The sequence below is a fragment of the Pipistrellus kuhlii genome, unplaced genomic scaffold, assembly GCF_014108245.1.
Source record: "Pipistrellus kuhlii isolate mPipKuh1 unplaced genomic scaffold, mPipKuh1.p scaffold_m20_p_12, whole genome shotgun sequence".
Taxonomy (NCBI): domain Eukaryota; kingdom Metazoa; phylum Chordata; class Mammalia; order Chiroptera; family Vespertilionidae; genus Pipistrellus; species Pipistrellus kuhlii.
The window spans coordinates 28,848,447-28,992,625 of record NW_023425427.1 but is presented as its reverse complement, the minus strand read 5'-3'; the positions used below and the strand labels follow the sequence as shown (position 1 = coordinate 28,992,625).

General features: G+C 38.9%; 2 protein-coding genes and 1 pseudogene across 4 annotated transcripts; 2 read left to right on the top strand and 1 right to left on the bottom strand.

Annotated features, from left to right (window-relative positions):
* Positions 1-25,716: 25,716 nt before the first annotated feature.
* On the bottom strand, positions 25,717-64,072 carry ABHD17B (abhydrolase domain containing 17B, depalmitoylase). Of its 2 annotated transcripts, none has more exons than XM_036433805.2 (4): positions 63,489-64,057; positions 32,877-33,346; positions 29,207-29,386; positions 25,717-26,530 (listed from the first exon to the last, which is right to left on the bottom strand). In XM_036433805.2, the coding sequence occupies exons 2-4, from the start codon at positions 33,341-33,343 to the stop codon at positions 26,311-26,313; spliced, it is 867 nt and encodes a 288-aa protein (XP_036289698.1). In that variant the 5' UTR covers positions 33,344-33,346; positions 63,489-64,057; the 3' UTR covers positions 25,717-26,310. The 2 variants fall into 2 exon arrangements, with proteins under 2 accessions (XP_036289698.1, XP_036289699.1); XM_036433806.2 differs by lacking the exon at positions 25,717-26,530 and adding an exon at positions 27,162-27,258 and having other exon boundaries at positions 63,489-64,072.
* Positions 35,897-36,689, top strand: LOC118716716 (annotated as a pseudogene).
* Positions 64,073-64,372: 300 nt separating the features above from the next.
* CUNH9orf85 (chromosome unknown C9orf85 homolog) lies at positions 64,373-115,609 on the top strand. 2 transcript variants are annotated; one of them, XM_036433808.2, is made up of 4 exons: positions 64,405-64,717; positions 96,337-96,443; positions 114,785-114,898; positions 115,426-115,609. In XM_036433808.2, exons 1-4 carry the CDS (start codon positions 64,616-64,618, stop codon positions 115,577-115,579), a joined length of 477 nt encoding a protein of 158 aa, XP_036289701.1. In that variant the 5' UTR covers positions 64,405-64,615; the 3' UTR covers positions 115,580-115,609. The 2 variants fall into 2 exon arrangements, with proteins under 2 accessions (XP_045436076.1, XP_036289701.1); XM_045580120.1 differs by lacking the exons at positions 114,785-114,898; positions 115,426-115,609 and adding an exon at positions 106,757-106,877 and having other exon boundaries at positions 64,373-64,717.
* The last annotated feature ends 28,570 nt before the right edge of the window (positions 115,610-144,179 follow it).

Here is a 144,179-nt window from a genome sequence, read left to right as displayed (position 1 = left end):
CTGCGGGAAACTTTACTTCTGTGGAATTATACCCCTGAGTTTCCAAAGTTTAGTTTCCCTAGTCCCACCAAAGAAGTCCCATTTGGCCTTTAGCAGGGCTAAAATCAGAGCCAGTGTTCAGAATTTCCATTCCATATTTGCACACGCCAGTCCAGAGTCAGGCTCTCTTAGCTTGTGTTCCCAGCTTCAGTCCTTTTGTCCATTGCATGTGGGGTCTGTGTGGCTGTGGGCCACGTGGGCCAATGCAGGGAAGTAGGACTAAGAGAGCCCCACAAGCCAAGAGGAACCAAGAGTCATAAGAGAGAGAGTTACCTTGTTTAGGAGGTTATGGGGCCCCAAATTGTTGTGCGCTTGCAGTGGCCACGCCCTCTCTGGTGTGGCTGACAGACAGGTACCTTCCCTGTGTCACCCTCCATGTCACTGGGCACGCCTCTGGATCCCCTTTGTTGGATCCCTTCTCCCAGGGTTCTATGGGGAATTGGTTGGCAGATCCCTGGGGAGTGCAAAGTCTCAGCTTCCTGGTGAAGCTGCCCAAATGACATGCCTTCCCTTTGCTCTTTCCTATCCTATCTAATAGAGTAATATGCAAATTGACTGTCACTCCAACACACAGATGGCCAGCAGGGGAGGGCAGTTGGGGAGGGACTAGGCCTGCAAGAGAGGATGGTTGGGGAGGACCTAGGCCTGCAGGGGAGGGCAGTTGGCAGGAGACCAGGCCTGCAGGGGAGGGCAGTTAGGGACAAACATGCTGGCAGGGGAGCAGTTAGGCATCAATCAGGTTGGCAGGGGAGTGGTTAGGGAGTAGTCAGGCTGGCAGGCAGAAGTGGCTAGGGGCAATCAGGAAGGCAGGCAGGTGAGCAGTTGGGAGCCAGCAGTCATACTGGGATCAGGCCTAAATGGGCAGTCAGATATCTCTCAAGAGTTCCCAGATTGGAGATGGTGCAGGCTGGGCTGAGGGACACACACCACTGTGCATAAATTTCATGCACTGTGCCTCTAGTTATTAATAACTACTTAATTACAATGATGTCAATATCATATCAACATAGTTTTAGCTCACAGAAAAGAAAATTAAACCCAAAATATCAAAGAGTAAGAGGTGCTTCTAACCAGAAATTCACTTCAAGTTATATAAAGTAAAATTAAGTGCAGAAACAGGAAGTCAATTTTATTTTTATGCTAATATTCAAAATGGGTTTATTTCACTGAGCTGGAAATCAGCATCTCCTAGGCGCCCCCTTTTGGCGCAGTTCATTGATCCCCAAATTTATCGGATGGACACATTTCACCTGGAGAACTTTCCCAGGCTGCGTCTGCAAACCATTCAAACAGGAGAGGAGGAGGTTTTTAAAAAAGCTCTCCCAAATGATCCCGATGACAGCCATTGTAAATACCAGCAACGTGTTCTTCCTGGTTGTTGTTCACCTGAAATGACTTCCAAGACCAAATTTGTAGAACCAGGAGGAAATTTAAAGACGATTTTGTCCCGTTGTTTATTAAAAAACAAAGACCATGAAAAGGCCCAAACCAAAGATGTGAGACAGCTTGCTCGAGGCCACAGCGAGTGTTAAGTGGCAAAACCCAGAGCAGAACCCAACGTCTCCCAGCTCTGAATTCGGCGTAATTAAATGGAATAATTCTGTCTAATCCAATCCATCTCCACAGGTTTATCCCTCAACTCACAGAGTCCTACAGGGTCCCTAAGCTCCATGTCGCTTCTAAGGAGAGCACAGCCAGAGTTACCAACAGATACTTTTAGCAGAGAGAGAGAAACTCTCCTTTTTAACATTTGACACATCTTAAAGATCTGTTTCATAAAAGCCCCAGGCATTAAGCAGGATGAAGTAGTCCCCACAGAACAAGCCGCTTGAACGGGCAGGCTCTGCGCGTCACCAGCGTTTGTCTCTGTCTGATACTAAGTAGGGACCCTCCCCACAAATTCCGCCTGTTAATCCACATTAACGTTTTTCTTCTTTGGGCCTTAAAATGTGAAGGTGAAGTTGAAAAATGCAGCTTCCCGGGAAGGCGAACAAGAAAACCCACCTTCCAGTCTGCCCCTAAGGAAGGACGAGCTAGTTAATCTGCAGAGGCATAGCCCTGAATGAGGAAGGGAATTTGGGGGAAGAGTGAGTGTGAGGGGGTGCTGACAAAGTTTGTTTGACTCATCAAACTTTGATTCTGTTCATCCCCAACATAATGCCATTTCTGGGTCTGTTGGCTCTGCTCTCTCTCAGGGCCCACAGCCACTCCGAAAGGTTCTGGGCTTATCTAAAACCTGGCTTTTTTCGAAAGCCAGACTCGCAGCCTGGACATCCCCTGGGAGCTAAAATGCAGAACCTTAGGTCACACCCAAACCTCCTGAAGCAGAACTGACATTTTAACTAGAACCCCAAGTGACTCATGTGCACATTAAGGTGTGAGAACTATTGCTCTAAAAAATAAATTGCACCAAAGCTGGATTGGGAGCCCAGGAGAGGAGGAGGGGTGTGGGGGAGGGAGGAGGTGCGGGGGGACAGGGGGTGGGTAGTGGAGTGGAGTGGAGAAAAGGCAGAACTGAGCAGAGTCAGCAGAGGCAGCTGTTCTCATATACTACTAACCAGCGTCTTTCTCACACACGGCTGTTTTCCTCTATTGAGCATTGTCAGCAAAAAAATAAAATAATAACAATAAAATAAATGGGGGAGACAAAAAAGAAAAAGAAAAAAAGGTTGCAGAATCTTGTGGCTGTGAGAGAAACAAAAGGTTACTGAGGCCAGCTCAGACTTTTTTCCACTGCATTGCAAGCTAGGGTTTTATGGAAAGTTTCCATGGTTACAAGAAGCTTAATTATGTTTTGCTAACATTGTTGAATATATAAATGTTTTAAGCTTGAGGACTAACGCAGAGCTCAGTTTCTTTCTCTCGCCTTTACATTGCATTCTTTAACTTCCCCTGTGGTTGGGGCACTTGTTTCCAAATGCGACCAAAGAGAACTATCTCAAGCATTGTCCTTCGAAGCAGAAAACATAAGCTGCCAACAGCCTTGTCTGTAATGAAATATGTGGGCTGCTGCAAATGACTGGGTTTTCTTTATCACCATATCAGTAACATGAAGACACTACTCCCAAGACCAGTAAAGAAGCAAAAGCATGGCCAGTCTCTGGAAGCAGCGCTGCTGATTACCTAGTGGATCCAAACAGAAGTGTGGGAGCCACCCTAGACCTTTCTCACCACCATTTCCTTCCAGGCTTACCTCAGAACCTCCCCTTTCTTTTATCCTCGCTGCCACAATTCTGGACCAAACCGCTTGAACCAGTGACCCTGGCTCTCCTACCCTTTGGATCATCACATACCCTGAAACTAGAGGGCGTTCTGTTTAAAGGCACATTTTGAGCCCTGGCTCAGTTGATTGAGCCTTATCCCAGGTCGCAGGTTCAGTTCCTGGTTTATGGGCTCAATCCCAAATTTGGGGGAGGGAAGGGGCAGCATTCCCGAGGCAGCTGATTGATGTTTCTCTCTCTTTTAAACCATAAAAACATTTATTTTAAAAAAGGCACAATTTCAATCACAAAATTCCCCTACCTAGAACTCTTCAACTACTTTCAAGGGCCATTAGGAGAAAGTTTCAAATACTCACAGGACTCATTCTGCCTTCAGGTCTGGCCCTTGCCACCTTCTCTCTGACCTCTTTGAGGCAGGCTAGTAAGAAGCTGGGGAAATTCCTTGGCAAGTGGCACAGGGAAACTGAGACAGAGAACTGAACAAACTGGCCGAGCAATTTACAGCCAGAGACAGAAGGTCACCTCCCTAGAGATGACATCTAGGAGGCCTCCGTTGTGGCCAGGACTGCTGCATTGATTCATGAATCCTGCCCTGGCCCTGACCCATCAGGGGAGACCATGACCCTGAAAGGACCCTGCGGGGAAGCTGATGACTATTCTACTGAGACCCTCCCCTGAGACCTCCTCTGAGATTTCCACCCTTAAAAGGGCCCTGAGCTCTCCCCACCCTGGAAGCACACCCTCCCTTTCCCCCTCATCTTCCCTCTTTCTTGTCTTTCCCTGCAGGCATCCTAAACTCTAAGGGACCCCATGTGGCTTGCAAACCTGCAGCAATGGCAGCAGCAGTCCATTCAGGCAAACCCCTTGCGTCTGTCCCCAAGGCTCCCCTTTCCTCTGACGTTTTAAGGAGCCAAAGCAGCCAGCCTAGGCTCCTTTCCCCAGCCCTTCCTCATTTCATTGTCCCCAGCTTTCATAAACATCCTCAAAAATGCACCTGGATGCCGAAAGTGGTAGAGTGTTGGTCTGTGGACTGAAAGGTCCCAGGTTCTTTTTTGGTCAAGGGCATGCACATCAGTTGCGGGCACATCCCCGGTGGGGGATGTCCAAGAGGCAGCTGATAGATGATTCTCTCTCACCGATGTTACTAACTCTCTACCCCTCTCTCTTCCTCTCTGTAAAAAAACAATAAAATATATTTTTTTAAAAATGCACCTAGACTCCTGTTGCAAAATTTTTCTTGCAAAAAGTCAAGAACCAACATTACCTGCCTCTGAGACCCCTCAGGGCCAGGTCCCCTTTCTGGTAACGTTGCCTCTCTGCCTGGGGTGGGGAGCAGGGGCAGGCTAGAAGGGGTCCATGGGGGAAAATGGGGGACATATGTAACACTTTCAACAATAAAGATTTTTTTGAACCTTTGAAAAGATTTTTAAAAAATAAATTTAAAAAATACAATAAAACTCAGTACTTATAGGACATCATCAGGAAACATCTGTCTCCCACTGTCCCTTTAACCTTTCATGTGTCTGTCTCTGCTCTCATCCTTGGGTGAAAATGCCAACAGTTTTAATAACTTTTTGGTTGCCTGTCTGGCAATTGAAAATATTATGGTCGCTTTCAGTGCCCAGTACATTATCAGTTCAAATTTCCAAAACATCTAGTCTCATACCACACCACACTTGATTTAAAATTAAATGCCCCTCCGCCTGCTAGAGCTCAATGTGTGCGGGACACTTACGGAGGAAGGGGATGGGACGTGGTCCCGTCTTTCATTTTCTACCTCGCAGAAGCAATGCAAACCGGGCCGAACTCTTTAGAAAGCGATTTACATTCCTTTATCAAGGGGAACACATGCATCCCCTACCACTCAGCACCTCACTTCTAGGCAGCATTTACCTCAAGAAGTGCACAGCCAGAATGGTCAATGGAGGACGATACGCTCTTACAGTGGGATCCTGTATAGCAGTGAGAATGAATGAACCCTAGCTCTCTGCAATGAAATGGACAAATCTCACAATCTAAGCAAGTTGAATTATAGAATACATATAAAGCTTGAAAACAAAATTAATAATATATTTTCCTTTGTATATTACATATACAAAGATGTAATAAAACCATAAAGAAAAGGAAGGATAATCAAAACTCAGGTTAATGGTTATTTGATATATGTGTTTTTATTGATTTGAGGGGGGGGAGAGGAGAGAGAAAGAGAAACAGCGATGTGCTGCCTCCTAAATGTTCCATACTAGGGATTGAGCCTGCAACCTGGGCTTGTACTTTGACTGGGAATTAAAAGAGGGACTTTTGGTTCATGGGTTGAAGCTCAACCACTGAGCTGCACTGGCCATGCTTAGTGGTTACTTCTGGGTCAAAGATACAGTGAAGGACCTGCATGGTGTGGCTCAGTTGATTGGGCATTGTCTTATGAACCAAAAGGTTGCAAGTTCAATTCCTGGTCAGGGCACATGCCCAGATTGTGAGATGAATTCCTAGTAAGGACTGGGCTGAATCCCCAGTAGGGGACAGTCTTCATCCCCAGTAAGAACATGCAGGAGGAAACCATTATTTTTCACTCTCTTTCTCTCCCTTTCTCTCTCTCTCTCAAATCAATAAAAACTTTTTTTTTTTTAAAGAAAAAGAGAGATACAATGAAGAAACAATACACATAGCTAGGTGATAAGCATATGTGTTTATTATATTCTTTAAATTTATCTAAATTCTGTCTCTATCTATCTATCTATCTATCTATCTATCTATCTATCTATAAAAGCCTAAATGACCAGATAACTGGATGACCTGACAACCTGTTGATAGCTATGACATGCACTAACCACTAGGGGGCAGATGCTCAATGCAGGAGCTGTCCCCTGGTGGTCAGTGCACTTCCACAGCAGGAATGCTGCTCTGCTGACAGATGAGCACCAGGTGCAGGGCTCATGGCTGGCAGCTGCAAGCCTCTCCTGTGAACACTCCCCCTGTGCACCCCAGCAGTGGCAGAGGCAGGCACAGCGGGGTTGGGATGAACAGGATCGAGGTGCATAGCAAGCTAGAGCCAGACAAGCTGGCGGGTAAAGCCAGGCTGTGGCAGTGGCAGGGAGGACCATTGATCCCTGCAGGCCAGGCCAAGGGACTCCACCGGTGCACAAATCCATGCATCGGGCCTCTAGTATAGATATAAATGACATATCTATCAATGATTTTATACGTACAAAATATTGGATAAAACAAACAAAAAGTACAAGGTACTTATTTCTCCCTTTATTTGCCATAACCAGTTGTCTTTATTATTTCAAGGTAGATCCTAGATTTCTTGAACATCAACCTGTTTCAAGGCCACAGTCTCAGCTCAATTCCGAGGAGCCATTTTTCCTACAAACTAAATCTGGCATCAGACAGCATGGAAAACAGAAGAATGAGAAGTATGTTCTTATTCTGGCCCCGCCATTTATCAACTGTATAATTTTTGGAATCTCAGCCTCCGTTTTCTTGCCTGCAAAATGGGACTGACCACTCACTCATCTGATTAAATGAGACAAAGATGCCCCAAGTACTAGGTGCCGAGTAAGTGTTCAGTTCCTTTCCCAGCATCAAAGAAATAGGTAAAGAGTGTGTGTGTTCAAAATGGTGTATGACTATCATTGCTGTGTACAAGCTAAGTTTAAGCCTGGGCATTACTGGAGTTAATTCATTATTTCACGCAACAGCCTTGTATTCAATGGTTGCTGTGCACCAGCCATTCTGATGATGGATCCGCAGTTTCAACATTCACAGTGAAAAATGGCATCCTTTCTAACCTCAGGGGTCGACCTAATGAAGAGATTTCTAACCCAAGCCGTGCATAACATAAGGATGGAGTTAAAGAGACTTGGGCTGTGGGCAAGTAGAATGTTTAATAAGTAATGAAAATATGACCCTTGGCGCCAGTGTGGTACTTAAGGCCATTCATACTCCCTGCCACCGGCTGAGTCACTGTGAAGCCGGGGAAACATGAGTTCCTGAAGCCACCTGAAAGGCTGGTTATGTCATCTCTGGTTGAAATGGATCCCGAAATGTATGTCATCTCCTGGGGGGTGGGGAGAGGTTTTAACTCCTGGAAGTGAGCTCTTATTTTGTTCCAGCTTGCAAAAACACACACACACACACACACACACACACACACACACAAAAAAAAACCTATTAGACTGCATTCCCAGAAACTGTCTCCTGAATGACTTAAAGCAGGGATGAGGAAACAGAATGCATATTTTTTAATTGATTCTGTCTTTCTCAGAGCAGAGCTTCAAGTAGCCTAATAAATTTTTAAGTTCCCAAAGAGCTAGTTGCATTCAGAGTGACTCCAGAAGACACGTTCTCATTTGGGGTGTCTCTGCCATCGCTGCCATAAATCATCACAAACAACACTGCTGCCCGGGGCTAACGGGGGCCTGAGGAAAGGCTGTCCTCCCCGTCCTTGTCCGCCTCCTCCTTCTTCCCTTTCCTGGGTATCAGTTCTCAAAATTGGGGATATGAATCTGACCTCTCCTTCTATTAATAATTCAGATGTCAGGTCAGAGAAGGCCCACAGGATTTCAGAGCCGGAAGCTGGAGCTCAGAGCTCCTGCATCCATTACCAAGGTCATGATCGCAGTGCGGGGCTTCTCAGACTGCATTGTGTGATGGAGTCACCGGGAGGGCTTGCTGCATGACAGGTTGCAGGCCCCTATGCTCCGCGTGTCCGATTCAGGATGTATGGGATGTGGCCTGAGGATACAAATCTCTGGCAAGTTGTTAGGTGTTACTGATGCTTCTGGCCCAGGGACCACAGTATGAAAAGCCCTGTCTTATTTGTACCCTGTTTCCCCGAAAATAAGACAGTGTCTTATATTAATTTTTTCTCCCAAAGTTGCACTAGGTCTTATTTTCAGGGGATGTCTTATCTTTCCATGCACTAGGTCTTATTTTCGGAGGATGTCTTATTTTCAAGGAAACACAGGTAGTTCATTGAAGGACAAGGTAGAAAGATCCAACCTCAAGCAGTCCAAGGTGACTCTTCACAGGACACAGGTTTATGCTAAAGTTACGGAAGCCACCGAGACTGGTTTGGCTCAATGGATAGAGTGTCGGCTTGGGGGCTGAAGGGTTCCGGGTTCGATTCTGGTCAAGAGCATGTACCTTGGTTGCGGGCATATCCCCAGTAGAGGGTGTGCAAGAGGCAGCTGATCGATGACTCTCTCTCATCGATGTTTCTAACTCTCTATCTCTCTCCCTTCCTCTCTGTACAAAATCAATAAAAAAAATATATATTAAAAAATAATAATAAAGTTACAGAAGCCACAGCTTCCTCCTGAAAGGGGAGAGTGCTTTGGAGGTAGAGCTAAACTTGTGAGCTTTGAAGTCAGACAGTTGAGCTTTGTGACGTTGAACAGTTCCTTAGCTTATTTGAATCCCAGCATCTTCATCTGTAAGCTAGGAATCATTAGTTCTAACGATTTGAGGCTTCCGAAGAGAAGTTCAAGAACTGACAAGGTTTGAGGACTGTGAGCCATTAATAAGCATCTAGGTTAGCTTCTTCACTTTTTAGATACGGAAACACACACGCGCGCAGGGAAAGAGTCTTATCTGAGATCACACAGCACGTGGCGGAAAGAGGAACGGAATCCTGGCCTCTCAATGCGCTTTGTTTTGTTTAAAGCCTTCACATTGGATGAATACTTCCAAACCACACACTTTAAAAACACTTTTATAGCGGAAGACCATTCAAATGGCCAGATGTGGGACTCAGGACAAGCACTTTAGTGAAACCATATTCGCCAAGTTCTGTGATTTAATCTACTTTTTAAAAATACTGTTTTTTTGTACAACGTCCCACATTCCACTTATGCAGTGGAACTCAAAATATGGGAAGGTAATAAAGAGTTTCGTCTGCTCACCCTTAACTATTAAAAGAAAAGCATATAGCAAGTGTCCCACATTGATTTTTATTTTTCCTTACCGGGGATTTTCAAAAGGAGATTTCTTTGTGGTCTAATCGTGTTTTGCAAAAAAGGGTTGTGACTATTTATAGATTTATTGTCTTTGCTGTTAAAAATGAGTACATTTGGAAAAGGAGAGTTTAGTAACTAGGAAGTCAGTTTCCAAATAAAGGAGGTAAAGATTTTAAGTGCATTAAGAAAAGTATAGTAAGCGTTTAAAAGAAAAAAAAATGCAACTAAAAGGGCATTACTCACTCAAGCCGTGCTTGTTGACCAGTGTGCTGGAATTAGCTAAACACTCATCCTCCAGGACACATTCCTGGGTGCAGTGGTGCTGAGATTTGCTGAACTGAATCAATGGCATTAGCGAAGCCAGTGCTTTGGCCCTGTGACCAGCTCATCATCATTTTCACTTTTTAAAAAAATATATATATTTTATTGATTTTTTACAGAGAGGAAGGAAGAGGGATAGAGAGCTAGGAATATCGATGAGAAACATCGACCAGCTGCCTTCTGCACATCCCCCACTGGGGACGTGCCGGCAACCATTGTACATGCCCTTGACCAGAATAGAACCTAGGACCTTTCAGTCTGCAGACCGATACTCTACCACTGAGCCAAACCGGTTTTGGCATCATTTTCCTTTTAAAAATATTATTATTTTCCAAAACATTAGTTAACATTTTAATGAAGCCAAGAATAATGGGTCAGTGTTGTGAATTAAGAAGCCCTCATAGGCCCTAGCCGATTTGGCTCAGTGGAGAATCGACCTGTGGACAGAAGGGTGCTGGGTTTGATTTCAGTCAAGGGCACTTGCTTGAGTTGCAAGCTCGGTCCCCAAAAGGGGCATGTAGGAGGCAACCGATCAATGATTCTCTCTCATCATTGATGTTTCTAACTCTTTCTCCCTCTCCCTTTCTCCCTAAAATCAATAAAAAAAATTTTTTAAAAAGAAACCGGCATTGAATGGCCAACTTGTGTGGCTTAGTGGTTGGTTGAGTGTTGACCCATGAAATAAGAGGTCATTGATTCGATTCCCAGTTGGGACACATTCCTATTGGGGGATATAGGGAACAGCTGATCAATGTTCTTCTCTCATCAATGTTTCTGTCTCTCTATCCCTCTCCCTCTCTCTTAATAATAATAATAATAATAATAAAATATATAAAAAGTAAAAAACAAACAAACAAAAAAACAACCAGCATAGGTTTTGGTTCTCCCTGTTATTTGTTTTGATGATCATCACTTTGTTTATAGTAAGACTAAGGCCAATGGTATATTTTATAACATTTACTTGATCCAATGAATTTATTTATTTTTTAAATGTGTGTGTGCAGTACCTAATTATTTTTTAAAATAAATATATTTTATTGATTTTTTTACAGAGAGGAAGGGAGAGAGATAGAGAGCTAGAAACATCAATGAGAGAGATACATCGATCAGCTGCCTCCTACACACTCCCCACTGGGGATGTGCTTGCAACCAAGGTACATGCCCTTGACCAGAATTGAACCTGGGACCCTTGAGATTGCAGGCTGACACTCTATCCATTGAGCCAAACTGGTTTCAGCCTAATCATTTTTTTTTAATTTGTTGATTGACTTGAGAGAGAGAGAGAGAGAGAGAGATCTGCTGCTCCACCCACTCATACACTCATTGGCTGATTCCTGTACGTGCCACTGCTGGAAATCAAACCTGAAACCTTGGCTTATGGGGATCATACTCTAACCAACTGTGCTACCCATCCAGGGCTGATCCATACAAGTTAAGACTCTTATTCTGAGAAGAGATATATTCACTAAGGGTGCACTATCTGGTTAAGCAGACAAGTATTAGTCCTCTTCTCCCAACTCTTTAGTTACCTGTTTCAACTTCAGGACCCAGATTTAATCAGCGAAGCAGCCATTCCAAGACAGCAGGAATTTTCTACGGCCACGGACGGGCATCCTGGTGTCACAGATAGATCTGTGGGGGAGAGAAGAGGGCTTTGTTCACAGCCGAGGGACAGGAAACCTATCTTATCTGCTCACCTGATAATACCCTGCACTAATGGAAAGGTGCAGTCCCAGGGAGATAATGAAAAATCCCCATAAAAAGCCAGTTTGAGACCCCAGCCAAAATGTGCCACGTGCCCTACCTTCGATGATTGGGAGCTCATGGTAATAGGCCTGGGTCTCTGAAAAGAAATTATTTTGAAGTGATGACATAAATTATGTATGAGTATCAATTGAGTATTCAAGCATAATGGGTTTATGGAATATACAAGAGGACATTTCTTTTGAGAGGCTGCAATACTGCCATTGTTGGGTTCCGAGCCCAGCTGATTGCTCACAGGAAGCCTTTGTGCCAATGTGAGAGAGGCACTCCCTCCGGGCGATGCGGCCCTGTGGGGACATGGCTTGGCGAGCAGAGCCTGGCCTGCCGCTTAGCTCCCTTCTGCCCCATTAGCGGGGCGCCTTTGTGTAACGCACACATGGCACCTCCTAAAGTGGCGGCCGCAGTTGCTATTGGAGATGTGTGCCAGCAGAAAGGGTTTCAAGGCCCGGTGTGCCTGGCTTGGTTGTTAATGCGAAAGTATGAACTGTTACACAAACATGACCTTTCCTTCTCTGACCTCAACTCAGAGGTTATCCTTAGAAAATAGTGAGTTAAGCTCTAACAGGCCCTGAAAGCAGATGGAGCCTGTGTGATAGAGAACAGAGGTCTTATCTGGCAGGTATGTTTCCTGAAGAAGCTAAGCTTGCCAAAGCAGAAGCAAATAGCCCAACACCTGGGACATTTGGATTTCTAGCACCAGAGCTGTCTTTTTTTCTTTTTTTTCTTTTTTTTTTTCTTTTTTTTTTTTTATAATATGTTTTATTGGTTTTTCACATAGAGGAAGGGAGAGGGATAGAGAGCCAGAAACAACCAATGTACATGCCCTTGACCAGAATTGAACCTGGGACCCTTCAGTCCGCAGACCGAAGCTCTATCCACTGAGCCAAACCGGTTTCGGCTGAGGTTGGAACTCTTTTTCCCACCTGGCAGTAATGAGAGCACCCCATCCTTTGTCCCAGGTCAGTGACGACCTTATTGGGAGCCAGCACTTCAGCCCCCTCTAGGTGGTAAAGAGGCACCCCTCCCAGCCCAGGGGGGATAGGAGGGGGCTGAGGGGGAGGCTGGGACTTTTACCACCTTCCAGCAGTAACTATGCTTTCCAGCCCCAACAGTCAGCAGAGGCCTAGAGTGGGGAGCCCTAACTCTCACCCCCACCCAGCAAGGACGAGATGTTCTTCTGCTTCCCAGGGCTCAATGGAGGCACAGAGGGGATTCTGGGTTCCACATGTGACAGTAATATAACCAGACATCACGATCCTTCCTGCCCGGTTTGGTGCTAAAAGAAGTTTAAATGTGATCCAGAATCACGTAACAGAATGGCAGAAATGTCCAAGATGCAACTGAAAATCATGATGATTTTCAGTTGCATCTTGGACATTTCTGCCATTGGAATGGTGAAACCTCAACTTAAATGAGAAGGGACGATGAATAGATACTAATACCAAGATTATGTAGATGCTGGAATTCTCTACCAAGGATTTTAAAGCAGCCATCATAAAAACCAAAATGCTTCAGCAAGGAATTCCAACCATACTTAAAACAAATAAAAAAATTAAAAACGTCATCAAAGAAATAGAAAATATAAAGAATCAAATAAGAATTTTAGAACTTAAAAATGCAATAAATAAGAAAACAAAAACAAAAACACAGAACTGGATTAATAGAATGGAGAGATCAGAGGAATGGATCAATGAACCTGAAGAGAGAACAACAGAAATGACCCAATCTGAACAACAGAAAGAAAACAGAATGGAAAAAAAGAAAAAAAAATGAATAGAGCCTTAGGGACCTGTGGGACTATAACAAAAGATAACATATTTGTGTCTTCAGAGTCCCAGAGGACAGGAGAAAGTGCAGGGGTGAAAAAGTATTCAAAGAAATAAATTTGGCCAAAAAAAGAGACAAACTTACAGACTTAAGGAATTTGGCAATTCCCCAAAAGGAGAATCTAGTGCCAAGCCTTGTCTTTGGAAGGAGCCCTAAAACAGAAGTCAACTACACAGTTAGGAGGGTCACAATAGGAAGAAAAAAAGAGAAAGAGGAAGAGAAAGAGAGAGGGAGGAAAGGAAGAGAGGGAGGGAAGAAGGGAGGGAGGAAAGGGCATGCTTGGCCACTGTGGCTCAGTTGGTTGAGCACCATCCAGCGCACCAGGTCTCTGGTTTGAATCCAGATCAGGGCACATGCCAGGGTCATGGACTTGATCCCCAGTAGGAAGCATGCAGAAGACAGTTGATCCACATGTCTCTCTCATTTATATTTTTCTCTCTCCCTCCCTGTCTCTAAAATCAAACATACAAAAAACTTAAAATTAAAAAAACAGAAAGGTTGTGAACATTATAGCAATACTGTCATAGCATTAGGCACAGTACATCTTTATAATAATAAAATGGGCAAATTAGACCATTAGACTGAACGTCCTTCCGGGCAGCATTCCAGATGTCCTTCTGGACGAAGCTGGGGCCCCAGTGAAGCCACCCAGGTCCCAGGTGTCTGGCAGCAGCAGCCGAAGGGAAGCAGCCTGGGTCCTGGGTGTCAGAGGGAAGCCAGTGCTGGCAGCCAGAGGAAGGAAGACCTACTCTTGCATGAATTTTTGTGCATCAGGCCTCTAGTTAAAAATAAAAACTTGAGGATCAAGTGGCTTAGTTTAGAGAAGAGTGCATCTGCTAAGCAAACATACAGTAATGCAATTCGTTCAACTGGTGAACCACTGCAGCGGTTTGGGAATATTTGAGGCAAGACTGGTTTTCATAAGCCACTAGTAGGACTCTGTTTACAACTTTCATATTTATTTATTTCCTATCTTCTTAAGTCAGACTGAGAGTAAAATCAGGATGTGAGCATTTAAAAAGTAAGTTGTTATTTATTCAATGTATTGTTTAAATTTGACATTCGAGTGAAAATACCATTCAGAATGGTGTGGGTTTTGCTTGCTTGATTTTAACTAAACACAATAGCCACATATATTATTCATTCCATCTGGAAGTAAGCCCATTCTCTTTGCCAGCTTCTATAATCAAATGACCCATAAGATCCCTCTGATAAGTTGTTTGAATATTTATTTTTCAATGAATATTACAGAATATAGCTAATATTCTCATGCAAATGACCTGAAAAGTGCATGTGTGTGTGTGTGTGCGTGTGTATATATATTACCTTAATATGCAAATAGAACAAACAGCAGAACAACCAGTTGCTAGGCAAGGCACCAGTCACTATCATCTGGTGAGCCTCCAGTGGTTATTGAAAATTCTTTGCTCCCATGCATCGTGGTCCTGCCTGGCCCTCAAAACTGCTGACGGAACCAGCCCCACTTGCACCCACTGCTGGCACCAGCTCCAATAGCTTCACACTGTCAGTAGGTGCGAGTGGGGCTGGCGCTGCCAGCACGTGGGAGTGGGAACAGCTGGGCAGGGGCAGAAGGATGGTCTGAGACCCGGCCCTGTGCCCACATCAGCCTTGTGGCCCACAATTCCTTTCAAGGTACAAAAATTCGTGCACTGGGCCCCTCGTTGGTTAATAAAAGTCTTTATTCAAACATTATTTCCTTTAGTCCTTACAGCAAGCCAACAGGAAGAACAAAGAGATTCAGAAGATTAAGGTTGGTGCTGGATCCCTCCCTTACTAGTGACTAGTGACGCAAATGACACGAATCTGATATCCTTTCCACTAGCCACTTCAATAAGAGGCCCAAAGCCTGACTCTCTCATCTCTTGGGGAGTTCAGAGAGATTGTGTTCATCCACCCATAGTTCCACGAGCCTTGTGAGGATTAGAGGGCAACTAATGTTATATTGAATATTTACTATATGCCACGTATGTCCATTCTGTGGATTGCTAGAGCCAGCCTGTGCCAGCTCTTATGGGCTTGTGAGAAGCAACTGTTAAATTTTCAGGAATTTTGCCAGCCATTTTTTAAATTGTTGGGAGCTTGAAATTGACAGCAGGAGAAATAGGTATACCATGGAAATAATCAAATGCTACAAACCATGGCTCTTCTATCAGCTCCAAGAGCTGATTGTTTACCACTTACTAGCCCATCACTGCAATCACTTTTTCCCCCATTATGTTATGTTATCCTCCAAACAACTCTGTAAGGTATTCGTTAGAAGGTGAAGCTTAAAGATAGAAAACAGACTCGTTGCATAAGGAACATGTCCAGATTTTCCCAGAGCACAGAAACAAAAGACCAATTCTGTAACTCTGTGTTCTTTCTACTGATATTGCTACACCTTTGAGCCAGGAAATGTAAACAGACTTGGTGTCTTAACACTGACTGACTGTAACCTTGGATTAATAATAATTTGCCACTGTGAATCACCATTTTTTCACCTGTAAAATTGGGAGCTCTGAATGGCTTAATATCCAAGGTCGCTTTTGGGTATAACTGTCTCTGTTGTTCATTAATTTTACCTCTATCCTACTATGGCAGAAATGCTAATAACAAGCCCCTACTAAATGGCTGTTAGAACAATGGATTTGTACTACTATGGGCTTAAAAAATTATGTTTTTAGGAATATACTCTGAGATGCTGCTTTGGGGTAGAAAGCGAGATCCTGAGACCTGAGGAATTTGTGGACATGATTCAAGAATAAAAGAGAGGACTTGTATACATGCATATAAGTACAACCAATGGACATAAAACTCTGGGGAGGGAGGGCCTGTATGGGAGGGGGTGGACAATGATATATGTACAAAGATAATAATTTAATTAAAAAATAAAAAAATAAAAAAGAACATGATAACAATAATGAAAAAAAAAAGAATAAAAGAGTGCTGTATGCCTGAGACTAATTACAAGATAGTATTGAATGCAAACTGTCATTGAAAAGTAAAATAAAAATTAAAAGAATAAAGGAGAGGCAGGCTGAACAACATGAAATGGCTAAAAGAATTCTTACAGACATAGGGGTTTCTAAGAGTTAAAATTACAAATCCCGCCGTAGCCGATGTGTCTCAGTGGATAGAGCATCAGCCTGCGGACTGATGGGTCCCAGATTCTACTCTGGTCAAGGGCACATGCTGGGCTTTCAGGCTCCATCCCCAGTAGGGAGCATGCAGTAGGAAGCTGATCAATGATTCACTCTCATCATTGATATCTCTACTTCTCTTTCCTGCTCCCTTCCTCTCTCTGAAATCAATAAAAAGATATCCTTAAAAAAATTACAAATCCCCTCTGGCTTTCCAAACCTTCAGTAAAATCTGACATTTGTAAACACCTCACGGGAGTGTGTGTGTGTGTGTGTGTGTGTGTGTGTGTGGTATGTGTGCTGGATAAAGAGGAAATGTAAATCAGGGGAGAAAAGGCAAGTTCTATTTTGAGTCAATAAGATACAAAATAGGAACTTAGTACATGGAAAAGAAAGGAAATCCTTAGTTAATTCTGTAGAAATAGAGTTCAGGCCCAGGATTGTCACTAGAGAACCTGATCTAGGAATTCACAGAAACCTTGGGGAGAGTATTGGAAACTCCACAGGTTTACAAGGGGAGCCTTGGATCAGTCTTATCAAGCTCTGCTGGGGTCCGTAAAGATTGACAGCACCTGCGAGGCCTTCCTGCTTATAGCCACTGCCAACCCACAAGCAGTGTATGGAGATGTGAGATGGTGGTAAGAATAGAGAAGAGAAACCAGAAATTTTTTTAAAATATATATTTTATTGATTTTTTACAGAGAGAAAGGGAGAGAGCGAGCTAGAAACATTGATGAGAAAGAAACATCGACCAGCTGCGTCTTGCACACCCCCTACTGGGGATGTGCTCGCAACCAATGTACATGCCCTTAACCGGAATCGAACCTGGGACCCTTCAGTCTGCAGACCGACGCTCTACCACTGAGCCAAACCGGTTTCGGCAGAAACCAGAAGATTTATTTCTTGCCAAGATTTCTCTACCTCACTGGGCCCTCTGTCTAGTGTAATTTTGTTAATTTCTCTTTTCTCTTTCTGTATGCCTTTTCTACAGCATATCATGGTTTCTATGGTCTATTTCATAGAAACTCCTCTTCGGCCTGGGAAGAAATTGTATAATCTCTAAAGTTCTATTCACTTTTTTTTTTTTCTGGCAAATTCTTTGTTTTCAATCTAATTGACATATTAGCTCTGCTCCTATAACCAATCAGCTGCCTCAGACATAGAGTACTATCTTTCTTCACTGACTACAATTGCAACCAGTGTCTTGAAGCTTTTCTCCATTAATAATTACAACAATCATTTCTGTATGCCTTTTCTTCCTATAGAGCTACTTATCTTATCTATCTATCTATCTATCTATCTATCTATCTATCTATCTATCTCACGTGGATTATATTAGACTAGAGGCCCAGTGCACAAAATTCCTGCACTGGTGGTGGTGCTGGGGGGAATCCCTCAGCCCAGCCTACGCCCTCTCGCAGAGAGGCTTCTGTTACTGTTGCTGTGCTTGCCAGCTGTGAGCCCAGCATCTGGCTGAGTGGCACTCCCCATTAGGAAGCACACTGACCACCCAGGGGAAGCTCCTACATTGAGTGTCTGGCCCTTGGTGGTCAGTGCGCATCATAGCGACCAATGATTCTGGCTGTTCCACTGTAATGGCCACTTAGGCTTTTATTACATACACTAGGGGCCCAGTGCACCTTGAAAGGGACTGTGAGCCATGAGGCTGCGGTGGGCACAGGGGTGGGTCTTGGCCCATCCTTCATGCCCCTGCCGGGACCCTCCCACCAAAGCCCCCAGACCCCTGTCTACAGACAACCCCACTCCTGCTGCCACCAATCCCACATGATGATGGCGCTGGCCCTACTCGCACCTGCTGACAGTGCAGAGTGATTGGGGCAGGGGCGATCAGTGGGTGCGAGGGCAGCTGCTGCTCCAATTGCCTCTCATGAGCAGGGGGAGTTGGAGAAGTCCTGAGGTGCTATCAGGGCTGGCAATAGGCACCAGCAGTGGGTGTGAACGGGGCGGCATTGGCAGCAGGTGCAAGTTCTGGGCAGGACTGCAGCTCATGGGAGCAAAGAATTTTTAGTAACCATTAGAGACAGCAATCCAATGACAGCAATTGGCACCCTGCCCTCGTCAGGCATCCCTGCTCACCTGCTCCACCACCTTTCCATGGCCAATGCCTGTGCACACCCCATGGTGGTCAGTGCACATCATAGTGACCAGTTGACCAGCCGTTTGGTCTATTTGCATATTAGGGTTTTATATATGTAGATTTTTTTTTAGAAGACCCAGTAAAGTAGGCTGAACAGGTGTCATGCTGCAACCACTTATAAATGAGGACACTGAGGTTTAGACAGGACTGCATAAAGTCACACAGCTAGTAAGACAATTGTTTGTTTTTTAGAATTTTAAGAATTGTGCCTGTGTGTACTCAAGTAGCAATAGTGAGGGAATATAAGTAAGGCAACAACAGCATCTTATTGGAATCATGAATAGGATATTTTATACAAAGTTATCATGCTCATTTTTTTGTATAATAATAACAATCATTAGAATTGAATATAGCATTGCAATTTTAAGTGCTCTTTCACATATACCATCTCATAGGATTATCATATATCCTTTGATGTCAGCAGCATTGTGCAGATGGAAAAGCCAACTATAACAAGTAACTTGGTCAATTATATTGAGGCCAGGTGCAAAAATTTGTGCATGGGGATGTGTCTCCCAGCCCAGCATGCACCCTCTCCAATCTGAAATCCCTCTCACAATCCAGGACTGCTGGCTCCCAACTGCTTGCCTTTCTGATTGCCCCTAACCGCTTCTGCCTGCCAGCCTGATCACCCCCTAACCACTTCCCTGACAGCCTGATTGATGCCTAACAACCTGGTCACCCCTAACTGCCCTCCCCTGCAGGCCTGATCACCCACATCTTGTGGCAGCCGTTTTGTGTGTTGGAGTGATGGTTAATTTGCATATTACTCTTTTATTAGATAGGATCAAACACTTAAGGATGAATAAATTTTATCTCCTCTATGAAGGTTTCTCATACATTTAAATATACTTTTTTCCTTATATTGAGTTTATTATTCCAACTTCCAGTTTTTATTTTGGGAATTAGCAGAGCTTTTATGATGGGGCAGGCATGGAAGTAGGAAAGTGTGGGTGATGGAGAACATTTAGTCAGTCTGGAGTAGATGGAACCCAAACTCTGGAAATACCCAAATGCTTGAGTTTAGGATTGATTGAAAGAAACTATGGGAGGGGATGTAATTAGCTGGATTGTTCAACCTATTGATATAAACGTCTTTCTCAGAACTATAACAAACTAAGACAAAATTTTAGAACCTCATTAAACACAAACAGGTAAACCACTTGATGGGATTGAGAAATACAAACCATGTACAGATGAAGTTAAAATCAAATTAAATTTGTTAACTTATGCATTTTGTCACATTAGGGAGAAGAAATATTTTCTTCATGGAGTAGTTTCAATCAAAGTGTGCCTCCTTCCCCTTTCTCCAAGTTCTGGCAAAATGAGTTTGTTTAATTATTTATTTTTATTGATTTCAGAGAGAGGGAAGAGAGAGAAAAACACATCATTGTTTCACTTATTACTGTATTCATTGGTTCATTCTTGTCTGTTCCCTGACAGGGGATAGAAGTGACCACTGAGTACTGTGAGAACTCCAGGACAGTTGGAAGAAGATTGTGTATTTATTAGCTTGTGTTTCAGGGTAGCTCAATGAATGGTAACTCAACCTGGACAATCTTTTTAATGGGATTGTCCCTCTGGGTTGAACTGCTGATTTAAAAAAATTCCTCCATCTTAATCCTTTGGTTCTTGGATAAAGCAAAGTAGTGACCCTGTGATCAACACATTATAATAAAAGACAGATTATAAGAATTTGGTCAAGGTATAATTTCTTATAGGTTGTATTTCTAAAATATGAAGAAAATAAAGTAAAATACATTATAATAAAAACTTGATCAAAATAGTTTATTGTGGATCATTTTTGTATATTTCTTATAAAGGAAAATACATTAAGAAATAAAAGGGTTTACATTTTAAAGTCCTCCATAAGAGATGAAATCTTGTTAATATTTGCTGGTAATTTATTAATATTTAAAAGTTAAACATAAAACCTCTAACAAATTAAATTTGAATAATTAATTCTTATAATAGTGGTGAACTGTAATTGAAAAAAATGTATTCAGAATTCCCCCTCTCCTCCCTGACCCCACCCCGGGAAATATGCGCACTCAGCACTCAGTATTTGCGAGTACCGATGAAATCTTTTCTGAAGCCATGGGAATTTCATGTCAGCTGTCCCCTCATCATTTGTCTTTCCTCCAGCATTTCTAGTTTCACTCTCAAAACTGAGAACACAAAGGCAGTATGCATGGGGAATATAGTACATATTTGGAGCCAAACTGTCAGAACAGGATTGGACGGAACAAAAGGCACATTTGCTGTGGCGCTTTCAGCTGTTGCCACTTACCCCGGAAGGACCATCATGTTTAAGGCTTAGATTCTACCAGTCACACAAATATGGCTAAAGTAAGAAATGGGCCAGCTTTCATCATAGACTTAAGAATGTTCTCTGCACATTTGTTAGTAAATTGGCACATTATCAAAAATAAAAAACTCCCTCCAAATTATATTCAATTCATGACCTGATCCTCTTAATTTCTAAACATAAGTCAATCTTTAGAACATAAACAACCCCTTATATTTTTATATTTTTTGAAAGCACTGAGAGAACTCCCATTTAGGATTATAATTTAATTTTCATAGTATACGTCCGAGGTCGACAAAATGGATATTATCAGTATCCTCTTTAATTGGTAATAATACTGTGGCTCCAAGAGATCAGTTAGTATGGCTAAACTTCCAAACACGACCTACCTTTCACCCCGCATTGTACTGTAAATTTTGCTCTGTTCTTCTCTAACGTAATTTAAAAATACAAAAGGAAAATATAAAGTCACAGCTTCAAATTACAAAGCTATCCTATTGACTTAAAACTTTGAAATAACAAGAATGAAGTCTTACCTCTCTCGAACATTTTCTTCTCACACCGTGCGAATTCAGTTGCCAGGAAGCTTTCAGTTGTTAAGGGAAAGGTACACACACAATCGACCCTTGAACAACAGAGATTTGAATTGCCTGGGTCCTCTTAAATCCGGTTGTGTTTTTAAAATAAATACAGCCAGCCCTCCCTATCCCGGATTTCCCACCTGCAGATTCAACCAATTGTGGATAGAAAACAGTATCTTCACATTCCCAACTGTAGATTCCAAACCCTGTTGTTTCTGTCTGTGGATTGTATAGTTGTTCTGGGGAGTTAAATATAGTTGGCAAAGGGCCAACCATAGTTAAATTTTGGGGAGTTAAGTTGGGTATGGCATTGGCCCATACATGGAAGGGTCTTGGGTTTAATCCCCAGTCAAGGGCAACTGCTTGGGTTGCAGGTTTGATGGCCCTGATTGGGGTGTGTGAGGTAGGAAACTAATTGATGTATCTCACATCCATGTTTCACTCTCTCTCTCCCCTTCTTCCCTCCCTCCCTCTTTTCTACTCAGGGGGAAAAAAAAGTGGGAATTTTTGACTGAGCAGGGGGTCAGATTCAAAAAAGCATTTTTATAAAAGAACTAGAGGCCCGATGCACAAAATTCGTGCAAGGGTCTCTGCCTTCATAGCCCCATGGCCCTGCCCCGTTTATTCTGGAAGGTTGTTCCGATGTCTGGTCTAATTAGCATATTAGCTCTTTATTATTCGGATATGTATGTACCTTATTGTTGGGCCTATACATATAGAAATGTAATATATGCGTAATATAATTGCCAATAACAGCACAAATGAGGTGAATGTGAGCAAAATTATATTAGCCTGAAGCAATTACTGCAGATGGTAAACAGTTGCAACAATGCATTGTTGGATTTGTAACATGAATAGTTGTAATATGTAGGCACTGCCTAAAAAATACTTTCATTACTTGTAGTACTATATGAGAGTAAGTTTAGATATTATATGGTATAATTCTTTCTATTCCTTGCTAAAACAAAAAACACTAAAAACAATCCTCAAAACTACCCAAATATAAGGAATTACGGTATTTCTTTTGGCTACTTTTATTTGCTGCTCTGATAGCCAGGATAAAAATATGTCTGCAAGCTACTTCTCCTTGGTTTATACTGGGGTCCTGATTTCAGAGGCCTGAAATTTTAGTTTTCCCCCCTTCTTTTAAAATCATAAAAAAAATAACATAGCAACTTAAAAGGTAATTTATGAAACTGGATCCTCCCTCCCCGCCAGTTGGCCTATTATATACACATGAGGGAGAAGATAGCTATGTGCATCTGTGAGCTGCAAGTGTAACATGGAAAAGGGAGGGCAGGGTCTGCAGTCTGGCCTTCAGAGCTCAAAGTCTGATAACAAGATGGCGAATCTATAATGTTACAAACGATTCAGCTGTTCCTGGGACCGGAGAATGGTCAGTGTTCCCGAGGCAAACTCCTGGAGGGTCCGGGCACAGCAACCAAATCAAAGCGTGTCCTGTCCTTGGTCTGTTCTCAATATATATACTTTTTTTCTGAGCAATGAACGAATCGAGGCATCTTATCTTTTAAAACTGTTTCATCCTTGTTTTCCAGGGTAAGAATAATTATCTATAGTTAGTAAGGTGAATAATTATTAAACTGTGGCTCCATTCTTATTACATGCCCTTCCCCTCTCACTTTGACAAAAAACTTGATTGTATTTATTCCCTTCTGGTTTTATACCATAGGCATTCACATTTTTTTTATGGAGATATAACCACTTACCTATATTTTTGTATTTGGTATTACATTGGATATTAGCAAACTTCATCATCATTCTTGATAGCATTATATATATATTAAGGGATTTATAGTATTTTCTATTTCCATCCCACCTGCACATTCTTTTTGTAGTGGTGGAAGTAGACTTGGAGCCTAGACTTCCAGTCTCAAAGACAAACTGGAATATACCAGAAAAAAACACCATACACCAAAACCTTGAACTTTGGTGAATATAAATGGTCTGACTTGACCAAAGTTTTAAACTTGTATTTACATAATTTGAAATTAAGTATTTAAATACAAACATTTATAAGCATCACCTGAAAAGGTTTATAATGTAAAAGTCTAATTAGAAGTTTTGATTTAAAGTCTATAAATCCACGTTGTCAGGTACATTTAAAATTTTTCAACTACCAGCTATCCTTACCTTTTTAATTAGCTGCCTTACACAGTAATTTTAGAAATAATAACTCTAGATTCATTTAGTACAATAGCTGAAATTTACATTTTATCACTAGATACAAAATATCAGATTTAAAACTGCATTTCTTCCACTTTTCTAATGTACATGGCCTACAGGAGGAAATAGATGGTATAAAATAATTTTAAGTCTTACCTGGCTCTAATGAAAAAAAACCCCACAAAAAACAGTTCAGTAGCTTTTAGCTCATTGACATTCAAAAACGATGCTTTACTTCCTTTTTTCAAATAGGATTGCTTTTCTTTTTTAATATATTTTATTGATTTTGTTCAGAGAGGAAGGGAGAGAGATAGTAGAGAGTTGCAAACATCGATGAGAGAGTCATCGATCAGCTGCCTCTTGCACACCCCCTACTGGGGATGTGCCCGCAACCAAGGTACATGCCCTTGACCGGAATCGAACCCGGATCCCTTCAGTCCCCAAGCCGACGCTCTATCCATTGAGCAAAACCGCTTTTGGCTCTTTTCTTTTTTTTTTTTTTTAAATATATTTTATTTCAGAGAGGAAGAGGGAGAAAGAGAAACATCAATGATGAGAATCATTAATTGGCTATCTCCTCATGTCCCACACTGGGAATGTGCTCTGACCTGGAATTGAACCATGATCTCTTAATTCACAGGTCGACTCTCAACCACTGAGCTATACTGGCCAAGCCCATAATTATTTTTTTATACTTAGCTCTAATATGCCATTTTCACTTTGTTCTACTCTGTCAAAAAGAATAAATCAGTTTCTGAAGTTGGCTTCCATATTATTTCTAATTAAGCTATAATCTCTAGGTTCTGTCTACAAACTTTTGACAAAGGTAGTTCATATTTCTATCAATGGCTATTGTTTCAAGGACAGTAATCAGGGTCCATGATACTATGTATGATGGTGCCCCTAACTAGCTTGCCAGCCTCAGCCATCCTTTCCATTTCACCTCTGGCCAATCTTAATTTCAAATTCATCATTCTTCTTCCAGGCTTCCACATACTATTTCCTTCAGCCAGTAATGTTTCACCTGGGCCACATAGGTTTAGTCATTTTTTAAAGCTCAGTTGAAAAACTACTTCATGGGACTCTCCCTTGTCCTCTATACCCTCCCCTTCCAAGAGTACCTTTTACCTATTATAATACCCTACTAGTCATCTTTAGCCTTTATCCAAATAGTAGTACTTGTGTAATGAGGTATGTCGCCTCAGCTATACTGTGAAGTCTATGAGGACATGACCAATGTCTATCTTTAGCAGGCAAAAAGTTTTGCAAGCTTTAAACAGGCAATAAATATTCACTGCATGAATATGGAATTAATCAAAGAAAACACTCAGCTAAACTTGGGTGTATGTTGTACAAAGAAGGAATTGTATAAGCTCCAAGACAATCTTGAGAAAGAAAAGCCTCTCCCAAGGAAAGAATAAAATTTAGAAAACTATAGAACTATTAAGATGAACAGTAACTTTTCTTTGCCCTTTATAGGAGGTAGAGAACATGGAAAAGGAAAACAAGCACAGCTGAGTGGTATATTTGTTGTTTTACTGTTAATTTGACACATCTGATCCAAAGCATTCACAATACTTGATATACTTTGAAAGAATCATATACTATAGCCTTAGACATAACCATAGAACAAGCAGAACAATTAGAACTACATAAGGCCTTAAAAATATCCACAGTGTGTATTGTTTCAATATCATTCATTTACAAGTAGACTACATACCATTAATTTATTTTTTATTTTTCTTTCATTTTTTAAATTCAGGAATGATTCATTCAAGGAAAGGCAACTTAGTTTTTGTTTGTGAGTTTTATTTTTTACTACATTGGTTAATATAAAAGTTATGAATTAAATGTCTTCTGATCTCCTACATCAGAAGTGAATCCATGAAATTCTTAGATAATAATCCAAACCAATAAATCCTATTGTTAAAAATAGCCAAAGTGAAAAGGGACCAAAGCCAGCCTGTGGTCTTGAAGAACATCCAATAGACTTTCAGGTTTTCTTATAATGAAGAATCTGCAAAATTTAAAACAACATTGCATACAAAAGTCATTCTTGAAGCTCTAAATGCCTTTTAAATAACTAAAATAAAATTTTAAGTAGTTGCCTCACAGTACCAAACCTATAAATCAAAAACTAGTTAAAATTCAGTGCTATCATGATTTCTCATTTACAAGGTAACTAGTTGGTAAATTAACAGATGGCATAAAAATTAAGACTTAAATCATTATTTTTTTTTTATTTTTTAGAGGAGAAAATGTATAATAACCAGGGAATACAGAAAATCCAATGTACTTTACAATAGCATAACTGTTTACACCTCTATTCCGGTACAACAGGGTTTAGGTAATCTCTAGTGAATTTGTGTGTTTTTTAGTACTTGAATTGTTTCAGATACACAGCTTTTCATTGAAAGAATATTACATTTGTATACCAGGATACGATTTGGTACATTGAGATGTTTTAAAAATATTTATAAATTTGTTTCTCATATGCAAAAGCATTTGGCAATACTTTTACAGCATTTGATTTCATAGAATTAAAATTTCATACAGTACTTATATCTCGATGTTAAAAAAAATTCACAGAAAAAAATATAAATTACACAGCCTGACTGCATGATACTGTTATTTCCAGTTATAGTTCTGGTAATTAAAACCTTCATTAAGTCTGTTAACAAATCATTACCTGTACATTTATGAAGGCAACTGACATGATTTGCAAACAAAACCTTCAGGTTTTATGTTCTTTACCAAAGAGTGCAGTTCAGCAAAAGAAAACCCGGTATGCAAATTTACAGAATATTTTACAAATTTACCAATTCCTGTGACACAAACTGTTTCAACCTTTCAAGGTACTGTCCATAAAGTTCCACATCATTGTGACCTGCCCCTTCAACCCACAGAGGCTCCACAGGTCTTTGGCAACGCTCAAACAATGCGAGGCCATGTGAAAAGTCAATGACTTCATCTTCAGTCCCATGAATTATTAATACTGGAGAGGTTATTTTAGAGATTTTGTCAATACTGTAGAGAAAAAGGAGGGAGGGAAGTCAATGAATTAATAATGAAAAGGAATGTAAAACAAACTTTCTTGTGCTATATCAGAGAGATAATTCAAAAACTAGAATCTATCCAGAAGAAATTTAAAATCTGATTCAAACCCTACAGCAGCTTTACATACAATGTTAATGTCTTGCACAGAAAACCTAAGACTGCAAGGAAACTAAGGACCATTTCATTAAGTGCTAATTTCATACCTTTCTGCACTCATATATGGCAGGATTTTTGTTTTACGTTATTAACTCACAAAAATAGAGCAACTATAATTAAACAAAAATTTTTGGAGTTGAATAGTAGATAGGAGAAAACAATTTTTAAGAGGATAGAAGGTAAAGTTAAGAACCAACCCACTTTATACCATGGAATACAGGAGAAGACAAGGAAATGACAGGGGGATGAAGGTGGGTAATTGAAATATTTACATTTGTTCAAAGAAATAATTTAGGTCCTTCTTTGTCAGCATCTTTCCCCTACTTTTTGCAGCAGGGTAACTGCACTCCACCCAAAACTGTGGGGTTTATAGACTAAGGGATTGCCAGACACAGTTTAGGGCAGAGGTATCAGAGGCCAAGCAAGCATATACATACTGACTGCTGTGAACCCTTTCTCCCTACTGGGCTTCCAGAACTGGCATCCAGGACTTCATCCACCAAGGGGGAGATTTAGAAAATCTTCTTTGGAGACTATACCCACTTTAAAAGGAAAAATATATAAATATTGGTATGGGGGTTCAGGTGGGGATCCCCGATTAATTGGCTTGACCAGATCACTCTACAGTGAAACTCACAGTCAATAAGTCTTAATCACCCGATTCAGATCAGCACTTTAGTTCCTCTGCCTTACTATGAGCAGACAACCAAGAATTACCAAACATCAGAGGATTATACTAACATAAGACAGAGATCAAAATAATCAGAATTTAAAGGCAATGCAAAGGAGACATAAATTACAGAGATTACACATTAAAAAAAAAAACACACACAAAAAAAAACCTTAAAAAATCCAGAGAGAGAGAGGGAGAGGGAAGGAGACATGGGGGAACTGTAATCATAAAATGAGGATAGAATCATAAAAAGTAAAAACATTATCAATGAAATTATTCAAGGCAGCATTTGGTTAAGGAAAGAATGTTTGGGTATATTATTTGCTGTCAGATATTTAATATTAAAGGTCTTTTTCTAACAGTTAACTATTAGTGCTGTCCTCTCTGTTGATGCAATAATGAAAGAGGGAGGTAGACAAGAGATATACGTTTTATGGCAACAGCATTACCTCAAATACCTTCCTATCATCACTATGATTCAGCTAAACAGAAGCAATGCAATGCACATACCTTCCAACCTACCAATATCTAAAACAAAAACAAACGGAAAATAAAAATCAAATTTCCCTCCAATAGTTTGTTCTGGTGATAAGATCACATGTACCATAAGCATCCCTTCAAAAGTGACTCCTGACTTGCTAATGATGAAAAAAAAATTTTTTTTTTTAAAAACCGTTGATGTTCTTATAAAGAATCAAGTGATGCCCTAGCCCAGTGGTCGGCAAACTAAGGCTCGTGAGCCACATGCGGCTCTTTGGCCCTTTGAGTTTTCTAATGCCACTTCAAAATAGACTCACTCAGGCTGAAAACCGACTTCTGTGCATGGGCCACAAAGTTCCAATTGCACTGTACGTGCGTGCCCGCATGTGGTATTTTGTGGAAGAGCCACACTCAAGGGGCCAAAGAGCTGCATGTGGCTCGCGAGTTGTGGTTTGTCGACCACTGCCCTAGCCAGTTTGGCTCAGTGGATAGAGTGTCGGCTTGCAGACTGAAGGGTCCCAGTTTCGATTCCGGTCAAGGGCAACATGCCCAGGTTGCAGGCTTGATCCCCAGTAGGGGCCATGAAGGAGAGGCAGCCTATCAATCTATCAATGATTCTTATCACTGTGTGTGTGTGTGTGTGTGTGTGTGTGTGTGTGTGTGTTTCCCTCTCTCTCTCCCTTCCTCTCTGAAATCAATAAAATAAATAAATAAATAAATAAAAGAACTAATTTGCCAGCTTTTTACTTCTTGAGTTGGTGGGAACTACCATCTTGTCTCAAGAAGCAGAAGTAACCCTTTCAGGTTTGTCAAAAACCTTATGTTTGTAGACTTTGTGGAGGCAATACTTACCCTAATTCATTTAAGAGTCAACTTTTTTTGCAATTCACTACTTTTGTGAATCATGTCATTTTTATGACGTGTCTCATTTTCCCTCTACTTCTTCCTTTCCTCCAATATTGTGTCTCAATGAATGGTACCACCACCCAGAGAATTATGTTCAAGTTCTTTACTTAGTTAGTGCTGTCCTCTCCTATATCCTGCCTGACATTTAGTTCTATCAGTTTTGTTCTCAAAATCATTTTGTCTCTAATATTAATGCCATTGTCTTGTTAAAAGACCCTCAGTACTTTACGCCTGGATCACTACTGCTCAAACATTTCAGTTTCCTGACTGGTGTCTATTACTACCTGCTTAAATTAATTTTTCACAATTTCTGTAAGATATGAAAAATAGCTTATGGATGAGTGATTTGTATCATGAATATCTTAAGTGATAGATTAAAATTCCCCTTAAAAGTTTCTTTGAATTCAAGTATTTTGAATATTGATACTTACTTTGGGAATGCATCGAAACAGTAGGTTTTCTTGGTATCAGGAAAAGCAACTCGCATTCCTGAGGTCAAAGGAGAATGAAGAATAACAGCAGCACTCTCGTACCGAGCAGCAAGATCCACAGATGGTACTGTCCCTATACTTTGGCCATATATAATCACATTTTCAGGGCGAATGCCATATCTACAAAGTTCAGAAATTGGGAGGGAAAAAAAAGTTGGACTGGTATGGAAATGTTCAATCATCCCTAACAACTTAACTTTGTAACCAAATGATTTAGACAATGCCAACAAATACATAGCTAAACTTTAAGTTTCTTAGTCATCACTATTATATTTAATGCTATAGTAAAATCTATTGTCTTAGCTTATTTTATTTTTCAATTTCATCTTTTGGAAAAATTGCTGAGGTCTTTTTAAATTTTAATCTTAAAATTTTATTTATTAAACCATTTATATAATTCAACATATTATTGACTAAATATGAAACATATTATTACTAATATTTTAATGATTGATATTTAATAGATAGTATTTATTTTCCATTAAATGTAAGAAACATTATTTCTCTAGACATCAAAAGTAGATCGTTTCCTTTTCTGAAGTTGATCATATTGGTGAAAATGTGACATATAGTTGAATGTACACATTATTTTAGCCAAGAGCAAATTACTATATTTGTTGAAATATGCCATTACTTATCATAGAAATGGATTAGTGATTGAAAAGATAAGACAAATGAAAATTCCAATGACATACAATTCAGTTAATTAAGAATAAACTTCATGCTAAAACCTTTAGATTATTGCTTTACTCCCTTTAAAAAGGGGTTGGATTTAAATACGTAAATTCACTGAACTCAGTAATATTGGGCACACACTATGTTCCAGGCACTATTATATGTCTTCAGTATAACTGTCCCAACTATAAACTAATGCAACTGCAAGTGAGATGCTACAGGAGCTAATGAATGTGGGAGTAAGGGTTAAGTGACATCAAATATGCCTTTCCCCTTCAGTAATCACTTCTGCTGCTAAGGGCCATTTGATCAACAGCTTCTAATCTTTTGAAAAGATACTAGAGCTTTCCAGATTGTCTGAGCATTCACCAGGAAAGAACAAGACAAGCCCTGTATGCTCCCTATGGCCCTTCCCAGGAGCACACACCTATTTGAACTATCTGGCTAATGACATTCCCTTCCATAGTTTCTTCCAATCAGTCCTACACTCAAGCATTTGGATATTTCCAGGGTTTGGGTTCCATCCACTCCAGATTGATTCTAAATGTTAAGTAAACTCAGAAAAGTTTTCTTTACAATAGACCTGGCTGTGAATACTTTATAGGAATGAAAATTGGGAAAATGAACATTTTCAGCATCACCATAACTCCTAAGGCTGCACAGCTGCTGTTAGCTGAGTAGCAGCATTGTTGGTGGCAACTATGGATTTTAGGTTAAAGTTAGTGATGGGCAGGGTTCCAGAGCAGCAGAGGCAGCTACCAATGTCACATCAGGACTCCAAGCAATAACAGAATTTCAGAATAAAAGTTAGAAAAGACTTTAGAGACTATCTACTCTGGTTCAGCTGTTTACTGAGCAGATGGTCAAAGTCAGAGTAAGTTAGTGACAGACCTATAATTTGAACACAGGAATCCTGACTCCCAGTCCAGTTTTTTTTCTATTACAAAACAAAGATAATGATTTCAAAATTTGTAGGTGAAGGACCCATAGTGAATATTAGTCCCTTATTTTCTCTTGATAGATCAGAAGTTCGGAAACTTATTATCAATTATCTTAAAAAGAAGACCAGACCATTCAAGTAATAACCACTTAAGTTCATTATTTACTTTTCCCTTTCTGATTATGTAAGAAGCACTAACAATAAAGGCTGTTTGGTCTAACTTAGCATCTTTAAGAAACATACTAATCCACTGGAGTTACCCTTTAAAATAGTGAATTATGGTATACAAATTATATCTCAATAAATCTGTTATTAAAGAATACATATTACTGCTCTGGCCAGTGTGGTTCAATTGGTTGGGCTTCATCCTGTGCAGTAGAGGTTATTTGTTCAATTAGGGCACTCAATCCCTAGTGGGGGACATACAGAGGCAGCTGATCGATGTTGCCCTCTCACATTAATGTTTCTCTCTTCTCCCTTACATTCTCTCTAAAAACCAATTTTGTCATTAAAGGTGGTTTTTAACATTCTATTCTAACCAACCCTGAACTCCTTTCTTGCTACTTATATTCCTTACCATCTATTTTTTTCTTATTCATCAAATATGTTTTCATATCATTTCAACTGATTTAAGAATCCCCTTTATATAGAACTTTGCTATGAGAGTTGAGTTTTATTACATATCTTGAAGGGGTAAATGGTTCTAAAAACATTTTCCAAAAAAGGCTATGCCTACTAACAAAATTGAAGTGGTTCTTAACTAACGGAAATCATTCATATTTAAACATTAAGTTAGAAACATTAAGTTTTCTTTTTCTTTATATTCTTTCATATCTCTCTAGTTCTTTCTTTAAAATTTAATTTTGATTGTCAATACTATTACAGATGTCCCCATTAACCTCCTCCTCCCTACTGCCTTTGCCTACTTCTACCCAGTACCCACCAGCTCCTTCTCTCTGGCCATCATCACACTGTTGATCTGTGTTCATGGGTTATGATATATGATCTTTTTCTTTTCTTTATGTCCGTAGCTTCTAACTGAAATACTGTGGAAGTCAGGCAGCTTATCAATGTCTAATAGGAAGAATAACTTATACTAAGATATCTACTTACTGTATGCTAAATGATGAGATAATACACCGATATTTTAAAAATTGTGTTATTTTGCTAGCACCGGTTTGGCTCAGTGGATAGAGCGTCGGCCTGAGGACTGAAAGGTCCCAGGTTCGATTCCGGTCAAGGGCATTTCCTTGGTTGCGGGCACATCCCCAGTAAGGGGTGTGCAAGAGGCAGCTGGTCGATGATTCTCATCGACGTTTCTAACTCTCTATCCCTCTCTCTTCCTTTCTGTGAAAAATCAATAAAATATATTTAAAAAATAAAATAAAATAAAAATTGTGTTATTTTTTTTAAAAGATTTGTAAGTATCCTGGTGACTAGATAAGACTAACACAATTTCTAGTTTCCAAAAAAATGTAGTTATAAACAAAAAATAACTGACAGAGTAACAGAAATTATGTAAATGACTTATCATAGCATTAACTTTTCTTCACTTGAGAGCCTCTCCAAATTTTGTGTCCAGAATGAAAGTAAAATCCATTTTATAAAATGAAAACTTTAAAAATAGTTCCATTAAGAGATTTTTAAGCCACATCTTCTAGGAAATAATTATATAAAATAATGCAAACCATGGCTAAGGATTTTGACAAAAAACAATGCATCCTCTTATACTTGTTAATGACAGATCAAGTCAATGAGTAATTAGCTAAATCACATTTTCTCTCAATCTCGTGAAATGCTGCAATTTTGAAAATACGTTTTTTATATTACACTTTAATAAGTTAAACTACAATCTAATTTTAACTCTTCATAGGTATATAATGGTAAATATAGTTTCTATTTAGCACTTTAAAATGTGTTATAAAAAGTCTTTATTCTATTCTAATACAAGACAATTTTCCAAAGTATGGAAAATAATTCCCATTCACCATTTACCTTGTCCTAAGAGCAAGCCAAGCAGCTTCTATGTCTGCATAGAGGTTCTTCTCCGATGGTTTCCCAGAACTTGCACCATATCCAGAATAATCATATGAGAATATATTACAGTTAATCCGTGATCCCAATCCTATGTAAAAGCTGCTCATCTGACCAAGATCAACAGCATTTCCATGTGAGAAGAGTAAGGTGTATTTGGCAGTGGGTGAGCAACGCACAAACATGCAGGCAATTCTGTTGCCTTTACTGGTTCTAGTCATGAAACACTCCATAGCATCTTTTTCTCTAGAAGAGTACTGCCAGTCAGCTCGTTCTGATAGGTGTAAGGTCCAGTGGCTTCCACTTTCATCACACATTAGTGTGTAAGTTGGATCAGGTGGCAAAAATGCTAATTTTGAAGCAATTTTCCCTGGACAAGGTGGACAGCAGAAGAGGCAACATAGCTCACTAAATGAAAGATTATTCATCTTCTGAAAAAGAAAAGAAGATAGCAAATGTTTTAATCGCTGAACTGTGCATTCTGCATTCTCATACAATAGAAGGTTAAAACAAAGACACCAGTAGTCAGAGTCTACTACTATTATTTCAAGTATCTTCAACCAAAACAGATTTTGGGGATCTTTCTAGAAATACTGTAATTCCTGGATGAGGCAAATGTTCCTTATCAGGAGAGAGACTATACGTTTCAAATAGTAATGATTATATTTTAAAGTATTTACCCAAAATATAAAAAATACAAGAGTAAAAGTAATGTTTATTTCCTTACAAATATCAACTCAGTAAGTATAAAATCAATATCTTTAGTATAGTTTGTAAGTTCTGTGAAAATTCTCAGAACCTCATGGAGAAGCTAGAGATTTAACATAATATAATAAGTACATAATAGAGTTATGAAACATTTACTATTTGTTAGTATTGTGATAGGTGTTCTATGCATATTTCCATGTTGAATTCTCAAAACAACCTTGTATGTTGGTCTCTCACAACGTGAGGCAGTGGTGGAGTCAGGATTTGACACCTGGTTCAATCACTGTTTATCACTGGGCTACACTGTCAAGGGCTCTTGACACTATTACACCAGAATCTTATCATTTTAGCCACAGTGCCAGAGGCCCAAATACTTATAAAACTTTAAATGTATGCATGCATGTAATCACTGCCCATATTAAAAAGGCTGTGATATAAAGTCTATCGATATATGGAAAAAAGTAAAATCCTGTCAGAGTAAAATTTCTTAAATGGTTAGGTGGGAAAGAACAAAAATATTTGTACCCAGAGATGGGGGTAGAATCCCAACTCTATCACTCACTAGCTGTGTGTCTTTGGGCAAATTATTTACCTTTTTTACTCTCCTTGTTTTTATAAGTGAGGCCAACACTATACTGAACAGAGTGGTGTGAAGAACAAGTACAACAATATAGTTTAGGCACACAATAGAATAATAGCCAGATAGTTAGCTCACTTAGGAATGCCCCACTTTCTTCTGTCTTTTTTATTAATATTTTTAAAATATCCACCTCATATTAATTCAGGAACAAAAATAAATGCTTGTTTGCCCCACCAGCATTTCCTTCTCTATGTTGTCTTTTCTCAAATTCCTATGTTATTTTTATCAATAAAAGACCTTTGCTTAGTTCCTGGTACCTAATTTTCACCAAAAAAATCTAAATACAAGGATAGGAAAAAATGTACATTATATGAAAAATGAGAAATTACCTCAGAAGTGACTAAAGAGGTGAAAATATTTGGAAAGAAAAGAATGCCCTTTTCAAAACTGAGTTAAAATCTAGTTTGTATTGCTCAATACAAGTGTGTTTATTTCCTACTTTGAGCTAATTCGGTAGAAAGAAGCAGAAACAACACAGATAGAAACAAGAGTTGGAGAGACATAAATGGCTTTAAAAGAAAGTGTCTCTTGGAGATTGGGAAACAATTTTACTTGTTATTTTTCCTTTATTCCTCTTCAGCCTTCAAAGTGAATATAGCCTGAATATGTTAATGTCTTAGTCTGATTGGAACAAGAGATAGAACAAAAATGACAACTGGGTATTGTCTCTAGTGGCAAACTCCCTGAAGTATTACGTGCTAAAAAGGATTCTGAGGGCATATCCAGGGTTTGGCAGGCAAAGAATGTGTGATAAATTAGTCATGTTTATGACAGACTCTGGTCAGGAAGATAAAAGACCTGGTGAAGAAAATGGAAGTAAAGGGAGGGAGTTCAAAGGATCAGTTCCAGAGAAAGGGGTGACCTGGAAAAAAGTTGAGGTGGAAGGTACAATATATTATAGCAATGCTGTGTTATTTCTTGCCCCCACTGTCTTACTAATATATGCCATCAACTGCTGACCCACAATAGCTTATTAAAAGCTTGATTAATAAGTAAAATGTACATAGCTCGACTATGGTCCTATAATTTACCTCTTGAACATAAATACTTTTATATGAATTAAACATGGCTGGCTGAACATATACAATGCTTCAGAGATGCCTCTGGGGATGACCACCACATAGGAAAGCTGTGGAGCTCGGGCCTGGTTTAATGGAAAGCCAAACTGACCTTCTTCAGGGTGGTAGAAGGAAGGATTCCCATCACCACTGTCTCAAATCCAGATAATTGATGTGCACTTAGTAACAAAAACTTGCAAATTAGCAGCTTCCTAATAATAATAAGCCTGGTATAGAGTAGCAACATGGATTTGCTTAAAAGTTATTTTCTCCTCTTCTGTGTGAAAAATTTCACAATAGAATTATAAATAAATCAAATAATCAGAGTTGAGTAGTTTCTGAGGAAAAACATTTTATTCTTAATAAAAAATTTTAAGAATCATTAAAATATCTTGTTAAATTTAGATGATTTTAAGTCTTGTTTGTTTAATATAAAACACATTTGAATAAAAATGCCACTTACTAGTCATTTCATGGCAACAAAAACTTGAAGAGATGTGGCAGTGAATAATCATAGGGGGAAAGTATTAGACAACTCAAGAGTACACAAAAGTTATAAAGGGGGACAACTTCTCATGGTGGCAGCTGCTGGTGGGGTGTAGTGGGGCGGTGACTGGTGCCTGGCCTCCGCGCACCCCCCGGCTCTGTACGCCTGATGCTGCTCGGGTGCTGACCCTACCCGGCCACAGCCTGTTCGGAGTTCCCAGGACCAAGTGTTCGCTGCCTTCTGGCAGCAGTACCCGAATCGCTATAGCACACGCTATGACAAGCGACATAGTGCATCAGGAGGTGACCCCTAACCAAGACCAACAGGATGCCCCCTGGGCCGAGTGACTCTTTCCTGCCAATGTTGCTCACTCGGTGTAAATCCTGGAGATTTCTATTGTGGACCCACAGAACCAGACCATGACCATCTTCACTGGAACATCAACCATGTCTGGTTGATGGTGGTGGAGAAACGATGTGTTTACTGTTAACAGCGCTGGACCAAAATCCACCAGGAAGCTCGGGTCTCCTCCAGCTTATTTGGGATCTCCAGAGCTGTCCAGGAATTTGGTCGGTTCAAAAGCAATGTGACCAAGTCAGTGAAGGGTTTTGAATACACCTTGGCCAAGCTGCAAGGTGAGGCCTCTTCAAAAAAAAAAAAAGAACACAAAACCCTTGTTGAGACAGCCAAGGAAGCAAAGGAGATGGCACTGGCAGCTACAGAGAAGCCAAGGACCTTGTCAGCCAGGCAGCCACCAAGAAGCAGCAGCAGTAGTTTGTGTAGCCAGCGCAGACCCTGGTGCAGCAGCACACCACCCCACCTGCTGCACTCCCTCTGCCCTCCACCTATATTTTATTATTAAAAGTCAACTTCCAGCCTGAGCTACTACCTGGGTAGTGGGTTGGAGGTGATATCTGTTTGGTATCTATAGTACATCAGACATGTTATCCATGTCCGGGCCAGGCCTGCTTCTTCCTGCATTGGATAGCTGAGGAGAGATTTGCCCAGGGTCAGGGCCAGCATTCAGCAAAGTGTCATAAACACTAGACTGTAAGCTCCATAAGGGCAGGGACCTTCGTTTTGTTCTCTGCTGTGTCTCAAGTATCTGGAATAATACCTAGTTCATAATAAATATTGGTTGAATTAAAAAAAAAAAGCCATAAAGAACAGAGAACAAATTGAATGACTTATAGAATTTGGGAGCCAGACAAACAAGGATTTAAAATAAGGTATAATAAAGTTGTGTGTGTGTGTGTGTGTGTGTGAGAGAGAGAGAGAGAGAGAGAGAGAGAGAGAGAGAACACTACTTAAGGATGAAGTAAAAAGTGTGCCAGAAAAATCCATCCAGCTGGAATTCCTGATATAGCAAAACAAAAAAAAAATCAGTATCTGAAATTTAACAGATTGGTTGGGTATGAGAATTGATAATACTAGAACATATTAGTAGGTTGAAACTACTAGAATTCCTCAGATTGAGGAATTCCCAAATATGCTATTTTTCAGGGGAAGAGAGATGAAAACATAGAAAATATAAAAGAAAATTTAAGGAGGATAGAAATAGAAATAGCATTATTAATACTATAGAAGTTCTAGGAAAATAGGTGAAAATAGAGATAAGCTAAATTATTAGAATTAAAGTAAATTCAGATTGAAATAACTCAGTGCCAAACAGGTAGGAACAGATGACCTACAAAGGAATAAGAATCAGATGAACATCTGACTTTTCAATAGTAACATTAGAAACCAGAAGACAGTGGAGGGATAGTATTAAAGAAAGAAAAAAAAAAAAGTCAAACTTAGAATTTGACCATTTTAAATGAGGATAAAATAAAAATATCTGCAGGCATGTAGAAGCTTAGAAGGTTTACCAAACCAAGATACTCTTTAAAAACTCCAGCAAGGAGGAAAATAAATCTAAGAGACTTTATTTATTGTATATAAATGCTAACATATATAAATACTCACAGCACTATAATTCATAATAGCCAAAATAACCATAAAATGTCCATCAACCAATGAATATACAATGAAGTATTATTCAGCCATAAAAAGAACAAGTATTGATGCATGCTCCAAATTGGATGAATCTTGAAAAATTATGCTAAGTTAAAGAAGCTAGTCACAAAAGATTGTTTATTATATTATTTTATTTGTATGCAAATCTATACAGAAAGAAATAGATTGGTGGCTCTATGGCTGTGAGCTAGAAGAGTTGGGGGAATAATGGCCAAAGGGTATGAGGTTTCTTATGGAGAAAAGAAAAATGTTCTAAAATTAATTTGGGTAGTGGTTGCACAACTCTATTAATAGTATATTAAAAACCAACCAACTAAGTATTTTAAATGAACAGATTGTAGAATATATGAATTATATCTTAATACAGCTGTTAGGAAAAAAAAAAAGAAAAAGTGTTTGGAAAGCTAAGTTAACTTGCAAAGAAAGAGCAAAACTACCCATGCATTTGTTGGGTGGCTGAGAATTTTTCTTTTATGAATTAAGACAGACTACACAAAAATAAAGTAATAAAGATAAATTGGTGCTGGCACAGAAACAAATAGACTTAATGACAGCATTGTAATTAACTAGTTATTATTGGAAAGGAGCAAAGGGAAGGCCAGATATTGAAGGCATGTCATTTGGGCAGCTTCACCTGGAGGCTACAACTTTACACTCCCAGGGGCCCAGAGCAAAGAGAAGATGGATACATTTCCAGTAAAGTTGGGGGGAGGAGGGGAGGGATGAGCGCGCACACACACCTGGGGACAGGGACAGTTGGTGCAGAATGGGTGAGGCCGTTGCATGGTCATGAAGAAGATTTGGGATACAAAACAAAGTTCACTTTCTTGACAGATCTCTTGGGACCTGAATGACTCTGGGCATGTGGGGCTCTTTTGCTCCAGCTTCCCTGCATTTGCCCACATGGCACATGACCATGTGAAACCCATACACAATGGACTAATGGGCTGTTACTGACCCCGTTCCAACATGGAAAGGAAACTCTGGAGCTGGCTTTGCTTTTAGCTTTACTGAAACCCCAGTTATACTTCTTTCATCACTGGACTAAGGGAAATGGGACTTACAAACCCAGGGATGTAACTCCATGGAAATAAAGCTTTCTACCGATATCTCATCCTCCTGTGGGATTCTCCAGAAATGCTTCTTCCAGCGGCACCCCAAGAACCCCACTCCCATTAGCAAGGGGGAAGACTAGGCATGGTTTTCTCTAATAACACCAGTAACAGAAGACATTGCCTATAAACAGAGCTGTGTATAAATGAGAATCTTTTACGACAGTGCTTCCCAAACTTTTGACATATGTATACCCCTTCTATAATTTTCGTAACGCTGAGTACCCCTCGTGCTCATGAGAACATAGAATTAGGCGCAGCCAAGCACGGTGCAGTGCATATCCCCACCAAACTCCAGTGCAACATGTACCCCCACCAAACTCTTCCCGTACCCCTGGGGGTACACGTACCACACTTTGGGAAACACTGTTCTATGACACAGCTGGTTTCTCAAAGCTGAAAGAAAAGATGGATCCTTGAGAAGTTGGTTCTGGAAAAATTTACCAGATAGGCAAAAGTAGTTGGATCCCTACCTCTCAATTATGTAGAACATAAACCAAAGAGAGATTACAGGCCTAAAAGGAAAAACTAATATAACTTAAAAAAAACCTATAAACAATAAAACATTGGTTGATTCAGATCCATTTAAATAAAGGATTTTCATGCAGTGAAAAATGCTTTGGAAAAGATGATTTCTTCATCCCAAACTCTCAGAGGGTTAATATTAAAATATAAGGAATTTCTGCAAAAACTAGGGGAAAAAACCACAAGTAACTCAAGAGAACAAATGGACAAAATATATGAATGGCAAATTTACAGAGCGATAAACAAGGCTAACAAGTGTATGAAGAAAGGTCACTCTCACCCAACTGTCAAAGATATGTAAGAAATTTTGACACTATAAGAAAGATAAAAATTGCCGAAACCAGTTTGGCTCAGTGGATAGTGCGTCAGCCTGTGGACTGAAAGATCCCAGGTTCGATTCCAGTCAAGGGCAGGTACCTTGGTTGCAGACACATCCCCAGTAGGGGGCGTGCAGGAGACAGCTGATTGATGTTTCTCACTCTCTATCTCTTTCCCTTCCTCTCTGAAAAAAAAAAAAATAAATAAATATATATATATATATATATATATATATATATATCAATGAAATGTTGTGTTTGTTTTTTTTTTAAAGAAATCTCTGTTTAAAAAAAAAAGAAAAAAAGAAAAAAAAGAAAAGAAAAGAAAGATGAAATTTAAAAAACTAAGTAATATCAAGTACTGGTGAGAATGGGAAAAAAGAGGAACCTTTGTGAACTTCTTGGTAAGCCATTTTATCTGCCTATGACCCAGAAACCCAAAGAATTACTCCAAAGAAATACTTGCACAGGCCTTAACTATGGTAACATGTACAAAGGCGCTCACTGCAGCATTACTTGTATTAGGTGTAGGAAGCAACACAGATTCCATTATGGGGCAAATGAATATAAAAATGTTGGATACAGACTATGGGATATTTTGCAGAATAAGAAATATAGTACTTTGTTTTGATGGGTAAAAAATAAAAATATAGTAGTACTAGGTGAAAAAAAGGAATGAACAGATCTATGCGATCATTAATGTAAATTAAAAATACTTAAATGTTATATATCTTCAAGGACAAATTATCTAAAGACATGCATACTTGAGTAAATATTTATGGAGGAAGAAAGAGATTGAAGGGGAAAAAATAAAAATTAAGTAAAACAAGAGCAGGACCCATGTTCATTGATGATGAAAATGTGCCACACAGGGGACAAAATCATATCTGCTTGTGTACCACTGTACACCTAGTGCCAAACAGAGTACTGACAAATAATAGGGTTCCTAAAATTTTTTGAGCTTAGAGTTAGTAAATGAGTAAGATTAATTTAACACTCTGCATGTAAGAAGCCCCCACAAAAGGAAAAAGTTACCAAATGACACTAACAAAGAAAGCAAATATGTTTTGTGATAACTACTTATGTTCCTTGTACAGGGATAAAATAGAAGCAGTCAAATAAAAACTATGAACATAAATCTGGAGGGTGGATGTCTGTGGTGAAAAACTGGTAGGCACTAAAATCATTAAGTGGGTTATGAAGCTCAGAATAGGAGTCTTCCCCCAGAGGAGGAAATGTTGCCTCTCTCAAAATCAATTCACAAAACGAAAGGTCAACTCAATGTTAAACAGATGGCCCATTGTGAAAATTAGTTTTTCTTTTGGCAGGAGACTCAGAGTTACTTCATTTACAGCAGGAAGAATTTCCTAAAATTGTGAATTAATTTAACTCCTGTTAATTTTTTCAGCTCAATGACACACAAACACACACACACAGACAAACATCTGAATTCTTTCTCAGCAAAACAAGAAGACTAGCACTAAAAAAAAGTCCCCAAATAGAATGACTATTATATCTCCTTCCTCTCTTCTGATAGAAAAAATTACTGAAATGACTTCTATCAATTCCTAAAGAAAGAACAATTTACTGAAAAAAAGAGAAAAAAAATCTCCCATCAATATCCTTTTTAACAGTTTCTTGGTAATGTAGGTAGACTCAAATTACTACATCTACAAAGGACAAGTGATTCTTTTAAGGTTCAGGATGTTGTAATGACCTAGTACAGAAGAGGTTTCAGAGAAAACATTTTAAAATGCTTATATCTTTTCTTCAGTTTGGTGATATTTTGACAACTAATGCTCTATCCAATCTGAGGTGTAGATAGTATGTGATAAGCCATTTAAATTGTGATATATACTAAATTTCATGTTAAGAACGACATTCTAAAGTCCCATAGGATTATTCTGAATTTGACTTCATTCATGAATAAATCTGGAAAAAAATAATTTTAAATATTCTATTCTGTAGAATATCAGATTTTATCATGTCACCTAGAGAATCTGCACCTACTTCCAGTTAGTTATAGGCCCATTTATTTAGAAATCAGACTTCTATAGGTCCCAAATGATTCAACAACATTTCCCGCACATTATCTTCTAAAGTTATAAAAAAATAAGTCTCAGCATTTATACACAAAAAATAATTGAAAATGGAAAAGTTGAATAAAAATGTAAAGACTGGTGCATTTGCTACCATGTTTCTCTCTCACATCGATCTTTCCTCTCCTTCCTATTTCTCTAGAAGCAATGAAAATATGTCCTCGGGTGAGGATTAAAAATAAATAAATAAATAAATAGATAGATAGATAGATAGTTACATAGACAGACAGATAGATAGGTAGATAGATAGATAGCTAGATAGATAGATATAAATTTATAAAAGAGCCTCACACCAGAAATAGGAAAATGAGGTGGATGCTTGAATATTAACAGCAAGAGATAGCAAAGATCATAATGGACTAAAGTCAGAAGTGACAGTAAAGATACATATTCAATTTGAAAAAGAAACAGATTTTAGGTGAGTTCTGCACAAGGGGGCCAGGAGCCCAACACATCCAATAGACTGACCCAAAGAAATCACCATAATATATTTTATAAAGGTAGTCAATTATGTAACAGCCCAGTAGCTTAAAGTACCAAAATTAATAAAAATTAAACTAACTTCAGTATTTTTTGAGAGTTCCAAGCCAAGTTAGACACTGCCGCCCTAAGATTCTCTATATAATCTGTAGCAATATTTACCAAAATACAGTGATTAAGTAGAAATGATAAATGTTATAATCTTTAGAGATCCTTATACATCAGAGCTTAATGTATACAGAGAAATTGAATATTCACCTCATAATAAGTTTAATAATATGCTTTTTAAGTCAAGATGGAGCATCCAAAAGATTTAAAATGATCAACTGTAATTTAGAAACTAGGTGTTTTTGTGTGTGTGTGTGTGTGTGTTTTTTTTTTTGTTTGTTTGTTTTTTTTTAACACATTTTCTATCTTATTTGTGTATGCATTATATAGAAATACTAGAGGCCTAATGCATGAAATCCAGCTTTGTCCGGAAGGTCATCCAGAAGGTCTTTCGGCTATTAGGTATAATTAGCACATTATACTTTTATTATTATAGATAGCTTATAAAACACTTAGGTCTCTTTGAGGTAGGTTGTATTTCTTTCCTTTTCTAGAACATTATAGGAATCAGCAGCAGAGGCACTCTGCTGTCTGAGAGATCACAGGACATAACTGAGTGACTACTAGAATTAAAATTCTAATGACACAGACCACATTATCTGTGCTACATGGGAATACCAACTTAAAAACTTAAGTTTTACATAAGTCAATGTAGCCATTTTTACACTCCTGTTTTCCCTCAGTTTCTTTTTTAAAAATATGCTCTTATTGAGTTTTTAGAAATAGAAAAAGTGAGAGGGAGAGAAACATTGATCAGCTGCCTCCTGCATGCCCCCTACTGGTGATAGCCCAAAACCTGGGCATGTGCTCTGACTGGGAATCGAATTGGCAACCCTCTTGGTGCATGGGATTACACTCAACCAGCTGAACCACACTAGCTGGGCACCCTCAGTTTCTTTCTTTTTTTATTTTATTAATCCTCACCAGAGGATATTTGTTCCATTGATTTTTTTTTAGAGTGGATGGGAGTGGGAGAGACAGAGAGAGAAACATTGATGTGAGAGACACATCATTCTGCAGGAGCCCCAACCTGACCTGGGGATGGAGTCTACAACTGAGGTATGTGCCCTTGATGTGAACTGAACCCGTGCCCTTTCAGTCCATGGCCGATAGTCTAACCAGAGCCAAACTAGCTAGGGCCTACCTCAGTTTCTTTATTTTCACTGCACTGTCCAATACAGGAGCCACTAACTACACACTGACATTTAAATTTAATGAATATTACATATTTAGTTCCTCAGTCACCTAGCCATGTGGGTATGTCTAGTGGATACTAAATTGCAAAGTGCAGAACAAACATGCCATCATTGCAGAAAGTCCTATTAGGCAGTATTGAACTAGACCATTAAAACAGAGGCAACCCAGGACCAGAGCTTACATGTTTCAAATCCATACTACCTTGAAATGTTGGAGCCTTACTGATCTTCCCATCAAAATTCATGTACGCAATTTTTATAGATCCTATTGAACACTGTAAATCACATAAAATGAGATACCCATACTATACTGTTTTAGAAAAATGTTACCTTGACAATATTACAACAGTTAACCCAATTCTAACGTAAAAGCCATTTTTTTTAAAATGAGCAATTCAAATTAATTAGGCTATCTATACATTTTAATGCATAGTCAGAGGATTCACATTCTTGAATGGTCCTCTGTAAGCTAGAGTTGTAAGTAAACCATAGAAAATATAACATTTGAGACTATTAGGCAACTAATTTCTGAACATAGCCCATATATTATTCTAAACACTTAACAATCCTGATTATCCACTTAACCAATGCTCTAAAAAGTGAATCAAGAATTCTATATTAAGCAAGACAAGTCGTCAACTTTTGCATATGCTAATACCACAGATTCCTGTCAAGTTTTTGGTGCCTGGAAAGTGCAATTAGCTCATCATTCAAAGTCACACCTCTACATATGCCAAGCATAGCTAAACCATGGACTCATATCTCACCCTGTTTCATTAGTTTTTGGCACCTCTATGGAAAGGCTTTCCTACACATGCTTATCCTCAAAGTTCACAGAAGAGCTATCACAGTACATTGGTAAAGACATTCCACAAATACACATTATTCTCTCCTCATCTACACTATATATATAAAAGGTTAAGTGACTGTCCAACCATCAGGGAGGTATGATGCGCACTGACCAGCAGGGGGCAGACGCTCAACGCAGAAGTTGCAGAGCTGGCACGCTTTGGCAGTGGCAGTTCTTGGGTGATGCACCCCAGAACCAGAGAGGAGGGAGCTCTCACACTCTGGGATCCCTCAGGGGATGTTGGAAAGCTGGTTTCAGCTTGATCCCGGCAAACCAGGCCGAGGGCCCCAATCTGTCAGAGAGACCCCACACACTCTGCAGACACTCTTTGAGCCACAGTGCCACCCCAGGTGTGGCTGGCCAGGGAGGGATCACAGGAGGTTGGCTCCAGGGTGTGACCAGCCTGTCTCACCCAGTCCTGCTCCTCTGTCCACCTTTTAATTAATTTCCTTTCAATGTGCATGAATCCATGTACTTGGTCACTAGTTTATAAGTAAATCTGTTTCTGGGAAGCTTTTCAGGTGAATACTTATTCAATATATTCCACAACACATATAGTAACTCTTCATACCTGAGGGGGGATTGGTTCCAGGACCCCCAAGGAGACCAAAATCTGCCCACACTCAAGTCTCTTATATAAAACTAGAGGCCCAGAGCACAAAATTTGTGCACTAGGGGAAGGAGGGGCTGTTATTCAGCCCAGCCTACATTCTCTCCAATCTGGAACATCTCTCTCACAATCTGGGATTACTGGCTCCCAACCACTCACCCGCATGCCTGCCTGATTGCCCCTAACCACCTCTGCCTGCCAGCCTGATCACCCCTTCCTTAACCACTCCCCTGTCACCCTGATTGATACCTAACTGCTCCCTGCTGGCCTGATTGCCCACAACTGCCCTCCCCTGCTGACCTGATCGCCCACAACTGCTCTCCCCTGCCGGCTATCTTGTGACCACATGGGGGCAGCCATCTTGTGTGAGGGTGTGATGGTCAATTTGCATATTACGTCTTTATTATATAGGATAGCACCATATTTGCATATAACATGCATATCCTTTTGTATATTTTAAGTTATCTCTATTTACTATATAGTACCTAATACAATATGAATGCTATCTAAATAATTATTATATTGTATTGTTAAGGAAATAATGACAGGGAAAACAAACTCTGTTCATGTTCAGTGCAGATGCAACTATTGTAGGCATAACCATATAGTGTACCTCAACAACAATGTAACATTTCTGTGAATATTTTCAATTCCTGGTTGGTTGACTCCATGGATGCAGAACCAGTCTCTAGCACAATATAGTTCAGTGATTTTAACTGATGTGCAGTGGCAATAGTGTGCCACAGGAATTTTAAAAACATGCAATACCTGACTATTAGAGGGGCACTGACCTCTTTCCCCTTAGACTGTCAAATAAAAATATATCAGTAGCCAACACAACAATAGTCTGGAGTGAATGAATCAAAATGATACCTTTTTTCCCCTATATTGGCAAAAAAATTTTTTTTGGTGTGCTGCAAAACTTTATTTTATTTTATTTTTCAAAAATATTTTATTGATTTTTTACAGACAGGAAGGGAGAGAGATAGAGAGCTAGAAATGTCGATGAGAGAGAAATATTGACCAGCTGCCTCTTGCACACCCCCTACCGGAGATGTGCCCACAACCAATGTACATGCCCTTGACCGGAATCGAACCTGGGACCTTTCAGTCCGCAGATCGACGCTCTACCACTGAGCCAAATCGGCTTCGGCTGCAAAATTTTAGTAATTATTTTATGTGTTCCATGAAATGAAAAAAGCTGGGGGGGAAATCACTGATATAATCTAATCAAAGTAGCCATCACTTTTTAAAGATTTAAGGATTCTTATAAGCTAGAGGCCCCACAAATTTCGTGCACAGGTATGGTCCCAAGGCATAGGCTGTGTTCAGGGCCATCTTCCCCAGCTGCCCACAGCTGGCCCCACTCCCCGTCACCACCAACCCCCAGTTCCCCATTTGCCATCGGGTGATCCGTGCCTGATGGACAAGGGCAGGGACGGAGAGGTTGGCTGTTCTATCCACTCACTGGTCCCACCCCTGCTGTGGGTGACCACCAGGCTATCGGAGCCTGCCAGCTGGGGAAAAGGACCAAAAGGTGGTCAGTGCACGTCATAGTGACTGGTCCAGCGGTCATTCTGGTCATTCTGCTATTAGGGTCAATTTGCATATACCCTTTTATTATATAGGATGATGATTTTTAAAAATAGGGCTCATATTTCTGGTATCCTGGTTTGACTTTCTGAGTTATAAACAAGATTATAAAACCATGTACAGTCAACACTGCATATGAACAATTTTCCAATCAGCCATTCTTTAACAAGTAGTAAATAAAATAATCTGTTCCAATAAAAATAAAAACTATCAAACAAAAGCTGCTTTTTTTCAGGCAATAAAAATTGCTGTAAGATAAACTGGAGCCAGTCAAAAGACAAATGTAAATGGTGATAACACTACTACATTCAAATAATTATTAAACAAGCTGCATTTTTAAGATTTTATATATATTAACTAGTGGCCCGATTCATGCACATTGAAAGGCAATTAATTAGAAGAAATATTTTAATATCGCTATTCGCCCTTTCTCTATATAGAAGTGTCAGAGATGAAAGAAAATTATTAAAATGTATATGAAAATAATATATAAATTGAATAATAAACAATAACATGATACAACAACAAAGACATGATATAAAACAAAAAATATTATATAAAAACAGCATTGATAAAAACAATGACTGATAAATTTCAGAGTGCTTCACTAATTTATTTTGTGATGCAGTATTTACAACTTTAATGTCACATGCTCTTCAAACTCGAGAGAAAGCAACATATAACTGACCATGTACGTAAATTGGTTCAGGTAGGAATATTCCTACTCTGTCTAGAGTCTGTCCTTGTGATTTATTAATAGTCATTGCAAATACTAGCATCACGGAAAACTGTCTTTGAATTAATTTAAGTGGAAGCTTTAACTTTTGATACTGAAGGATCTATATTTGCAAGTTCAAAATTTTCCTTGGTTATAAAAACCAGGATAATGTTTATTTATCAAAATATACTTTTTATATAGCTAGGTATTATTGTAAAAACTCCATAAATATTAACCTTTTAAAATCCTAATTACAACCCTATTATATACCATACCTCATCCCCCCCACTTACAGGTAAGAAAACAGAACTTAAATTCCCTAAGAATACAATGAAGCCAGGCTTCAGAGCCCATGCTTTGCTAGTTTGAACAATAGAAAATGTAATGAGTCCAATGGAAAAAGAAAAATGAAGATAAGAGAACTTCCCATTCCACACTAAAACAAATGCAACCAATATATATATATATATATATATATATATATATAAAACAGAAAGGTGAGGTAGTTGTTCAGAATGTGAAAATATCTATCTGGGGAAAGAGGAAGGAAATGGTCTTGGCCACCAGATGGCAAAAGAAAAAAAAAAAAAAGTAAACCTGGACTGGTATCTATACTAATAAATTCACAACTTTGTTGTTTTCTTCTGAGATTCTGAAGTTACTTTAAAAAAAGGCAAATTTTACTAGTTAAATATTAGAAAGTGATATATTTCAGTGGTCTTTCAATATTGTAAAAATTCTATTTCATAAAATGTACCTTTGAGAGCAGGCAGCATCAGTTTGCAGTAACACCTACAAAACCACCCCAGGTGGATTTGTCATTTGAATTAACTGACATCTTAATACTTTTAAGTGACACTCTGTTAGGATGCTAATGAGTGGCAATGAATCTAGAAATCAATTTGGGAAGAACTAAAGTCTTTTGAGTGTTAGTAATATTCCTGACATTGTATCTCTATTTTTTACATCTTTTAAAATATCCCATTTTCTTTGTTTGCTGATGTATAGAAATGCAATACATTTTTGTGTGCTGATTTAATATACAACAAGTTTACAAACTGTTATTCTCTCATTACTGCTTTTTGTTTTACTGCACTGGCTGGGATTCCAGTACACTATCGAGTAAATGCCTGGTCTTCAATGGTGACAATGATGGTAGAATAACGTTTCCTATAGAATTTTTATAGCTATCCTTCAGGGAATAGTAAAGTTTCCTTGGCTTGGCAGATGTGGCTTAGTGTCGACTTATGAACCATAAGGTCATGGTCTGATTCTCATGTGCGTGTTGCAGGCTTGATCCCTAGTAGGGGGCATGCAGGAGGCAGCCAGCCAATCAATGATTCTTTCTCATCATTGATGTTTCTCTCTCTCTTTTCTTTTCCCTTCCTCTCTGAAATTAATTTTTAAAAATTTCTTTTTAAGTTTCCTTTTTTAATAAATTTTAATGGGATAAATTCCACAAAAAACACTTGACATTCTTGGAATAATCCTAGTTTGATGGTAATGTATACTTTATATACATTGGTAGATTCACTTTGCTAATATTTTGCACAGAATATTTTATGTTCACCAGTGAGAATGGTCTTTAATTGTCCCCTTTCATATGTCTCAGTTCGGAACCTGGGCATGTACCCTTCACTGGAATTGAACCTGGGATCCCTCAGTCCACAGGTAGATGCTCTATCCATTGAGCCAAACCAGCAAGGGCAATATAATGAATATTAACTGAACAATGCCTGATATTAAGTGACTTTTAGAGTTTATAGATTTAACATTCAGTGTCAACTACTGGAAGACAAATGAAGAGGCCTGTCCTTGCAAAAAAGTATAAATGGACTACTACCCTTCTCTCAGAGCAGCTTTGAAAAATTAGTGAAATAAGAAGACCTAACACAAATCTAAAATTCAAACTGAGTTTGTTTGTTGCAATAATGAGTAAGAGGTGCTATTATTAGTAACAGATTCTACCTTCAAGCTTTAAATCTGGCTTTGAATTAGTTTCTGTGAAAACTTGGCAGGCTCCCTGTTAGCATGAACAAGGGGATAGCAGTGGTGCTGGTGGTACAGAAACCACTTGGAATATGAGCAGCTTAGAGCCCTTGAACAGCCCCTTCCCTACCTGGGGGCATAAAGGAACTTACAGCCAATGTGGCTGCATCTCAGGAATTTAAATTTCACCCTTCTTTTTGAAGGCTCTTATTGAAGCCTGATTTTTCTGTGTCTTGCTCTATTACCTTCTATCTGAATTTTTTAGTTTCTGTCTATCTACCTGATATATAGGTTCTCTCTTCAATCTTGAGGGCTTTGGTTAAGTTTTATTTCACTTTCAAATCACCCTCAGCCCAGTGCTTAGAAGTACATAAATCAGCCACCTGATCTCCTATACTAAAACTTCTACTTGGATAGAGAAAAAAGAGTGATACAATGAGGGCACTGAATAGAGCTAGGCAAACTGGTTACTGTGTACTTTGTTAGAGGGGAGATTAGTTACTAGTCTGAGAGTCCCTGGGTCCACTGGGGACCCTACGTGGCCTATAATTGAAAAATAAAAATAACTGAAATCAAATAAATATATGCTTATTGGGCTTACTGAAGTAAGAAAAATCATAATTCTGCTTCAAGGAGACAGGCAATTTAAACAAGGACAGGCCATCTAAAAAACCTCTATTCTGTAAGAAACATGCCTCTGATCTTCATAGAAAAGAAACAGCATGTGGCCAGACAGTTGCTGAATTTCCCCAGAGAAACAGGATGTGGGGAGAAGGTTATGAGAGCTGTGCAAGTGGCTGACACAGCATATTTTCCAGAAAGATTCCCCAACAAAGGGGAGGTGGAGATAGCTCGGAAGGTCTCAGCCCAATATCTTAAACTAGATATTGTGTGTCCCTCAGCCCAGTCTGCACCCTCTCCAATCTGGACATCCCTCTTACAATCCAGGACTGCTGGCTCCCAACTGCTCACTGGCCTGTCTGCCTGATTGCTCCTAACAGCTTCTTCCCGCCAGCCTGATCACTCCCTAACCACACGCCTGCCAGCCTGATCGATGCCTAACTGCTCCCCTGCCAGCCCAATTGCCACTAACTGCCCTCCCCTGCAGGCCTAGTTTTTCCCAACTGCCCTCCCCTGATGGCCATCTTGTGTCCACATGGGGTCAGCCATCTTGTGTGTTGGAGTGATGGTCAATTTGCATATTACTCTTTTATTATATAGGATGGCCCAATGGGAGATAGCAAGACCTAGGCAATGTATTAGAAAACAGGTGGCCAAATAGTACTTAGCCCATGGAGAACTGGAGGAGGGACTTAATAAATAGGCTATGTTCCCTGCCCCAGGTGTGTGCTGTACAATGGACACCAGCTCTAGAGAATGTTATTAAAAGTCTCATTTTTGCCATGTTCCTGTTTCCTAGTCCATTATTTGATATTTGGACAGGTGAGCCATTTCTCACAATTCTAACCAGGAAATAAGCCAGGATGGCTGGCTCCAAGTCCATCCCTCTTTTTCTGTTTCATTCTAGGCTTTTCACATTCCTAAGAAGTTTCCCTCTGAATTGTCAGGAGGCATGGACAAAATAAATTCCTGAGCTCTGGGAAGCTCTGTATAGCTTATAATGCAGTGGTTCTCAACCTTTCTAATGCCGAGATGCTTTAATACAGTTCCTCATGTTGTGGTGACCCCCCCCCAACTATAAAATTATTTTTTGTCACAACCCACAGGTTGAGAACTGCTAGCAGGTTGTAATGGAAACTAAACCTTACCGCTATCCAAAAAGCTACTATTACGGATGGGTAGTCAGAAGATAAGTGCATAAGGTTGTTACAAAGACTATCTGCCCTAGAGGTCTGAGAGGTACTTTGAGCAGCATCATATATTTATGCTACTTCTTTACTATCTTTCAGTGCTGGGGCTCAGTAGAAATAATCAATCCCATTGATTGGAATTTCTATCCTCCATCTCCCCACCATGTCAACAGTATATTCTTATTTATGAGTTTTAGGGGTTTCCATCAATGAGATGTTCTTAGATCTGGAAGCCAAGAAGTACTAACCCCACAAGAATTGACTAGACCAAATACTTACTGTCTAAGGCCTATATCCTGGCCAAATGGGTATATATAATATACTCATCTCTCAGAATCAAATGACCCTATATAATAAAAGGATAATATGCAAATTGACCCTAATGGCAGAATGACTGGGAATGACTGGTTGCTATGATGCACACTGACCATCAGGGGCCAGACGCTCAATGCAGGAGCTGACCCTTAGTGGTCAGTGTGCTTCCAAAGGGGAAGCACTGTTGACAGGAGCTTCTCCCGCCTCCGCAGCAGCGTTAAGGATGTCGACTAATGGCTTAGGCCTGCTCCCCACAGAGCTCCTGGGCTGCCAGAGGGATGTCTGACTGCCATCTTAGGCCCGATTCTCTGGGGAGCAGGCCTAAGCCAGCAGGTGGACATCCCCAAGGGCTCCTAGACTGCAAGAGGGTACAGACCAGGCTGAGGGACCCCCTGATACACAAATTTTTGTGCACCGAGTCTCTAGTGTTTTTATATCATTCTCTCAAGATTCTTCTTACTTTTGTAGCATACAAGTGTGGAGAATCTGAGCTCTGCCAACCATAATCAGTGATAAATTAGGAATTATGCTTGCTGCTGCTCCTTCTGCCCTCTTATATTAAATTTGACTAAACCTAGGGAACGGTGAAGGTCATAAAGCAATAAAGATCTGTGAGGTAGAGAGGCCTAAGCAATTTGAAGAATGTATCCCGCCCTTTTCAGCCTTATGAGTTGTTTCTTACTAACATCCTTAATGCTTAATGAGTTGTTTCTTACTAATATCCTTTACCACCAAAAATAATGTATCAGAGTAACAATGCAGTAGTATTGCTCTCAGACTTGACAGAATGGTTCTGAGATAGAAACTATTTAATAAATTCCATGTAAAATCAGTTAATGTGATACCAGCTTAGGGTCAAACCTGGAAATTACCTTATTTAGATAGCAACAGCACTACTAAGGGAATATGTGGTTCTAAACCAAATGCAAAGGACCTAAAACAGCCAATATTAATGACCTGAAAACTCTTTTATTCATATATATATATGGTTATGATTTAAGATTTATTACATATTCATTTTATGTTTCTCAAATGTTACTACATACACAATCTAGAATAGCAGCAGTATCTTAATTTCTTCAGAGGTATTTGGAAAGATAAAAGAATGCTTCCATTTTGCATTTCATTTGTGGTTAAGATGAATGTCTCCAATGTTGCACTGAAGCATTTCTATCACAAAAGGAATGAATCTGAATCTTAAACTAACTATACCTGATTCTCTAATTCTTGTTCTGTTCCTAACTTATATATAATTAATATTCTAGACTCTAGACAGAAATTTCCACTTTGTTCTCCAAATTTCAATTTATTTTTTTTCCTTTGGGCACAATCCAGATTACAATTCTGGTAGCAGACTTATTACTGGCCTGAGGATATGCCTGAACTGCACATTAAGGATTATTCCTAGCTTTGTTACCTACCCAGTGGAGGTTTCAGAGAACTCAGTCAAGACACATCATAAATTTTAAAAAGCACCTTAAATCTTTATTGAAGAAAGACTTACAGATACTGGGGAATTTTCATCTGTGAATATAATGAGATACTGGATTTTTGGTAAGTCTGTCAGCTTTTCCTAGATGACCTATAAAAAAGGTACTTATCTAGCTATCCTAATATATAAAAACCCAGGGTCCAGAACAGGCGTCTTCAAACTACGGCCTGCGGGCCACATGCGGCCCGCAGAGGAGTCTGATCCGGCCCGCCAGGTTTTTTGGGCAGTGAGCGCAGCCGAGGTGTTACAGTAGGAATTAGTAGTTCATATAGTCTGGCCCTCCAGCTCTCTGAGAGACCGTGATCTGGCCCCCACTTTAAAAAGTTTGAGGACCCTTGGTCCAGAACAACTGACTGAAGGTTTAACTGAACACTGGAAGTCAGTCCTGCAGTCAGTGCTGGGTTGCCATACTGACTGCTGCCAGTGCGAAATAAAGAGACCCAGCACTGTGGGTCAGGCCTGGAGAGAGGGGCAGGGTCTGATCCACAGCCTCCTTGGTAGCTGTTGATTAGCTGTTCTCTCTCTTTTTCTCCGTGCATTGCCAGCTGCCATACCTCTGTTTCTCTCCAGGCCTCCTTAGGACTACTGATCAGCCCTGCCTCTGTGATCAGGCCTGGAGATGCTGACTGGCATAGAAACTGACCAATCAGAACCAAAGCTGGGTGAACTGTGAGGAGCCAATGGATGCCTAGGAGATGGAGCTTTTGATGCTGACTGGCATAGAAATCGACCAATCAGAACCAAATTGGCTGGCAGGGGAGGGCAGTTGGGGGCCAAGATCAGGCCAGCAGGCAGGTGAGCGGTTAGGAGCCAGCGGTCCCAGATTGCAAGATGGATGTCTGACTGCTGTTTTAGGCCCAATCCTACTGGCAGTCAGACATCCCCCAAGGAGTCCCTGATTGGAGAGGGTGCAGGCTGGGCTGAGGGAACGCCCCCTACGTGCACAAATTTTGTGCACCAGGCCACTAATATATATATATAAAAGCTTAAGGAACTGAAGAACTGGAATGACCAGAAAAACTAGGCAACTGGCCGATAGTTATGATGTGCACTGACCCAGACCATGCTGCCGGGGCCCTGACAGCCCCAAATCTGATTCAAACAGGAGGGAGGTGAGAGGTTGATTCCTTGAGGAATCAGCCATTGGTGAGCTTGCAGCTGGGCCAACCTCCTGTGGTCCCTCTCCCCAGCCGGCCAGGCCCCCGATTGGCCCCAATTGCTGGTCAGGCTGAGGGACACCACCTGTGCATGAATTAGTGCACCAGGCCTCTAGTCCTATATAATAAAAGCCTTATATGCAAATTATCTCATTGGGTAGTTGTTTGACCAGGAGTTTGACAGCTCACTATGACACATGTTGACTGCAGGGGCAAGTTAGGCTCCCTGTGGGTCTGTGCAGGAGCCAGTCTGCAAGGTCAGAGGGGAGCAAGCGCGCTGCCTGCCCAGCTTCTGTGCAGTGCTGCTGGGAGGCCCAGAGGCCCACGCTGAGCCCTGGCCTGTGGTAGCCGACGCTCCCTACATCTCAGTATGAGGACTCAAGTGCCATGACTTAGGCGGAGGGGGGTGTGGGATGCGGGGTCCTGGGGGCCTAGGTGCTGCCCAGGGCCTAGAGGTCAGCTCGGACCTGTCCTTCCATGCTAGATGTTTGCACTTTGATCACTGGCCAGGACTACAGACCACACCTGTGAATGAATTTCATGCACTGGGCCTCTAGTAAATTAATAATAGTTTGTTTAGAGGGGCTTCAACCACTCTATTTTATATCTTCTTGCAACCCTGTTATACATGAGATATGAAGTCACCTAGCAAGGAATAAATTATTTCCTAAGCTATAAAACGAAGGCTGTAACAATATCAAGGGCTAGAGAAAACCAGGTGCCCCTTGTCACGAGTGAGGAAGAAATGTCAACTATCATTTATTTTAAAAATCAGAACTGCCGAAACCAGTTTGGCTCAGTAGATAGAACGTCGGCCTGTGGACTGAAGGGTCCCAGGTTTGATTCTGGTCAAGGGCATGTACCTTGGTTGCGGGCACATCCCCAGTGGGGGGTGTGCAAGAGGCAGCTGATCGATGATTCTCTCTCATCGATGTTTCTAACTCTCTATCCCCCTCTCTTCCTCTATGTAAAAAATCAATAAAATATATTATTTTTAAAAAATCAGAAGTACTGTCTAAATTTAACAATGTATAAGATTTGTTCCTCCCTACAACCCCCCCCCCCATTTTTAATAATTACCCTGTGGTATAGTATGAAGAACCCCAGTCCATGAATTAGGAAGGCTGGATTTTAGTCCACAGTCTAACACTAACTAGCTCTGAGGCATTAGGGAAATTACTTTCCTTCCTTCAACTTGTTTCTTTATTTCTTATATAACATAACAAGGATCATTACCTTTCTTTACATAGATTGTACTATGACTAGTTTATCTATCAACAGTGTAACTATCTACAGAAACTGCCACCCCTACCACTTCCTTTTCCTCTGCTTGCCAGTTGCCTCCCTTTAGTTATTTATACTCATCTGCAAGTCAAGGTTTGAAGAAATACCAGTATGCACTCTTAAAAAAAATGTGTAACAAACACTAGTTACTCTAAGTTGTGCTTAATTCCTTTTCTGGACTCAACAAACCAATATTTGCCAAGGTTTTTTAGAATACTGAAATTTTACCTTTTGCATGGTTCATAACAAGAATAGAGTAATTATTTCAAAGAAAGTCTAAATAACTAAGAAAATAAAAACAACATATTTAACAGAGTTGAGTCAGTTTTAATTCTTTAAGACTTGGAATAAATCACTTAACTGCTGAGTCTCTGTTTCTTTAATTAAAAAACATAAGGTAACTGACCTAATGTTTGTTAAAGTTTTTTTTTTTAATTCTAAATTCATGAGCTTTTTGTAAATTGGTACTCAATATTTTAAATGTATTATAGTGAATGAATATATAATTTATTATTAATAAGTTAATGCTCTAAAAGGGTTTTTTTCAACTTATAAAAAATTGTTATGTAATGTGGAGTAAATTTTAAGCTGCAGATTATCCGACAAAAGTAGGTATCAATAATTAGGAAAGACTTTGGAAAGAATTTAGAATTTTAGAGTTAAATATGATTTTAAGAATCCTCACCCCTATTAACTTTACTGCCCTAAATCTTTATTAATAAAAGGGACACTGAGGTCTGTTAAAATAAAAAAGAAGAAAATGTAATCTGTTGTGTTTTAGATATAACTTGCCAAATCAAGTTACTGATCAGCATTCTTTTCCTGCTGATAATTGATGTGCAGAGAAGAATTTTTATATTTGGGGGTAGGAATGGTCAAGCTAGGGAGTAAAAAATTATCAGTACACTAAGCAGGATACTAATCAGAAACAAAATATCTAGGTCACAGGTCTATGGATGGCATTTCTGGGAAAAGTATTATAGGAATTATTTCAACTGATTTTAATTTTTAAAATGCATTTCAAAATCAATCTTCTAAATTCAGAAATCAAACAAGTTTATTGAATTTTATAAAATATATTTTTATTGATTTCAGAGAAGGGAGAGGGAGGAAGGGATAGAAACATCAATGATGAAAGAGAAACATTGATCAGCTGCCCCCTGACGCCCCCCACTTGAATCGAGCTTGAAACCCTGGCAGGTGACTGGAATTGAACCTGTGACCCCTCAGTCCTTAGGCAGATGCTCTATCCACTAAGCCAAACCTGCTAGGGCAAGTTTATTGAAATTGATAAACTGGTGATGTCTTCTACTTTTATTCTTGGAGACAATGGGACTGGAACGGAGAATTGCCTACACCAAGCTAATGAGGTTATTTCAACCCCTTTCTTATTCATCCTAACCTATATTAAGCATATATTTATTTTCTTAACCCTGTGTGACTACATCCTAAAAATAACTCTTAAATACTCCAAGATAGCCATAGTGAAAAGAATTTCTTTAGCACTACGTATTTTCAAGGGTAAAGACCTCTAACTATTGCCAATCCTAAAGTCACCTCCTGAGACAATGTGAGAAACTTAATGAGGGAAAACTAAAAAGAAAAGTCATAACTTAAACATTGTTTTCTGTCTAAATGATTTTCCAAAGGCCATGATCTAACAATATAACATAAGCCACATAGTTTCGCTTTTATAATTTAGTCAAATTTAGCAATAGTGCAGAAAGAAAAAAAGGGGAACAACATGAAAATATAGCCAAATGTAATCAGATTTGATCCAAATTCTACTTGACTTTCTGTATCACCTTTATGTTATTTTTTTAGCTTCAATTTCTTCAAGTGCAAGATGATACATATACACTGTCTCCATCACAAAAATGATGTGTGGTGATTAATGAGTTAATGCCTATAATAATATAATGTGGAGTTCTAGCATAAAGACTATAAATTAAAAACCTTTTCTCAACACATCTGCATGAGATGATTCTCAAATAAAAACAGATGTGAAGGTAGTTTATAAATTACTGTGTTAATGAAACATTACCACACTGACTGGCTCTTCTCATTAATATTTGTAAATGGGTGGGATAAAATTTACAACTAGACACAGATTATTATACAGGACGATAAATGCTATGAAAATATAGAGTGCTACATGAGAACTAGGTGGGGGTGGGAGGTAGATGCTTTCACTTATCATCTACTTTATCTTAATAATACTTTCCTGAGCTTATCATCCTTTTACACATGAGGAAATCAAGGCTTCAGGTTGTTAAGTCAATTAATTTGTCTAAGTTCACACAACTTAAGTGGGAGAGCCAGGAACACAGGTTTAACTTAAAGAACATTCTCTCCACTCTTTCAAGATTTTGCGGTCTTCTTCAAGTATAGCTAATGCCCTCAATGCACATCTCAGTTAATTCTCCCTTTCTCAATGAGACCTACCCTAATCATCCTATATAATAATTCCCTGTACCATTCTCTCTTTTTTCTTTATAAGTGTTTATAACTTTCTAATAAAAAATATTTTAATTTAATATTATTTATTTTTAAATATATTTTATTGATTTTTTACAGAGAGGAAGGGAGAGGGATAGAGTTAGAAACATCGATGAGAGAAACATCGATCAGCTGCTCCTATACACCCCCTACTGGGGACGTGCCCGCAACCAAGGTACATGCCCTTGACCAGAGCCGAACCCGGGACCTTTCAGTCTGTAGGCTGATGCTCTATCCACTGAGCCAAACTGGTTTTGGCTATATTATTTTATTTATTGTGCATATTCCCTGTGGCCCTCTGCTAGGTAATAAGTTCTAGGAAGTTAGGAACTTTTGCTTCTTTTGTTTATATATATATATTTTCGCAAACCTAGAATAGTGATCAATTCACACTAGTCTGGCCCATTATTTCCTTTCCACTTTTCATCTTTACCTGTATGCAAGAACTTGTTAGCCATCCTTGCTTTTAATTCTTGGGGGGGGGGTGGGGGGGTGGGGGGGTGAGAATCAGGGCCTATGTCTGAGCCAAATTAACATTAAAATATTATTTACATTTACTCTGAAATTATGTTTTAAAAGTTGGGTGATAAGAATCATTTAAAAAAATTCTAGCCGGAATTAAAAAGTTATGGAAATACATGTAAAATAAACTGTGGAATGTTGAGGATATAAATGATAGATCAGTACTTAAGAGTGCCTGCTCACTTTCTATGATGTTTTAGAGACTGAATGTGAGTCACAGATGAAACACAGGAATCAGAGTATTTTGAAGCAATGGTTCTCAAACCTTACAGATTTCAAATACCAGTTAAATTAAAAAGAAAAGTTGGAATGACAAAGATAGAGACATCGGTGAGAAAGAAACATTATTAATTGGCTGCTTCCTGCACATCCCTTACCAGGAACCAAGCCCTAAACCAGGAATCTAATTATGACCTCCTGGTTCATAGGTCAATGCTCAACCACTGTATCACACCTGCTGGGCTAAAGGTTAGTCATTTTTATTAAGCAAATTTAGATTCATAAATACATCGTTACATAAAAATAGTTCTATGTAAATTTAAGATCTAAATGTGAAAAAGTAAAACTTTTAAAACAAGTTATAAGAGAACCTATAACCACAGGATATAGAAAACCTTTAAAGAGAAAAAGCACAATCATAAAAGAATAAACTTGACATTAACATTAACAAAATATTTAAAGTGAAAAGGCATGCTAAAAACTAGACAGATATTTGTAAAGCCTATCAAGTATTTTTACCAGAGTATATAAAAAGCATTTACAAATCATTTAAAATGAGCAATTCCATAAAAAAAAAAAAAAAAAGTAATGTATAGAAAAAGGAATGTGAATGGCTAATAAGAGTTCTCAATTGCAGGTCATCTAATTGGAGAGATGTAAATGAAAACTACAATGAAGTACTATTTCATACTCAAAATGAAGAAACTTGAGAAGTCTAAAGTACTTGGAAGGTGGGAAAATAGACTTTCGCCATTATGGAAACAAACACCTGAGAGAGAAAACTGGTAGTTTAAAGTTGAAGAAGTAGCATCTACCCTGTGTTCTAGAATCTAGATTTGTACCCAGGGCAATCTTGCTCAATGTTGGCTTTTAGTTGTTATAATGAATGGTGGGCACTACTGAACAGATGTCCTGGTGCCAAGCATTCTTGGTGCGTGGAGATAATGCTGCACCACATCCCATATCTCTGGAACATTCTGCTGGACATTAAGGTCAGATATTTTATAAACAGGACTTAACACAAAATATAGATTTGTTTTAATATAATGTAGATTATAAAGAATGCAACCACTATTTAAAGAGATAAGACTGGCCGAAACTGGTTTGGCTCAATGGATAGAGCGTCGGCTTGGGGACTGAAAGGTCCCGGGTTCTATTCCGGTCAAGGGCATGTACCTTGGTTGCGGGCATATCCCCAGTGCGGGATATGCAAGAGGCAGCTTATCAATGACTCTTTCTCATCGATGTTTTTAACTCTCTATCCCTCTCCTTTCCTCTCTGTACAAAATCAATAAAATATATTAAAAAAAAGAGATGACTGCACTTTTATCTTTGTTCATACTTTACTGAAAATAGTTTGTTATTTCAGAAACTTATTTTTCATCATTAGTACCACCACTGGTGTTTGAATGGCCAATTCAACACCTGTTTTAATCTGCATTAGTAGCCGTCCCATTTATTCATGGGGATACTACCCATTGGTGCAAAGCAGCTGACAACAACATTTCTTCTAGCAATGCTTCTTATACTTTAATGTGCACACAAATCACCTGGGAATCTTGTTCAAATTCAGCATCTGAGTTGGTAGAGCAGGGTCTGAACTTCTGATTTCTAATAGGCTCCCAGAATTCTGATGGTACTGGTCTACTATCACACTTGATAGAAAGATTTAGAGTGTGGTTGAGCCCCAGCATTTACAGAACAAAATGTATTACTTTGTTATATGTTACTTTTTATATTTTAGTAAGGGCATTACTTTCCTTAAAATATGAATGCAAGTTTATTATTTTCAATTTCTTTTTAGGACAGTATTGGGGAAGTTGCAAAACATGTCTATAAAAATGAGATACAGGGTCAAGAGCTATTGCCCTAAGTAAACACATAAAAGAATATTCCCCACAAGACTGTTTAATAAGCAAACAAGTAGAAAAACTAAAATAAATAAAAAAACTTGATATAGTCACATAATGGAACACATACCATATTGCAGAAAAATAAAGTAACTAGAACTACCTGACTAAACACAAATAAATTTTAGCAAATTGAGTGAAGAAAGCTACAGATACAATCATCATATTTAAATAATCTTAAAACAAAGAAAAATTATATAATGTCCATGGGTGTAAAGGTAAGAAGTAAAGTATAAACATGGATAGGATGGGTGCGTATCAATTTTGGGTCAGTGGTGAGGAATGAAGAGAAGGGTATAGAGGGGTATGTAAAGTACCATGAGAAAGGTTCATTTTGTTTTGTAGTTTTATTTCTTTAAGCATGGATATTCATTATATTGTGTGTTGCCAATACTTATATTGCTATATTATTTGTCATTTCACCTGAATTGGCAAAAACTGTTGGGTCTAGTCAAGTGTTAGAAAAACACTTCTCCTGAGGAAAGGATTTAGGAATAGATGTCAGAAAACTCAGCTTCAAGTGTCAATTCTGCATCTTACAAATTGTGTAGCTTTAGGCAATTTGAATAATTAAGCACTCTGGGTTTTATTCCACCTGTATATGATATCACTTTTCCCCTCTGACTCACAAAGCTGGTTGAGAGGCATACAGAGCAATGTATGTGAAAATTTTTTAACAGGATAGGAAAGGCAGGCATAATTTTTGAGCAGTAAAAGCAAATCTTACTGCTTTATATTATAAATAAAATCTATCAGTAAATAAACCAACCAAGTTCATCTGTCACTCTCTTTTCTTGTCATCACTGATTCTAAAGATATAACCAATCTTAACATGGAAGAAACTTTATGCCTACTAGTATAAATTCCTAAATGCATAGAGATAGGCATTCTCCCTATTATAACTACTTTATGCTAATTCTTGACCAAGAAATTGAAGTTCATCACATCAAAACAAAATAAGAGAACAGCACTAAAAAGTACTTATTTAACTGAAACAGTCTATGTCACATACCAGAGTAACTGTTGATTCTTATTGCCCTTACTATAGAATGAGCAGGTGGCACGTTTTATTAGCCCTATATTACAAATGAAGAAACTGACTCAGACACGGGGGAGCTGGCCAGTAGACCAAGTCAGTGACAGAACATGGAACAGACACTAGTGGCCTAGTTCTTCTGTGTCCATTAAGCAGTAAAAAACATTATTTTGTCACAGGGATACAGAAAGTCCTTTGTCAGATGTCATTTCACACACATTTCAAAATGGGTAAAAATACTCAAGAAAACAAGCCACTTACCTACAGTACCATACAGTGAGGGACAAAATTAAAACTGCCTTGCCTGGTAAAAATCAAATCCCATCCTTGCCAGTTAACCTTATTAATACTATGGTAAGACAAAAGAGGTGCCAAAATATGGATGAGGGTGCTATTCATTTCCCCCTGGATCTCAAAAAAAATTTTTTTTTAAAGTAGCGATTATTTGCACACCAGGGATTTTATTTTATTTTTTTTTATTAGTGGAAACGTGGCTCTCTCCACTGTTCAAGTAACCCATTACCACCACTCCAAAAATAGAAATTTACCAACAAGCCAAGAGTTGGCAGTACCCAATTAGAACACTGCAATTATGATAACTATCAAAACACTGGTAATTATTAGATATTAGACAATGTCACCCAAGTGATTTATGCTATAAACACATAAAGAGACAAAATTCTTTTTGGAGAAGAGTTCATTTTCTTTTAAGGCTTCCTGTTAATGTACTAGTAGTAAACAGAAGAATACTATCCCAACAGGTACCTGACTTACTCAGACACACTAGGTGGCTTCAAATGCTGGCAGAAGACAGCCAACCTTCATTTTATTAATTGGAGCCTTAAAAAAAAAAAATCAATGACTCATCTCTTTGTGGATGAAATATTAAACAGCAATATCTTCTCATAAACACCCCAAATTTAAACATCACCCTCTCTTGTATTCCGTTATTCACCCCTCTGCTTTACCAAATCCACCTCCTACTGACTTAAAAGAAAGCATCGTGTAAAACAAGCCATGCTCTGGCACTGCCAGGCATTTCACCATAAGATCACCACGAACGTTTTTGTCTTAAACGAGAAGCTGGGATGCATTCCCTTTACAAAAATAAAGCCCTTCTCAACAATACAATCTAACTGGAAAGAACTCTCGTTTCAGGATAAACACACACACACACACACACACACACACACACACACACACACACACAAAACACCCAAACATAAACTCCCCATTTTCCGGTGCACAATCCCTCACCACGCTACCCTGGAGTTGGAGAATAGGTTAAGACTGCAGCTCGCCCACCCAGACAGAAAAGGAACCCTACGGCCCGGCCGGCATTCGAAAATCCCCGGGGTCCCGGCAGATTCGATCTCACACCGGGGCCGGCACACGAGGGCGTTCGGGAGGCAGCGTGCAGGCTCCGCGATCTCCCGGTGAACCTGACCTCCCGCCCCTCCCCGCCCGCGGCCGGGAAAGCAGAGGAAGGGAAAGCAGACCTTCTCGGTAAGGAGGATCCCCACCGACCGCCAGTCTCCCCCAGGCCCCCCGATTCCCGCCGCCTCGCCCACCGCACCGACCCTCCTCCACCTCCACCTCTCCACCGCCCCCCCCCCCCGCCATCCCAATCCTCTCCAAAACCGGGAGGGGCTCCTCGCCTTTCCCCCCTGCGCTCGGTGGGATCCCGGTCTCCAACAACAAAGACGCATCGCGCTCCCCTCCCCCTGCCGGGCCGCGGCTGGCCTCGCCCGCGCTGCGGCTCCGGGCCCAGCAGCGCCCCCTCCCCAGCCCGCCGCCCGCCGCCCGCCGCCGCCTCACGCACCTGCACCGGCGGGGCCGCAGTCACGGTGCCGGGCGGAAAGGGCTGGGAGAGAACCTCCGCCGCCGCGCTGTCGTCCTCCTCCGGGCGCGCTCCGCGATGCCGCCGCCGCCGCCGCTGCCGGACTCCCCTGGCCTGCGGGCGGGACCGGCCGAGCCGAAGGGGAAGGGACGCGGGCTGCGGTGCGGGCGACGGGACGGAGAAAGGCGGCAGCGCCCGAGAGGGCCCACTCGCGCTCCCCTCTCGCCTCCTCGCGCCGGCCCTGCGCCTCCCCCCGGGCTCGCGTTCTGCTGAGTAACGGCCCCGGCGCGAGGCGCTGGAGCTGCCGCCGCCGCCGCCGGTGGCTCTCGGTCGGCCCTCAGGTCCCGAGCAGCCGTGGTCTCAGCTGCTGCCGCCGCCGCTGCCGCCGCCGCCGCCGCCGCCCTTTACGGCACTGCAGACACCACCCAGCCCCAGCCAGGTGTTTCTCCGCTCGAACCCTCCTCCCTTCTGGCTCCGGTTCTGCCTGCCAGGCGCGGGGCTCGCGATCGTGGCGGGAGGGAGGCTGGAAGGGAACCGAACTGGGGGGGGCGGGGGGCCAGCGAAGGACTCGCTCAGCCAGGACTTGGTCACTGACTGGATGGAGATGCCAACACTGACCCGGGCTCCAGCCTCCGAGCAGGCAGGGGGCGGGGCGCAGTCCGGTTTAACCCGATTTTCACCAATCGCGAGCCGACCCCTGGAGCCCGGCGCCAGGAGAGGCTGAGATGAGTCGGCAGGAGGCGGGGACTGCGGAAAAGAAGGGCCAATGGAAGCGAAGATTCCCCGCCCCTTTCGCCTTGATAGACATCCGTGTTTGGACCAATGGGGGGGGGGGGATTCTAGCTTCGAAGAAAGCGGGATTGGGATGCAGAGTCTGAGTGAGGAGGAGCGGAGGGATGGAGTCTTGGCCTCGAGGGAAAGCCTTCAAGCGAGCTGAGGGACCGACCGAGGGTGTCCTTTGACCTCCGCGCGGCGGCGTCACGTGGACTGAAGGGGGCGGGGCGAGAAAGCTAGATCAGTTTCTTCCGGGTCAGTGACAGGCGTCTTCTCCATGAGGTCTTGAGTCTTCCTACAATAGTTTCCAGCGTCTGGTGCTTGTGATTTCGGCGATGAGCTCCCAGAGAGGGAACGTGGCCCGTTCCAGGCCTCAGAGACATCAGAATATGTTTAGCTTCAAAAATGACAAGTTTGATAAGACCGTTCAGACCAAGGTAGGAACCTGCCTTGCAGCATTCACTCTGACTCCTCCAGGAAGGAATGAATGGTTCAGTGGAGGGGAAGGAGGAAATGAGAAGGAGCTGGCGAGGGCGAGTGTGTGTGGAGCGCAGCCCGGAGTTGGTTTTGGCTGCAGCGCAACCCTTTCCGAAATGATATTCCCACACCCTGACCTGGATGTGTTGTCTCCCCATGAATGGATTTGGCAGTCAACCCTTAGCACTAATTGCCCAGAGAGTGAATGGGTCCCTCATCAAACCTAAAATGCAAATGGGTGAGTTGAGTTTGTTGGACGCTCCTATCTGGATCACATATTTGCAGTAGAAAAAAAAATGCAGATGATGTGGCACGAGTGACTCTAAAATTTTGTGCCAACTTTATGCAGCAACTGTTTGTTTGTTTGTTTTTGGAAAATCCCACGTCCATATGTTTGTAGTGGGGAATGGGAAGGATTAAACGTTCTCAGGCCCAGTGCTTTCACTAATAATCATGGGTATTTTGAGGATGGAGTTGTTTGATGAATGTAAAAATGCTTGTTTTGTTTTTTTTATAACTCATTTACTTCGTTAGCAGGATTTCTGCCACCTGAAAGAAAATTAAGACTGTCTACTTAGGCACAGGTCTTGGGTTTTATAAAGCTACTAATCCGCTGTAGGTGTCTGCCCCTCCAACTTCTCCATAGCTGTATGGAGAGGAGATAATTGGAGACAAGGACATCTTGGGGGCCACCTTCACATCGGGTAAACCTGATATTCACATAATCTGGAGTTCAGATTTCCTGATTGTGCAGCTTAAGTAAATCATTTTAATATTTAGTTTCTCTGAGCCTTACTTTAGTTTCAGACGAGAAATCTGGCAGGATTGTTGTGAGGCTAAATTAAATGATGTATATAAAAAAGTCTAGATCATAATAAATGTCCAACAAGTGATTAATTTCTCAACATTGAAATTACTGATTATAGTAACTTGGGGTCCCCTTTTCTTTTTCTCTTTCTGTCTTCACTAACTACATACATACATACATACATATATATATATATATATATATTTATATATATATATTTATATATATATATTTTTTTTAATATATATTTTATTGATTTTTTACAGAGAGGAAGGGAGAGAAATAGAGAGCTAGAAACATCGATGAGAGAGAAACATCAACCAGCTGCCTCTTGTACACCCCCTACCGGGGATGTGCCCACAACCAATGTACGTGCCCTTGACCGGAATCAAACCCAGGACCTTTCAGTCCCCAGACCGACGCTCTACCACTGAGCCAAACCGGTTTCGGCACTAACTATAAATATTTAATGAGTACATTCCATGTACAAGGCCCTGTGCTTCAGTGCATACAAAAAGAGTTGATTTTGCTTATAGTTTCCTGGGTCATTGGACAATAAGCAAGCACAAAGATATATAGTTATGAATTATAATACATTCTGATGAGGGGGAGACAGTTCAGTAAAGAAGAATAAAGAGGGCCGAAACCTGTTTGGCTCAGCGGTTAGAGCATCAGCCTGCGGACTGAAAGGTCCCAGGTTCAATTCCGGTCAAGGCCATTTACCTTGGTTGAGGGCATATTCCCAGCTGATAAAATGTTTTTCTCTCATTGATATTTCTAGCTCTCTATCCCTCTTCCTTCCTCTCTGTAAAAAAAATCAATAAAATATATTTTTATAAAGAATAAAGAGGGATATTTTCAATTAGATGCTCTAGGGACCTCTTCTTTTCCTTAGATTCAGAAGGGGAAAAAAAGCTGAAGCAACATTTGGGAAGATTTTCTCAAGTGTGTGTCTTATCATTAGGTAAACCTAAATAAAAGGCTGTGTTATTCCTAATAAGTGACTGTCTGGTCTTGTATTCTTACTGTAAGTTTTGGCATAAGCAATTCTAATTGTTTTCATCAGATGATAATGCAGTTTTAATAATCATTTAGCCACAGTGTACCATACTGTGCTTCTTGTTCTTATAAGTACAAGACTTCTTGAACTTGTACTTCTTATGCAGTTCTTTGTAGACTTCTTATACTTCTCGTTGTCCATTTTCTTGGTGTTATCTAACAGCTGTGGCATTATGGTCTTAAACCTTATTTGTCCATTGGTAGAAACACCAGGTGTTTCGTTATTGGAGATACTGGCAAAAATAGCAAGAAATATTTTACTGAGGCAAAATCATTCGGTTGATTGTTCATCCATCTGTCTAATGGAGGACTAATAATTGGCTGCATTTATAGCAAATTCTTGAGCCAGTTAGATGCCACTATCTAAAGCCAAAATTTTGTCAGAAGCATCTGACCCTGCTTCATTCATGTGCTTTATTTCAGAAAGTTATTGGATTCAGTGACATCTAACACAGAAAGAGTAATTGTATGATCTTCTGTAACTCTCCTTAAAGGATTATAGTTACAATTGATTACTTGTGCCTCATTATTTTGTAGGAGATCTACATTAATTCCCTTTTCCTTCTCTGCCAAGCAATTTGTCAGGACTTGACTAAAATTTGAGGATGGATAATGACAGATGTTTTATTGGGAAACTTATATGGGTGAAGCACCCATTCCCAAAATACTCTGTCTTTGTATACTTGAATATTTTCTAGAAGAATAGAGAAACTTGTTCTGTGGCATTCTATGTAAGCAAACTTAGACCAACGGCTCAAACCACATGTGTCAAACACAAGGCCCTCGGGCCAAATCTGTCCCGCCAGGCCTTGCAATGTGGCCCGCACCGCGCTGTCATCACTGCACTCCGCTGCGTTTCCATCACAATGACAGTTTATGACTGTTCAGTAAACCATTCGGCCTGCGATTTAGGCTGGATTTTAGATTTTGGCCCCTTCTCTGATTGAGTTCGACACCCCAGCTCAAACTAACAGAGGTAGGTTTTAGCTTAGTATAAGGAAGTTGTCTAATAATGAAGAGCATGCATAGGATTTTTAAACTTCCCCTTGACTGGGATTATTTAAAAGAAATCTCTTGCCATTGGCTGGTAGTGCTGTTCTTGGGACTTGAAGAGGTGGGATTGAGGTGGAAATAGGATTAAATATCTTGTAGTCATTTGATACTAAAATATAGATATCATTAAGACAGTCTTGTGAACCCTAGCCACTTTGGCTCAAAGGATGGAGTGTCCATTTCAGTCCTAGGTTCAGTTCTGGTCAAGGGCATATGCCCAGGTTGCCAGCTTGATCCCCAGTAGGGAGCATGCAGGAGGCAGCCAGTCAATGATTCTCTCTCATCATTGATGTTTCTATCTCTTTCTCCCTCTCCCTTCCTTTCTGAAACAAATATATACATACATACATACATATATATATATATATATATATATATATATACATACATACATATATGTATGTATGTATGTAAATATAAAGGCAATATGCAAATTATCAAGGATGCTGTAACATCGTGACCACTCATGCGGAGGCTGCACGTGCAGGTGGGCAGGAGGGAACTGCGTGCGTGGTGAGCAAGCCACTGATGGCACAGGCCCGGAGAGAGCTGCGGCACGTCTGCCTCTGTGCATGAGCTGCAGAGGAAACACCTTTTCTGACCGCTCATTGGCTAAACTCCTGGTACACCACTGGCAGTGTTCTTGGTAACTTGGGTAATAAGAATCCAAGAAGATGATCTAGTGTTTTTCCACCTCACTCCTGAAGGGGAAAATGAAGGTCCGCTGCTGGATCAGCTAAGAAATGTCATATCCTGCCCTAGCTGGTTTGGCTCAGTCGATAGAGCCTCGGCCTGCGGACCACAGGGTCCGGGTTTGATTTTGGTCAAGGGCTCAGGTTACGGCTCATGCAGGAGGCAACCAATTGATATGTCCCTCTAACATTGATGTTTCTCTCTGTCTTTTTCTCTCTCTTCCACATTTTCTAAAAATCAATGGAAAAATATCCTCAGGTGAGGATAAGGAAGGAAGGAAGGAAGGAAGATCATATCCTATGAGAGAGACATCTTGAAAATGTCTAAAGAAAGTTTGTCAATTTTTTGTGGTGAAGGGACTAGACTCTGTGTTGATGAAAACACCTTGGCGGCTGCAGTGGCCAGCAGTGGCAGCAGCAACAACGAGAAGGGGGCGGCGCCTTCCCCTGATCAGCCCAGTCACCTACCACAGAGGGAGGCTAGACTGCAGGGAGTGGGCCTAAGCTGTCAGTAGGACATCCCCTGAGGGCTCCTAGACTGTGAGAGGGGGCAGGCTGGACTGAGGGAAACCCCTCCCCCCCCAGTGCAGGAATTTTTGTGCACTAGGCCTTTAGTACATTATAAAAAAAAGAAATGCATACTTGTTGAAGAATATTTGTAATAATAGAGAAGTGAATAAAGTATAAAAGTGAAATATCCTTTCCCAGCACAATTCCTCTTCAGGTACACTTTTTATTTATTCATGCAAGGCTGTCTACCTGAAGGTAATTATCATTAGAATTTCTTAATTGCTAACTTAAGCAGAAAGGGAAATTATTGGAAAGATACTGCACTGATCTCATGAAGCTTATACAAGGTGTTTGCTTATTTGTTTTTTTATTCAAAATTACCAGATTGGCATTACTGCTGGGAAATTTTATTCTCATTTCACTTGGTGTATATTCAACTTCATGCAATCTTCCGAACTTTCAAGGCCTCCTGCTGTCACCCTGGAGTTGATACTTTATTAGCATCAAATAGAATCAGAGTGTTGAAAATAAAATTTCGCTCACTTTCTTGCTCTACCTGACTACTCCTTATAGTCCTTAAGTAATGATGTTTGTTCAACTCCTCCAGTTAGAACCCTTTCTCCCATTTGCTGCTTCAGTCCATTTCTTTCTCACTCAAAACCCCAGCTCTTCTGAAATATATAACATCAGATTGTTATCCCCTCCCAATCTGTCCTTACCTTCTAGTTATACCTCCTCATTTGTACCTGGCTCACTGCTTTTCCATAATTCCTAGCATCGTATTTAGGATATTCGCATGGATAATCCAACATTTGATCCTTCAGCTTTTAGACCCCCCCCCCCCCCCCCCCCAAACATTGAGAATCTCCTTGCATAGTCAAACCTTAAACTCTCTTATGCATATAATTGCTCCACTTACAATGTTTTTTTATTTGTAAATGCTGGCTACTATCTGCTTACCTGGTTTTCTTATTCCTCTCTCTCTCTCTCTCTCTCTCTCTCTCTCTCTCTCTCTCTCTCTATATATATATATATATATATATATATATATATATACATATATACATATATATATATATATATATATATATATATATATTTATTTACTCCATTGGCCCCTCTTGTTTATTAATCCTTCCACTTTTCACTGTGCTCACTTCTGTCCTTTCCTCCCTTCCTTTTCTAGCTTTGAGTCCATGCTTCTTGAATACAATATATGCTTTTTTACATATATCTCAGCTTTTTTATCTTCTTTCCCTCTGTGGCACTTGCCTGACAGAATTCTAACCTTAGATCTGGCTTTCTGCTGTTCCATCATCACATCTACCAAACTACCCATATGTGTTGCCTTTCTATTACAGAGGCTGAAAGGCCTGTTTTTCCACTTGATCCTTGACCTGTTTCCCTAAATGACTTAAGGGCTTAAGGCTTCTTATTTGTGGTCCATGTTCTCTTGCATCATCAGTCTTTCCATCACTAATGGCTTATTTCAGATGGAATCCATGTTCTTTTAAAGCTCCACCCTATTTTCTTTTCCTCCCTCCCTCCCTTCCTCCCTCCCTCCCTCTCTCCCTCCCTCTCTCCCTTCCTCCCTCTCCTTCCTTCTTTCCTTCCTTCCTTCCTTCCTTCCTTCCTTCCTTCCTTCCTTCCTTCCTTCCTTCATTCCTTTCTAGAAAGGCTCCTGGTTCTCTACTTTTTTTACTTCTCATTCTTTCTATCCCTATCCAAATAGTTTTGTGCCCATCATTTCACCAAAACCACTCTTGTCAAGGTTATTGATTTGTTTCCAAATCCCTGATGAATAATGCTCAGTCCTCATCTCACTCAATTGCTCAGTAGCATTTGCCTCTCAGTCTCCTGAAATAATTTCTTCATTTACGGTTTTAAGTACCTTTGAGGCTAACCTTGCTCCTGAACTGCAGGGTTGTTTAACTACCTACTTGACCTCTATTCTAGAATATCAGAAAGTCTTCTTTACATGGAAAAAAAAGAACTCTTCATTTTCCTCTTTCAAACCTTTCTCCCTCTGATGTTCTCCAACTCTGTAAACAATTCCACCATTTACTCAGTTTCTCAAATCAAAAATTTAGAAATCACCCTTGATTCTTGGCCTTTTCTCACATCCTGTTTCAATTTATCAAAACTGTGAGTTTTTACTTTATTTTTATTTTCATAACCTCATTACTTTTTGGCATATTGTTTGTCTTATTTATAGCCCACTCGTAGAATGCCAAAGATTTCCTTCACATTCTCAAAACCTAGATCAGGGGTTGATGATTGAATAAAAGTAAATAACTAATTATAACAGTGTTTTAAATGCTGTGATGAAGGTAGTACATGGGAGTACCACAATAATTCAGGAATAAAGGGAGAGAGGGAATAATTAATATAATATTATCCTGAAAGAGATAGTACATCTTGGGGATGAAAAGGTCAAGGAAAAGTTTAATGGAATCAGATGAATAAGGCAGAAAGAAGACTGAGTGCTGGTGAGTTTGTAGGTTATGAAAAGGATCAGGTAAAATTGTTGCACTGGGGAATCTTTTGTAAATAAGACTCTTCATTTATTTATTTTTAAGGGAAGATTTTGTGATACAATAAAGTCTCCTCTGTAATGTTTGAATGAATAAAGGTCACCTTAAAAAAGAGGCCAAAAAGGCTAAGAGTCAATGAAGGCTCTTTTCCAAAACAAGATTACAAATAGATATTTATGCTTATTTTCAAAATGAACATATTATGTTAATATGATTACAAAAGGGTAGACTGAAAGCCTCTCTTATGTACTGATTAGAAGAGTGTAGTTGACTAAGACCTTTTTGCCAAATGGATTGATCTTAAGCTGTGAATTAAAATTCGGTTACTGACAGACCTGGCTAGTGTGGCTCAGTTGGTTGAAGTGTCATCCGGTACACCAGAAGGTTCAGTTCCCAATCAGGGCATTTACCCAAGTTGTAAGTTCAATCCTTAGTTGGGGTGCATGCAGGAGATTACCAGGCTACTGATGTTTCTCACATCAGTCTTTTATCTAAGAAGGTGTAGTGTGTTTTATTTTGGTTTTGGTCAGGTTACTTTAAAGAGTAAAAATATTTCAAAGTGTATACATTGGTTAGGAAAATTCCTTGCCACTTGTTAGATTTCAGATGTTTTTTGGATTTTTGGCTAAAAGTAACAAGCTCTTGTTTAAAACAGTGGTGGCATGGCGTGGTACAAGAAATTGATCTTGGAATAAAAGGATTTAGGTCAAATTCTCTGTTATATTTTGGCTGTATGATCTTCAACAAGTTTCTTAACTTGTCAGGGTCTCAGTGGGCTTAGCTGTATGTGAGAGTTTAATAAGGTTTATGAAAATGCTTACGTGGTACCTGTTATTAAGTATGCTATAAATGCCAGCCCATTCCTTCATCCTAAGATGTTCATCATGCTCACATGCTACTCCCACAGGTAGTGATTACCTGATGAATCCTGTTGGAATGGCTCTCCTTCCCAATGGCATTTAATGCCCTCCCCGCACATATGGTACATGTGATATTAGTTTGTAGTTTATGTGTCTTGACTTTTTTCTCTCACATATACATACACAAATATCATCTATCTTTTAGAGGAGTGGGACTCAAGCAATTTTGAACTACTCATGGAGTATAATATGCACCTGTAGTAGCAGTTCTGTCCTGTGGGATAAAGAAATGGTAATCAAGTAGTTCTTATTGCCATTGTACAATAGATTACTGATCTATGTTAATCCTCCTGCCTTTATTGGGTTCCAAGCACTGAAATGATACAAATCCTTTATTCAGGAATCTTAAGATTAGTAACTACTTCAAAAAGTGGAAAAAAGATAAATGTGTAATGTTTTCATTTATTAAACTTTTGTTGAGGTATAACATAAACATAGAAAAGTGCCAAAGTCATAATAAGAGTTCAGTGAATTTTCACAAAGTGGACACAGTCATGTAACCAATACCTAGTTCAAGAGACTGTCACTGGCCTCTCCTAGTCACTACCATTCTCCTCATAGGTAACCATGGTCTTGATGAATATGAAGTATTTAAAAATAACTTTAAAATCACAGCTTTTGAGGGCAAAGACTAGAGAGTTACAGGTACCCGGGTGACCTGTTGTTTCTCTCCTCAGAAATGGTATTAGTGGGTGTAGAAAAGCATCCTAATGCTTCATGTAATACTTCTTTGGCTGAAAGAAATTGATTTGATTTGATTCCCCAACAGTGATTAATTTGGCACCTGTAGGATTTTTGGCTTCTAAAAGTATCAAGCGTAAATTTGGATTTCCCCATAGCTTCGGAGCTGATTATTTCAACCTCGGACTTAATTGTTTTTCACTTTATCTGCTTATCCATAAGGTTGAGTGACATTTTTTAAGAACTTTATGGTAGACATTTTCTTAGATATCTTATCAAGTTTATTTCTAGTTGGAATAGTTGGCTTTCTATTCTAAAGTTAATATAATTATTCAAATTGGTTGGTTTTTTTGGAACTAAGTTATATATATTTTTATTTTTATTTTTTGTTCTGTTTCCTTTTTGTTTGTTTTTGCTTTGGCAGATGCAAATTCAAACATATACCATTAACAAGGAAGTATTCTTGTAGGTGATGAAACTATATATGTATAATAATTTCTAGTAAATTTATACTTTTAGTAGTAAGAATTCTGTGGTGACTTTATATTAATCAGATTTGGTTTTGAATGTCATTTAGTGATGTAGGCCATTTACAAAATCATGGATATGAAATGCCAAACTAAGCTAGGGATTATTTTAAATGCTTTTTTGTTCTGTGAAGAAATATATGTTACTAAATATCAGCCTTCTATTACCAGGTGGCTGACTTGTTTGTTTTGAAATTACTCATGTCACTGAAGTCATCAATTTGAGTAATATATTTGACATCAGAGTATATACTTATATATGTCAATGTTCTATATTCCATCATTAGCCTTTATCAGAAGACATTATAGTAATTTGATTCTTGTGTTTCCTGTAAACTTGAAAGCTTATAGGACATGATGCTAGATCTAGTTTTTTTTTTTTAAATATGTTTTTATTGGTTTTAGAGAGGAAGGGAAAGGGAGAAATAGAAACATCAATGATGAGACAAAGTCATTGTTCTACTGCCTCCTACTGGGGATTAAGCTAGGATTTCGGGCATGTGTTCTGACCAGTATCCAACTGTGACCTTCTGGTTCATGGGTTAATGCCCAACCACTGAGCCACACAGGTGGGTTTAAATCTAGTTTTTAATAAAGTTAAAATAGTCATGTGGGATAAGTTATTATCATTTATATTAAAATATTATTATTGCTTTTACACATGTGATGCTATTGCTTTAATTTTAACTATTACTGAACCATGGACAGTTCTTTGACCCTCATATAATGACTGCAAGGTCAGCTATTCCCTCGTAAATTTAAATTAAAAACTCCCTGCTTTACAGTGGCAATTAACTCTAATCTTAAGGCTTCTCTAGGGACACCTTTATTAAGGCCTTCTTTGAGCTACCTTGTAAGAAAAATAAGTCCAATGTTACTAAGGCTTCTAATTCAAAATGACTGACTAAAAACATCTACTTATCTTTAAGTTTCCCCCAAATTTCAATGAAATGACAGAAGAAAAAATAAAACTGCAATATTAAAAAACTGAAAAAAGCATTAAGAAAAGAACATTAAGTAAATTTAAGATATAAAATAGGATGCAACTAAAAAAATAAATGCAGCTAAACAGCTTAAGAATCTGTTATACAATCCTAGAGGCCCAGTGCACAAAATTTGTGTACTGGGTGGTGGGGGGCTCATCCTGGCCTGCTCCCTCTTGCAGTCCAGGACCCCTTGCTCCATACCATCTGCCTGCTCGCTGCTCATTACTGCTTGACTCACTGCTTCTTAGCGCTGCCATGGAGGTGGCAGGAGAGGCTCGCCAGGCTTGAGCCCAGCTTCTAGCTCAGCGGTGCTCCCCCTGTGGGAGCGCACTGACCATCAGGAGGCAGCTCCTGCACTGAGTGTCTGGCCCCTGGTGGTCAGTGTGCATCATAGTGACCAGTCGTTCTGGTCATTCCACTGTAACAGCTGCTTAGGCTTTTATTATATAGATTGTTGGAAGTTAAGATTTTTTTAGTAAAACTCTAAAATAATGCCAAAATCAGAATTAATGAGCTCTGTATCACTCCAATGGTTATCTAATAGTTGCCCTCAAGATAAAGTCAGAAGAACAGCTCTCTAAAGAGGGGAAATGACATGAACGGCATTCGGCAGAGCGATATTCCTGATCATTGTTGGCCTCAGAGCTCAACAAGGAATCTTTTATACATGGACGTGTTCAACATGCTTCCTATGCCTGCTAAAGTAAAAGCTATCAAACTATTATTTTTTATCTTCTCAACCAGAGATAAGGATTATATAATTAGTATCTGAATTCACTTCCAAAGCAGTAGTGATTCTTAATTCTGCTTTAGTAATTCATTCTATATTGAATATGGCTTATTTTATACCAGCACTATCCAGAGTAATTTTCTGTGATGATGGAAATATGTCGTATTATTTCTATCCAGTATGGTAGCCACTAGCCACATGTACCAGCTGAGTATTTGAAATGTGGCTTATGAAACTAAAGAACTGAATTTTAATTTAATTAAAATTTTATTTCAACTTAAATAGGCACATGGGGCTACCATGAGAACTAAGCTCTCATTTATATATATTAGCAGACTAAGAAGCACTACACTTTTTAGGAAAACTAAAACCATGAGATGTGAGACTGACTGGAAACCCTATCTCCTACGCCATTTAACAGAGGTAATATAAGATAAAGAAAACTTTTAGAAGGTATAATTGATATCCATCAGTAATTCAAAAAACTTTCAATATCCATAAAACAAGATAGGCTGCTGTTTTGTTTTGTTGTTTTTTTAAAAGAAATCTATGGCATTTTTTAAAAACTGCAACTGTGGCTGTAGAAATGTAAACATCTTAGTAGGATAAATAGCAGGATGGAAAAGAATAGACTGAATTAGTAATTTGGAAGATCCAGCCAATGGATTGGTCTAAAAGGCCAAAGTGATAAAAGTGATTAAATGAAATTTGAGATATGGAAGACTGAGCTAGGAAATTCCAGAAGGCTAGGAGAGTTCAGAAGAAATGATGAAAAGTAAAGAAGAAAAAAGCTTAGTTTCATAAAGTTTAAGAAAATCTTAGGCTTTCAGAAAGAAGGATATTAGACATATGGTGATATTTTTTGACTCCAATGAAAGAAATTCCTACCAACTTTCAGATAAAGGGAAAAAAGAGGTTAGCCACAAAGCAACTATCAATATAATGCTGTAGATATCTGACTTCTCATCTGCCACTTGTAAAAAATAGAGCAAGTTCTTTATGAGCTGTGAGGGAAATACTTTATTTATTTATTTATTTATTTATTTATTTATTTGCTGTGAGGGAAGTTCTTTTATGTGCTGTGAAGGAAGTACTTTTATTTATTTATTTATTTATTTATTTATTTATTTATTTACTTTATTGATTTTGTACAGAGAGGAAGGGAGAGGAATAGAGAACTAGAAACATTGATGAGAGAGAGTCATCGATCAGCTGCCTCCTTCACACCCCCCACTGGGGATATGCTTGCAACCAAGGCACATGCCCTTGACCGGAATCGAACCCGGGACCTTTCAGTCCCCAAGCTGACGCTCTATCCATTGAGTGAAGCTGGTTTCGGCGAGGGAAGTACTTTTAATTTAGAGTTCTTGATAGAGCAAAAGAATCATCCTTACTAAAAGTTTATTTAAAAAAATACAGGGGTGGGCAAAGGTAGGGAAAAAGCCATATAAGTTTTGATTATTACAATAACTTTATTAACTCTCTTTCACATACTCACAACTGTAAACCTATTTTTTCCTATCCCTGTATTTAGGGATATATTCCCAAATATAAGAAGATAAGTGGTAGAAGAAACATTGGTGAACATAGAACCTAGTTAATCTGAGTTAACTTTAAATAATCACTGATAATATGGCGGTAAAGGTAATGCTGTTGTTATATGCCAATTATCAAATAGAAGAGGTAAACTTTTTAGAAGATAAAATCTATACCCACAGTTCCAGATTTCAGCCAAACCTGGAAACTAAAACTAATTTTTTGTTTTTGTTTTTTGTTATCATCAGAAGAGACAGTAAAAGTAAAGCTGGAACATTAAAAAAAAAAAAAAAAAAAAAAAAAAAAAAAAGGACACACACAAAAAATAAGAGCAAGCTAAAGATCCGGTCTTGTTTGGGTGCTGGAAAAGCCATAGGGAAAAAAAATCGGTGTCATTGTCAGTTTTAAAGACTTTGAGTTCCTAGTGTTTGCTTGGTAACTGTGGTAGACCATACTGAGATGAAAATAAGACCTTGTTCTAGCCTCTATGTGTTGATAGGCTAGCTGGGGAGATGAGGCCAGTATACAAGAAGTAACAGTGAGCAAATTAGTACTTTTATCAAGGCCTTATAATTAAAAAGGCTTTTGATTTAAAATAGCTGAATTAAAGCTTTGAAATGTAGTTTTAGTTCAATTAGTAAAGTTAAAAGTTGAACTACATACAATTCTACTCATACAACAATCTAACATTAAAAACATGGTATCTCCTTTCTCTAGAAGTGGTTATCTAAGTCATCTTGTTCTCTGTTCATTATCAAGTTATAGACATTTGAAGAAAGGCTGAAACACAGTGTTCTGTGTGAATAGCGAACATAATCTCTCCTGCTTCTGTTTGTGGGTAAACCCAGTGTCTAATTTTCATATGTGACCAGAAGTGGTACCAGGAATGTATGAAGGAAGATGAGTTGCTGATGTTCTAAATTAAACTTGTGTATCACTTTAGGCTTTGACCTTTTGAGGACCTGTTTGCTTAAGATTTAGCAATGGTCTTTGAAAACATAAAATGCCTTTCCCATTCTGAGACACCTTTGCAAATTTGCCGTAAGTATCCTGTTTCCCTGAAAATAAGACTGTCTTATATTAATTTTTGCTCCCAAAGATGCTGTAGGTCTTATTTTCAGGGGATGTCTTATTTTTCCATAAAGAAGAATATGGTTCACATTTATTGTTAAATTAAAATAAAGGAAATTTATTACCTGTATACGGTACAGTAGTATGGTAGCTGTCAACACAAACCAGACAAACTGTGAATCCTACAGTATCAAGAATTTACTCATTTATTCAATGACAATCATGTCATCATCTTCTGGAACATCATCATAACAATCCAATTCCTGAATTTCCTGGTGAAGTTTTTGTGACTCCATTTCTAATCAGTGGACTAAATCTCTCATGTTTAGCCTAGGGAGGCCTTATTTTCGGAGGATGTCTTATTTTCGGGGAAACACAGTAGTAGAGATACGTGACTCCCTCACTTTATCCCATTGGAGTGGGGCTGAATGAAAAGACAGTTTTTACATCTGTAAGGCTGCCAATCAGCCCTGGATCTCTGGTGACTCCCTTTCAATCCAAATACTTCCGAAAGCCTCGTTTGAAAAAGCCAGCCAGTTAATCTCTTATTTTAAACACTATTTAAATTCCAGCAAATATTGCTTGCTTTCCAATTTTACTTCATGGCCATTACTTTCATCTCTCCAGCGAAAGCACATAAATCTTTTGAATTCTTGAGATGCCTAAGATAGTGCTGAGTACATGCTAACTCATACTTGTTCCTATAGACAGCAGATAGATAGCCATGCTATGTACTGTATTTAAGTCTAACCTATGACACATTGTATAATTTGACATGTTGGAAGGAGCCCTAAGCTTGGGGTCAGGGCAGCATCAGGAGTAGACTCTTCAGACTCCTGGTGTGGCTACTGACTCACTCTGTATAACCATAGGTAAGTTATATAAACTCTACAAGTTAGAATAAAAATAAATAACAATAACTCTCTCTTTCTTCCACACAGGGATGATGTGAGAATAAAGTGAGGAGCATTATAGGACAAAATAATATTTAAAAAAAAAAACACTATAAAAATAAAATGTAGTAATATTTTGTTATAGGTGACTTGCATTTGTCATTCAAAATATACCTTGACTTTATCCCTTAGCTCTTTGTATTCTTGTCATCAAAAATATCTTTTTCCTTTGAAGAATGAGGAAATGCTGTCAACTGAAGTTAAGGAAGTCATATGTGAATACTGAGCTTTAGACTAAATGAATCATGGCACAGCCTAATTTTTTCCTGATGTGACTGGACTCCTGAATCAGTTGTCAGCATACATAGTTTATTGGTATGACATATTAATACGACCAAAACAAGGCAACTATCTTTGAAGAAGTTAACTAGCTTCAGTATGGTAATTATTCCATATGGCTGCCCCAAGCAAATGACTTAGAATATAGATTTACTTTAAAAGGTAAAATCACCCCAATAAATTCAATAAAAAATAAAGGGTAAAATCATTTGATTTGTGTACATTACCAGTTATTCTGCTTGAAAGAGTTAAATCCATAAATTCCTCATAATCTATTAGCAGGAAATTAATATTATTGTTATTTTTAACATTGTGAAACAATGGCCAGTCAGTTATTTTTGTCTCTTTTAAGATCAATAACTTGGGGCATACCATTCTGGTTGGACAAGATCTCACAATATGACTAACTTTTAATGAGTGCTAATAAAAACATGTGTGTTGCCTCATGATACTACACAATTGCTGCTTAAGCCTTTTGCATTCCAGTTGAATTATACATAGTTAGCATATGTGGCTTACCACCTAGCTACCCTTTATTGTTTAGGTCTCTGTATTGAAAAATCTCTGCGGAACATGATAAAAAAAGTAAATCCTCCTCTTTTAGAACATTGCTTAGCAAACATAATTTTTCTTTCCTAAGTGAATTTTTCTAATTTTGAAATTTTGTCTTGTGCTTTTAAAACTAATGGATAATACTGCAACGTTTCCTTAGGAACAAGCTAGCAGCTTTTGCCCTCTATGCAAAACAATATACCAGTGTCAGAATTTAAGTTAAAAACACAGTACGAATTGAAATGTGTACTATGCAAAAATGTCAGCTGTTTTTTCTTTCACTATTTAGAAAACCTTGAAAACTTTGGGGAAACACTTTCTACTTGTCACTTTAATGGAATGCCCTAAACTAAAAGGCATCTTTTTATGGGTCCTGCCTCTGCTGCTCCTGATTAATTCTATGACCTCAAGCAAATCTCTTAATTCTCTGAACCCCAGGTTTCTCATCTGGAAAATGAAGATAATTATGCCTGCCCCTCAGCCACAGGAATGTTCTAAGAATAGCAGCAGAGAGAATTTTTATAAAGGATTAGGCATGTGGTTTATAGATTTATGATAGTAGTATTTTGTGTAAAAATTATTTGGTTTGTTTTAGTTTTATAATTAAAACCAAAAAGACCTGTTTTTTAAATAAACCATTTAAACAAATCTTTCCTATGCATGCTTTTGTGTAGACACCTGGCCAAAGTATAGACATGTCCCATGTATGTGAAATCACCCAGAGACATGAGTAAGCAAAAGAACATTGACCAGAAACTGTAAACAACCAAGCAGGGAGTTAAATGATAAGGATAGTAGAAGATCTCTTGACTTGAGAAGATAGAAGCACACACATTATTTACCTCTATCTCCCTTAGTTTTTTTTTGTCGTTGTTGTTGTTGTTGTTGTTTTTTATAAGGAGTCTTTAAAAAATATATATATATATATCTATATATATATATTTATAGAGAGGAAGGGAGAGAGAGTTAGAAACATCAATGAGAGAGAAACATCGATCAGCTGCCTCCTGTACACACCTCACTGGGGATGTGTCCACAACCAAGGTACATGTCTTTAACCGGAATCAAACCTGGGATCTTTCAGTCCGCAGGCTGATGCTCTATCCAATGAGCCAAACCGGTTTCGGCTCCCTTAGTTTTGATAGAGGCATTCTCTGTTGGGAGAGAGTGTATTAGGATCTCTCTTCCCTGTCCTTCCCCAAAATACTTATTACTCTCCTGTTAATTCAGATATACTATTTTCTATATTTGATAAGAGTAACATGGGAATGTGAACAGTAGAAGCAATAACAAAGGTTGAGAAACTACCCAGATTTCTGAGCATGTTTCTAATTTTAGGTTGCCTAGGTAATTGAGATTTGGTCTGACATTTTTCCCCCCAGTTTTTTTATTATTATTGATTAAGTTATTACATATGTGTCCATATCTCCAATTGCCCCCCACCCCACTCCCATTCATGCCCTTACCTCCCCCACCCCCCCGACACACACTGCTGTCTCTGTCCATTGGTTATGCTTATATGCATGCATACAAGTCTTTTGGTTGTGGTCTGACATTTGATCTTATAACTAAGGCAGATTTAAAACATAGGAAAAAGCAAAGAAGAATTAACTTTTCAGCTTTCCCATGTGTTTAGGTTTAGCTTAAATTCCAGGAAAAGGAATAAAGACCAGAAACTGACCATGAGGAAGTGAGAGTAGAAAGCAGATGGTTTCCAGACTGTGTCTACCATGTCTGAATTAAGGGGTTTGGGAAGTACAGAGTAAGAAATTAGGGGAAGTTACATTTTGGGGTGATGTTTCTTGATATAAAAATTTGGAAAAGCTTCTTAAATTACCATGCAAATCATCTAATTTTCCTGAAGAAATGATGCTCTGAAGGGTGAAACTAAAAATCAGACTAAGTTTCGTTTCTAAAATTGAGGCAATATGGAATAATGGGGCAGAATAGTGAAATTTGGAGTCAGAGGGCATGGTCTTGAGCCCTGGTTGTATTTCTTTGTAAACGTGTAATCATAGGGAGATTATTAAAATTGTCTGAATTTGTTTTTTCATCTGTGAAAAAGGAAAAATATCTCCCAAGGTAGTTGTGAGGAACTGATATAATCAACTGGGAATATTAATTTTTAAACAGAAAACTAATTTTTATTTTATAATTATAGTTGATATACAAACCCTTTCTGTATTCTTCTGGTACCTCTATGATGCAGATGCTGTTATGCTTGATGTTGTTCCAAAAGTCCTTTAGACTTTCCTCAGTTTTTAAAATTCTTTTTTTTATGCTGCTCTGATTAGGTATTTTCTGCTACCATGTTTTCCAAATCATTGATTTGATCCTCTGCTTCATGTAATCTGTTGATTCCTTCTAGTGTATTCTTCATTTCAATTATTATATTCTTTACTTCTGACTGGTTATTTGTTGTGGTTTCTGTGTCATTTTTTTATGCTATTGAAGTTCTCATTTAAGTTCCTAGAGCATGTTTCAAGGATTTTCTTTAGGGGGGAAATGGGTATCCCACATGCTTTTCAGAGAGACGTTAGGACTGGGGACATAGTTTTGGATGTAATCCTAATTGAGCTCATTACTGAGGCTATAGATACAGGTTCATTTAACCAAGAGTAAAAGTAATCTAAAAAGGAGTACTGAGACGGAGACAAAGAGTAAGTAAGTGAGTGAAGTGAATTGATGATTAAATACATATTAGGAAATGGCCCAGCTGGTGTGGCTCAGGGGTAAGCACTGATTCAGGAACCAAGAGATCACCAGTTCTATCCCTGGTTGGTATATGCCCAGGTTACGGGCTCCCTCCCCAGTAGGGGATGTGCCAGAGGCAGCAGATGGATGATGTTTCTCTCTCATAGATATTTATATTATCTCTATCCTCCCTTCTTCCCACTCCCCACCCAAAGATAATTTACGAAACAAAAATATTGGGAAATGGATATTTTTAAGGGTTAAACAGAGGAAAAAGTATTAGCAAAGGCCCTTGAAAACGATCAGATGGAGTTGGGGTTACAAACCTACTTTGTAATGTCAGTCTTTTTTGAGGAAAGAAAAAAAATATTCCTTGATAAAACCATTAACATTTTGGTCATTTACAGCAGAATTCTGGGGAAGAAAAGGCTTTCTTCCCATAGAATTGCTCTGATGATAAAACTGTTTATGTCCAGTTAGGGAAGTTGTTCTTGAGTTATTCATTTACTAAAAATATAGTGCCTGGCTGGTATGGCTAAGTTGGTTGAGCATTGTCCCATTCACAGAGAGGTCTTCAGTTGGATTCCCTGTCATGGGCACGTGATTGGATTGTGGGCTTGATCCCCTATAGGGGGCATTAGTGTTTTTCTCCCTCTCTCTTCCTCTCTCTCTCTAAAATCAAAAACATTTTTTTAAAAAATAAATAAGTTAAAATGTCCTATAGTTAATAATGAAGATGGTTCAAAAGTAATTGAAGGCACATTATCTTAAAATCTAAGTACCACCAAAACCGGTTTGGCTCAGTGGATAGAGCATTGCCCTGCAGACTGAAAGGTCCTGGGTTCGATTCCAGTCAAGGACATGTACCTTGGTTGCAGGCACATCTCCAGTAGGGGATGTGCAAGAGGCAGCTGATCGATGACTCTCTCATCGATGTTTCTAACTCTCTTTTCCCCTCTCTTCCTCTCTGTAAAAAATAAATAAAATATACATACAGTGGTGCCTCACACAACAAACTTAATTCGTTCCAGGAGCAAGTCTGTTATGCGAAAAGTTCGTTATGTGAAACGTGTTTTCCCATAACAATACATGTTAAAAAAAATAATTCGTTATGTAGCCTAAAATATGCTAAGATGACATAAAAAAAGATAATTTTTTGTTATTATTTTTATTTAGATACATCTAAAAACATAATTTTTTAAAAAAAATTATATAAAAAAAATATTGAGTTTAACTTAAAAGGACGACTGCCGTGATACGTGCGTGATTTAATTCGTAATGAAGAACGATTGCCGTGATACGTGCTTAAGTTAAGCGCAGTGACTAACGACTGCCTGCAGTGCCTGCGCGGAAGGATGCAATACATCGGCAGCGATCGTGGAAGCTCGGGCGAAGCAGTCGTGGAAGCTCGGGCGACTTCGTTGTGTGAAACGAAGTTCGTTGTATGAATCATGAAATGAAGTTCGTTGTGTGCAGCGTTCGCTGTGCGAGGCGTTCTTTATGCGAGGCACCACTGTATATATATTTTAAAATCTAAGTACCCATGTTTTAATTGTTGAAAGGCAAAATTTCCTTGTCAGGAGATTATTCCTTCCATATTCTGCTTATAATATGTTTTTAGCATTTTCTCTGTGTTTCCTTCCATAAAAATATTCTTGAACATTCATAATATACCTTTTGAATTGTACCTTGTAGAACAAAATGAGGAGAATTTATATCAGAATACTCTTTATTTCAACTGCCCACAGTTTTTATATATGCACTAGAGGCCTGGTGCACAATATTCATGCATTGGGGGGCAGGGGCTCCCTCAGCCCAGCTTGTGCCCTTTTGTAATCCAGGACATCCCTCTCACATTTCCGGGGCTCTAGCAGTCTGGGATCCCTTACTCCCTACCACCCACCTGCAACGGAGGGCATTGCTCCCCCTATGGGAGCACCCTGACCACCATGGGGCAGCTCCTGCGTTGAGCGTCTGTCCCCTGGTGGTCAGTGCGCATCATAGCGACCTGTCATAATGATGGTTATTCCACCATTTGGTCGATGTGCATATTAGGTTTTTATTATATAGGATTCATTCATTCATTGAGAGAGAAACATCAATGTGTGAATGAATGTGCTAGTTGAACCTGCATCCTAGGTATGTGCCCTGACTGGAAATTGAACCTGCGACCGACCTTCCAGTGAGCATGGATGATGCTCCAACCAACTGAATCATACGGCCAGGGCTGTCCATACCTTTTAAAGGTATGATTAGTTTATCAAAACATTGTTTCAGTTATTAGAACACTACAGAATTTACACAGCACCAACTTATTTTAACTTTTCCTTAAAAATAAATGAGTGAGCTGAAACCGAATTGGCTCAGTGGTAGAGCGTCGGTCTGTGGACTGAAAGGTCCCAGGTTCGATTCCACTCAAGGGCATGTGCGTTGGCTATGGGCGCATCCCTGGTAGGAGATGTGTAGGAGGCCGCTGGTCGATGTTTCTCTCTCATCGACGTTTCTGGCTCTCTATCTCTCTCCCTTCCTCTCTGTGAAAAATCAATAAAATATATTTTTTTAAAAATAAATAAATGAGTGAAATCGAATATTAGGAAAAAGAATTTAATTTCTTAATAGGTTTCTCTACTGCCAGAAGAAGATATTGCAGCATTGTCCGAAGATATTGCAGCATTGTCCGATTTGCATTATTTGCCAGTGAAAATCTAAGTAGTTTGCTTGGCTGCTGAAACAAATCAGTAGGTACTTTGGGTAGATTCTACATAAACCCTCGCTGTATAATTGCAACTAACAATAGCCCTACCCTCTTATTGAAAGAATAGTCCTCTTGTGTGGGATGATCAGAACTCATTTTATATTCAGTCTTTAGATAAAAATGCAATTGTTTATTTTTTGCAGATGTTGCTTGTTAAAGATTCCAGCAATAACAAAAAAAGTGGGAAAGGGAACCAAATATTATTTCTTGACTAGAAAAAAGCTTACATTGCATGTCTGTTGAACAAGAAGAACATTTTGAGTATTTCTAGTATGTATTTTCCCTTCTCTCAGTTTGATATTGGTTTTTTATGGACAGAGTGAATGGGAAGAAGAAAGACTAGACTTCAAGGAAGAAAATTAATTATTTTAGCTTATAGTAGAAATATATCTCATTCTTAATGCCTTGGGTATCTTTTTATTAAACTTTTGCATCGCAAAAATCAAATATTGATAAAATGTATGTATATATCAAGCATTTTAGAAAACTAGGATAATATTTTACTTAAAGGAGAATGGGCTGAAATTTTTTGTAAAAAAAAAAAATCTTATAATCTCTAATTAGCTACACTGAACAGATATACTTTCCTAAAAAGAAATAAGCCTATATTAACTTTAGCTTTGTATTTTTCCTTAAATGACAATAAAGCTAACTTTACTACTAGAACTCACTCCAAAGGTATTTCTGAGCTATTAATATTACTAGCTCTTTTAGTGAAATAATAAAATACATAAAAATAGTCAGACTCAGTAACTTATCCAAATAAGGTATTTCTTATATGAGTAACTAGTAGATATTCAAGCTTTTACTTTTTATCATAGTTTAAGAAAAAAAGTAAGAGTTTGTAGATTTGAAAGTTTTAAGTGAATAGAATTCAGTATTGATATTCTGGATTATATAATATTATAGTAGTAGTATTCTATCTGTAGTAAATGTGATATTAAGTTGATAATAGCAATAATTTTTTTTTTAATTCCACTTTTAAAAAGGGAAATGGCAATGTCTTCTATTTTAAATATTTTAACTGCCTGGATAAAAAAAGCAAATTTTTATAAACAATATTAGAAAACAGGTGCTTTTTCAATATCCAAATAATTGATTAAAGAATGGGACAATTAGCCCTAGCTGGTTTGGCTTAGTTGATAGAATGTTGGTCTGCAGACTGAAGGGTCCTGGGTTTGATTCCGGTCAAGGGCACATGCCTGGGTTGTGGGCTTGATCCCCGATAGAGGGTGTCCAAGAGACAGCCAATCAATGATTCTTTCTCATCATTGATATTTCTATCGCTCCCTCTCTCTTCTCTCTGAAATCAAAAAAATATTTTTAAAAAAGGAATGGGACAATTATTATTTGCCTCTGATAAATTCCTGTTATTTTTACTATCTTGTTGAAATAGGATCAGAACTGTTTATGTGCAAATATAATGTGATGAAAATTTACAGGCTCATTAGAAGTTTTCTGATGCTTATAACATAATACGTTTTAAAAATATATTCAGTTGGAAATTGGAAACCGCAAAACTGACCAGTAATAGGGAATAGTTAAGTAAATTACAGTTTTACTCTTGGAGAATATAATGCAGCCAATAAAAACATAATGTAAAAGTGTATATATTAGTATAAAAAAATTAAGAACAAAAGTTATAAAAACGCATATACAGAAAAAAATGCAAGTTTCTATTATATATGTGCTTGAAATGCTAAAAGTATAGAATCTCAGTGATGAAATGTAATTTTTATAAAATTTCTATAATATAAACATTTATATGTAAACACTCATATTTTTAAAAAATATGGATATGAGCTTACTCTACAAGATTTTTACTATTCTAGTGTTCTTCTAAAATATATAAAATTTTTGTTTCTGTTTTAAGTCCTTTTAAAGCATGCACATGAATTTCCTTATTTTTAAAATATGATTTTATTGATTTCAGAGAAGAAAGGAAAAGGGAGAGATAGAGAGAAATATCAATGATGAAAGAGAATAATTGATCAGCCGTCTCCTGTATATCCGCTACTGGGGATCATGCCTGCAACCTTTCTTATGCCCTAATCAGGAATCAAACCATAACCTCCTGGTAAATAGGTCGATGCTCAATCACTGAGCCTCTCCAGTTGGGTGAATCTTTAGCAACTGAGCTAGACACCAAAACCAGACAAAGACATTATGAGAAAAAAAGCCAGTACAACTATAGAACAATATTCCTCATTGGACTTAGACACAAAAATCATCAACATTATATTCACTAATAAATATAAAGGACAATACATAACAGACAAGTGGAGTTCATCACAGGAATGCAGTGTTCATGGATTGGAATACTCAATATTGTTAAGATGTCAATTCTCCCCCAAACTTATTTATAGTTTTAATATAATCCGAATCACAATCGTAGTAGGCTTTTTGTTGTTGTTGAAATCAACAAACTGATTCCAAAATATGTATGGAAAAGTAAAGTAATTAGAAGAGCTAAAATTTTAAAAAAGAAGAGTTGGAAGATGCACAGTACTGATTTCAAAACATAAAAGCTACAATCATCTAGACGAGGTGGTACTAGTAAAAGAATAGATGCATAGATTAATGTGATAGAATATTGCAGTAAGCCCAGGCTGGGTGGTTCAATTGGTTGTATTGTCATCCCAAACACCAAAAAGGCTGTTGGTTTGATTCCCCATCAGGGCACATACCTATGTTGCAGATTTAGTCTCGTTGGGGCATATATGGGAGGTAGCTGATCAGTGATGTTTCTCTTTCACATCGATGGAGAGAAATTATAGCGGTAGGAACCAATCAGATAAAACCATAATGTGGTATAATCTTAAAGACAACTTGCCTAGTGTTTTCAAAAACAGTGTACTAGAGGAAACCCTTCTAGGTCAAAAGAGAGATAAACAAGTTGGGGCAGTTGAGGAAATGTCAGTCTAGATGGCTACATTCAATAACATGGAGTTATTTTTCATTTTTCTGAAGTATGGGTAACGGTATTGTGGTTAAGCAGGAGAAAATATTTCTAAGATATAATGATTAACAGGTAAAGTGAGTTAATATCTGCACCTTATTTTAAATGTACACACACATAAGCAAATAGGTAAAATGCCAATAGTTGTCTCTATACAGTGTATATATGTATCAGTATTACTTTTTTAACTTTTCTGCATGTTTGGAAATTTTCATAATAGAGAAGAATGTTTTTAGATTCAATTGAGTACTATTCATGATGGCATTATGCTATGCAGTGCATAGCTATAGATCCTCTGAATATCAGGCAGCTGTACCTGCATTGCATCCTTGAGAATAATTTTTTTTTCCATAATGTGCTTAGCATGATGTGTATTTTGAGAACTGGAGTAGAAAGCAGCTCTGTGAAATGCTTTGTATTGTAAGGATGTTTTAGAGACCATTGCTTACTATAGTTTATGGTGTGTGTTCTCTTTGGGAAAGATAAAACTTTGGGTTTGAATAACAAGATTAGTTATGCTATTTGTGAGAATTTTGGCGTGTTATAGACATTGAGTTAGGTAGGAGTAGAGCTTATGTCTTACTGGCTGCTAGAAAGTTCAGATCCCCCTTATTGTTCATTGCTAGCAGGTGCACTTCCCAGCAGCACTTCTGACTGCTTCCTAATTTTCCCTTCCTACCCTCATTTCCCCCCCAATTTGACTCCCTCGTCTATTTTTTTTTGCTTGTATTTATTTTATAAGATACTTGATACCCCACAATGTGCTAGCTATATTAAAAGGATTTATAATGTAGCTTATGATTTGAAAGCCAAAGCCTAAAAGACAGTCATATAGTAGTAGTAGTAAGTTATTGCTCTCAAATCCAGAGATATTTTATCCTATAATTAAATTTAGACTAAGGGACTATTACCAGAAAACTTAAAAATAATATATATTTAAATATGATTGAGTAAGATATAAAATGCTCTATTTTGTGGGGAGGTTTAATGCAGGAGATTCCAAGGGAATGGATTTTCAACAGAAGTTAGAACTGGAATTTTCCTTAAAATTTCATTTTTTAAAGCCTGTTTTCCCCCAATTAATGAAGGAAGTGAAATATGCCATTGTCACATTAGCTTTGACCTTTTAAAGAAATGAATTAATTTAGAAAGAATGATAAAATTAACATTTAATAGCATTTCTGAATTATGATGTACAAAAAAAACATAATGAAATATTATATTATCCTTAAATGGTATTCAAATCTCTTCTCTTCCCCCCCCCCCAAAAAAAAACACACACATAGTTTCATCCTTCCGTTAAAGAATACTTTATATTTTATAAAATATTTTTCTGCATCAGGATATTGATACAGATGTTATATTTACAATTTATTCTTGTTATCTTCTTGGGTTTTGAAGTCCTCGCCCAATTTTATTTTGGGGTTGCTGTCTTATATTAACAAAATGCATTGTCTGACAGCAGAATATTTAGAGCAAGGATAACATTTACTATAAAATATGCTGTATGAATTAGTAATGGCTAAGACTTTATGTAGTATTAAATAGTAGTGTCTTTTGATACACCTCGAGTTTATTCTGTTCTTTTTTTAAAAAAATATTCACTTGATTAATAAGGTTTCTTCTTTAACTAAGATTCCTAAATTCAGTGGAATCTCCCACAGAAGGTCGTTTTTCCTTTAAAGATCTTGAAAGTAGCCTTGCTATTGTAAATTAAATGATCTTTCAAGACCTTTGCACTTTGAAAACAAATTTTTTATTTTTTATTTCGATTTTATAGATATGCTAGAGGCCTGGTGCATGAAAATTTGTGCACTGGGGTTGGGGGGAAGTTTCCTCAGCCCAGTTTGCCTCATCTGACAGTTCCAGAGTCCTCAGGAGATGTCCTACTGGTGGCTTAGGCCCGCTTCCCCCCAAGGAGTCTCCCTCTGCAGAAGGCAACTGGGCTGATCAGGGGAAAGCACCATCTCTAACACTCCACTGCTGCTGCTACTGCTGGCCACGGCAGCTGCAAGGCCTGAGCCCCGTGCCTCACGGCCACTGGGCCTCACAGCTGCCCAAGCCTACGGCTGCTGTGACCACGGTTGCTATGAGCCCCAGGCCTCACAGCTGCTGTGGCTTTGTCCAGATGGACATCCAGATGGATGCCTGGAAGATGTCCACCCTAATTAGCATATTACCTTTTAATTAGTATAGATGCTTAAATCTTAACCTTAATAACCTTAATATAAAGTATCCCTTGGAGAGAAACCAAGATGGAGGCATGGGTAAACACCTGAACTTGCCGTCTCTCACTACGACTTCAAAACTACAACTGAAAGACAAAATAGACATCATCCAGAACCACAGGAAGGCTGGCTAAGTGGAAATTCTAAAACTAGAAGGAAAGAGAAAAGCACAGTGAGACTCAGAGGAGGTGAGGAAGGCAGAGGTACAGAGGCACGAATGTGGAGAGAGCTGGCAACTGAGTACGCAGCTGTCTTTCTCAATCGGGAGGGGGACTCAAGCTCCCGAATGAACTCCAGTTTCAGTCAAGATTCTGGGGACCCAGACTCATATGGGGAGAAACTGGACTGACTGGCAGCAGATGGAACTCTAGGGCGGCTTTCTTTCAGAGGTGCTTGCAGTGATTACCAAGGGGCACTGAAACCCGAGGGCCCTCTTTGGGCAGGGATGACGGGAATCCACTCTGAGACCCCGCCCCACCCAAGCTGTGCACAAAAGCGTTTGCATATGAATGGCCTGGTCCTTTGAAATCTGAAATTACCTAACAAACTGCAACTGAGTCAAAGAGACCCAGAACATCTAAAAGAAGGCCCAAGGCCCCACAGCAGCCTGCGTTGCTTCACAGCTGGGCTTCATCTGGGCACCTCTAAAACCCAAACAAAGAAGAGGAATCTGCAGATCTCTATGTAGCTCCTACTGGGTGGCCTCAGGCAGAAGCTAAATTAGCACCACCTTGGAGATCCAAGAGCCAGTGTACCCAGTGGTAAGAGTGGGACCATCCAAACTACAACTCCTCAGATTCTTAAGGCAAACTCAGTGAGCACCACAGCCCCACTGAAGCAAGTCTTATCCTCATAAAGGTGTCTCTAGCACAGTTCTCCCATTATAGACACGGCTGATCCTCACAGCCAATTGGCCTGGAGGACAATTCCTCCCAGTGATACCAACATCAAGTCTTAACTACAACAAGACTGTGCACTAAACCCAAAAAGGGGTGCACAAAGAGAGTCCAACCCAGGTAACTGGGGATACTGAACCACTGGGCCCTATAGGACATCTAGCACACAAAGCCACTCTATCAACTCAGGGAAGCAGCCAAAATGCAGAGACAAAGAAACAGGTCACAAATGACAGAAATGGAGGAAAGCAAACTACTGGATATAGAGTTCAAAACCACGATTATAAGGTTTTTCAAGAATTTTCTAGAAAAAGTTGGTAAATTTAGTGAGACCTTGAGGATATGAAAAAGGACCAACTAGAGATTAAGCATACACTGACTAAAATAAAAAAATAAAATATACAGAGATCCAATAGCAGACTAGAGGATCTCAAGAATCAAGTCAAAGATTTGAAATACAAAGAAACAAAAAACACCCAACCAGAAAAGAAAAAAAGAATCCAAAATTATGAAGATAGTGTAAGGAGCCTCTGGGACAACTTCACGCATACCAACATCTGAATTATGGGGGTGCCTGAAGAAGAGATAGGGCAAGATACTGAAAACCTACTTGAAGAAATAATGACCGAAAACTTCCCCCACCTGGTGAAAGCAATAGACTTTCAAGTACATGAAGAGCAAAGAACCTGAAACAAAAGGAATCCAAAGAGGACCACACCAAGACACATCATAATTAAAATGCCAATAGCAAAACACAAAGAATATTAAAAGCAGCAAGAGAAAAACAGTTAGTTACATACAAGGGAACACCCATATGACTGTCAGCTGATTTCTCAACAGAAACTATGCAGGCCAGACTAGAGTGGCAAGAAATATTCAAAGTGACGAATAGCAAGAATCTACAACCAAGATTACTCTACCCAGCAAAGCTATCATTCAGAATTGAAGGTCAGATAAAGAGCTTCACAGATAAAAAACTAAAGGAGTTCATCACCACAAAACCAGTATTATATGAAATGCTGAAAGGTATTTTGTAAGAAGAAGAAGAAAAAGATAAAGATAAAATTTATGAACAACAAATACGTATCTATCAACAAGTGAATCTAAAAATCAAGTGAATAAAAAATCTGATGAACAGAATAATCTGTTTTGTAGCAGTGCCTGTTAGCTATGTGAGCTCTGTGCAGCCTCTCCATTTATACTGCTTCACACATCACTCACAGAATATAATAGAATCAGGGGCATAGAAAAGGAGTGGCTGACAATCCTCTGGAGGAAAGGAGGGGTGGAGGTTGTGAGAAGAGACTGGACAAAAATCATACACCTATGGATGAGGACAGTGGGAGGAAGGGGGTAAGGGTATAGGGTAGGGTGGGAACCAGATATGGAGGAGCTATTGGGGGGGGGGGGGGAGAACAACTGTAATAATCTGAATAATAAAGATTTTAAAAAAAATAAAGTGTCCTTTAACAGAAAGATGATACTATTATGGGGGAAAATTTTTTTAATATCATTCAAGAGTAACTAATATAATTGTTCATTAAGATTTTTTTTTGTACACTTTAATTCTTTCAGCAATGCTAAAACAGTGGCATATTATACCTCCCTTCATTAATTAAAAGTACAGGGTTACAAATGAAATTCTCAAGAAAAATTTCGATTCTAATGGCTGTTGAAAATCCATTTTCAGTGAATCTTCTACCATGAGGGATATGCTAAAATTAATCACCCTACCAGGGTTAGCTGTAAACATCACAGATGTGAGTACGATTTGCTCCAGGCATAATGATTCCTAAAGCTAAGACTTAGCTTTCATTGCCAACATCTCTGGAATTAACTTTCTCTAGATTGCCAAAATTCAGGAAACAAGGTGTTCAGTTCTCTCTCTTTCTGCAGCTATTTTTAAGTGAAAGTACTATTCTCATTCTTACTTCCATTCATTTCTTAACCCATGGAAATCAAATTTAATTTTGTAGCAGTGCCTGTTAGCTATGTGAGCTCTGTGCAGCCTCTCCATTTATACTGCTTCACACATCACTCACAGGACAAGTTCCCACAAAGACCTGTTTTGTTCCACTGTCAATCCACCTAAAGAAACCAGTTTAAAACTATGCGCAGCTTTGTAAATCAAGATGAACTAGTCAGAAATTGGATACGGAAACAAACAAGAAACCAAGTAATGCTTCCTAGTTAACAAGCAGAGTGCTATGTATAATCAAATTTCAGGTAATGAATCACTCTGCATTCTAAGCATATTCTAATTAGAAAGTTTATACCTTATTCATATTGTAATCATAGTCAAGTCATTATCTTGTTCCCATTGCTAGAATTATGAAAATATAATTAAAATTTTTAGTAGGATACTGTAGGCAACAGAAGGCATGGAGAATAAATGATGAAATGTGAACGTTGGTTCTGGAGACTCCTTAGAAAGCCTTGTAGGAGATAACTAAGTATCAAGGTTGCTCAGAAGAGAAGTTTGATATCAAGCACATATTTCCTTCTTTTGGGCAGTAATTAGCAGACCACAGTACGAAGAAATATAATGGCATGCAGAATTTATTTCCTCAGGGACTCTCCATCTAGGTCAGGAAGAAAGGAATACTCATACACAATTCATAAGTAACAGAATTACACTTTTCAACACAGAGTTAAATTGAAACAATATATTCAGACCTTAATTTATGGTGTTTGAAAATATCCTATGAAATATTTTCTCTTTGGGTAAATCTTTTGTAAAATTATTTTGCCTTCTTGTTTAGAACTTTGAAGAATAGCAAGCCTTGTTCAGAAGTTTTGTTTCAGATGATCACTAAATGTTGTACTTTTAACTCAGTACCAAATAAAAATAACCTTCCAGCCCTGACCGATTTGGCTCAGTGGATATGAGAAGTCTAAAAAGAGCTAATTCCAATGTAACCCTGATATTTGGGGCTAGACATCTGAATTCAAGCCAGCAAGCTCAGTGTACATTCCTGATAACCTATAATTAAGTCCCTCTCCCCTTCCCAGATACTGGTCTTGTGGAACCTGCTATTGTGAACAGTGCACTGCCCAGGAGGGAGGATTATTAACACTAGCGCCAGGCCAGACCATCAGCTATGGCCTGGAGATCCCCAACACCTGGGGGCCTTCTTGCAAGACCCTGGAAAAGGACTGAAAGCATAATCCATGTTTGTGGGACAAAGACCACAGGGAGGGAGCTATAAAGGAAAGCCCCATGTGTGTCCCTTCACTCAGATTTGGAAGGCTGTTCCCTGAGTCTGCCGGTGTATTAGACAGTACCCCTCCTTTTTCTTAGAAGCGTCTTTGGTTTTCTTTGGTCTTCTGCAACAAATAGAGCACATGTGTCAAACACAAGGCCCGCGGGCCAAATCTGTCCCGCCAGGCCTTGCAATGTGGCCCACACCGCGCTGTCATCACTGCACTCCGCTGCGTTTCCATCACAATGACAGTTTATGACTGTTCAGTAAACCATTCGGCCCTCGATTTAGGCTGGATTTTAGATTTTGGCCCCTTCTCTGATTGAGTTCGACACCCCTAAAATAGAGCATCAGATTGTGGACTGAAGGGTCCCAAGTTCGATTCCGGTTAAGGGCATGTGCCTTGGGTGTGGGCACATTCCCAGTGGGGAGTGTGCAGGAGGCAGCTGATCGATGTTTCTCTCTCATCGATTTTTCCCTTCCTCTCTGTAAAAAATAAAAAAAAAAATATTTAAAAAAATAGCCTTCCAGAAATCTGCTTTTTTTGGTGATGCTTTGCTTTTTCCTCTTGAGAAACACAAAAAGGGCATAAAAGCAAAGAAAACATAAAATGTTCTCTACCCATTATTCCTACAATAGGCAAATACCAGGCTTCCACCACAAGCAAGTTAGAAAATTCTCAGAATACTTAATGTAGTTTCTGAATCAGATGAACATGTTATCAAATATAAAGCTTATGGAGAACACAACACATTAAAAAAATTCCATCCTCCTTAACTCCCAATACACTTTGAAAAGAAAGTTATAATAAAAATGGGGTTTTCCCCCTCCTAAAGCCCTTTTCCCACCACTGATATTTACTGCACATGAGTATTTATTTTCTGTCTTGAAGAAATAAGATTAGCAAGGTAACTTTTCTTTTAAAAATATATATTTTACTGATTTTTTACAGAGAGGAAGGGAGAGGGATAGAGAGTTAGAAACATCAATGAGAGAGAAACATCAATCAGCTGCCTCCTGCACACTCCCTACCGGGTATGTGCCCACAACCAAGGTACATGCCCTTGACCGGAATCGAACTTGGGACCCCTGAGTCCACAGGCCGATGTTCTATTCACTGAGCCAAACCGGTCAGGGCAAGCAAGGTAACTTTTCTAAAACATTTTTCTTTACATGAGAATGCAAAAGGATTCAATTGAGTAATTAAATGTCTTCTTGCTTGCAACTGCTTCTCCCTGGCACTCCTTTCTCAAGTTTCATAGTCTCCACTATAGACTGACAATTTAGAATGATCTCATTTCTAAATCTAATTTCTCATTTTTCAGTGGTAAAGTGTGAATTGTCAAGAGTCTTAAAATGTGAATTAAATTTCTTTATTATTACATTTTTATTGAGGTATAGCTTACATAGAATAAAATGCACATAACTAACTGTACAGTTTGAGTTGTACACATCAGAATCAATGGTGAGGACTTGCTCAAAATACTCCTGCAGATTAAAAAGTTTCTTAGATGATTCTGAGGAACACCAGTTAAGAATCTTTGCTTTTGTAAAGAAACAAATTGAGGAATGGACATAAAAATACATATAAGGCATTAACACAGATTACAGTTACATTGCTATTTTAAAAAATATTTTATTGATTTTTTTTACAGAGAGGAAGAGAGAGGGATAGAGGTTAGAAACATCCATGAAAGAGAATCATAGATCAGCTGCCTCTTGCAAACCCCCTGCTGGAAATGTGCTCGTGACCAAGGTACATGCTTCTTGACCGGAATCGAACCTGGAACCTTTCAGTCAGCAGGCCAATGCTCTATCCACTGAGCCAAACTGGTTTCGGCATACGTTACTGTTTTTAAAAATCTTAACTTTCTTGTGTGCCTTGTTCATGGAGTTTGCAATTCTAGCTCACAGATGAAATTCTCAATTTGCTTTTCTCTTTGTTTTTTTTAGAAAATTAATGCAAAAGTTCATGATGGAGTATGTCAGCGCTGTAAAGAAGTTCTTGAATGGCGTGTAAAATACAGCAAATACAAACCATTGTCAAAGCCTAAAAAATGGTGAGTTAAGTTTATTAATTACCTTGCCAGTATCATATAGTTTATTATTTCATTCCCTAATTTTCAAAATTGTATTCAAATAAATATTGAGGTAAATAGAAAAAAATTCCATTCTCCCGTGTAAAATTTTATTTTATATGCTGAATCCTGCTTTGTGAAGGCAAATAGATTGAAAAACTGGATTGATCATTCCCTGACCCATTCTTTCATACATAATAATGCACCATTTTTATAGACTCTTGTGCATAAAAGGAGCGTTAGGACAGATAGGGGAATATTTGTTTTGCAAGTCTGCTTCTGACTGATGAGGTAACAATATTTACTATGGATCATGTTTACCAAGGGGGCCTTAAAACAGCTCTGACTTTTTAATGCAACCCATGAAGATTATTGAAATGGCTGAGCTGGAGTATCATAAGTAAACTGCTAAACTGATAACTTATAATTTCATTCCTTTGAATAGTTGGGTTTAAGTGAAAAGACACTGGACTTTGTTTCTCATTCTTCTATCCCTCAGTCTTTTTTTTTTTAATTTTTGGATTTTGTTTTATCAGCCTTATGTGCATCCTAGTGTGATACCTTATATCCTTTAGCTCAACTGATTAAGGGCCACATTGGAGGGTAATTTCTGCCTAAAAGAGAAAAGTGATTATTTGAAATATAAACGTTAGCATTAATGTGTCGATCATGTTTTTGCATTCTGAGTTTATGTAGTAGCTATTTAGAACACAGTTATGCATTGTTGCTTTATTTTCCTTTTGGTTTTTTAGTGGTAGTGGCAACTTCCCTAAATGTATTCTCTCTTCCTTCATGGGAGGAAGTTGTACTTAAAGTTTGGAAGGTTAGTCTAAAAAATAAACATGACATAATCTTTGCTGTTTATTTTTATTAAAAAATTATGTCAGATGTTTTGTGAATCTATAACTTGGGAGTCAGGGAAGTTCATGGTGATGTTGCTACTGCCTGGGAGTATGTGTAACCCAGAGGCCTTGAGAGACCTTGGCTAGGTCCAGGAGATGAGGACCTCAGGAGCAGCTCCACCCTGAGGCAGCTGAGGTTAGCCATAGAATAGCTGGTGGTGAGTGTAAAATGAGGGAAATATAATGTATAAGTACCAAAATGCAGAGAACATGACATTAAGGCCTAAAGGAAGATCTCTAGAAATAAAGAAGCCTTAGGTATTGCAAAACAAATGATGACTAAGAAACTACTAGTCCAAACATGTTACTTAAGAGGTCACCTGTCTGGCCTAGAACGTTATGAATTTCAGATTACACTGAATACGTGACACATGAGGCATTTTAGAAAGCCTTGCTTTCAAACCCTAATCTAGATTGAGAGTCTTGTAGAAAGGATAACTCATCTATATCCACCTTGCTTTCTCTGCATATATTAAGACTTGACCAACACTGTAAGGGATTTAAATGCAATGATGAAAGGTACTTGATGGGTTGTGAAGGGGTCAAAATCCTGCCACCCTGAAGCTGCTTTTTGGGATGTTGATTTTTAAGCTGTTTACTAAGAAACAAAAGACCAGGAAAGATTCTTTGGCCCTCCCCCCTTCCCTGCCCAAGAGTTTCAGACAAAGAACCTAGCTTCTGGAAGGAGATCTTATGATACTCCCCTTAGCCCAATTTGAATTAAGTAGGGTAAACAAGAGGCCTTCAGGCAGGTGCCTGTCAGCTAGGTACCCACTGTGCCCCATTGTGTCAGTCACCTCCACGGATTTTCCTGCCAGGCATGTTTTGTTATCCTCAACTACCTGTAAATTGCCCATTATCACTTCTGAAATCTATTGTATTATCTCCTTGTCCAGAAATGTCTTACAAACCCAATGTTGTCTCACTTGTCTTTGGAATTTTTATGGATCTATCATGTCTATGTGAATTCCCCATGTGCATGTATGAAACTTTATTTTCTCCTGATAATCTCTATGTTTTTAATTTGGTTATTAGTCAAACCAGAAGAATTTAGAAAGTGGGAGGAAAAGTATGTATATGTATTTTAGACTCCCACTGAAGCTTTGATCAAGCATAATCACTTACAAATTAAATTTTTCTATTGTTAGGATTTATACTTATTAAATCCTACCTTTAAAAAAACAAACATGTATTTAGAGAAACAATTTTACATTCAGATACTGACATGCCTACAGACTTTTACAAATTTTACATTCAGATGCTGGTACCTACAGACTTCTGCTTTGTATTTCAGGTAACTAAGCAATCCTTTTCTCCTATTAATTTACAAGTATGGTAGGCAAATACCCGAACCTGTGTTAGAATCTCTAGCAGCTGCTTTTCTCTTCCTACCCATAAAAAATAAAATAAGGTGCTAGCTAATGTTTAACATGGCCATGGTAGTGGAAAAGAAAGGAGAAGCTAGAATAACACAGCAGCAGGCCCAAAACAGATTGGGATCTGAGTTTAGACTTGAACCCATAAGTCCTCTGTATCAGTAGTTCTCAAAAGGAAAAGGGGATTTTGACCCCAGGGACATTTGGGAATATCTGGAGAAATTTTTTGTTGTCATGACTATAGGATCTGGGAGGGATGCTACTGGCATATAGTGGTGGGTAGAGGCCACGGATGCTACCAAACATCCTACACCACACAGGACAGCCCCCACAACAAAGACCTATCCAATCCAACATGTCAATAGTGTCTTGTTGAGAAACTGCTATGTACAAAACCAATGGGTACTCACAGGGCCAAGCCACTGAAGCGTCATATACTAGTATACTGTGGGGGCTAAAGAATATTAATACTCGCCGAAGCCGGCTTGGCTCAGTGGTGGAGCGTCGGTCTGCGGACTGAGGGGTCCCAGGTTCGATTCCGGTCAAGGGCATGTACATTGGTTTCTGGCACATCCCCAGAAGGGGGTGTGCAAGAGGCAGCTGGTCAATGTTTCTCTCTCATCGATGTTTCTAGCTCTCTATCTCTCTCTCTCCCTTCCTCTCTGTAAAAAAATCAATAAAATATATTTTTTTTTAAAAAGAATATTAATACTCTTCAACTCCTAAGTTTTTCTAGGCTGGACTAATAAAATTAACAGGGACAGATTAACAGGAGAAAAATTAAGGTTTTAATACATGTTCATGGGGAATTCACATTGTCATGAAAATTCCAAAGAGAGTGAGACAACATTGGGTATATAAGATGTTTTGGGACAAAGGAGAAAAGGCAGGGGTGGGGGAGGGAAGGAAGGTAGGAATGGAGTCTTAGATTTCAGGAGTGAGAATGAGCAATTTACAGATTGTTGAGGGAGAGCAGAACATCAGTGGCAGGACTGTTCTTGCTATCAAGCTGGAGTCTTCCAGACCAGTGCCAGTGTGAAGATGCTTAAGGCGATTTAGCCAAGGTTCCCTTCTCCATGCCGGTTCCTGTCTGCATCTCTTGGGCAGGAAAAGGGGGAGGGCCAAAGGTTCTTTCCGAGAGTCTTTTGTTTCTTAATAAACAGTTTAAAATCAATATGCCAAAAAGGCAGCTTCATGGTGGCAAAACTTTTGTCCTTTCAATATCTTAGGTTAGTGTTTTTCAGACTTTACAGCTATAGAATTCTTTTTTTTTTTTTAATATATTTTATTGATTTTACACAGAGAGGAATTGAGAGGGACAGAGAGTTAGAAACGTCGATAAGAGAGAAACATCCACCAGCTGCCTCTTGCACACCCCCCCTCTGGGGATGTGCCCGCAACCAAGGTACATGCCCTTGACAGGAATCGAACCTGGGACCTTTCACTCCGCAGGCCGATGCTCTATCCACTGAGCCAAACCGGTCCCAGCATATATCTAGAATTCTTGAATAAAACAAAAGCTTGCCAGGAAGTTCATCAAATACAGCAGGCTAAAACAGAACTGTCCTGAATGGGGAGAAGGGAGCTTAAATGCCACAAGAAGAATGTGGTTGAAAGTAGATTTCATCCTAAAAGTAACTCAGGTGAAGGAGGAAAGAACAGGCCTTGGAACCAGCATTGCTCTAGGGATGTCTAGCCCACCATTTTCACAACATGTAGGTGCTTTCTGCCTAACACACTGCTTTTAATTACATCTTTTCATCAAACAAAGATACTCCTCCTGAGGACCTGGTCTTCACACCCAGGTGTTCAGCCCTTTTTAACTAATAGTTTTTAAATGTATTGCCTTTTAGTTTTTATTCCCATTGACTGCCCAAGGCAGCTCTGATCTCCTCATACTTCATTGCATTAAATAAATAAATAAATAAATAAATAAATAAATAAATAAATAAATAATCTTCTATTCTCAGTTATTCTCAAACTAGAAGCCCGGTGCATGAGTTTGCGTATGAAATTTGTGTACTCAGGGGACTGGGGGGCGTGGTATTTCAGCCCAGCCTATGTGCTCTCGCAGTCCGGGAGCCCCTTGATTGATCGCCCTATAGAGGAAGGCCTCACTGTAGCACCACCAGCTGAGTAGCCTGGGCCTCCTTCTGCAGGGCAATTGTGGAGTCTCCCCCTCCACACATCCCCCTACTCTCCCCCTCCCCCTCCCCCCCGATTGATTGTCCTGCTGGCCAGTGTCCTGGGCCTCCCTATGCAGGGCAATCCTGGAGCGATGGCATCCCACCCCCCAACCAATTGCATTGCATCTGCCTTGGCTGGCCTGGAGTCAGTACATGTCATAGCGTTGTCATCTGGACAGTGGTTCTGCTGTTTGGCTGTTTGGTCGATTTGCATATTATATATTATGCTTTTATTATTATAGATACCCCCATTGGTTTGAGCAAATGAATGTTGTTAAAAGGCTTGTAGCACATAAATGTTTAAGGCCTCCTATGGGGAAGAGTTGGGTTTCTAGCAGCAGGAGGGGAGCTTTGTTCCCAGAGAAGTCCTGCTTTTATGTCTACTGTAGTGAATGGGATAGTTGAGCCTGGGAAAACAGAAAATAATTCTATTGGGGAGAAAATGAGAGAGAGGGGATGAGATGTTGCTAACAAGTCATGCCACTCTGTGATTTACCTCTCTAACAATATGCTGGTTCCCTCTTTACTACAAAAGTTTCTCAATCAAATTAGCCAGACTCTGACCTTCAAGATAATCTTTTTTAGATTAGCCCTGTTCTTTTTAAAGTTAACTACTTATCTACTTTTCTGGTAGTAGTAAAAAACATAAAACATAAAATTTACTATCTTAATGATTTTTAAGTGTAGATAGTTCAGTAATGTTAAGAATATTCATGTTGCCAAAGCCGGTTTGGCTCAGTGGATAGATAGAGCGTCAGTCTGCGGCCTGAGGGTTCCCAAGTTTGATTCTGGTCAGGGGCATGTAGTACTTTGGTTGTGGGCACATCCCCAGTGGAGGGTGTGCAGGAGGCAACTGGTCGATGTTTCTCTCTCATCGATGTCTCTGGCTCTCTATCCCTCTCCCTTCCTCTCTGTAAAAAATTAATAAAATATATTTTTAACAAAAGAAGAATATTTACATTGCTGTGCAACACATCTCCAGGACTTTTTCATCTTGCAAGTTTGAAACTATTCACATTAAACCACAACTCCCCAGTCCGCTCCTTCCACCCCCTGATAACCACCATTCTACTTTGTATTGCTGTGAATTTAACTACTTTAAAGACCTCATATAAATGAAAGTTATACAGTATTTGTCCTTCTGTGTTCAGTGTATTTCACTAAGCATACGGTCTTAAAGGCTCTTTTAGGTTGTAGCATGTGATAGAATTCCCTTACTTTTTAAGGATGAATAATATTTCTGTGTGTGTGTGTGTGTGTGTGTGTGTATGTGTGTTTGTTTATGTGTGTGTACAGCACAGTTTGTTAATTCATCCCCTGATGGACATTTGTGTTGCTTTCACAATTATGTTTTCAGAGGATACTCTAACTCAGCTGCCTAGACAGGGTGTGAATTATAACTTTTTTTTTTTTTTACTAAATCTATCTCTCTATTTTCATTTTATCATTCGTCTGTTATCTATTGTGAATATTGCTATGAACATTTTGTAAATATCTCTTTAAGGCTCTTGCTGAATCATACAGTAGTTCTATTTTTAAGTTTTTGAGGACTCTCCATACTTTTTCCATAGTGATTGCACCATTTTACAATCCCACCCACAGTGTACAAGGATTCCAATTTCTCCACACCCTTGCCAGCATTCTTTAACCCATTATTTTTAAAGGAAAGAAGCTTGTACTCCTAAAATTCTGCTTCATAAAGAGAATCACTGCACTCATTTATCAATGAGAGCAAATTAATACACAGAGAGCACCAGATATACTCACCAGCTTGAGGTCATATTTATGGCAGTACCTTATACTCATTCTTTGGCACTAGAGTCTTTGCCCATCAATTGACATTAATTACTTGTTTTTAGGACACAAGGTAAAAGTGCATACTAATGATGAAGTGAAAACAGGAGAGATAGATTTAGAAAAGTTATAAATTAGGCCCTGGCTGGGCTACTAAGTTGATTAGAAGGACCTCAAGATACACCAAGGTTATGGGTTCAGGGCACATATAGGAATCAACCAAAGAATGCATGAATAAATGCAACACCAAAAATCACTATTTCTCTCTGTGTGTTTCTCTCTCTTTCTCTCTCTCCCTTCCTCTCTTTCTCCCCTTTCTGTTTCTAAAATCATTTTTTTAAATTATAAATTAAAAGTAGAAGAGCACTTCCTATAAATAATGTTTATAGAAAACATTTTGAGGAAGGCAACAGAGAATGGAGGAAAAAATAATCAAGAACCCTGTTATCTTTAACAGACAATGCAGTTAATCTCGAGCTGTCCTTGTATATCTTTTGGGGGTTCCACATAAATTGTCATTTATTCATTTATATTTTCTCTTATTATGTAACTAGAGGCTTGATGCACGAAATTCGTCCCTCAGCCCGGTGTGCACCCTCTTGCAGTCTGGGAGCCCTCTGGGGATGTCTGACTGCTGGCTTAGGCCCACTCCCCAGGGGACATTCTTAGCACTACTGTGGAAGCAGGAGAGGCTCCCACCACCGCCACTGTGCTGTCCAGGGCTTCTTGCTAAGTGGCACCCCCCCTGTGGGAGCGCACTGACCACCAGGGGGGGAGCTCCTGCATTGAGCATCTGTCCTCTGGTGGTCAGTGCATATCATAGTGACCAGTTGTTCCGCCGTTGGGCCAAAACCAACTCTCTGACATCCCCTAAGGGATCCTGGATCGCGAGAGGGTGCAGGCCAGGACAAGGGACCCCACCAGTGCATGATTGGGGCCGGGGGGTGGGGGTGGGGATCATGGGAGGTTTGCCAGACCTAATCGGCAAGAAAAAAGCAGCAAGCTAACCTACCAGTCGGAGCATCTTCCTCTGGTGGTCAGTGCATGTCATAGCAATTAGTCATCCAGTCAACTGTCTGCCCCCTGATTGTCAGTGCACACACATCATAGCAAGCGGTTGAGCAGTCTTAGCACATTATTACCATATTATGTTTTGATTGGTTGAACGGCCGACCAGATGACCAGACACTTAGCATATTAGGCTTTTATTATATAGGATGTTGATCCATGAACATAAATCAGTGCTGTCTGTCACAAAAAAGATTTTCTATCTGCTTTGAATATATTAATTAAAGGTAAAAGTATTGTTTTCATTACTGTCATCAATCACTCACCTGTGTATGAAACCTACTTTTTGACATTAATAATGATACAGCAAGGTTTGATTTAAAATTGCCTGACCTGCCGGGACCGGTTTGGCTCAATGGATAGAGCGTCGGCTTGAGGACTGAAAGGTCCCGGGTTCGATTCCGGTCAAAGGCATGTACCTTGGTTGCGGGCATATCCCCTCCCCGGTAGGGGGTGTGCAAGAGGCAGCTGATCGATGACTCTCTCATCGATGTTTCTAACTCTCTATCTCTCTCCCTTCCTCTCTGTACAAAATCAATAAAATATATTAAAAAAAATAAATAAATAAAATAAAATAAAATAAAATTGCCTGACCTAAAGTATAATGATTTTCTCTTTTTTCCTAAACTACTCTTGGTCAAAGGTGAATTATTATGTACTCTTAAGAATTATTCTAATCACATGTACTGCAACAGTTGGTCCAGCCCTGGCCAATGTGACCCAGTTGGTTGAGTGGCCTGTGCACCAAAAGGTCACCAGTTCCATTCCTGGTCAGGGCACATGCCCAGGTTGTGGGTTTGGTCTCCAGTAGGTGTGAACAGGAGACAACTGATTAATGTTTCACTCTCACATTGGCATCTCTCTCCCTCCCTCTTCCTTTGTCTCTCAAATCAATTGAAAGAAAGAAAGAAAGAAAGAAAGAAAGAAAGAAAGAAAGAAAGAAAGAAAGAAAGAAAGAAGAAAGAAAGAAGAAAGAAAGAAAGAAAGGAAGGAAGAAGGAAAGAAGGAAGGAAGAAGAAGGAAGAAGGAAGGAAGAAAGGAAAGAGAAGGAAGGAAGGAAGGAAGAAGAAGAAAGAAAGAGGAAGGAAGGGGGCGAGGGGAAAGTTGGTTTGATCTTTCTACTTATTTTCAAACACCTCATTTAGGGACACAGGAAAGTGAATTATAACTTCTCAAAGTTCTTGAAATTTGGGGATATTGTTTTCTTAAAAACATTTTCTAAGTATCATATGATGTAATTCCTTAGTAAAGTTTTAGAATCTTTCTCTGTTAGCACAGATTACTTAGAGCCCTTGGAGGAAATGTGTTGTGGAATTCTGTCAATGTTAAGTTTCTATTATTTGCACAGTAAGGGTGGAGTAGCACAGCTCACTGTTTACGAAAGCACTTAGTCATCGAATATGTGAGAGTATGCAAGTGGAGCTTAATTAGGATAAAGGTTAAAGTGCAATACTATAACCAAGAACTGGAGGCAGTGCTAGAAACGTTGTGGCAGAGTAAAGGAAGCCTTTCATTTCTAGTAAGTACTAGAAATATAGAGCAATTCTTTTCCCCATTGGTATTTATTGTGCACTAGAGGCCCAGTGCACAAAATTCATGCATAGCTAGGGTCCCTGGCGGCTGCCGACTATCAGCCAGGGCCTCCCTTCCTGTCTCCCTTCCCTGGCTGCCAGTGTTAGCCAGGGCCTTCCTTTGATCCACATCGCACCCTGGTGGTCAGCACACATCATAATGAACTCAGTTGGCCTAACTCCCACCTGGGGGGACACTTTGCATATTAGGCTTTTGTATACATAGATATCACTGTGTTCTCAGAACCATTTTGTATTTTTTTTTTTAATATGTTTGATTTGTTTTTTACAGAGAGGAAGGGAGAGGAATAGGGAGCTAGAAAAATTGATGAGAGAGAAACATTGACCAGCTGCCTTCTGCACACCCCCTACTGGGGATGTGCCCATAACCAAGGTACATGCACTTGACCGGAATCGAACCTGGGACCTTTCAGTCCACAGGCTTTATCCACTGTGCCAAACCGGTTAGGCCCCATTTTATATTCTTAAAAATGACTGAGACCACAGAGAACTTGGTTCATATATGTATATAGGTTTTATGTATATTGATATTTATATTAGATATGAACAAGACATTTAAAAATAATTATTTAATAAATAATATGAATATAAATAACGTGCTCATAAAGTATTAATATTAATAACTTTCAAATGAAAAATAACTTTAAAAATAAAAATATTAGTGAGACAAGTGGTCCATTGAAAACTTCAAATTTTGTCTCTGATTTCATCCTTAAATATGTAATGAACATTTTTTAACTTAATTACTTTTTTTGTGTGTTTTTCATTATAAAAAGGTAAATGTCTTTTTACTTTTAAAATAACATTCTAAAAAAGTGTATTACTACCTCCTTTGTTAGTAAACATGGCTTATAGGAATGACCTGTGTTTTTATTTGACCACAGTTTTCATTAAAATAATTACTTGAGGTATATGAACATTCAAGATTGTTTGATTATACCTAGGAATTGTATGCTATGGAGAAATGGAGGGGGAGGGAAAAGAAAAAAAGGCAAAACCATCATTATTTTAATATCTGAAGTTCTCTTTGCAATGTACTCATAAAATTTTCTAAAATATAGCTATTTTTAAAGGAAAATTAGGTAAAACTTACATTAGGTGATTTTAAAGTCTCTCCTTACTATGTATTTTATATGAAAAACACACTCTCAGGAATGATTAAATAAATTGCAATTATTTTAAAGATGTTTTAGTGTGTTTCATGAGTTTTATGACAATTTGGAATTCATATCATGTATCATTAAAATAATATCTAAACAATTTAATTATTAAGATCAAGATTCTATGGCTAGGCAAATATACTATTGTGGTAAAAAAATAAAAAATTAAAAAAAAATCCAGAAACTTACTTTCAGACTTTTCTCACTCTACTTCCAGTGAGGATGTCAAGCATGGATTAAGAGTTTTGAAATAGAAGGCATATCAAGGTCCCACTTCTGTGACAGAAACTGGGAAGATGGTAAACATCTAAAAATGTATATAATTTACATTTTCACAAATATGAGGAAACATGTCAGTTACAAAATATGTGTGCATTTCCTTATAAATAGGTATATTTATAGTCCTAGGAGTACTATAACCTAACCGGTTTTCGGAATGAATTTAAATGTGAAAAGAGAATAATCTACTTCAGCAATAGAATTCCAGTCTCAGCCAGCAGTGGAAACACTAGAAAGCCCCCCATGGAGGAAGTATTTCTTTGATCCAGTCAGGGGTTTACAAGTGGCAATGTTCATAAGAATGTCTTAAAAGAGTTTAACTGACAGATTGGGACCCATTCCCAAGATTCTCATTATGTAAATCATGGGTGTAGCCATTAATCTGCATTTCAATAAACTATGCAGGTGATTGAGCCAGTGTTTTGAGGGACTGTTTTTGGGAATTAGTTGGGCTAGAATGTAGAATCTGTGATCTTTTTTTACTTCAGATTTCAAAACAGGAGATCCCATTTTTATGCGTAGTTTACATGTAAATTTTAACTTTGACAATTCAGTAAATAGGTTTATCCCTGAATTAGCTATTTGGATACTTTTAAGGATTAGTTTACCCGTGAAGTCCCTGGTGTGAAACAACATACTAGAGAAATTGAAACATTGTAATTTTCTTAAATCCTGAAATGAACCTAGCCACAATAGATTTTTGTTAAAATTATTTTAAAACTTAAAAAAAAAAAACTAAAGCAAAAAAGAAAAAAAAACAATTCAACCCTGAAAATGTTCCTAATACAAACTTATTTTTCTACTGATTCGACCACCAATTGTTCATTCTTTCTACCAGTTGATGGACATTTGCTAGCTGTTGGTAGTTATGAATTACACTGCCATAAACATTTATGTACAGGTTTTGTGTGAACATATGTTTTTATTTGGGGGGGGGGGGTTAAATATATAGTAGTGAGATTGCTGGATTGTATGGTAAGGTTGTTTTTATATTAAACTGTCAAACTTTTCCAAGAGTGGCTATGCCATTTATTGAGTACATTCTCATCAATAGTTTGAAAGTCCCAGATATTTTAGCCATAAGCTGAATCTCATTGTGATTAAAATTTGCATCTCTCTGATGACCTCTGGTGCTAAGCACCTTTTCATGTGCTCATTTGGCATCCCTATTTCTTCTTTGGGGTAGTTCTTTCTGTTCATTAGCTAATTTTTTATTGAGTTGTTTTGTTTACTTATTTTGTACTGAGTTTTGAAAGTTTTTTTTATATCCTGAGTATAACTATTTTATCAGATATGTGTTTTGCAAATATTTTCTACTTTTATATTTGGGTTTATAACTCATTTCTTGTTGATTTTATGGCTCTTCAATTATTCCAGCAACATTTGTTGAAAAAGCTACCCTTTCTTCCTTGAATTCCCGTTGTCTTATGTTGGAAATTAGTTGACATATGTATGGGTTTATTTTTGGATTCCATTCTATCTCATTGATCTGTGTGTTAGTCACCAACCACACTATCTTGATTACTGGGGCTTTATGGTAAGACTTGAAATCCAGTCAGGAGAATCTTCCAGCCTTTTTTTCTCTTTGAAAGAGGTTTTGACTATTATAGTTACTTAGCTTTTTTAAAAAAATAACTTTTAGAATCAGGTTGTCAATTTTTACAGAAAATCACTGGCCATTGCTACAATGTAGAAATACAGTTTATTTTTGTTTACTGACTATATATTGTGACTTTAATAAACTCACATTTTATTTCTAATGCTTATAAAAATAGATTCTTTGGGATTTTCTACATGAACACAGTTTTATTTCTTGCTTTCCAATCTGTATGGCTTTTATTTCATTTCATCTTGTGCTGTCTGGGAATGATGAGGGCAGATACTCTTGCCTTGCTTCTGATTTTATGGGGAAGGTATTCAGTCTTTTATCATTAAGTATGATATTGGTTATAGATTCTTTGTAGTTGCTCTTTATGAGGTTGAAGAATTTTCCTCCAATTCATAGTTTACTGAGGCTTTTTATTCTGAATAGTTATTAAATTTTGTCAAATGCTTTTTCTGCATCTATTGAGATTATCATATGGTTTGTCTTCCTTACAAACCCTAACCACTTTGCCTGTCGACCTGCTCACCCCCAAATGCCTCCCACCCGCCAACCTGATCACCCCCAACTGCCCGCCCCCTGTCAATGTGCTCGCTCCCAACTGCCCCCTGCTGGCCTGCTTGCCCCCAACTGTCCCACCTATGGCCTGATCACCCACAACTGCCTTCCCCTCTTGGCCTTTAACCACTTCTACCTCAGCCCTGCCACCATGGCTTTGTCCAGAAGAACATCCGGAAGGTCTCCTTGAAGGTCTCCCAGTCTAATTAGCTTATTACCCTTTTATTAGTATAGGTAGAGGCCTGGTGCACAGGTTGGGGCTGGCAGGTTTTCCCTGAAGGGTATCCCGGATCAAGGTGGGGGTTCCATTGGGACATGCGGCAGCATGATCAAGGGTCCTGTGGTGGTTTGCAGGCCGGCCATGCCCCCATGGAGTGGAGGTGCCTGCTGGGGTGCCTGGCCAGCCTGAGTGAGGGGCTGATGGCTATTTTCAGGCTGGCCATGCCCCCCCGTGACCCAGGCTCCCAGCCCTTCCTGTTTGTTTTTTTTTTCTTTCCTCCAGCCCCTCCTTGAGGGGAGGCCAGGGCAGGTGAGAAACTTATCTTCCTCCATTGCTAAGGACAACCCAAGCCTCCTACTCACTCCAGCTTCATGGCCTCTGCCATCTTTGTTGGGCTAATTTGCATACTCACTCATGATTGGCCGGTGGTGTTGTGGCCGACCCGCGAATGACGACCACCAGTCAGCCAAATTGGAATTTAGGAAGCCTTTATTACAAACTCGAGTCCGGGCTCACATCTCAACTGACACAGCAGCGAGCAACGAGAGCCCCGACCCACTCTAAGCATGCTACTTTTATCCCCATTTTAGGGATGCCTGGCAGATTATGATTGGCTAAAGTTTTAACAAAGAAAGGTCAGTTATAAGTTATAGAAAAATTCCACTTGTACAGTAACATTTAAAGTTCATACAACACCTGGGGTGGGGGTTATTTTCAGCTTAAGCAGTCTCTGTTTGACCTGGTTTGGTCTGTTTGTTCTGCCTTGCGGCTACTGGAAACAGGACGTGCCTGCCTGGGGGTTGAGCCCTGCAACAGAACTATTTTATGACTAACAGTTATGCTTGGCTAAAGCGTATCATGCTACATTCTTTGTTGTGGGTCTGGTTGCTCGTTCCTTCCCTGGCCTGGAGCGCTGCCTCAACAGGGTCTTGCCGGCCACAACAGTGGAGGGATGATAAGTTTTCATGTTTCTCTTTTTTTAGTGTAGATGTTTGGTAGAATTCATCAATGAAGCCATTTGGACCTGGAGTTTTACTTGTTGAAGAGTTTTAACTATGATTAAAATTTTCTTTAATGGATAGAGGAATTTTTAGATTAAGTATTTCTTTTTAAGCAAGTTTTGGTAACATTTCTTTCCCAAATTTGTGCATTTCAATAATGTTGTTTGATTTATGGGCACAGAGTTGTCAGTAAAATTTGATTACTATGCTTTCAATATCTGTTGGATCTGTAATGATGTCCCTTCTTCAATTCCTGATATTGGTAATCTGTTTCTTCTTTTTTTTTTTGTCCAGATCAGTCTGGTTATGTGTTTGTGAATTATATTAATCTTTTCATTGAGCCTGGTTTTGGTGTTATTAATTTTCTCTGTTTTTAATTTCATTATTTTCTGTTTATATCAATATTTCTTCCTTTTATTTGCTTTTAGTTAATTTATTTGTCTTTTTCTATTTTCTTAATATGGAAGTTTAGATCATTTTTCTTGTTTAATATAAACATGTAATTATATATATTTCCCAAGAACTGTTTTAGCTTCTTTCTACAAATTTTGGTTATATGTTGTCATTGTCATTCAGTCAAAATATTTTCTAATTTTTCTGTGACTTCCTCTTTGATCTGAAGATTCATCAGAAGTGATCTAATTTATATATATTTGGGCATTTTCCATATATTTTTCTGTTACTGATTTTCAGTCAATTTCACTTTGGTAAAAGAATATATTTCATATAAGTTGATAGGTGTGGTTTTTTATGTTGTTTTTAATTTATTGAGGTTAGTTTTATGGCTCAGATATGATCTATCTTGGAGAATATTTCATATGTACTTGAAAAGGATATGTTGATCTTGTTGGGTGGAAAGTTCTATAAACATCAATTTGGTTCATAGTCTTCTGTCAACCAGGTGTCTATATCTTTACTGATTTTTTTTTTTTTTTTTTTTTTGTCTAATCATCCCGTTAGTTAGAGAGAGAAGTGATGAAGTCCCTATTTGTAATTATGAACTTGTCTATTTCTCTTTTTATTTCATAGTTTTCCCCTCACTTATTTTAACAGCCTGTTGTTGAGTACATAAACATTCAGGAATATTGTGTGTTTTTTGGAAAATGTATCCCTTCATTGTCATGGTACTATACTTTCTTTAACTGTATATTCATGTTTAAAGTGGATTTTTAAAAATAGATTTTTATTGATTTCAGAAAGTGAGAGAGACAGAGAGAAATCAGTGATGAGAGGTCATTGGTTGGCTTCCTACTGAGGATAGAGCCTGTGACCCAAGCATGTGCCCTGTCAGGAAATCGAACTATGACCTCCTTGTTCATAGGTCGATGTTAAACCATTTCTTGTCTTTTATACATAATGGTGCAATAAACATGGGTTAATATATGTCTTTTTGAGTTAGTGATTTCACTTTCTTCAAATAAATAGCCAGAAGTAGATTGCGGAATCATGTGGTAGTTCTATTTTTTTTTAATATGTTTTATTAATTTTTTACAGAGAGGAAGGGAGAGGGATAGAGAGTTAGAAACATTGATGAGAGAGATACATCCACCAGCTGCCTCCTGCACACTCCTTACTGGTGATGTGCCCGCAACCAATGTACATGCCCTTGAGCGGAATCGAATCTGGGATCTTTCAGTCCACAGACCAATGCTCTATCTGAGCCAAACCGGTTTCAGCGGTAGTTCTATTTTTTAATTTTTTTATGAACCTCTATACTTTTTCCATAGCACTAGCTATACCAATTTACATTTTCACCAACAGTGCACAAGGGTTCTCTTTTCTTTATGTTTTCACCAACACTTGTTATTTCTAGTCTTTTTGATAATGGCTTTTTGAAGGAATAATCTCATTGTGGTTTTGATTTTCATTTTCCTGAGAACTAGTGACGCTGAACATCTTTTCATATACATGTTGACCATCCGTTTATTATTTTTGGAAAAATGTCTATTCAGATTCTCTGCCCAATTTTTAATCAGATTGATTGTTTTTTCTATTGATTTGTATGAGTTCTTTATATATTTTGGATATTCACCTCTTACAGATATATGTTTTACTTATATTTTCCCTATTTAGTAGGTTGCCTTTTTATTTTGTTGATGGTTTCCTTTGTTATACAGAGCTTTTTAGTTTGATTTAGTCCCAATTGCTTATTTTTGTTTGGTTGTTTTTGTTCCCTTTAATTTTGGTGTCAAATTTAAATAATTAGAGCCTATGTTTTCTTTTAGAAGTTTTATGGTTTTAGGTCTTACATTTAAGTCTTTAATCCAGTTTTAGTTAGTTTTGGGGTATGATGTATAATTGTGATTCATTCTCTTTACCTTTGTCTGAGGCTGTCCAGTTTTCCCAGCAATTATTGAAGAGTCTGTTAATATATTTTTGTCTGCTTTATTGCAAATTAATTGACTATATATGAGTGAGTTTAATTATGGGGTCTCTAATCTCTTTGATCTGTGTGTCTCTTTAAGCTAATATCATACCATTTTGATCATTATAGCTTTGTAATATAATTTGAAATCAGGGAGCATGATGCCTCCAACTTTGTTCATTTTTCTCAATATTGCTTTGACTATATGGGGTCTTTTGTGCATATAAATTTCAGAATTATTTGTTTCATTTCTGTGAAAAATGTCATCAAGATTTTATAGGATTGCATTGAATCTGTATATTGCTTTAAGTAGTATGGGCATTTTTAACAATATTATACAAATACTAGAGGCCCGATGCACGAAATTCATGCAAGGGGCTCGGCCCTTGTAGCCATGACAGCTTACCTCAGCCCTCGCAGCCCCAGCTTCATTGGGAAGGTCTTTCGGCTGTCCAGTCTAATTAGCATATTATGCTTTTGTTATTATACAATAGATATGCAGAACATTCTATCCTAAAGCGATGGAATATACGTTATTCTCAAGTGCACATTGAATGTTGTTGAGGATAAGTCATATGTCAGTCCTCAAAACAAGTGGTAAAAATTTAAGAAGATTAAAATTATATCAAGCATCTTTTGTAACCACAATAGTATGAAACTAGAAATCAACTTACAAGAAGAAAACCATAAAATTTGCTAATTTGTGGAGAATAAGCAACATGCTGTTAAACAATCAATGGGTCACAGAAGAAATCCGAGAAAAATTAAAAAAAAAAAAATACCCCGAGATAAGTGAAAATGGAAATAGAGCATACCAAAACATTGGGATGCAACAGTAACTGTTGTAAGAGAGAAGTTCACAGAAATAACTGCTTACAAAAAGAAACAAACACCTAACTTTACACCTTAAGGACCTAGAGAAAGAAAAAAAAAAGTACAAAGCATTTAGAAATAAGGAATTAACATAGATCAGAGCTAAAATAAATGAAACAAAAACTGAAAAGACAATAGGAAATATTAATGAGTTGATTAGTTAAAAACATAAACAAAACTGACAAATCTTTAGCTAGAGAGGACTCAAATAAAATCTAGAATGAAAGAGATGTTATAACTGATACCACAAAAATAGATTCACAACAGACTGCTATGAACAATTGTACACCTAGGAAATTTGGTGTACAATTTTACAACCTAGAAAAAATTTGACAACCTAGAAAAAAGATAAATTCCTAGTCATACAATCTGCCAAGACTGAATCATTAAGGAAGAGAAAATCTGAATAGATTACTAGTAAAAAGATTGAATCAATAATAAAAAATTCCCAACAAACAAAAGGGCAAGATCAGATAGCTTCACTGCTAATTTCTATTGAACATTCTAAGAAAATTAATACCAACTCTTCTTAACTTTTCCAAAAAATAGAAGAGGAGGAAACACTTCCAAACCCATTTTATGAGGCCTGCATCACTGATACTAAAACTAGACAGGGTATCACAAGAAAATTACAGGCCAATATTCCCAACTATTATATAAGCAAAAATCCTTAACAGAATAGTAGCAGATCAAATTCAACAGTACATTAAAAGGATCATATACTATAATCAAGTGGGATTTGTTCCAGGAATGCAAAGATACCAGTAGTTTATCATCTACAAATCAATCAATGTGATACACCATATTAACAGAATGAAAGATAAAAATTATATGATCATCTTAATAGATATAGCCAACAGCTGACATCATATTCATCAGGAGAAAGCTAAAAGCTTTTCCTGTTTAGATCAGAGCAAGACAGAGTGCTCACTCTTACCACTTTTATTCAGCTTTCATAAGTCCTGGCCAGAGTAATTAGGCAAGAAAAAGAAATAAAGGGCATCCAAGTTGGAAAGGGAGAAATAAAACTGTCACTGTTTGCAGATGACATTTTTTAAGGCATTATGAAAGCAGATATATCTCAAGTACATCTGTAACCTGTTATCTAGAAATGCTTATTTAATTGTAAAGTTATATAAGCTAAATACCTGAGATTGGATTTTTTTTTATTATTATTATCGTCTAAAGTTTTATATATGCATCCTTTTTCTGAGATTGGAATTTAGGAGTTTTGAGTTTCGGGCTTTTTATCTAGAATATTTACCTTTAGTTCCTCATTTTATCAAATATCATACATCTTAGGTAATTAGTAAAAATTAATGTTTGATTTCATTTTCTACTTTTAGTGTTAAATGTTTACAAAAGACCGTGAAAGACTCTTATCACATAATGTGTAGACCATGTGCCTGTGAACTTGAAGTTTGCGCAAAATGTGGAAAGAAAGAAGACATTGTTACTCCGTGAGTATTTCTTTTATGTTTAGGTTTTAGTAATTGGCAAGCCAATTTTATTTAAGGAAATGTTCATTAGCTCTGAGGGTTTTGGTAAGTTTCAGTGTATCACACTAATGTAGACTTTTTCTGCCTAATAGGAAAAAAGTCTTAATTTATCATTACAGGTTGAAGTGAAACTTTATAAGTAAAACTTCATATTTTTAGGAAATTAAAATATTTATCTGTGATGTTCATATTCATTACTCATTATTGAAAATTCCTTATTATGTGACTACTTTTCTTTATGGGACATCATGCATTATTTTTTTTGAGCCTACTTTGACAACAGTCAATAACTATATGTTGAAAAATACATTAAAGAATTATAATAATATAATTTGATGGGTTTTAACATAGTCTTCAAGGATTTTTTTCTCTTTACTTATTTTATTAGGCTTCTGTTAATCAGGAAATGTAGTGGAAAGTTATTTTCAATCTACATATGTAAATAGTGAAAGCCTGGGAAATAAAAAGGTTTTTCTTTCTATCTTTAGGTTTAATAAAGAACCAGAAAAGACAGAAAACAATGAAAATAATCCACATTCCAATTGTAGAAGAAGATGCAGAAGAAATAAAGAAGAAATTGATTATTTAGATTTTAATATTGATTTAGATGACTCAGAAGAAGATGACAATCAAATAGATTAATGTATTAAAAATCAGTGTGAAAACATGAAATTCTGAACAATTTTAGACTTTGAGTGTTTTATAGAAAAATACTGTGAAATCCTAATAAAGAATTTAAAACGACCTATAGAAAATGATAACATTTATACTTGGACAATATAAATTGTGTATAATATTTGAACAATTATAAAGCTTTTGCAGAGTTTTCTTACAATAGATTTCCAAGTAACATAAGCTAAAAGATCTGCCAAGTGAGCATTGAGGTATCATAATGCAGTTCATGGGAATTATGTAGAAGAATGTCAAAGTAACAAGATTCAGAATTGATGGTTTTGTAAGAACTATCTCATAGAAAAAATTAGATGACATTGTTAGCCTCAAAAATTGGTCCTCAGGTATGTACTTTTTGATAAATTTACCTCAAGTAAAGTACCCCTAAACAAAAGCCTCCTTTGTTAATGTTTGGCTGCTTTATAAAGCAAAAAGTTAATTTTTAAAATAATAATGTTTAACAAGTATGTAGCAGTTTTTTAAAATGTATTTTTATCATCACATTTTAACCTTTTTTCTTTTATAAAATATACATACAGAAAACTGCATAAAATATATATGTATAGTTTAGTAAATATTTATAAAGGAAACTCATACATCTATCACACAGATGAAGAAACTACTAAAAAATGTAAATTAACTTTATCTGATTTTTGAACTTTTTTCTTTTTATTATGAAAAATCTCAAACCTAAAGAAAAGTAGCAAAATAATGCAATGAACCTTTGTATAATCCTACCTAGATTCATATTTGTTAACAGTTTGCCCCTTTTGTCTGAATAGGTAGATATGGATATATATTTTATTTGCTGAACCATTTAAAAATAAGTGGCAGGCATTAGTTTTGAATGCACTTTTGCACGTTATTTTGTACCTCTTTTATTAATATGAAATTTGTGAGATTGATTCAGGTTGTTGCAAAAGCTGTTACTAGTTCATTTAGATGTCTCTGTTTTATTCTATTATATTTATGCACCACAATTTATATTATATTCTATATATAAATAGAATATATATTGACAGACATTTGAGTTATCTCAATTTTCCTCTATTATAAACAATACTGCTTAGAGCATTGTTATATGTGTTTTTAGTACACGTTTTATTTCTTGGTACACATTTTTGTGTACATGAATCTAGCAGTGGTCGAGGGCATCAGTAATGTATCGTGCCAGCTGTCTTTTCAGAGGGACTGCCATCTCTTCCCCACAGCAGTGTATCCAAGTTCCAGTGCTCTGCATTGTTTCCAACATTTGGTATCAGATTGGTGAATTTCTGTCAGTTTGGTAAGTGTGCAGTATACATTTTGCCTGGTTAAGAGTGTAATGTCAATTTAAAATATTTCAACATAGTCCTTGCCTGGGTAGCTCAGTTAGTTAGAGTGTTGTCCTGATACACCAAGATTGTGAGTTCTATCCCCGGTCAGAGCACATACAAAAAGTAACCAATGAATGTATCAATAAGTGGAACAACAAATCAATGTTTTCCTCTCTCTGTTTCTCTCTCCCTCTCTGAAAAATCAATCAGTAAAAAAAAAGTTTTGAAAATTTTTAACGTAAAAAAGTAAAGACAGATAACGTTACAGTGGTATCAAAGATATGTTAACCAGAAATAAATTTTAAAAATACTCAAGAACTCTGTCAACAAAATCTTATCAAGACATTAAAGAAAATGAAGGAAAAAAAAATAGAGAAAGATGAAATTAGAGAGAGATACCATGTTCATTATGTGGAAGTCTCAATACTCTAACCTTACAGTCTTACTAAAAATTTCTTTGGGTGGCTTACCTGTTTGCATATAAATTTATTTTCTGGACTGTATAACTTTTGTGGCTAAAGAGACTACTGAATTTTTATTAGGCCTAGAATAAGTTCTTTCCCTCTGAGTAAGTAATAAGTCCTCAGATTACCAGGAGAGAAATTTAACAAACAGCATCACCTAGTGACACCTACTAATATCTGCATTTCGTTCTTTAGTGCTAACAAATATTGTGTTTTCTTTTAACAGACTTCAATTTAATTGTTATATGTAGATCATTTTTAAAAAATTACTTTTATTGATTTTTAGAGAGAAAGAAAGGGAGAGAGAATAAACATCAATGTGAGAGTGGCTGGCTACCTCCTGAATGCCCTCTACCAGGGATTGACCCCGCAACCTGTGCCCTGACCGGGAATCGAACTGGCAACCCTTCTGTGCATGGGATGACACCCAATCAATGAGCCACACCAGCTAGGGCTATTTAGTTTATTTTCATTTATTTATTTAGGAATTATCCTTTCTAATCCAAAAAGGTGTGTGTGTGTGTGTGTGTGTGTGTGTGTGTGTATGTGTGTGTGTTTAATTGAAGCCCAACATGGATCTAAATCTTGGCTCAGTCAATAGCTATAGGACTTGATACAAATTAATTTTTCTGTGCCTTGATTTCTAAGAGGTTGTTAGAAGGATTAAATGCATTAATATGTAAAATACTTAGAACCTGTAAAACCACTACACAAGTGTTATTATTGCTACTATTGAATGTATATGTATAAATTAATTAGTAACGAGCATCAATTTGATTGTTTGCCTATATTCTACAAAAGAAGACATATGTATCTGGAATGCAGAAAAAAAAAATAATATATATATATATACATACACACACATATATCCTGTTGATGCCAGAGGAATTCAAGGACCAGACTTGGTTTTTCGGGTGCCACTGAAAGAAGCATTTTCAGAAGCCCCCACTGGAGGCTGGGTTGTGGAAACAGGCTTTATTGGCATGGAGTTACATTTCTTGGGTTCCAAAGTCCCCTGTTTCTTAAGCCAGTCCTGGAAAAGGTGTAGCTGGGAGTCCAGCAAAGTCAGAAACAAGGGCAGTGTCCACAGCTCCTGTTCCATGTTGTAGCTGAGTGTGGTTCAACATTCAGGCTAATTAAAGTTTATTATTCCATGAATGGAGCTCAACATGGCTATGTGCCATGCAGGTGCAGGACACTCAGCCCCCTGCAGCAGGAGTTCCAGGAGCCAGAGACCTAGAGCCTTCTTTGTCTAGAAATATATGTATTTAGATTTCATGCACATGTAATGGCCATATCCATGCTGGCCAATTTCCTGTTTCCAGGTGTGATTGACAGGCAAGCGTTTTCTCATGTTACGCAGGCCTTGTTGAGCATGCATCTGATCAGCAGAGAATAGACTTGGAGAGTGCTAAATGCATTTTTTTTCCGCAAAATTGTATAAATGGCGCGTCTGTATCTATTATAGCTTCCCGTTTACTCCTTTCCTGCTAAATAACAATCTGGTTTCAGAGTCTGTGTTTTTTTTATTTATTTAACTACTGCCCTATAGTACCACTGTGTTCACATGTCAAAAGCATTTCTAGGTAAATAGAGAAAGCTATATTATAGGTCGGATATGGCACAAGCAAGTTATTAGGTTGCTAAGAAGGCTTGGATTAATAATGGTAACAATATAATGGTTAACATTCATTCATTCAACAAATCATCTTTGAGCACCTATGTGTGCGAAACACTGTTCAAAATACTTGGGGTACAGCAATCAACAAAACAAATGTCCTTTCAGTGGGTAAAGACAGACAATGAGTAGTAAACATAATAAGTAAATTATATATTAGAAGGTGAAAGGTTCTATGAGAAAAAATAAGGCATGGTGGTATGATTGAAAGTCTAAGGGCATGGATGAGGTGGAGAGGAGGGTGCACAGGTGGGTGGGAAGTAGGCTATGATCTTCATATATAAAAGCCAAGCACCAAGAATGACTGGAATGGCTGGTTGCTATGATGCACACTGCAGCGGCCAACCAGCCCAACTGGGGCCCCAATTGCCCCCTCCCTCCCAATTGCCCACGGTCCCTCCCCCTGGCTGGCCCCACTCCCAATCGGGAGTGGGACCAGCCTTGGCCCCAGTTGGTCCTCCCCTCAGGGGTGGGGCCAGCTGACCTCCTACATCCCCTCCCCTCTACCAGCCCAGCCCAGTGGCCCCCATCGGGGCAGGCTGGCCAGACCCCACCTATACATGAATTCGTGCACCTGGCCTCTAGTTTTTAAATAAAGTGGAGAGACATTTTTGGGAAGAATGTTCCAGGCTAAAGAAACAGCCACTACAAGGACTCTAACCCAAGATTTGCCAAGCATGTTTAAGGAACAGCAAGGAAGAGAATGATTAAGAAAGAGAGTCCTATGAGGTAAGATCACATGCTTTTAATATGTTTTCTATCTTTGATTTTCATGCATTTGACGATAATTTCTAAGTTGTGAATTTCTTATTTATGCCACCTAAGGTTTTCTGACCTTTATTGGTAAATGTCCTTACACCAACTTGGAAAATGGTTGGTCATTATATCTTCAAATATTGCTTTTTCTTGTTATTGCCTCTGCTTCCAGCATGCCAGTTAGATTTACTGTTGGAACTTTTTTATTCCTGTCTTTCTTGTGCTCTGTTTTCTTTTCTTTTTTTTCTTTTTTTTTTTTTACTTTTTTTTTCTGTGCTTCAATTTATATATTTTCTATTGTTTGGGCTGACATTACTTTTATAATAGGATTAATGTGTTCAGTCTGCTTTTAAACCCATCTAATAAATTCTTAACTTCAGATACTGAATTTTGCAGTTCTAAAATGTCCATCTGAATCTTTTTATAGATTTTAATTGTGTTAAAAGATTGCTTGTTACCTTTCTTGTCCATATTTTTCTCTATTTTCTTGACATTAATGTAGCTATATTGAAGTCCTTGTTCACTTTTGTTTGCTTTTAATAGATTATTTTATCTCTTGATTTTCAGTCACTATCCCCAGCTTTGCATGTCTAATGATTTTTATTGTATGCTAGAAATTATAGAGGCTCTCTCTAAAAAATGAATTACTATAGATCACTTTGCTCCTGTCAGAACTTGGGCTTAAAATTTGTTAGGGGTGGTCTATTTCAGTTTCACACTTCTTTCTAGACGTCCTCATTTCTATCTCTTACTCCTCGAGTGTTGTCTTTATTCCCAAGCACGTATTCTCTGGGATCTTAATGCCAAGACTATTCATCAAGGTCTCAGCACCTGGGTAAGACCAGACGCAAGCGCGGGGACCTTGGAAGTCTCTGCCTAGCTCTGAGCCTCTGGCAACTGTTCTCTGAGAGAACTGCTGGAGTTTTGCCTGGCATGTATGCAGCTTAAAAGGCTGCGGAGTGACCAAAGTGGAAAGAAAATCAAGAAAGGTGTCCTAGAAGGCCAGGGGCACATGCATTGAGTACTTAATGTATCCTGGCACTGCACTAAACTATGCCCTTTACATGAGATGCACATTGAATATTCATTATGGCCTTGCGTGGCGATAACTAACATGATTTACCAGTTCATGTATAAATAAGAAACTGAGGTTAAGTGATTTGGCATACAGCTAAACACTGTATAGGTTTTGAACCTATACGATCATCTGATCCCAGAACCTGTTCTGCACATTAGGGCTAGTGTGCAGAATATGTGAATTGCTAAATGGATAACACCACTATTTTCTTTTCTTTTTTTTAAATATATATTTTATTGATTATTTTTACAGAAGAAGGGAGAGAGAGAGAGTTGGAAACATCGATCAGCTTCCTCCTGCACACCCTCTACTGTGGATGTGCCCACAACCAAGGTAAATGCCTGAATCGAACCTGGGACCCTTCAGTCTGCAGGCCAACTGAGCCAAACCGATTAGGGTTCCACTGTTTTCAATACTGCTATTTCAGGACTCTGCTGATAGGCCCTCTGTCACGATCTCATTTCTGTTAGACAATTTAGCAGTGTTTCCCAAAATGTGGTGTGCGTACCCCAGGAGTATGGGAAGAGTTTGGTGGGGATATGCATTGCACCGGAGTTTGGTGGAAATATGCACTGCACCGTACTTAGCTGCACCTAATTCTACCTTCTCATGAGTATGAGGGGTAGTAAGCATTACGAAAATTATAGAAGGAGTACACATACGTCAAAAATTTGGGAAACACTGATTTAGAGCTTTCTCTCTCCCTTTTTTTTTTTTGTGTGTGTGTGTGTGTGTGTGTGTGTGTGTGTGTGTGTGTGTGTCTGAAGAACTGTTGGTTCCCAGGCATCATTAGAGAATGCTTAGGTTTTTAGCTGTTGCTGATACAACTGAATTCACTTTTTTTATTCTTCCCTAATGACTATTGAGTAAGACCTACTTGAGTAATAGAAGGAATATAGGTGTTTGTAACAATTCTGGATATGTCTGTAGCTGTACTGACTATGTTCTGAGTAAGTATTTTTCATCTTTCAAGTGACTAAACTAAGGCTCAGAGGTTTAATAATTTGCCAAAGTAAAAAAGATAATGCTGAGATTCATAACAAGTATTTATGGCTCCAAAGCCTATATTATTTCAACTACAAATAACATTTTATGTTCCTAAACATTTTAGGATTTTTCTTAAGTGAAATTTGTAATATCATTAATTCAAACACACCTCTGTCCCTTCCTTACATCCTTTCTAAGTCTTTTCCTTCCCTGGTAACATTAGTCTTCTACTGAATGGTTGTCCAGTTAAGAAGTTACATTAAAAAGAAAAAAAAATATTATAGCCATCCGCCATATAACTGTGGTATAGATTTTTGTCACTCATTTTGTTCAGATTTGTTAATAATATTGAGTGTTGCAAGTCTACTTTCCACAATTTTGACTGACAACCCTTATGAAGTCAGGGGGATATGCTGGGATTACTTGCTCAACTCTATCCAAGGGATCCCACATTTTTGTCAGTAATTATACATATGGAAAAAATTACAGTTTCCCCAAATCTCATCTACAAGACTTTTTAAAGAATTGAAGCACCAGGCTTTCAAAAGATAGTACTATTGATACATAAAATTACACATGAATTTTCACCTTTCATTTCTATATTATCTTTTAATATTTTTTATAAACTTAAAATTGTGTTTTATTTTAAAGAAAATAATTCGTATTATCATAAAATATATAGTTGGTAGTTGACATTAATGTAGAGGATTTTAAAAAATATATTGGATATGAAAATACAGTTTGTATCTAAGTGTTAAGTTGACTAAGCGATATTTTTCACCAAAATCCAGTTTAGAAGTTTCTAAAACCTCGAACAACATTAATTTGAAGTATATAAATTAACTTCTCCATTTTGAGGCAAGGGAAAATTAACTTTTCCATTTTGTACATTGTGTACACTGATGAACCTCACAAATAAGATGAGCAAAAGAATCCACATCCAAGAGATTATACACTTTATGATCTCATATGAAGTTCAAAAATATTCAAAACTAACTTATGGGATAGACATCAGAATAGTGGTTTCCTTTGGGATTGTGGACTGACCAGGAAGGGGCATGAGGGAGCCTCTGGAGTGCTGGAATCACCAGTGTCTTCATCAAGGATCTAGAGTCTAGGTGATGGTTACACAAGTGCCTAGAAATATAAAGTGTAACACTTAGAATTCATTCGCTTTATTGTGTGTAAATTTCACCTGAATTCAAAAGTAAGTGTAAGCCCTAGCTACAACTGAATTCACTACAGCTCAGTGGCTGAAGTATCAGTCCACGGACTAAAGGGTCCTGGCTCTGATTCCAGTCAAGGGCCCCCAGCTCTGCAGGTTGGGACATGTGCAGGAGGTGTTTCTCTCTCTGTGTCTCTTCCTCTCCTTCCACTCTCTCTAAAAATTAATGGGAAAATATCCTCAGATGAGGATAAAGGATAAATAAATAAATAGTGTTTTTTTCAGTAATTATAATATTTCATTTTAAAAATTAATAGTACACTGCTGTCAAATCCATGCCTTGAGATAAAGCCACATAAATCTTGACTTCAGGAAGAGTAGGAGATGGAGGCACTCCAGGAGTGTAGGAGGCACATTTGTTTGAATCCTAACCCTGCTTCTTACTGGTCAGGTGACCCTGGCTCAATGTCCTTACCCATGTGAGGTTACCTTATGTGTACCTTAAGTATCTTGAAAACAAGGACAGTGATTTTTATAGTAGAAGATTGCTGTGCCGAAGCCGGTTTGGCTCAGTGGTAGAGCGTCGGTCTGCGGACTGAAGGGTCCCAGGTTCGATTCCGGTCAAGGGCATGTACATTGGTTGTGGGCACATCCCCAGTGGGGGGTATGCAGGAGGCAGCTGGTTGATGTTTCTCTCTCATTGACCTTTCTAGCTCTCTATCTCCCTTCCTCTCTGTAAAAAAATCAATAAAATATATTTAAAAAAAAAAGATTTCTGTGAGTATTAAATATAGTACCCATATAGCTCCTGGCCCATGGGAGGTGCTCCATTTATGGTGCTTATTATCTTTCATCTGTAAGAGGTTTTTTTTCTCTTACCATTATGAAGAAAAATGATGGTAACATGGGGAACAGCAACCTGAATGTCTGAGAGGAAATGAATGAGTCCCCGGGGAAATTGCCAGGACCAGCTGCAGTCAGGAAAGATGGTCTCCTGCGGCCCAGAGCTGACGTCCCTCAGCAGAGGATATGACAGCATGTCCGCAGAGGCAGGAAACAGCAGGTAGCCTGACTTTTAAACCATTTACACTGTTGGATAGTATACACCGTATGTTTTCTGGTGAAGTGCTCTAAATGAAAAGCTATAGGTGTCCAAATGTTATTCTGGGGAAATATTTAATTAATATATTAAGAATGTCTAGAACATCTGGAAACACTGGGAGAATCGTGTATTTACTACACTTTATCCCAAAGCATACTGAACATGCTATTTGGAAATGCACCGAACAGTTAACACACCGTTTCAAAATAGATTTCCTCTATGTTTCTCACCTTCGCAGCACTAATGGCCAGTGACAAAAACAAGGCTTACTGAAAGAAGCAAGAATTTCTTATAAATCATTTGGAAACAGTTTTGGAATCCATTTCTTGGCAATGGAAATAGTACATTTCGAATCCTATTAGGTGATGGATTTACATATGGGAAGCACTCAATTGGTCGTTCTGGAAACACTTAGTGATGCCGCGCCACTGTTGGTAAAGTTGAGAGGATATCCCACCGAAAGTGAAAATCCCAGAGGGAGGAAGCCACGTGGGTGCCTGTTGTCTCTGCCTGGCACGATCACTTAATACACATTTGAACTGTAGAATTGTGGAGACCCAGCTGGTTTCAACTGAAATGGGCTCCCTGGGATGGATTGCAGCCAAAACAGAAATCTGGTGGAGCCCAGATGTCACTTAGTTCTAATGGACACCTAGATACTGTCTGAGGTCTCTTACAACAAAAGCCCCCTGTTTCCAAATGCAAATGCTCCTCCCATCTAGACCTGCTGGCTTGTTAGGCCACTAGGTATTGCTATAATAGAGAAGGAAAAGCATTTTCAAAACTTTGCCACTGGATATGCAGAGGAGGAAAATGTGTTTCTCAATTTCTGATACGGTATTCTATGATTCAGACCAGAGTACAATTTGTTAAATGTTCACTTGCAATTTGTCCAATTTTATTAAAAGGAATTAAATAGCCCTCAATAACAAAATGAATAAATTGTGGTAAATACAATAGAATACTCCTCAGCAATAACAATAAACTAGTGAGGTACTCAACAACATATACCAAATCTCACAAGTTAATGATGAAAAAACAAACACAACTGGACGCAAAATAGAAATACTGCATGATTCCATTTAAAGGGCGGGGGAGAAAGAAAAAAAAAAAAACAAACAGGCAAAAGTAGCCCTGACCAGTGTGGCTCTGTTGGTTGGAGCATTGTCCTTTACACCAAAAGGGGGCAGGTTCGATTCCCACTCAGGACACATACCCAGGTCAGAGTTCATGCTGGAGGCAACTGATGGATGTTTCTTTCTCACACCCATGTTTCTCCCTCTGTCTCTCTCCATTCCTCTCTCTAAAACCACTAAAAATATATGCATATATTTTTTAAAAATATTACTTTAAAAAAACAGGCAAAATTAATCTATGCTGATAGAGGTCAGAATACTGGTTGCCCTTTGGAGAGGTTGGTAATAAGTAAGAGTGAGCATGGAGGATACCTCTCAAGTGCTGGACATGTCCTGCTTCTCCATCTAGTGATAGTTACATGCCTATCTACACATGAACATATACATACACATATACTGTACATATCTATGTATTGAGCTGTACTCTTAAGATTTGTGCACTTTACAATTGTATGTTATTTCTCAATATTAAAAACTTACAAAAATGGAAATGTAATCCTCCCGGGGAGTAATTGGCACCCCAGCCCATTATTACTCAGCGGATTATTTTATGTGTACCATCTGTGGTCACCAGAGATGAATGTAGCACTTAGGTTTTATGTTGTTATTAAGTTAAAATGCATTTATCAATCTATGTGGCCCCAAGCTGCGATGGTAAGAGCATAGTCTGTATTCATATAAAACCCTTGTTGGTCTTGAATATTCATTTGTGTCCAGGCATATTCTGTACACACACAAAGCCCTTGTTGGACTTGAATGTTTATGTGTGCAGCAGCACACTTGAGTGATTGATTCTCTTACAGCAACCCTCTGCTATCTCTTTTGTATTCTCTAAATCCTGTAATAGAATCTAAGAAATAAAGCTGCTTGCTTTTTTATTATCTGCAGAAAAAGACCTTACTACCCCTCTTGACACTGATGGGAGGTTAAATGCATCCTCATAAATCAAGGCAAGATAGGAATCGATCTGCAGCAGAGAAAAACAAATCCTTGCAAATTGTCCTAAGCCATTGATTGTCAAAAACAAGGCATATTGGAAGGGCATTCAGAGAAGAAAAATCTGTTGAGGACATGAAAATCAGAGTCACTTTTAACAGAATGCGCAAAAACACATTGAAAGGGAGCCTTGTAATATAGGTGGGAAATTACCATCCTCTAGTCAACTATCTCTTTAAAGCCGCATGCTGGCGATCTGATTTCATCTTAAGCCCTGCTAATCAAAAGCAGAGGCTGGACTGGCTCACGCCTGCAAGTGAAATCACTCAAGAAGACTCAAAATCATTCTGCTGGGACTATATTAAGTGCTGTCAGGATTTTATCTGACTCAGTCAATTTTGAATTAATTTGCTCTTTCCCATTATGTTCCAATCACTATGATGTTCTATTAGAATTGGGTAGAACACATAGGGCAGATTATTTCTTTAGATCATTTTAAAAGTTTTATTATTTAAAAAAAACATATTTTTATTGATTTCAGAAAGGAAGAGAGAAATAGAAACATCATTGATGAGAGAAAATCACTGATCAGCTGCCTCCTCCACACCCCACACAGGGGATTGAACCCATAACCCGGGCATGTGCCCTGACTGGGAATTGAACCGTGACCTCCTGGTTCATAGATCAACACTCAACCATTGAGGCGTGCCGGCTGGGCTGACCATTTTTTAAGTCATGCTTTGTAACTTGGTGTATGGACATGTAATGGCATAGCTCTGAACATTGAAGTAGTTTCATTCTTTTGCTCATGACAAACGATCTGAAGTGCTAGGGAAGGTTCCACGGAAGGGTAAGACAGTCTCTGCCCCGAGGGTTTGTAATCTACTTGAGGAACGGAATGCAAACATGTGTGATGTGTTTGAGGGGGTGCAGCAGTTGGATGCATGTGAGTTGCTGCACATTGCATTGACCACCATTAAAAGGTACTATTAATTTATCACAAAATGAAAAAAATAATGACTATATAAGTTTTGTGTGTATAGTAGTCACCTGTATGACCATGCAGTTGTTATAGATAGATAAATAGATAATAGATAGATGATAGATAGATAGAGAGTAGATAGAGAGAGAGATAGAGAGATAGATAGATAATAGGTAGGTAGGTAGGTAGATACATTTTTTTAATGGAGGAAGGGGCCCATGGTGGTCAGTGAGACGTGAGTTGCTGCACATTGCATTGACCACCATAAAAAGGCACAGCGAGCCGAAACCAGTTTGGCTCAGTGGATAGAGCATTAGCCTACGGACTGAAAGGTCCTGGGTTCGATTCTGGTCAAGGGCATGCATCTTGGTTGCGATCACATCCCCAGTGGCGGGTGTGCAGGGGGCAGCTGATTGATGTTTCTAACTCTCTATTCCTCTCTGCAAAAAAAAAATCAATAAAATATTTATATTTTTAAAAAATAAATAAAAAGGCACGGCGAATGTTGGGTCTCTGGATTTTGGAGGCCACATAGGCCACATTGGAGCATGCAGTTCCAACCCATTTACCTGGGAAGCTGGGAAGCTGGCAGTTTTGAGTGGGATCCAGAGCAAGAAAGTGTCCTGAAGCAGGTGCAGGCTGTGGTGCAAGTTGCCCTGCCACGTGAGCCTCACAAGCCAGCGTGTCCAATGATACCCAAATGTCTATGACCAACAGACTGTCTTATGGCACCTCTAGCAACCTCCAGTAGGAGACTCAACCTGCTGACAACCATGACTATATGAAAGCAGCTCTGGCTTGCTCTTGTGGCCAGGGAGAGCCTGAAAGCCTTACCGTGGGCCATTATCTATCCATGTGACCCGAACTCCCTGACATGAATGGGCGGCTCCACTGAACCATGGAAGGGTGTTTGTGCAGCAGCATTCCATCACAAATGGAAACGGGATATGTACGATTAGTCCCATGCAGATCCACGCATCAAGTGAACTGCCAAGCAGGTGGCTCAGCCCCTTACATTGCCTGGTCCCCTGTTTTACTGCCCTCCTCGCCTCATCCACATGTCTTCATGGGAAGATTTCTATGAGCCCTTGGAGGAGTATGGGCCTGGTTTACTGAGGGACCTTCTAATATGCTGGCATCTGTAATATACCTTTACTCAGCTGTGGTCCTGGAAGACCATGGGGAAAGGAAGGCCTTCCTATGGGAAGAACATGGACTTCTGCGGTGAGCAGCAGTCAGGTTTATGGAGGCCCTGATCTCCAGGATAGAGAGTGAAGGTTTGGTCCCATAGACTGTGGATCTCAGTGAATAGCAGAACTGACTGACCCATTAGGCAGGAAGCACAGTGCCGAGGATCTATAATACTTTCAGGAGCCCACAAAGATGTCTGAATTTTAATTTATCACAAAATGAAAAAAATAATGACTATATAAAGTAAGTTTTGTGTGTATAGTAGTCACCTGTATGACCATGCAGTTGTTATAGATAGACAGACAGATAGATAGATAGATAGATAGATAAATAGATGATAGATAGATAGATAGATAGATAGATAGATAGATAATAGGTAGGTAGGTAGATAGATACATTTTTTAATGGAGGAAGGGGCCCATGAAGGCAAAAGTACTTGGGGGTCTACAAAAATCATAATGGATAAGAGAGTAGGGAGGATATAGGAATGACTCCAAAATTTGGAAACTGAAAAGGTTAAACCTAAAGCCTAAGTATGTCATTGACACTTGGTGAAATCAGGAAAAGCTGGTTTAGGGAAAATACTGACGCTTTGCACAGTTGGAGGCTGTTGCAGAAACTCTGGTATGAAGTGATAAGGATTTTGATCAGGGTGGTGGCTTTTGGAATAGGAGAGTGTCTTTGAGTTGGTGTCCAATTGGGCTGGGAAGAGAGGGTTGAGTGTGGGAAACACCTCAGGAATTTCCCATTTCACCACCTGCTCGATGATCCAGCCTTCCTCTTACTGCGATGACAGGAAGGAAGAGGTTGAGAGGTGGCTGTACTGGGTCACAACCTTCCCTACCATTAGCTCTAGCCTCTCTCATGTTTACTTATTTATTTATTTATAATTTATTTTATTGATTTTTTTTTTTTTTTTTTTTTTTTTTACAGAGAGGAAGAGAGAGGGATAGAGAACTATAAACATTGATCAGCTGCCTCCTGCACACGCTCCCATTGGGGATGTGCCCTCAACCAAGGCACATGCCCCTGACTGGAATCAAACCTGGGACCTTTCAGTCCGCAGGCCAACTCTCTATCCACTGAGCCAAACCGATTCTGGCATGTTTGTTTATTTTTAATTTGACTTTTGTTTTCTTCTGTTTTGAATTTACAAACTCATTTCTTTTTCTTTAGCCTTAACTATTTTTTCAAATAATCAGATATGTCAATAAAATATTATATCTTGCTACTCAAAATGTGGTTTATGGAGGAGTATCATGAAGCATCACTGGAGAGATTGTTAGAAAGGAAGACTCCCAGGCCCCACCCCAGACCTACTGAATCCGAATCTGCATTTTAAGAAGACCCTCAGCTGATCTGTGTGCACATTAAAGTGTGAGAAGCACTAGTCTAATAAATGCATATCTCCTGTATATTTCACAAATACTAATATTTTGCCATTATTGCTTAATTTCCATATATTTTTGTTTTTAAAAGTAAATTGGAGAAACTGACATTTGTATTGAAATAGTTTAATAGGGATCTCTTAAAAATGTGTTTTTAAAATATTTTTAATTGATTTGAGAGAGAGAGAGAGAGGAACATCAATTCATTGTCCCAGTTATTTATGAAGTCATTGGTTGCTTCTTCTTTGTGCCCTTCCTGGGAATTAAACCTGCAATCGTGGTGTATTAGGATGACTAACTAACTGAGTTATCAGGCCGAGGCTGGTCTTCTTTTTCTTTTTCTTTTTTCCCCTCTTACACTTCTTTAAATCTATTTAGGCTACCTCCCCTGGGTCCTCCCACACACACAGCTTTTCTTTTCATGACAAATTGTACTTAAAAAGACCAGGTCAGTTGTCTTAGGAATGTTTACATTTCTGGATCTGTCTGATTGCTTCCTTGTAGTACTTTATAACTGGTGGTTGTTTATTTTGTTTGTTTTGTTTTAGTCTCTGCATTTTCTATGAACTCTAAGTGAGAGCTAAAGGCTTGATTAGGTTCAGGTTAAATAGTTTTGGCAAGAATGCATCGCAGACAATGTTGTTTATTTCCCATTACATCAGCCAGGGAACACAGAATGCCTCACTCCATTTAATAGTGATGTGGGCGTGCATCACTGGGTTCAGATGGGGTAAAGCCAATGCCTTAATTGTTTAGTTTTTCCTCTGTGATTCACAGATAACCTGCGGAGTGACACCTTGCTACTTTGCAAATATTCTGTTCCCATCAGCCTTTCACATGTTCGCTTTGGTATTTATTGGTAAATCGTTTTTTCTGTTAGCAGCTACAAAATGGTGACTTTCTAATTCTTTGTTCCTTTTTCACGTATTAACTGGAATTCTTTGATAAGACCTTTCTTTTTGACTAGAACTATAAAGTTCCTCTTAATTGCAGTTCTTACTTCAAAGATAATATGAAGGTTTAATTATTTCCTTTTAACCCTTAAAATCTTAATATACATACTTGTTAAAGTTAATATCTCTACTCCCAAATTAATGACTTTGGAATTTATCTTACACACTATTTTTGTCAGGGACTTAATTTTACCTTCTTTTGTTTTTTCCCCGAAACTAGACTTCATTCATTATTACTGATTTATACAGTTGCCCTCTATTTATTTCTATGTACCAGATTGTTAGTCAATTTCTTTATCCCCCTTCCCTTTTTCCTCTATCTCCTGTGATCATTTTCCAACTTCAGGAATATCTTAAAATATATATATATATATATATATATATATATATATATATATATATATACAATTGATTTTTTTACAGAGAGGAAGAGAGAGGGATAGAAAGTTAGAAGCATCGATGAGAGAGAATCATCGATCAGCTGCCTCCTGCACACCCCCAACTGGGGATGTGCTCACAACCAAGGTACATGCCCTTGACCAGAATCAAACCCGGGGCCCTTGAGTCCATAGGCCAAAGCTCTATCCACTGAGCCAAACCAGTTTCTGCAGGAATATCTTTTAACATTTCTCTTGTGAGAGTTTTTAGTGCTAAACAATCTGAGTCTTTGTTTTTCCAAGAAGGAAAGGAATTTTACTGAGTACACAGCGGATGGTTATTCTCTTTCGTCCTCTTGGTCTATTGTGTCTGAGCCAGCCACTCAATTCTGTGACTTCCTTTTGTAGTCCCTGTTTTTTCTGCCTCCTTTGTTGTTGTCTTGTTTCCGTCATTTGAAGTAGAATCTACAGTGGCTTCTTTAAAAAAGGACCATGGGAGGTAAATTTTTGGAGCCCTTGCTTGTCTACAAAGTCTGTATTCTACCTTCACACCTGATTTGTAATTTGATACAGAATTTGGCAGGCATGGTTCCTTAAACATTTTGCATTGTCCTAACACCTTTCCGTGTGGCTGTTGAGAATCAAATGTCTTTATGATTCCCCATCCTTCTATCTTTTCCTTTCTGAAAGACGTTAATATCTTTTGTTTGTTCCTCCAAAATTTTATTCTGATATGCTGAGGTATGGGCCTTTTGTATTTATTTAAATCAGGCAGTTGGTGAGCTCTTTCAAATTGGAGACATGTTCTTGTATTCTAAATTTTTAACATACTAGTTCTTTGATCATTTTAATCTTTCCATTTTATTGGTTTACTTTTTCTGGAACTACTATTAGTCATTAATAGATAACTTTTAAAAATATTTGTATTGATTTTTAGAGAAAGAGGAAGGGAGATGGAGAGAAAGACACATCCATGTGAAAGAGAAAGGATACATCAATTGGCTGCCTCCTGCATGCCCCCTACTGGAGCTCAAGACGGAAATCTGGGTATATGCCCCAAGCAGGAATCGAACTGGCAAACTTTTCAGTGTATGCAACTATGCCCAACCAACTGAGTCACACTGGCCAAGGCTTGAAAGATATCTTTGATTTCTCCTCTTAATCTATTGTCATTTGCTTCTTATTTTCATCTCTGTCTTTTATAGTTCTACATTCTGAAAGATTTACTTAATTTTTATACTCCAACACTTCTGTTAACTTTATTTTGTTGGTCATACCCTGAGTTTGCAATAACTTAAAAAAAAAAATTTTTTTTATTGATTGATTTTAGAGAGAGGAAGGGGAGCAAGAGAGATAGAGTGAAACATTGGTTTATTGTTCCACTTAGTTATGTGTTCACTGGTTGATTCTTTATGTGCCCTGACCAGGGATCAAACCTGCAACCTTTTCAAAAAAAATTTTTGGTATCTTTTTCATAACACCCTGTATGTTTTTTTTATGGATGAAATATCTTCTCTTATCTCACTGAAAATAGTGATAGTTTCATAAAATGCATAAAATGTATTATTCTGCTTCGTACAATACACTTGTGTCTTCTGGGTTCTTTTTAGTGTATTTGTGTTGGGCCTCTATTTTTCCTCCTGGAAGCTTTCAACAAGAGTCTGGCTATTCTTGTTGTATAACAAAACATTCTATTAATGGAGGTTGAGGGAAAATTAAAAAATAAAGAGAATACCTTGGCTGCTATTATTTTTTAACTAAGTATCTAATTCTTAACTGTCATTTTCTCTCATCTTTACATATTATTGTCTTTGTAGGGAAAAAATCCAGATAACCTTGAACTCTTCTTTTTAAATAATAAGACTATGTTTTCTTATGAGTAATAATAAATTTAGGCATAACCTTATATGGTATTTTTTTAAGGCAAACTATTTATTTAATTGATTTTTTTTTTTTCAGAGAGAGAGAGAGAGAGACAGACAGACAGACATCAATTTGTTGTTCCATTTATTTATGCATTCATTGGTTACTTCTGTGCCCTGACGGGAGATCAAATCCTAAACCGTGGCATATTGGGATGATGCTCTAACCCAGTGTTTTTCAACCTTTTTTGGGCAAAGGCACACTTGTTTCATGAAAAAAATCACGAGGCACACCACCATTAGAAAATGTTAAAAAATTTAACTCTGTGCCTATATTGACTATATATAAAGTAATTCTCTTGAATAGGAATCAAATAAACACAAAGAAAGTATTTTATAATTTCTTTATTATGAAATATTAAGTAAACAAAATAGTGAAAAATTATAAAATTCTTTCAACAGCGGTTGAAAAACGCTGGACTACAGGATATATGTTTCTTTGTTTTAAGTAAGTATTAGGTGTCAACATGTTGCCTATGCATATATATATATATATTTTACTGATTTTTTTACAGAGAGAAAGGGAGAGGGATATAGAAACATCGATGAGAAAGAAACATCAATCAGCTGCCTCCTGCACACTCCCTACTGGGTATGTGTTGGCAACCACGGTACATGCCCTTGACCAGAATTGAACCTGGGACCCTTGAGTCTGCAGGCCGATGCTCTATCCACTGAGCCAAGCTGGTTAGAGCTTGCCTATGCATACTTTTAAGAACACTAGACCATGAGTTAGGTGGATTGGGTGTTACTGCCTGGTTCTTGCTGTGTGATCATTGTTGTATCACTTTCCTTCTGTGAACCTCAGCTTCCTCATGTGCAAAACGAAGTCTATTTCCCTCCTTGGACCATGATGGGGGTTCAATGTGACAAACCATTTGGCTTTACCCATAAAGCAACAGTTTAAAGGTTCTTAAATCCCTCTGTCCCACAAAGACCTGCAAGCAGGACACTTGCCCACTGCAGTGTTACTATTTCAGAAAAAGATTAACTTTTGGCTGAGGGTTCGCTGGCCAACAGCTGCCACATTTTCATTTCTTTTCTTTTGTTTTTTCTAACCTGGTCTTGTTTCCATCGTTTGAACCTGGATAAGAATCCCGAGGCCGTGTTATATTTTATTCTCAGCCTCCAAATGGTTTTCTAAACACATGGCTCTATGAAGTTGATGCCACTAATTTAATGACAGAAAAATGGCTTTTGCCCAGTAATCACCATCAGAGGATAAGACAGGTGCCACTGAAAGTACAAAGGACTAATCCATTAGTGACTAAGGCTAAAAGCAGTCCTCCTCAGAACTAGGTCAAGTAGCTTATTTAGGGTTTGGGTAATGAGTCAGCCTGTGGAGGTTTGGACTTCCAGGTTGAGGGACTTGTGAGGTGGTTTTGGGAGTGTGCGTAGCTTGGTAGGGAGAGTGATTCATTCTTCTAGAGGAGTCTCTCTGCATCTGTCTCCATGTTTTTTTTTTTTTTTGTTTGTTTGTTTTTTATAATCTGTGGCTTTGTTTTTAATTATCGTAAGCCTATGATCACATAATTTACAATTTTGTGCTAAAAGTCGATTCTCCTAGAACTTTAATCCTTCTAGTGAGTTGGTAAAAGCCATACAGATACACTAATTCTAGTTGTGCTTTTAATAGCTGTTCAAGCCGACTTAAAGATTTCACAAGCAAAGTTTGCTATTATATCTTGTCATGTGGACTTTCAAAAGCATCTTGTGGATCAGCTATAAAATGTGAGAAGTGTTAAATATTCTTTATCTGGTATTCTAGGTAAACCACATTAAAATGCCTGCCCTTAAGGAAAAGGCTACCGTTTAGATACAGGGAATTTTAATTAAATTGGCATGGTTAGAGCCCAAAAGATAACTCGGACACTGCCAGCTTATCTTCAGCCTTGCCTGTCAATAGGCTAAACACAAGCCATTCCTGCTATTCTTCTTTTTTTTTTTTTTTTTTTTAATATATTTTATTGATTTTACACAGAAAGGAATTGAGAAGGATAGAGAGTTAGAAACGTCGATGGGAGAGAAACATCGACCAGCTGCCTCTTGCACACCCCCCACCTGGGGATGTGCCCGCAACCAAGGTACATGCCCTTGACCGGGAATCGAACCCGGGACCTTTAAGTCTGCAGGCCGACGTTCTATCCACTGAGCCAAACCGGTTCCGGCCAGTCTGGCTTTTCTAATCGACGGGGAAGGGACTTTCTTAGTATTTGAGCATATTAACACAACCAGTGACATAAATCTAAATATGAAAGCAGTCTCCTACAGGTGTGGAGATGGCATCCACCATCTCTGTGAAAAGTGGAGCATTACCAATCCAGTCCAACCCTGTTTTTATAAGGGGGAACTGATAGCGTTTGCTGTACTGAAATTAACTTCAAAGTGCCAACCATCATAAACGACTAGCTATTACGGTAATATTAGTAATAGGAAAGAATCAGAGGGAAGGCCAGGCATTCTGAGCATGGTCATCTAGGCAACCTCACCGAGTTGCCACTTTATGCTCCCCAGGGAACCTCCAGTCCGTTCCCTGCACATCCCCGGGGGAGGGGAACCAGCAAAGGGGAAATGGGTGCGCGTGCAGTGAAGTCGGGGTGATGTAGGGGAGGTGCTTGTCTGTCAGTCTAACTTCGAAACAGAGTGGACCCCAATGCAAACCCGGGAAACTTCGGGAATACTTAATCCCCAGAGACGAAGAATTCTCTTATTTCTCTGGCTTCGCTCCTGCTCCCTTGCACTCACTTGTTCTGTGACCTCCATGTGGGCCACGCACGCAAAGGACTACAGCTGGGAACCCTAGCTAACCTAGCGGGATACTGGGCTGGACCGTGATTTATTTTTTAATTTTTAATTTTTTAAAAATATATTTTATTGACTTTTTACAGAGAGGAAGGAAGAGGGATAGAGAGCCAGAAACATCGATCAGCCTTCTACACCACCCCCCACTGGGGATATGCCCACAACCAAGGTACATGTGTCGCTCCCCCCTCCCCCCACGGGAATCAAACCTGAGACCCTCCTGTCTGCAGGCCAAAGCTCTATCCACTGAGTCAAACCGGTCAGGACTGGGCCGTGATTTAATATGGAGCGGGAACTCTGGCTTTGATCTTAGCCCTGCTAATGACAAAATGGGGATTTTTCCCTGGCGGATTGGAGGGAGATGGGACCAAGGGGGAGGGGAACTCTCTTAATGTTACCTCATCAATAACGCCTTCCACAACACCTAGTGCTCCCGTGGGGCCTCAGGAAATGCTTGTTCCCGCGGCCCCCCAAGAAGCCCGCAGGTGGGGACCCAGAGAACCCACTCTCCACCGATAACGAAAGTTCAAAAAGCTGCCCGTCCGGTGAGGCTCAATGGTCGAGTCTCCACATCTGAGTGGGCTGTTCAATTCCTGCTCAGGGCACATTCCTGGTTGCTGTTTAATCCCCAGCAGGTGTGTGTGTGTGTGTGTGGGGGGTGGGGGGTGGGGGGTGGGGGGGTGGCGGATGGGAGATGGGTGGGGGAAAGGGGCTGGGGGAGTTCAAGAGGCAGATGATATGATGTTTCTCTCTCATTGTTGTTTCTATCTCCTTCTCCTTTCCTCTTTCTCTAAAATCAATAATAAAATAAAATTTAAAAAGTGTGAACAGCCGAAACTGGTTTGGCTCAGTGGATAGAGCATCAGTCTGAGGACTGAAGGGTCCCAGGTTCGATTCCAGTCAAGGGCATGTACCTTGGTTGCGGCCACATCCCCAGAGGGGGTGTATGCAGGAGGCAGCTGATCAATGATTCTCTCTCATTGATTTTCTAGTTCTCTATCCCTCTCCTTTCCTCTCTGTAAAAAAAAAAAAATCAATAAAATATATATATTTGTAAAAGTGTGTACAAAAACATTTTTAAAAACGCTTTATTGTTGTTGTTTCTTAAAGACACTATTCTACTAAGGAAATGAAGACTTCTTGCTATTTCACGTGTATTCACTTGTTCAGATTGTGCAGTTCTGCTGTTGTATTCTGTGCAACGCTCTTACTGGTTTTGTTCTTGCTAAGGTCATGGGGTAAAAGTTCTTGCTTTTATTTCCTTTCCGAGTTGAGAATGACCTTATATACAAATATGCACTATGTGACACTGGGCAAGTCATATCCATTTTTTTAAAATCTTTATAGTGTAAAGTATTACATATAGTATTACATATGTCTCCTTCTTCCTCCTTTGACCTCTCCACAGAGACCTCCCCGCTTTCCACACCCTCAACCCCCTACTGTCTGTGTCCATTGGTTAAGCTTATACCCATGCATACAAGTCCTTGGGTTGATCTCTTCTCCCATCGCCTGCCCCTCCCCTTCCCTCTGAAAACACTTCTTACTCTTTCTCTGGGGCACGTGCATCTGCCCTGCAGAAAGGGGCTGGGAAGAGGAGACAGAGGAAGCCAGAACTCAGAGGGCTCTCGGAACTCAGAGCCAGATAGAAACCACATCACCTGCTTGGGCCTAGCTCTGTCTTTGGTTGTTTCTTTTGTTTGTTTGATTGTTTGTTTTCCTCCTGAACCTTAATAAGGTTTCCTTCCAAGGTCCTAGGCTTGCTTCACCTGTGCTTTTGAAGGACACAAAGAAGGTTTTAGGTCCTCCTTTTCAGCAGTTCTTGAAGTGAGGTCTCTGGGACCAGCAGAGTCAGCATCTACCAGGGACTCATTAGTCATGCAAAGTATTAGGTCCCACCTCAGGAACTGCGGGTGGGGCCCAGCGCTGTGTTTACAAGCCTTCCAGGAAATGCCAGGGCTGGCTTACTGTTAACGACTTGATCCTAAGAATTGAAGGTGAACAGCGCCCTCTGGAGGCCATGTGGTCACAGACGCCCATAGAAAAGGAGCTAGATCCAGGGGACTTTGTCCCTTCCCATTCAGGGAGGCCCTGGATTGATAAAATGAAGAGACATTGCTGTTGTTCTCTTTCTAGCAGTCCAGGCTCTCAAGATGAGTGAGTATGGGTGAATTCTAAAGCAAGTACTCTCTTTCCCTTACCCTTTCTGGTCATCACTCCTGTGTTCTAAACCCTCCCGTGTTTCTCCATTAAACAGCGCTCTGTCTTCAGTGCCTCTGCAGTGTGCTCCATTTCTGGTCTCCGGTTCTCCCTCACTTCTTCCCCGCCTGGGAAAGTGTTTCTTTTTCCTGTGCTCATGTAACTCACGTTACAACAGCAGCTCTCACAAGGCGTCAGCTGACAGTGGCGTCCCCTCTCCAAATTGAGCTCCTTGAGGACAGAGTCCCATTTATTCCTTTTCATCCTCAGCACTATCCTAGTGCCTGGTTAGCAATAGATGATTGGATAATGGTTTTAAAGGGAGGAGATGATGAATCTAACTTGTGTGCTCTCGTTATGTATTATAAAACTAGTTGGGGTCCATGAAACTCCCTAACTCTGTCCTCCTTTATGTAGTTCCTCTCAGTGTAAATGTCCTTCTACATCCATCTCTAGCCTCTCAAAATCCCACCCATCCTTTAAGATTCACTAATCGTGACCCCTCAGTGAACATGAGGGAGTGAGCTGCAGGGTAGGGAATGAGCACTTGATTAGGCAGAGTCATCAGCAGGCAAGTTTATTACTGTCACACTGTTCCCAGGACAGAGAGTATGCATGATAAAAATAGCACAAATAATAACAATAACATCTTACCTAATAATAGACAAACATGTAAATTGATCATACCTCCACCAGGCTCATAGCCAGTATGCAAATTAACCCAACAAAGATGGTGGGTTAATTTGCATATGCAGGCATGGAGTGGCTGGGAGGGGCAGGAAGCCTTCTATGAGGGGTTAGGGGGCTGGTGGAGAGAGCTACAGGAGTGGAGCACTGGACAGAAATGAGGACTTGCCGGCTCCTGGGCCGCTGGAAGTGAAGCCAGGGGAAGGAGGGCCTATTCTTGCACAAATATCATGCAACGGGCCTCTAGTTAATCTATAATATTAATGGCTTGTGTCAATTGAGTTATGCACTAAGCCCTTTACATATATTATTTTGTTAATACTTAAATTAGCCTAGGAGAAAAGTATTACTTATAAAATAATAAATGAGGAAATAGAGGCACAGAGGGGTTAAAGAATTTGCTGAACATCATATATTGTAGATATAGTCAAAGCCAAGACTGAAGCCCAGGTCTGGTCACCTCCAAGGTCAATGCTCTCAACTTGAAGATAAATAGATCACCGAGAAAGTATATAGACCATAGAGCCTTTGGTGATGGAGAGTCATGAATTTAAGCAGACCAGCAGAAATGGAACCAGCAACTGCAAGCTGCTGAGGGGAACTGACCCTGAGTCAAGTTTTTCCAGGCACAGGTTCTGTAAGAGTAGGAACCACAACCAGGTTGTGACTAGCTCAGAACCTGAAGTCAAGCACAGAGTCAGGACTGAGTTGAAAGCAAATCTGTTACTGCTTTCAATCGTCACACTATTCTCAGCCCCTGAAAAGGAGTCAAACTTGTAGGTGACTTTGGGGCATAAGCAAGCATCTCATTGAATAATGTCATCAACACCAATTTACAAAGTGTGTCACCCAGTGTGGGAAGGACCTTCTTTTCAAAGGCATCACACACACACACACAAGCATTTTTAAAAGAGCATTATAGGCAGGGAAAAAAGGAAAGGACAAAGTTCCTAAGATACTAATAGGCTTGGCATGTTTAATGATTAGAAAGAGGTCAATGTACTAAGAGCAGTAATGCTTTTTAGCCCCACAAGCTACCGAGGAAGGGATTGTCGTTATTCCAATGTTGCAGATGAGGAAACTGAGGCATGGAGAGGCAATAATTAGCTTAAGGTCACACAACAAATAAATAAGTATCAAGAACTCTCAGAGCCATGCTTTTCAATCCCTATTTATTGAGTGGTCAATACGTACAGGAACTCTACACAGATTATTTATGACCCAGCCCTTAAAGGTTACCCTTATGGCTTCTTCATCTGTGTTAGTGACTTCCTCAGGTTTCTCTGGGAGCTGGGATTCAGTCACAGATGTACCTGATGCCCAAACCCATGCTCTTTGCTTTACACGCTGCTGCCTCTTAGGGCCGCTGCCTTCCTTAAACTAGACTGAACAGCAGGCCTTTGCCAATCTGATCAGTGATGCTGAAACCTGGGGTCAACAGCATTTCAGGGGTTCTTGTTATTAATCCACCGAGATGCTCAAATGGAAAACAAGTAGCCCCAGAGTCATGCTGAGAGGAGGGTCATAGAACAGAAGGGTCAGGACCCTAACCAAATGTCATGACCAAGAATGTGGCCTCAGAGACTAAAGCCACAACTTTTCCCACAAAGAAGAGCTGGATAAATGCCAATTCCTAGCGGACTGGGAAATGCATGAAAGACTGCGGGGAACCTCAGCCTATACCCATTGCAGCAGACCTGCTAGCCAATCTTTTATTTATATTTATTCATTATTTATTTATTTATTTATTTATTTATTTATTTTTATTAAGGTACATATACTACCAATTTCCCCCAATCTTTTATTTTTTTCCTCTTGGTTTTTAATTTTTTAAAAAATTTTACTTATTTAAAATTTTTATTTATTGATTAAGATATTACATGTGTCCATATCTCCCCATTGCTCCCCCTTCCCCCATAACCTATATATCCTCTTTAAAACATAAAGAGGATATATAAAATATATACTTTATTGATTTTTTTACAGAGAGCAAGGGAGAGGGATAGTTAGAAACATCGATGAGAAACATTGATCAGCTGCCTCCTTCACACTCCCTACTGGGTATGTGCCCATAACCAAGGTACATGTCCTTGACCAGAATCGAACCTGGGATCCTTGAGTCCGCAGGCCAATGCTCTATCCACTGAGCCAATCCAGTCAGGGCTTGGTTTTTAAATTTTTTTTTTTTTTTTTTAAGAGAGATTTGTTGTTCTACAATACTTATTTATGCATTCATTGGTGTGTGCCCTGACAGGAATCCACAGGCAATGTTGGTTATTGGTCTGGGGAAGGCTTTTTATTTTTTTTTCTTTCAATTCTGTAAGTAAAGATAATCAAGGCTCACATTAATGTGAAGAAAAAGCAACACAAAACACCAACAATGCACATTTACTGACTAGGATCAAGTTGACACTTCTGATCTCCGAAATAAAGTTGTCTCCAAGGACCATGATCATCTTGACATTTTGGAGCATTTCAATGGCCCACTTATACCAGTGATATAGTGTTAGTGAACAGAAAGTAGCCAATACTATGGCTGCTTTAGATATATTTGGTCCAAAGCGTTAAACATAAAGAGAAAAAGATTCAGGGGCTGTTATATTGGTGAAGTGATGTGGGGTCCAGTTGTCTGGGGTGAATTTAAGAAGAAAACCAAATTATAGCACTTGACCACTCAGAAAGCGGCTCAGTGCTTCTTGGGCCTCTGGATTTTGGACACAGTCCGTTTTGGGTGGAGACCAGAGCAAGAAGGGACTTTACAGCAGGCTTGGGTTGCACTGCAACCTCCCCTGAAGTTTGTGCTGAAGGACTCAGCAGACCCAGTGATGCTGGAGGTATCCATGGTGGAGAGGATGCTGTTTCGTGTTTGATGAGCTTCAGTGGGAGGATCGCAGCAGGCTTATAAGGTTCTGGGCATCGTCATGCCTTCGGTAGTACAAAACCACTCTCCCTGGGAAGAGGAGCTCCGTGAAGGCTACTGTGCCATTGTCGCCCCTGAGCCCCTGGCCATAGGATACCAAGTGACTGAGAAGGGAGTGGCTCACCAGGGCCTGGGCATCGTCATTGTCACTGAATCATAAGGAGCTGCCACAATCCATTGTGTGATGAAAATGGTTCCTGAGAATCAGGCCCAAGGAAGTCCAGAAGGTGGCACTAGTGCTTCTTCCTTAATTCATGCACATGGCCTCACAGCAGCTTCCAGGTGATCTGATGTTGGAATTTAGGGTTTGGTTCATGGACAGGATTGATCAGTATACTGTGGGAAAAAGAAATTGGATAGCCCTGACAGTGTGGCCAAGTGGTCAGAGTGTCAGTCCACACATTGAAGGGTCACAGGTTTGATTCTGGTAAAGGGCTCCTACCTGGGTTGTAGGTCTGATCCCCAGCTCAGTATCTCTCTCTCTCTCTCTCTCTTCCCCCTCTCTCTCTTTTTCTATCTCTATCATCTCTATCTCTATCTCTATCTCTATCTCTATCTCTATCTCTATCTCTATCTCTCTATCTCTATCCCTCCTTCCTTCCCTCCCCCAGTCTCTTTATTTTTAAAAATACATTTTATTTATTTTATTTTTAAAAAATATATTTTATTGAATTTTTTACAGAGAGGAAGAGAGAAGGATAGAGAGTTGGAAACATCGATGAGAGAGAATAACCTATCAGCTGCCTCTTGCACACCCCCTACTGGGGATGTGCCCACAGCCAAGGTACATGCCGTTGACCAGAATCGAACCTAGGACCTGTCAGTCCCCAGGCCAACGCTCTATCCACTGAGCCAAACCGGTTTCGGCCCTCCCCCAGTCTCTTTAAAAATCAATGGGAAAAATATTCTGAGATGAGGATTAACAAAAGAAAAGAAAAGAAAAGGAGAGAGAGAGAGAGAGAGAGAGAGAGAGAGAGAGAGAGAGAGAGAGAGAGAAAGAAAGAGAGAGAGAGAAAGGGGGGGATAGAGGGAGGGAGGGAGGAAAGAAGGAGGAAGGAGGAATGAAGTAAGGCGGTCGATTCCTCAGAACGGCGGCCTGGCGGACAGCTTCCCTTTTTCTCTCTCCAGACCCCTCCGTCACTACGAGGGAAAATCCTTTCAGTGGACAAAACTGCAACTGGTACACTTGATAGTACACTTTATATGAGAAGAAAAGTAGCCAGAAAACACAGGCTCAGGGCAGGGGGAAATGCTGTGCTTAGTTGGTCAGGGGCATGAAACCAGCAGGAGTGGAGGGTTAGAGACGTGTGCATGGAAGTAGGCATAGTGTGAGAGAGCATCCATTCTAGGGGAGATGCCCAGTAACCAGGTGAACAGGACGATTTGCCCAGTGAATACCAGCCAGTATCTTCCCTTGGCCACCGAATGCTTAAGCAACGGACCTGTCAACAGATAGCTATTCTGGTAGGGATCGAGTCTGTGCATTGGACCAGCGGAGAGAACAGCCTCTCACCACGGATGACCTCCTGGCTGCTGCTGCTGAATGCCCAACACGTTAGCGTCAGGGAACTGAGGACACTGAGCCCTCAGGGGAGGGCATCGGCCAGCTGCTTGGTTGCAGGTGGATTACATAGACCTCTTCCATCTTGGAGGTGGCAATGCAGATGGTACGTCAATTCATATCTGGTCTTTATTGTTTGAGGGCAGATATGCTTTTGAGATTAAAACATAAAGAGAATATATAAACTCCTTTAAGGTATTTATGGTTTAAACCTAATTACTGATAAACTATTTGGACTCATTTCCTCTGGCTCTTTAAAAAAAATTTTTATTTTTATTTTTATTGTTGACATCGTTACAGGTGCCTCTCCACCCTGACACCCCCCCACCCCTCCACCCCACGGCTCTGGCTCTTCCTTAGAGGATCTGAGACAGGACAGTGTGACGTTTTTAAAAAGCTTAAAAAGACTGTAAAGGGCTTCTTCATAAATGAAAAGTCCCGGTTCGCACTTTCCCCTCAGGTTCTCTGGCATATCTACACCCCCCTACATACCCAGCATTGCTCTCTTCCCACCAGCACATGGTGAAATGGAGTTTGCCCAGTCTCATGAAGGATTCTGACATTTTGAACCAGCTCTATCTCTATAGTAACATTAATTAAATCAACCAATGACTGAGGACATCCTACTTGTTAGTCATGGCATGGGTGTTTTTCATAAGGTCTTCCATTTGCTGGTCAGAACCACTGTACAGGGTAAATACTATAATCATGACGTTGTTGGTGAGAACGCCGGGATCAGAGAAATTAAGTAACTTGTCCACAGCTGGTCAGTTGTGCATCTGGGATAGAATCCAGCTGTGGTTAACCACAGCGCATACAAGAGTCTCACTGGTTTTTGAACTTCAGAGCTACATACTCCACTGAGTCCATTGCACTTAGTATGCCCCAAGGATTACTTTCTGTCCTTTGTTTTTGTTTTTGTTTTCCTTCCTTCCTTCCTTCCTTCCTTCCTTCCTTCCTTCCTTCCTTC

Coding starts and splice junctions, on each gene's coding strand:
- ABHD17B (XM_036433805.2), bottom strand. CDS start 33,343: ATGAATAATCTTTCATTTAGTGAGCTATGTTGCCTCTTCTGCTGTCCA. Junction 29,387..32,876: donor TGGCTTGCTCTTAGGACAAG/GTAAATGGTGAA, acceptor TGAACTTTGTAG/ATATGGCATTCGCCCTGAAA. Junction 26,531..29,206: donor TGTTTCGATGCATTCCCAAA/GTAAGTATCAAT, acceptor TTTTCTCTACAG/TATTGACAAAATCTCTAAAA.
- CUNH9orf85 (XM_036433808.2), top strand. CDS start 64,616: ATGAGCTCCCAGAGAGGGAACGTGGCCCGTTCCAGGCCTCAGAGACAT. Junction 96,444..114,784: donor TTGTCAAAGCCTAAAAAATG/GTGAGTTAAGTT, acceptor TTCTACTTTTAG/TGTTAAATGTTTACAAAAGA. Junction 114,899..115,425: donor AAAGAAGACATTGTTACTCC/GTGAGTATTTCT, acceptor TTCTATCTTTAG/GTTTAATAAAGAACCAGAAA.